Source organism: Apodemus sylvaticus, chromosome 8 (genome assembly GCF_947179515.1).
Source record: "Apodemus sylvaticus chromosome 8, mApoSyl1.1, whole genome shotgun sequence".
In the NCBI taxonomy this organism is placed as follows: Eukaryota; Metazoa; Chordata; class Mammalia; order Rodentia; family Muridae; genus Apodemus; species Apodemus sylvaticus.
In genome coordinates, this window is record NC_067479.1 from 72,225,959 (window position 1) to 72,367,257 (window position 141,299).

The 141,299-nt window shown below is 47.5% G+C and overlaps 5 protein-coding genes and 1 non-coding gene across 8 annotated transcripts in view; 2 read left to right on the plus strand and 4 right to left on the minus strand.

Moving 5' to 3' along the window:
* Positions 1–1,804, minus strand: part of Pck2 (phosphoenolpyruvate carboxykinase 2, mitochondrial) — an 8,430-nt gene extending 6,626 nt beyond the window's left edge. Inside the window, exon 1 of the mRNA XM_052191447.1 lies at positions 1,647–1,804. Within this exon, the coding sequence (XP_052047407.1) occupies positions 1,647–1,675 (29 nt within the window). The 5' untranslated portion in view covers positions 1,676–1,804. The remainder of the gene's footprint in view (positions 1–1,646) is intronic.
* Positions 1,805–18,042: 16,238 nt separating this feature from the next.
* Positions 18,043–19,768, plus strand: Nrl (neural retina leucine zipper). Of its 2 annotated transcripts, none has more exons than XM_052190822.1 (2): positions 18,043–18,423; positions 19,436–19,768. In XM_052190822.1, the coding sequence occupies exons 1-2, from the start codon at positions 18,043–18,045 to the stop codon at positions 19,766–19,768; spliced, it is 714 nt and encodes a 237-aa protein (XP_052046782.1). The 2 variants fall into 2 exon arrangements, with proteins under 2 accessions (XP_052046782.1, XP_052046783.1); XM_052190823.1 differs by having other exon boundaries at positions 18,043–18,119; positions 19,447–19,768.
* Positions 19,769–23,415: 3,647 nt separating this feature from the next.
* Positions 23,416–29,776, minus strand: Cpne6 (copine 6). 2 transcript variants are annotated; one of them, XM_052190521.1, is made up of 16 exons: positions 29,662–29,776; positions 28,226–28,394; positions 27,694–27,873; positions 27,223–27,297; positions 27,006–27,080; positions 26,767–26,850; positions 26,588–26,677; positions 26,147–26,251; positions 25,846–25,932; positions 25,238–25,297; positions 24,871–25,004; positions 24,739–24,793; positions 24,611–24,662; positions 24,105–24,238; positions 23,740–23,976; positions 23,416–23,553 (listed from the first exon to the last, which is right to left on the minus strand). In XM_052190521.1, exons 2-16 carry the CDS (start codon positions 28,391–28,393, stop codon positions 23,416–23,418), a joined length of 1,674 nt encoding a protein of 557 aa, XP_052046481.1. In that variant the 5' UTR covers position 28,394; positions 29,662–29,776. The 2 variants fall into 2 exon arrangements, with proteins under 2 accessions (XP_052046481.1, XP_052046480.1); XM_052190520.1 differs by lacking the exon at positions 29,662–29,776 and having other exon boundaries at positions 23,740–23,973; positions 28,226–28,393.
* Positions 29,777–32,041: 2,265 nt separating this feature from the next.
* On the minus strand, positions 32,042–49,761 carry Carmil3 (capping protein regulator and myosin 1 linker 3). The gene is made up of 40 exons (XM_052191448.1): positions 49,299–49,761; positions 47,709–47,803; positions 47,419–47,469; positions 47,271–47,330; positions 47,073–47,188; positions 46,791–46,888; positions 46,475–46,545; positions 46,302–46,375; positions 45,996–46,071; positions 45,831–45,919; positions 45,215–45,309; positions 44,907–44,993; positions 44,618–44,727; positions 44,403–44,480; positions 43,667–43,743; positions 43,481–43,585; positions 43,320–43,389; positions 42,749–42,830; positions 42,555–42,651; positions 42,358–42,412; positions 42,111–42,283; positions 41,831–41,899; positions 41,554–41,647; positions 41,354–41,452; positions 40,909–41,037; positions 40,631–40,744; positions 40,039–40,214; positions 39,239–39,326; positions 38,973–39,107; positions 38,694–38,757; positions 38,147–38,355; positions 37,552–37,652; positions 36,402–36,717; positions 35,954–36,082; positions 35,087–35,153; positions 34,893–34,982; positions 33,290–33,408; positions 32,970–33,147; positions 32,726–32,845; positions 32,042–32,610 (listed from the first exon to the last, which is right to left on the minus strand). Exons 1-40 carry the CDS (start codon positions 49,336–49,338, stop codon positions 32,582–32,584), a joined length of 4,125 nt encoding a protein of 1,374 aa, XP_052047408.1. The 5' UTR covers positions 49,339–49,761; the 3' UTR covers positions 32,042–32,581.
* Positions 49,762–50,210: 449 nt separating this feature from the next.
* On the minus strand, positions 50,211–60,474 carry LOC127691534 (dehydrogenase/reductase SDR family member 4). The gene is made up of 8 exons (XM_052191450.1): positions 60,160–60,474; positions 58,975–59,152; positions 54,349–54,450; positions 53,377–53,447; positions 53,234–53,285; positions 52,825–52,959; positions 52,324–52,379; positions 50,211–50,732 (listed from the first exon to the last, which is right to left on the minus strand). Exons 1-8 carry the CDS (start codon positions 60,288–60,290, stop codon positions 50,618–50,620), a joined length of 840 nt encoding a protein of 279 aa, XP_052047410.1. The 5' UTR covers positions 60,291–60,474; the 3' UTR covers positions 50,211–50,617.
* Positions 60,475–78,587: 18,113 nt separating this feature from the next.
* On the plus strand, positions 78,588–78,689 carry LOC127691819 (U6 spliceosomal RNA). Its single transcript, XR_007979391.1, has one exon. It is a non-coding gene; the product is annotated as a U6 spliceosomal RNA (small nuclear RNA).
* The last annotated feature ends 62,610 nt before the right edge of the window (positions 78,690–141,299 follow it).

The following is a 141,299-nucleotide window of genomic DNA, read 5'->3' on the forward strand; positions in this document are numbered from 1 at the left end:
CCAGCACTCTGGGAGGCAGAGGCAGGCGGATTTCTGAGTTCGAGGCCAGCATGATCTACAGAGTGAGTTCCAGGACAGCCAGGGCTATACAGAGAAACCCGATCTTGAAAAAAATCAAATCCAAAAAACCAAAAACCAAAACAAACAAAAGAAAAGAAAACAAAACAAAACAAGAGCACTGACTTCTCTTCCGAAGGTCCTGCGTTCAAATCCCAGTAACCACATGGTGGCTCACAACCATCCACAATGAGATCTGACGCCCTCTTCTGGTGTGTCTGAAGACAACACTTACATATAATAAATGAATAAATCTTAAAAAAAAAAAAAGGATGGACTAGCTAAGGATGTTTTAACTCAGCGAAATCAAGGAGAATCATGTCACTGGTCCATGCCTAGATTCCCAGAAGGGCAGGGTCTCTGTATTGTTTGCCCTGCTACTCTCCTGGAAGGTAGTAGGGTCCGCTGTGATTGGTCTGCAATCCAAGATAGCAAAGTCCATCATTACAAAGTGATGTAGTTACCCTTCTCGTATGCAAGGCCCCACCTGCCAGAAACCCACAGTAGGACGCGGTGGCGTGAGCCTGAGCATTCCAGGCCCTCCTTACAAGCCTGAGGGGTTGGTGGTCAGGTCAGACCTGAGAGGGCAGGAGGCTCAGACCACAGGGCACACTGCCTGGGAGGGGAGAAGGTGAGGCTCTTGGATGTGGGAGTTTGGGCCTGGGTGGGGTGTTCTCCAGAAGACAAAAAGGCAGCAGCATCCTTTGCGTGGCCCTAGGGGGTGGGTGCACAGCAAGGTAGGTAGGTCTCTTTGTGGTTTTCTGCACAAGAGAGTTTCCCCAGCCCCACCCCCATTCTCCCGCACGCCTCTAAGAGGGACTTTCTCTCTATCCTTCATAGACTACTCTCACGTGGACTAACCAAGTAAAATCTGCGCGGGAGAGATAAGGAGTCATGTCAGACTCTTAAGTCCAAGACCACAGAGAAAGGGGCATGTGGAGAGGAGACCTGGTTATAGGGGGCAGGGGTGCCAGCCAGGACAAGCCTGGGGCCCAGGACCTATTAGGGGAAGCCATCCAAGTTAAAAAGAAGGCAGGCTGCCCTCCTCCTCCCATCTTGCTCCTTTCCTTCTCTCCCTGCCTGTCTCCCTCCCTCCCTAGTCCCCAGAGGCTTCACTGGGCTTCTCGCCAGGTTCCTTCTCCGGCAGGCTGCAAAGGATGTTTACCTTCTACCTTCTTTAGGGAGCTCTGAGCTCGGGTCCCCCAGGACTCAAGCCCTATGGCCTCAAGGCCTTAATGGCTCCTCACACATTGAGGGGTGGACTGGGAGCCCCTAGTCTGAAAGAATTATATCTGGTAAGGAGATAATTTCCAGAGATAGGGCTCGGGAAGGCAAAGGAGAAGAGGGAGGAGGTGGCGAGTGGCAGAACAGCGCACAAGCGGGCAGGGAATGACAGAAGAGCACAGAGGCTGGGTGGGAGACACGGCATGGGCTGGGGGTGGGCCGGGGGCCGGGGGTCGGGGGCTACACCACCGTGAGACCCAGACTGATAAACAGCCGCCCTGCCAGTCTCTTCCTAGGATGGGAAACAAGCGGAGGCAGCCCGGAAGGTGGAGCGCCGAGTGGGCCCCAGGCTGTGGGTCACTCACCGCAGGCCGGGGAGGTACAGAGCAGCCATGGTACCTGGACTGGCGCTGCGGGGTGGCCACAGGAACCTGTGCAGTCGGAGAGACGAGGAAGGCGGGGAAGGAAGGAGCGTGGCAGAGCCAGAGGGAGATGAGGCAGGGCGGGAGGTGCTTAAAGAGGAGGCGGGCAGTCGCCGGGGCGGAACTTAGCTGGTTCTCTCGCCCATTTGTAGGCCGACTCACGAGCCCTGGCTCAAGGCCCCCCACCCCACCCCACCCCACCCCACCCCACCCCTGGCTCGGTGAAGCCTCCGCCCCACGGCCATCACACCCTCAAGCCATTGGAGGCCAGAGCTCAACTGGGATCCCGCCCACTCGGAGGCTTCACCCTGCGACCCGCCACGCTGTAAGGATACTGATGTAACTTTAAAGACTGTTGCTCCTTAGAGAGAGCAACTAAGAGACCCGAATGTCAAACAAGCTCAGAATGAGGCATGAGACCTGGGGTGTGGAGCCCAGGATAACAAGATGCCTAAAACTCAGGCACTAGGTCTGCTTTTCCAGAACACTCCTGCCGTAGGCGTTTCCAGGGTTCCAGATGGCAAGCTCTCCTCAGTCCTCAAATAACAACAAAACCACCCTGTTGTCCTTGCCCAGACCCTTGTCCTTGTCTTATCAAGGGAGTTACTTCTAGCACCGTGAAATTGGCGGGGTCTTTCGGGGTCTTTCAGGCTCACGGATATTTCCGTGGTCCTCTAATCCCCACCTCACATCCTAGCCCCCACCCCACCTAATTCCAAAATGCGTATTTGCCCTCATCATGTCACTGTCATAGTGTAATTTCTCAACATGTCGTCCCAACTTGAGACCACTGGGTATCTCCAATTCAAATGTAGTAATTCAAACTCAATGCATCCATGGTGAGTAGCTGCTCAGGATCGTCTTCCTGGTAGCAGCACTGTGACTTTCTTCCAGAGAACCATCAGGTCATGTGGATCTGACCTCGCTTCTCTTAGGGCCGATTTGTGTGGCCCAGACCCTGGTCACAGCAATAGGATGTTCAGAGATGGGGATATGAGATCTCTGTCTGAGACCTTTTCTAAACTTTGGACATGAGCTCATTTTTTGCTGGATTGCTGAGTCCGTCGAGTATAGGTTGGGCTCTGTTGGATGTCAGCTTGGTAAAGCAAAGCATGAACCTGCCTGAGACAGAAGCAGAGCAGAGAGACAAAGAAAAATAGCTGTCCCCTAAACACCAACTGTGGACTTTATTAAGACCATCTAAGGACTTCTTTTAATTTTTTAAAAAGATGTATTTACTATATGTAAGTACACTGTAGCTGTCTTCAGACACTTTTTCTATTTGCTCCAGCCCACCCAGAAGAGGGCACCAGATGTCGTTACAGATGGGTGTGGGATTGTGAGCTGGGATTTGAACTCACGACCTTCAAAAGAGCAGTAGGTACTCTTAACCGCTGAGCCATCTCTCCAGCCCCACCTAAAGGCTTCTTAAACCTTTTTTGATTTGTTTTGCTTTGGAGTTAGGGTTTCTCTGTATAGCCTGGCTGTCTTGGAACTCACTCTGTAGACCAGGCTGGCCTCAAACTCAGAAATCCGCCTGTCCTTGCCTCCCAAGTGCTGGGATTAAAGGTGTGCACCACCACCGCCCGGCAAGCCCCTTCTTCTCTAGGGGGCTAGGATAGAAACTGTGAGGGGAGATGCTGTAGTGGGGCCTGAGTTAGGGCAGGGTCTCCCTAACAGCTGAGGGCTCTCTTCCCCTCCTGTTCTTGCTAGGACAGGTGGTCCAGGGTTTCTTATTCTTTGGAGAACATGTGGACCCTGGAGGACTGTGTAGACCTAAATGGTCCACTCCTCTGTTGCTGTAGCCAAATGATTTGTCATACCTGGACATGACCTTGATAAAGTGGTTATTGAGAGCAATGCTAGTCCTACTATTAAAGGTAGAATGGATGTTGCCGTTAGAGTCTTAGGAGGCAACTGGTCTCTACATAAGCCCAGGATGCCCTTTAGGGGCCCTCCGATGCCTCTTCATCACCTTCCTTTATATGTATATCTGTTTTTACTTCTGAGACTAGGTCTCTCTATGTAGTCTGACTGTCTGGGAACTCACTATGTAGCTGAAACTGGCCATGAATGCACAGAGATCCAATCTGCTTCTCAAGAGCTGATTTTAAAGGCATGTGTTACCACACCCAGCCACCTCTTGGTGCCTCCCAAAAGTCAGTTTTCTCCAGGCAGCATGTCGGATCCTGAATGCACAGTGGCAGCAGGAACAGAGAAGGTCATGTTAATGAGCTTCCTGCTCAGCTCTGGCTTGACCTTCGCACACAGCTTTGGCTGTACTAGGAATGAAGGGACGTTTGGGGCAGCCCATGGCTGTCACAGCACATGGGGCATCCGAGGTCTCCTAGAGGACAGTGGTCATGAATCCCTTGATGGATGACCTTGGCCTGTGGTTGCTAAGCAGACTGTGTGTGGTACAGTAGGCATTGATGACAAACTTGAATGAGTTGTTAAACCTCTCCTGGTTCACACCCATCACAAACAGAAAGGGCAGAGATGATGACCCTTTGGGCTCCATCCTTCCAGTCACCCCACCTTTTTTCACGACAGTGAAGACACCTGTAGACTCCGTAGCATCCTTGGCACCAGCACCCACCCAACTGATGTTTCTAATTCCTGGAAGATTAAAGACAAATTTCCCTCTTGCATTCCAGACTGTACCGTGGAACTTGCCATGGGTATAATCATACTGGAACATGTAGACCACGTAGTTGAGGTCAATGACCGGGTCATTGATGTCACCAATATCTCCTGTACTAGAGTTGAAGGCAGCCTTGGTGATCTCGGGCCAACACAATCAAATCCATTCTATCATGTCTCAGGTATTAGACTGTCACTTCATGGAGGAGGTGTGGCTGTCTCTGGAACTAGGTGGAGTAGAAAGCCTATATTCTTGTTACAGGAATGAATGCATTTATTTTTTTTTATTTAAGCTTAATTTAAGTGGATTCTGCCACTTTCAAAACAAATAATCTTGAATTTTAGTTTCCTAAGAGTTTTGTGCATAAAAAAAGATGTCCCCTAATGGTGCCTGTAGCTGGTCTCCAGTGCATCTCATTCCCATTACAGCTGCACTCAATTTCGTGTATATAGAGCTGTCCTACCCTACCCCACCCCCCATCTGAGAGCCCCTGCATCAAAACTGTCCACATTCACCTTGCCATCCCCATCCTGCTCCTTGACTGCACTGCAGGCCTCAGGCTGTTCACACAGGTGTCAGAATGGCTGCCTCTTTGAAGGTCATCATCTTGTTTGAAATCTTGCTCCAGCTCCTGAGATTCCCTATCCCATCATCTAGCAAGCTTCCCCAGGAAGTATCTGAGTCAGACTAAAGGTTTTTTTCCTAATCTTCCATAGATTTTTTTTTTTTAGACACCAGGACCTTTAGAATGGTTCTACCCAATTAGCCACACTTTAGCCCAGGCTTTGTGTGATAGCTTCCAAGACCATCTGTCTTTGTGTATAGCATCACCTTGCATAGAGAAAGGATTGGTATTTATGGTGGATAGCAGTGCTAGGATCTGTGCTGGCAGCTTGTGTGCAGTCTCATTCTGTCTGCAATAACTTTATCTTGCAGATGTAGACGTTGAAGGGTAAATCATTTGCTTGGAGTTGCAAATCTGGTTGGCTGGAGAAATGGAACTTGGCTCCAGGTCTTTCTAACTCTAATTATCCAGGTTTTTTTTTTCCTTTCCCTGCTGCAATCCTATTATAGACTATTTCATCAGTTTATTGTGAGCTAGACCCTATCTCAAAAAACAAATGGGGAAAAAGGAAGAGTCCAAAGAATTTTAGACTAGGCTTAAAGTCCCTAATCTGGCTCCTAGCTGTCTGAGCGATCACCTCCACCTCCCTCTGGCCTCCCTGCCATTTCTCTGCATTGTAGAGAGAAGAATCTAAGCAAACTGAGTCTTGCTCTAAACTGTCCCTTACCAGGGTCCTCCCACGATAGTCACTTGACAAACAACAATTTCGTGAAAGAATGATCCCATATTCTTTTTTCTTTTGGGGACAGTTTCTCTTTCTCTAGCCCTGGCTGGCCTAGATTTGCAGTGTAGCACAGGCTAGCCTTGCCTCCCGCCCGCTGGAATTTATGTAGCTTTGCAGCCCCACACCCAGCAAGATCTGCATTTCTTCAATTCTTTCCCACAACTTCCTTCCCAGCTTCCAGGAGACCGAGTGAGGACTTGCTGTAGGATTTTCTCCCGTGGTTGTTGCCTGCTCCTCTCTTCTTCAGCCTGCTCCCCAGTCCCCAGCCCACTCCCCAGTCCCCAGCCTGCTCCCCCAACCTTGGTCCCTTCCCCAGCAACTTCATCCTGCGTCACCAGCTGGCACTGTGTCCAAGCAGTACCACCAGGGGGCAGGGTATGACCAGCCTTGTCCTGCTCAGTGGTTTGTTTTTCTCCCAATTTATCTAAGAGAGATACTTGAAAACTGGACAGTAGTGGGGTGTGGTGGCACATGCCTTTAATTTCAGGCCTTCGGACTTAAAGTCGGCAGATCTCCGAGAGTTCAAGGCCAGCATGGTTAAGACCACTGTGGCTACACAGAGAAACCTGTTTTAAAAACCCCTCTTATGAGAGAGAGAGAGAGAGAGAGAGAACATGAGAGCCAGTGAGAGAGGAAAAAAGAAAAAAAAATCAAACCATTGCTTAGAAAGTGTTCAAGTTCCATGTCCATGTACTTTTTTCTTTTTGTTATTTGTGAGACAAGGTTTCTTTGTATAGCTCTGGCTATCCTGGAACTCACTCTGTAGACCAGGCTGACCTCGAACTCAGAAATCTGCCTGCCTCTGCCTCCCAAGTGCTGGGATTAAAGGCATGTGCCACCACCGCCCGGCATCTGCATTTTTCTTACACATACATATCTATGATGAAATTTGATATATAAATATTCATAGTAAGTGACCGATAATAAAGCAGCCAGGGACTGGTGGCAGACATCTTTAATCCTAGTGCTGAGAGGCAGGGACAGGAAGCTTCTCTGTTCACTGGCCGGTAGGTCTAGCCAATTTATGAATTCCAGGTTCAGTGAGAGACCCTTTCTCAAAAAAATAAGGTGGAGAGCAGTAGAGGAAGACACCTATGCTGAGCTCTCAATGCACGCATGTACGAACATACACACACACACACATCTGGGCTGCATGGCATGTGACTGTGGTCTGAGTGACAGGAGGCCTCCTGGAGCTTGCTGGACAGTTAGTCCAGATGAATTTGTGAGTTCCAGGTTCAGGGAGAGAACTTGTCTTAAAACATAAGGTGAGCAATTAGGTAAAGCATTTAACACTGACCTCTCTCTCGCCTCCACATGCATACGTGAAGCTATGAGCCTGCATACACACATGCACGCATGTGACCATGGCCATACGTGTGCTACATATACCCACTGGAATAAATAGGTTAAAAGTAATAAGAGAGAGCCAGGCCTTATTTGGGAATTTCATGGCATGCTCCCTGATCACATGACCTCTCTGCCTGTCCCCCTACCCCTGTGACCTTCCCCCCAAAAGGAGAGGAAACAAAAAAAAAAGAAAGAAAGAAAAAAGCATGTCCAGTTTGTGTTGACCACATACTCCCTGGAGCATGGCCAGCCCCCTAAAGAAAACCGAGTCCTTCCCCAACTCCCGCACCCCCACCAGAAGCCATCCACTGTGGAGAGCTACACTTCTGCATTCTTTTATTTATTCTTCTCTCATAAATTACATCCAGACGACAGTTCCCATCCCTCCTTTCCTCTCAGCCCCCTCCCCCCATCCACTCCTCCATTTCCCTTCAGAAATGGCCTGCCTTCAGTGAACGTGATATATCAAGTTGCTCTAAGGCTAGGCCCTTCCCCTCATATGAAGGCTGGATGCGGCCACCCAGTGGGAGGAAAACGGTCCCCAAAGCAGGCAAGAGTCAGGGACAGCCCCTGCTCTCCCTGTTAGGGGTCTCACAAGAAGACCAAGCTACACAACCTTAACAGATGCAGAGGGCCAGGTCAGAACCATGCAGGTTCTCTGGTTGTGGGTTCAGTTCCTGTGAGTCCCTGTGAGTTCAGGTTCGTTGATTCTGTGGGTTTTCTTGTGGTGCCCTTGACCCCCCCACCCCCCATCCCTCTACCCTCCAGCCCCCCATCCCCCACCTCCCCATTCCCCCCACCCCCCTACCCTGGCCCACGGTCCTTTCTCCTCTTCCATAGTTTTTGCCAAGATCTGCTTGGCTGCTTTTTGATGGCTTTCTTTTTATTTATTTATTTATTTATTTTTTTATTTATTTTTTAATATTTTTATTTTCTATATTCTTTGTTTACATTCCAAATGATTTCCCCTTTCCCGGATCCCCCCTCCCCATATGTCCCATAAACCTTCTTCTCTCCATCCCTTCTCCAATCACCTCCCTCCTTTTTCTCTGTCCTTATATTCCCTTCCCATGCTAGATCAATCCTTTCCAGGATCAGGACCCTCTCCATACTTCTACATGGGAGTCATTTGTTATGCAATTTGTACCTTGGGTATTCAGGGCTTCTGGGCTAATTAATATCCACTTATCAGAGATTGCATTCCATGTGTATTCTTTTGTGATTGGGTTACCTCACTTAGGATGATATTTTCCAGATCAAACCATTTGCCTAAACATTTTGTGAATTCATTGTTTCTAATTGCTGAGTAGTATTCCATTGTGTAAATATACCACATTTTCTGTATCCATTCCTCCTTTGAGGGGCATTTGGGTTCTTTCCAGCTTCTGGCTATTATAAATAAGGCTGCTATGAACAAAATGGAGCATGTGTCTTTATTGCATGCCGGGGGATCCTTTGGGTATATGCCTAGGAGAGGTATAGCAGGGTTCTCTGGAAGTCTCATGTCCAGTTTTCTGAGGAGCCTCCAGACTGATTTCCACAGTGGTTGTACCATCTTACAGCCCCACCAGCAGTGGAGGGATGGCTTTCTTTTTAGGCTGTTACTTTTGATGGGGGTTGGGGGTAGAGGTTGTCACAAAAGCCTTCTTAAGTGCATGTCTGTAGTCATCGATGCCACTGCAAATGCTTTCTTGCCCGTCACAGTCAGCGGGAGCACAGATCCGGTGCCTTGACCTGATTCCTGGCAATAACACAAACATCCATATGACCTCCAGCATCAGCACATGACAAGGACCTCCACCTGGACTCTGGTAGCATCATGGACCACGGACATCAACACAGCCTTTGCTAAAGCACTGGCCATGAACACCAGTATGGCTTCAGGTGGCAACACAGCCCACAGACAATGACATGGCTTCAGGCAAGGCACAGACCGTGAACATCTGCATGACCTTAGGAGGCGACATGGACTATAGACGTCAGTATGGTTCCCAGCCACACCAAGACCGCAGACTCAGACAGGGCCCTTGATAGCAGCATGGATCATGGATATCCACACAATACTCAGGCTTCATCATGACCTGGGGCAGCAGTAGAGACCATTGATACCAGCATGGCCTCTGGGGGAAGTTCGGACCATGGAGGTCTTTTAAAGAGTTCCAATCGAGGAAATGAAACATTCTCCATCACAGATCTCCTATCACTGTTCAGAGCCAGGGCGCAGGGTCTGTGCAAGCTCCAGTTTGCTGCACACTATGCTGCCAACTGTTCTGGGCAGTGACGCTCCTCCACAGACCTCAGCCTTCTCTCACACCTGTCCCAGCTGTCTCCACTCTAGTTCCTCCATCCTTCCTGCCTCTCCATCACATGGTGGTATCGGAAGCTGCAGTGTGTCACACAGTATATATTTTTCCCAAACAGCTTTCTATGCAAATATTCCTTGTAATGAGTCATTACAAGGCTTCTGGCTTCTGACACACCATCAATGCTGGACCACCTTCTTGGATGTCCTGCTATTGCCCAGAGTCATGGTGGTCCTGCAGCTCTGGTGGTTGGAGTGAGTGTTGGGGTGGATTGACTCAAAGCACTGGATCTTGGCCTGGATGGTAGCTGAGTTGGTCAGCCCAGGCCTCAAGGCAGAAGGCAGGGCCTGTCTGTGGCAGTGCCTTTAATCCTAGTACTCATGAGGCAGAGGCAGGCTGGTCTCTGTGAGTTCTAGGCCAATATGATTGATCTTCATAAGTGAGTTCTCAAACAAACAAACAAAGAAATATGATAAGAGAATAATTATAAGTATGACATAGCCTACTATGAAGGAAACTGTTATCTTTTCTTGGCTGGAACAGTGATTCTTTTATTCTTGAGGCAGGGTCTCCCTATGTATCACCAGCAGGCCTAGAACTCACTGTGTAGACAAGATTTGTCTCAAATTTGCAGAGATCTGTCTGCCTCTGCCTGCCTAGTGCTGGGATTAATGGCATGTGTCCCCGTACCTAGCCTTCTAGTCTCTTTCAGAGTCTTATTGTAGCCTTCTTTCTAAGGTGTGGGGTGGTTTGATGCCTACACAATGAGAGGAAATATGATATAGGGTTAGGCTACCGTTGATCTGATGACATGCCAGAACGAGAATCATTTGTCTTCATCACAGCTCTTACACTTTGTGGCTTTTGCTAAATAAAATAAAGGTTAAATGAACACAAGTAATATGATAGTAGAGCAGTCTGCCTGCTAACTGACAGCTACCAGCTGACTTACCTGGAAGGTAAGTCAACAGCTTGGATACACAGAGTGGGGTGCTTCACTTCCTGGGAGGAACAGGGACAAGAAGTTCTGAGATTTCATCACAGTGCTCAGAATGGCATTCGTATTTACTTTCCTTATTGTGGTGACAAAAATATCTGACATACAAGATGGCAGGGTTAGTTCATTAGCTCAGAGGTTTTTAGTCCATCATGGTCAACTGTTGTTTCTGGGTCCAAGGTGAGACAGATCAGCATGGTGACCGGAGCATGTGGAAATGAAGGAGGCTCATCTTATGATAGAAAGCAGAAAGTAAGAAATACAAGAAGGGGCTGGAGAGATGGCTCAGTGGTTAAGAGCACTGACTGCTCTTCCAGAGGTCCTGAGTTCAAATCCCAGCAACCACATGGTGGCTCACAATCATCTGTAATGAGATCTGATGCCCTCTTCTGGTGTGTCTGAAGACTACTGGTACTTATATAATAAATAAATAAATCTTTAAAAAAATACAGGAAGGATCAAGTCGAGATATATCCCCGAGGACACAGCCCTAAAGACATACGTCTTCCAACGAGGCTACATCTCCTTTCACAACCTCCCGATAATGCTATAAGATTATGAATCAACCAAGTAATCAATCCATTGATTAGATCAGAACTCTCAGATTCAACCATTCCCCCAAATCTGACAGTTTGCAACAACCCCCTCCCCCAATGCACGAATCCAGGGGACGCTTCATATTCAAATGAGAATAGTATAGTATCAAAGTTATGTATTTCCTGAGCTTGGTGGTTCATACCTGTAATCCTGGCACCCAGGAACTGAATCAGGGAGATTACCCTAAACTGGAGGCTAGCCTGGGCTACTAAGTGAGGCCTTGTCTCAAAAACAAATGGACAAACAACCCAGAAAACTAATAATATTTTTGGGTCACGTTTGGCCACAGAGAGGTGGAAACAGGGCAGGGGAAACTGATTTAAAAGGACTTGCTGTAAACTACTTAAGCCAAAGAGAGGTATAGATAAGGGGACCATCTGTACATACTTTAGGACTCTCTGTGGCCATAGGGGACTATGTTGGTAAATACAATGTCCCTTCCGCTGGCCCTTAAGAGGGTGTGGCAGCTTGCTTCCTTCCTTCAGTTTAGGATAACACTTCAGGTCTATTGTAGCACCTCAGCCTCCCATGGGTCACATTGATTGACCTGCAACATAATTCAACTCCCCCCCCCCAGCTCTTTCTCTTACTCCCCCGAAAGTCTTTCCCAATAAACCATTTGTATCCAAGCAAGGGCAGACAGAGGCTGGGGGGGCTACATGTTTATTTGCAGAGCCCTGGCAGTCAAACCCGGTGAGGGGAGGATTAGATGGCCCTTGCGGAGTGTCTGTGACCGACATCTACCTCTCCCCATACCACTGGACTTCGGTGTAGATATCAGTTTCCGGTATCGCCCCGCACTCCTCGGATGTGTCTAAGTGCCGGTTCTAACTCTGAGCCCACTCTGCTCCCCTTGGTGGCCTTCGGGTTTGTGATCCCTCTCCCCCCCTGTCTGCTTCAGAGCTTTATACAGTCCGCCCTGCAGCCTGGAACCCCCACCCTCTTCCCATATTCAGGTTCAGTTATTTGACCAGTCTTAGTTTAATGTGACTTTCTTAAGCATCTTGTCCCTTCCTCTGAAGTAAGTAGAAGAAGGCAGAAGAGACCAATGATTAGGTGTAGACTTATTGATTTAGTTACAGCACGGCCTGCACTGCCTGTCTACCAGCTCGACTTCACTTGCTAACTGGACCAGAAGGACCTGGAGAAGCAGCTGAAGCAATGGGCCACTCACAGCCTGTAACAATGCACTGAATGCCACACATGCTTCTGGAAAACCTTGTTTGCCTGCTCACCCCACCTCGTGGGTTTAGGGTATAAAACACTAGACCCAGGATTGAAGCCTTTTGGGAGCTTCAGTCCATCAGTGACAGCTCCTCTCTTAAGGCGTGTTGGAATGATTGTTTTAGAAAGATGCCCACAATAACTCCTGTCGTTACATCTTCATGCCACCTGACAGATGGCTCACCAAGTTAAGGTTTCAGCCACTAAGACTAATACATAACCTGTGTTTAATTGCTGGGGCCATCATAATAGAAGGAAAGAACTGCCTGAGATTTGTTCTTTTATCTACTATCTTTCTTTAAGTAAATAAGTAAACAAACAAATATTACATCTTCATGAAATAAAATCATGTAGCATCCCGCCCTTCTTTATAGCATTTCAACTAGAAGGGTTTATTGCACCTGTAGTCAGAGGTGTACACACAGAAGTCCCAGGAAAGCCCAGGTAATATTTATCAATTTCAAAATAAAATGTGTGTGAATGATTTTTTAAAATTTATGTATTAGGATGTTTTGACTGCATATTTGTATGCAGTTCCTGCCGAGACCAGAAGAGGGCACCAAACCCCTGGAACTGGAGTTACAAGTGGTTGTGAGCTGTATTATGGGTTCTGGGAATTGAACATGGGTTTTATAGAAGAGCAGCCAGTGCTCTTAACTGCTGAACCACCTCTCCAGCACATGTGTAATTTTTTTTTAAATGTAGGAGTACCAGCCGGGCAGTGGTGGCAGATGCCTGTAATCTCAGCACTCTGGGAGGCAGAGGCAGGCAGATTTCTGAGTTCGAGGCCAGTCTGGTCTACAGAGTGAGTTCCAGGACAGCCAGGGCTACACAGAGAAACCCTGTCTCAAAAAAGCCAAATCTCCCAGCCCCCCAAATGTAGGAGTACTTTTAAGCCTGGGACAAGAGTACAAATAGTAGTCCACAAGTCTATATTTGTGTTTTGGGTGGCCAACTAAAAAGATCCAAAGTTCAAAACCAGCCTGGACAATTTAGTGAAACCTTGCCCTTTCACCCCATTCCTGCCCCCAAAAGAGCTCAGTGGTGGAATGCTTTTCTATCTTGTACTAACATTTTTTTTTAAATCTCTCATTTAAAAAAATATAAATAATTTAAAGTAATACATATTAATTTTTAATTTTTCTCTATTTACACGTACATACTTCATAGTGGTCTAGAAGGGCTTATTCAAATTTGGTGTTTACTTAAGTCATCAGGGTTCTTGTTCAGGATGTGGTGATGTGGGGAGAGGCAGCTCTCAGACTAGGACCGCCGCTCAGGGCCTTGTATATCAGTCGTGAGGTCCAGCTGTAGAAGGGAAATCCCAGGGAAAAAAGTCTATGTGATCCCTAGAAGCAGGTTTGAGCTCTTTGTGCAGGAGATTTCTGGACACCTGGAGTATGAGTCTCAGGGACCAGGGGTCTGGGCCAGAGAAGGGTGGATGTTTCACACCCTGGGGTACATTCAGCCATCGAAAGACCAGTATGGACCAGTGAGTGGGACCTGGCCTGAAGCGGGGAGGGCTCAGCTTGCCTGAGCTTGTTTGGCCTGACTCCCCTTCGCCCCTTAGCAGCTTAGCTCTCCCACCTCGAGAGTCCTCCAGTAAACAAGAGGATCAGGATGGATCGACAGCTGCCTGGTGGGGAAGTGTCTGGTTAGGTCAGAGCAGGCATGAAGGGGGCTGCACTCAGTGCGACCTTTCTCCTTCAGGGGAGTTCGAGCCTCTCTTCCTGGCTCTCCTGTACTGCCCATCCCACCAGTATGTCGCGTTTCTGCTTTCAGCATCCCTACTTCCTTTCTGTACCTGGTGCCTGCCCTTAAATTTTCTGTTGCTCCTAAGAAAACAAGCACCAGATCCCGGTGAAGAGTAACATTTCTAATTGAATAGTTACTGTTTCATAAAAACAGACCTAGGCTTGGGGGAGTTGTGAGATCTGACCTGCGCCTTCTAACGTAGGAAGAGAAAGCTTGGACTTCAAATGTCCTTTAAAGCTGGGCGTGGTGGCGCACACCTTTACACCCTGCACTAGGAAGGCAGAGGCAGGAAGATCTATGAGTTCAAGGACAGCCTGGTCTATAAAGCAAGTTCCAGGACAGTCAGGGCTACACAGAGAAACCCTGTTTTGAAAACCAAACCAAACCAAACCAAACCAAACCAAACCAAACCAAACCAAACCAAACCAAACCAAACAAATGTCCTCCAAAGACACTTGAGTTCAAAACTTGTCATTGTGGAAAGTGGTAAAATTTTCAAGAGGTGGGGCTTTGTGGGAAGTCTGCCTTCCCTGAGGGAAGCAGAGGCCTGCCCTTTCTCTGGTCATCGGGTACTACCCTTGAGGGAAGCTAGGGCCCTGTCCGGGTCCCTTTTCTTCTTTGTCCCACTGATAGATGAGCAGCTCTAAGTTGTGTCTGTGCTATGACAACCTGACTCACCGCCTTCAATAAATGATGGCACCAACTGTTCACTGCCTGGTATCTCCACGCAGCAAAGCAAAGCAAAGCAAAGCTCTTTCCAATTAAGTTGATTGCTTCAGGTGTTTATTGGAGCAGTTGTGTTAGTGTTAGTCAGTTTTCGTCCTTGTGACAAAGTGCCCGAGAAAGATCAAAGGAGGGGGGACTTCTTCCAGCTAATGGTTTCAGTTTTCATTGATGGTTGTGTGGTCCTATTGCTTTGGTCCAAAACCTAACATCGTGATGGAAAATACACAGTGAAGCAAAGAGAGAAAGAGAGAGGAAGAGGGGCAGTGGGGGCGGGGAGAAGGAGGTATGAAGGGACATAGACAACAGGTACGGATGAACTAAGGAGAAGATACACCACTCCAGGCATGGTTTTTCTAGTTAGGCCCAATACTGACTGGCTGTCAGAATGACCTCTTCAGCTGATTAGTTCATGGATAAGTTTACCACTCTCATCTAACCATATCTCAGAGGAAACTAGCCTTTAAAAATATACTGAAACCATAGTGGTGATGAACAACTAGTGTAGGGTGAGTATACACACACACACACACACACACACTCTGAGATTAGATGGGTTGAACGTAGGCTTGTGTGGACCAATGGGTTTCAAACATTAGTGTGTGTCAGAACTGTTGGCAGGACTAGGAAACCACAGGTCTATACCCTACCTACCTACCAAGTTTCTGATTCTGTGAGTTTGAGGTAAAGCAAAAGAATTTGTTTCTTCAAGTTCCCAAGGGATGGTTACTTAAGATTATGGAAGTCACAGTCCCAGCAGGCAGGGAATACCCTTTAACTTCTGGAGTTTCTTCTAGTACAAACCCTATTTAAACAGCTTCAGGCAGGTTTAAACATCTCCTTGGCTAAGTCCGAGTATCCCTGCTCCGGCTCCTACTAGGGGGTGACAGCTCTAAGAAGCGTTAGGGGATTAGGCTGAAAATGTAGGTCACACCCCAGCCGTCTGGGAATGAGTGAGAGAGAGAGGAGAGAGGGACTGAGATACCACCGGGGAAAGGTGAGAGGGAGCCCAGGGCTCAAGAGGGCAGTCACAGAAGTATGGCATGGCGGTGGGTGGTGATTGGAAGAAAGACCAGAGTTCCTTCTAGGCCTTTCCTGTTTCTTCTTTCAAGCTGGACTGCTTGTCTTGGGGTGGCTATTACGAGTGAGTTTCTTCCTGGAGAAAGTTGCTTATCTTTCTAATACAGTGACTCTGTGAGGAGTAAGGCCAGGGGGATGAAGGTGGGGTGGGGCTGAAATGTGAGGATCCTTAAAAAGAAGCCGCACCCCCAGCAAGGCTGAGGATCGGCTGGGGAAGAGCACGGGCCTCCCTCCTTCCCTCCCTCCCTCGCAGACACAGGTGGGAGGCGCAGAGGGTTTTGGTAGTTTGTCTGAATCTTTACCCGCCCTAAGCTTTGAGTGACAGGATTGAGAGTTGTGCTCACATGGAGGGGCAGCCCTTGGGGTCAGCGTGGCTGTCTATTGGAAACCAAGCCCACACGCATAAGCAAGACCTCAGAGGGGAAGTTTTTCTGGGGAAGTTACTACTTTTCCTTTTTGGAGAACTGACAGCACCTGTCCTTCTGAGTCCCTGCCGCAGGCCAATGAGATATGCAAATAAGCCCTTTATCTCATTGGATGAGGCTTGAGGACCACAGATGATCTCAGGGAACCAGTCCTTTAAGAGTGTCCTTTGGGCTCTGTGCCCACAGCCCCCTTGTTCTGAATACAGAGACCACACCAGTCCCTGCTCTATATGGAGTGTCTAGTCTCTGGGGAAGCTGTGACTTTCTGGTTCTGACAGTGACTACGTCTCTGCCCTTCCTAAAGTGAGTATGTCTGGTGACCCTCGTGGGTTCTGGGCCTGTCATGCCGAGCCCCTCCCCTGATCCCTGGAGTCTGCCTTTACTGTATCTTGCTGTATCTTAAGTAGAATTCTCGCCCTTCTGCACCGTGCCCCACTCCGACTCTGGCTGTTATCGTATCAGAAAGATAAGTGATCTTCCTAGTTTAATGGTTTACCGTCTCCCAGTCTCTCCCTCAGTGTCCCTCCATCTCCTTTTGTGCCAAGGACTAGTTCCCTCTAGCAGCCCGGTCCTCTCGGGGCTGAGTGGGTCTGCAGACGATGGCTCTCCCCTTGAAGAGGGAAGCCTTGTCCACTCTTCTAATGTTCTGGTCAGAGTGTGGTAGTCTGGGATGTGGTAGAATTAAGCAGGGACCTGAAGTTCAAGTGCTGGGTGCTAAGACCCCCCTGAACTTCCCCTTCTGGGGGTGGGTGTGTCTCTTGGACTTGGGCGCAGGGCTAGAGCTGGGACTGCCAGACTGGAAAGTGTAAACTAGTGAGATGAACTAGCTGGAGGTGAGCACGAGAGAGAGAGAGAGAGAGAGAGAGAGAGAGAGAGAGAGAGAGAGAGAGAGAGTTCCTTGGTATCATAGATGGAGCGCGCTCTGTTGAATCGCAGTTTGGTCATGTGCTTCTTGGGGTAATACACTTTTGTGCGGGACTGAGAGGCAGCCTTCACTAAAATTATGAGTATAGACCTCTCCTTTTAAGGGACTTCTCAGAATTTGTCTCCCACAGAACACTCTTTGGGGGAGTTTTCAAAGCCCACAGTGAACAGAAGGATCAGATACCCAAGACCATCTGCTCAGACTCACTTAACACGGGGGGGGGGGGGTGTTCTAAATCAAAGACGATCTGCCTTCATGGGTTCTCTTCGGGGACACTGCCCTCAAGAAGAGAGCGAATGACCATGGATCCTGATCTTCCCAGAACCTTTCTTTTCCCATGGAAAGTCTCTTTAGAAGAGGTTGCCTATTGACTAACACATAGAACAAACGAGTAACTGACACTCCCCTGAAGGCTTTGAGAGAGAAAGACATTTTATATCCTTATATCCTAAAATTCACAGCACAGTGTCTTTCCATTGTACACACACACACACACACACACACACACACACACAGCCTCAGTTAATTAAGTACAAACTTTAATTGCTTGTAGATGCAAAGGTACCTCTGGAGATGACAGAGCTTCTCAGCGTGTCCCAGCGCCAGGGTTGGGAGCACAGCGTGTCCCAGCGCCAGGGTTGGGAGCACTACCAGGCTGCTGTTGTTTTTTATGCATCCCAGAGGCACAAAGGGTGCTGTCAACACACTGAAGGCTGTGCTGTCATTTTGTCCCTCAGGCCTGCAGTTCCTTGTTGCCTACCAGCAGCTGCCTGGAGGTAGCTGTTCAGAGAAGAGGGGCTGCATCTTTACTGGGGAATCCCAGAGCTCTAGCTTCAGGGCACTTGGGTGGGTGGGTGGGGGTTGGGACAGGGGAGGGGTGTATAGGGAAAGGGATGGGAAGGGATGGCAGGCAGCCTCTACGCGGTCCATACCTTCTCCCTTTCTTGTAGGAACACTCAGTCTCAGAATGGCTCTGCCACCCAGTCCCTTGGCTATGGAATATGTTAATGACTTTGACTTGATGAAGTTTGAAATAAAGCGGGAGCCTTCTGAGGGCCACTCTGGAGTCTCCACAGCCTCATTGGGCTCTACACCATACAGCTCCGTGCCTCCTTCACCCACCTTCAGTGAGCCAGGCATGGTGGGCAGTGGCGAGGCACCTCGGCCAGGCCTGGAGGAGCTCTATTGGCTGGCCACGCTGCAGCAGCAGCTGGGGTCTGACGAGGTTCTGGGGCTGAGTCCTGATGAAGCCGTGGAGCTGTTGCAGAACCAGGGCCCAGTCTCTGTGGAAGGGCCTCATGGCTACTATGCAGGGAGCCCGGGAGAGATGGGAGCCCAGCATGTCCAGGTGAGTGACCCGGCTAGTCCCAGGGGAGGCAGACCTAAGGAAGGAGGCCAGCCAAAAGGGGGAGGATAATTCCTGGAGAGAATTACGGACTGGAAAGAGACAACAAGGTCTTTGAGAAAAATCAGAGAAACTAGATCGCTTTTTCAAAATGGTAGGAAATGGCTGAATCATGGAGGACAGAGAGACAAGATTAGGAGGGAGAGCTGTGGTTCACGACTTTAATCCCAGCAATTGGGAGGCCATCGCAGGAAGGTTTCTGTGAGTTCAGAGCCAGCCTTGTCTAGTGTTCCTGGGCAGCCATGGCTACACAGTGAGACCAGGTCAAAAAAAAAATAAAATAAATAAACCAAACCAAACCAAGATTCGAAGGGGCTATAGAGGGAAAAGGGTTTAGACTTAAAGAGCGTAGTGGCGGCGTTGGATGAGCGATTCTGTGGAAGAAAATAGATAAACGATGTGTGGAACCAAACTGGGTAAAGGCTGTGGTTGAAGTTGGCTTTGTCAAGGCTCCGTGTGTTTTCCCCAGCACCTAACCTTCTCAGATAGGATTGGGACTCATCCTATTAATTATAGACACAGATGGGGGTGTTGAGGGCTTTAGGATGTAATCCAAATCCTTGAGGGTCACCGGGTTGTAGTGTTCAGGACAAGGAAAGATGTCTGTGTGGCAAGGGTGGGACACTGAGGACAGCTGAAGGATACCAGCGTCCAGAGGCACGATTGGTTTGCCAGAGAAGGGAGGGGCGGAGCATACACTGCGACACTTGCTGAAGGACCAAGGGGCATGGGCGTCTTGGGGATGGGGGACGGAGGATGGGGGTGGCGGCGTAGTCCCGTCCCATGGTCCAGGTGTGATGGAACCTGGGGTGGGGTCTGCAGGAAGAGCAGCATACAGCAGGTGGCGGTGGAGCCTGGAGGGCTTTCTTAAGGGTTCCCTGACTGGCATGGGGACCCGAGTGTTTAGCCGGGTGACACCCGCACCAACCTGCTCCCCGCACTCTTCCCTCCGCAGCTGCCCGAGAGATTTTCGGACGCCGCGCTGGTCTCGATGTCTGTGCGCGAGTTGAACCGGCAGCTGCGGGGCTGCGGGCGCGACGAGGCTCTGCGGCTGAAGCAGAGGCGCCGCACGCTCAAGAACCGTGGCTACGCGCAGGCTTGTCGCTCCAAGCGGCTGCAGCAGCGGCGCGGGCTGGAGGCCGAGCGCACCCGCCTGGCCGCCCAGCTGGATGCCCTGCGGGCCGAGGTGGCCCGCCTGGCTCGCGAGCGCGACCTCTACAAGGCCCGCTGTGACCGGCTGACCTCGGGCGGCCCTGGGTCCGACGACCCCACTCACCTCTTCCTCTGAGGCAGGGGGTGTGGCGGTTTGGAGGTGGCTGGGTAGATGGCACTCTACAGGAAAGGGAGTACCACTAACCAAATCGCTCGCTACCTGTGGTCCTGTATGTCCACACAACTATCCCCAAACTTCTGACCCTTGGGGCATGCCAGAGGTTAGATCCTGGTCCTTTGCTGGAGATGAGCCCCCTTCCCTTTTGCAGGTCACGACTCTTCATGGTTTAGTAGGGCACTGAATTCTGTAGGGGCTAGTGCCTGTACTGAGGGTGGAGGTGTGGAGGATGGGCAGGTAGCATGCTGAATGGGAGGAGGAGGAGGAAGAAGAGGAGGAGGAGGAGGAGGAGTGGGGGGTGCAGCTCCCCTCTCGGTATAGTTCTTAATTCAAGGTTTTCAATCTGTAGTGCATTAATGCTGTCATTAACAATGAGGCTGCATTTCCACTGAATCTTTGGACTCCCCATTTTACGACTACTGGATTGTCAAGATTTCAATTCCCCTAAGCAAACAGTAATAGGTCAACTCAAAATGCTTTCCTCTGCTCAAGCCAGTGGCCTTTAGAGTCCAAAGCAGCAGAGCGAGTGCCCTGGATGGGAGCTTGGCGACCTGGGCACAAGTCTCAACTGTGTCACCTGCTATAGGTCTGTCACCTTAAGCAAAGCAATTGCCGTAAGGTTTCTCTCATTTAGACTTGGATGACTTCCGACACTGTTTTAGTTTTGGCAGGTCTAATCATCTCCTCAAGAGGGCCCGACCGTAGCAAAGGGACATCCTGTTCTGTCTCCCTCCCGGCTGTAGCTTAGACAGTGGATATACAGCGCTCTGGGGGCTCTCTCGGGGGGTGGGGGGGAGGCATGGTGGTGGTGGTGGTCTAGGCTTCCGTGCCCTCCAAAGTGCAGAAGGTGTCCTTGCTACCTCCTGCCTCTCAGAGCTGAAGCGAGACCTCCCAGGATAACCGGGAGCAGAGAGAGAGAGAGACTGTGGCTTTTGTGAATTAAACCCGAAGTTTGAGAAAAAAATGAATATTATTGGCTAAGTGTTCTTGCAGTGTAAAGAGGTAATTCTGTCTCACTGCTTCGGATAACTGGTTTGTGTGTTTGCTGTGAGAGAGACAGGGAATGAGGGAGGGAGAGGAAGGGGAGGGAACTTTTTTTTTGGAGGGGGGTCTGCTGTTGTAGCTCAGCGGTAGATTGCTTGCCTAACCTGTGCAGAGAGAGACCCTTTTTGGAGCCAGTAGCGCACATCTCCCTTCTAGAAGGACAATGAAAGTGGATTGGAGGAGGTGGAGGAATGGTCCAGGTGGAGCCTTGCCACCCACCACCACCGCCACCCACCACCACCACCACCTCCACAACCACCACCACCTCCACAACCACAACCACAACCACAACCCAGGAGCCGCAGTGGCCCGAGCTGGGCCTGTCTGGAGCTGTCCTCCAGGTCTCGCTGCCGTTGCCAAGGCAACCCAGCCCTCCAGTTCAGCAGCATATGGGCAGGGCCTTCGGGCAGAGCAGATGCTTTGAGCTGGGAGTATCCACCTCATCAGCCACTGTCATCTGTCCTCTAAGGGGTACAATAAACGGGAGCAGCAGTCCTGCGTGGGGGAGTGGCTCCGTATGTCTTTCTTCCTCTCTGCCCCCACTCCCCACCCCCTGACCAGCTGTCTCTTCTCTTCCCATCACACTTCTTGTTCCCTCTTCCCCCCTCAGGCCTGGCTCATCCTTCTCACAGGAGACAGAGACAGGAGTCCCTCCCTCCAGCCCTGCACTCTTCTCTCCCATCCCTACCTTTGACCAGCGGCCTTTCCCCCTGGTGTGGGCTCTTCTCTAGGGAGGACTCAGTGTCTTCCTCTTCTACATCGTCATTGAAGGGAGAGACTGGGGCAGAGGGCACCCGCCCAGGCAGGACCTCAGCTCTTCTTCCTTACTTTGTGTCTTTCCTTCTTTTCTACTCTGTAGCCCAGGCTAGCCTCAAACTCAGGGTCTCCTTCCTTCCTTCCTTCCTTCCTTCCTTCCTTCCTTCCTTCCTTCCTTCCTTCTTCTCCTTCCTTCCTTCCTTCCTTCCTTCCTTCCTTCCTTCCTTCCTTCCTTCCTTCCTTTCCTCCCTCCCTCCCTCCTCTCTCTCTCTCTCTCTCTCTCTCTCTCTCTCTCTCTCTCTCTCTCTGATGGGGCCCCACTGTGCAGTCCTCACTGTATAGTCCTCACTAGTCTGGAACTCTCTTGTACATCAGGCTGGCCTTGAACTCATGGCGCTCTATCTGCCTCTGCCTTGTGTGCTGGGATTAAAGGTGTGCAGCACCACTGTGCCTGGCCGGCCATTCTTTCACTTTCTGAGTGCCGGGATCACAGGCGTGTGGCACAACACCCTCTTTTTCCTCACTCTGAGTGCTGTCATGTCCTCCTCTGCCCTTCAGGGCTTCAGTCTGTACCCATTGATTCTCTCCTGTCCCTTTCTTCTGTGCTTGGCCCGCAGCGGCAGAGACACTATCCTCAGACACTAATGTCCACACACCAGACTTCAGGACACACATGCCTGGTCTCAAGGTGGCACATCTAGGCCAGATGTACACACCCAGGCAGGCTTCAGGCCAGAGTGATGAAGACTGTGCTGTGACTGGACAGCTCCCGCTCGGGCTCTTTTCTGACCTTGGAGAGTTAAAAATCAAGCCTTCTTCGCTTTGCCAGGAGAACAGAGGGACTGTGTTATGATTTGCTAACACCGCAAACACATTTAAAGATGCCAAGCATGACGTGTGCTAAAGAACAGTCCTCACTGCTGGTTCTGACATCATCCATAACGGTACCCAAGTGGACTTCCCGAAAACCTCAGGCCACACTCGTGAAAGGTTGGGTGCAAGGCGCCTCACCCATACAAACCAGGCCTTCCAGACCTGACACCCTCTCTGTGCTCCTAAGTCATTAGCAGATCTGTTGCACCCCTTCAGTTCCCCACAATCTCTCTGTGGCCTGCCCCACAGCTGTGTGGGGGCTGGGGTTCAGCCCCTGGGATACCCAGCGGGGCTTCTCTGGAGACAGCTCTAAGAAAACATCAGCCTGCCCTCTCGACAGCCCCTCATTACCCTCCCCATCTCCTGCCACCAACACACATGGTGTTTAGACCCCCTGGGCTTGGGAGGTGGGGGTAGGACCCTAAATCCACTGGCATACAGGTGGGGTGAGGCTGTAGAGACAGCAGCCTGCTGGGGAGGCGTGGCTCAGATCTGGAAAGCGGTCGGCCCCCATTTTCTCTGGTGTATGTGGGAGTGATGGACTGTCCAATGGACACCTGCGGCATGATGGGTAAAGCTGGAGTACTTAGGGGGGGGGCTTCCCTTTATTTACATCCATAAAGTCACAATCACTGGAGGAAGTTATTGAGGGTCCTCAGAGTCGAGGGATATTGGGCTTGGAGAGATGGGACCAGGGCCCATCACTCACTTCCGGGGCCCGCAGGGCACCACTGGTCCAAAAGGCAGAGACACTGGTCACTGGACTCACAAGGGTCGGCACAGGCACCTGAGAGGAGCAGGGCAGTAAGAAGGACGACACCAACACCATTACACCAGCCAAGATGCTCTGCTTTGAACACCTTTTGTGCCCACCCTTGGGCCCCCAGAACTCACTGAGAGACTGAGGGAGTGTTGGTTATGTCGAGAGGCAGTCATGGGCTGGGGCTGGGGGTCACAGCCGGCGTGGAGAGCCTAGGAGCCCCTGGACTGATACCTTGGCTGGCATAGTACTCCACCACCTGCCGTGGCACCTCCGCCAGGACACACTTAGCCAGCGCCGAGGGGGCGGCCTGGGAAGGAAAGGAGATTGGTTAGGGGCAGGAGAGTGGGGCCAGCTGGGTCAGATGAGCAAGCAGTGTGACTTCAGAGGCACGCTGCATTCCCGTGACCTTCGGAGGACATGCAGAGGATAAGAAAGACAGGTGCGGGGGCCACGAGTTGTTGAGAAGCCCTGGGAGAGACTACGGAATACTCACATCCTTGAAGTCCCTGAAGGGCACAAACTGGACAATGTCACGGGCTGCAGGTACCCCCTTTGGGCAACGCAGGGGACCATCATCTCCGTCCAGTAGCCGCATGTCGGAGAAGTCAGCATTGCCCACGCCCACGATGATGATGGACATGGGCAGGCGGGAGGCTCGCACAATGGCTGTTCGGGTCTCGGCCATGTCGCTCACCACGCCATCGGTGAGCACCAGCAGTACTGAATACTTCTGAGGGCAAGGAGAGGGGGAACTTCTGCATGAAAGGGCATCGACAGCCTTTCTGAACCCAGGTCCTGACCCTGGCACCATCTGAAGACACACAGGGCGGCCCCTGGTTGTCTGTGTATCCTCCTCACCGTGGCTTGGCCAGTGCTCTGCTCCCGCTGGGCTGGCTCAGCCACACGGTTGATGATGGGGGCCACGTTGGTTGGACCGTAGAGCTGGATCTGAGGCAAGCAGCGACGGTAGGAGGCTATGACCCCCGAGATCTCTGTGGGCACAGAAAAAGAGATGAGGCTGTCGGCGAACGCTTCAGACACAGCAGAATGGAAATTTCTGTTCTAAGCTTGATAGCTCCCAGTTCCTCACTAAGCAGAGAGAGAGAAAGAGAGAGAGAGAGAGAGAGAGAGAGAGAGAGAGAGAGAGAGAGAGTCAGATGGTCCCTGGGCTGGGAGAGTAAGTGGACAGTTGCTGGGTCACAAGGCTGGAACTCTTTCCAAATGAAGACACTTTAGGATGGGAGGAGGAGGGACAGGGCGGGAGTTGAGCGCACAGGAGCAGAGTCTGTGGTACTGCTGGAGATGTCCAAGTGCCTGTGGTGGTGCAGGCTGGGGGGTGGGGGGACAGGGCTCTTCCAGCTTACCTTCACATTCAGGATTTTCTGGGTCAAAGTTGATAGCAAAGTCATGGGAGACCTGTCAGAGTAAGGGAACAGTGAAGGGGTGTGTCCTCCAGTCTCCCCTGCAGGCCTCTTGTTCCCAGCCTACCTACCTCAAAGTTTGGGGGAATTCGAGCTCCGAAGCCAAAAGCTGGGAACCGCTTATCACTGGAGAGAAGAAAAGGCCGTGGGACTCCCAGGGCAAGCTCCCCACCCCCCACACCTGCCATGACCCCACCCCATACCTGTCATAGTCCTGGCAGATGCCTCCCACCGTGCGCAAGGCCTGCAGGTAGTGGTTGGGCTGTCGGGGGCTGAGGCAGTGCAGAGACTGGCTGCTCCTCGGGTCCCCATTGGAGGCGGTGAAGTCGATCGCCACCTGGGGGAAGGCAGGGAAGGGATGTGCTGCAGCCATGAGAACCAGCAGGCGCCCGGCCAGAGGCGGAGGATGTGGAAGGCCAAGGCGAGTCTGGGGCGGCCTTAGAGTGGAGTAGGGTGCTGGGCGCAATGCATGGGGTGCCAGTTAGGTGCAGCGAGACTCTCTCCGGCTTCCTTCAGCTGGCAGGGCCTCAGTCCCTCCCGTTTTCTTGTGCCAGCCCCCGGGGTCTTTACCGTGAAGCTGATCTGGCAGCCACCCATGATATAATCCAGGAAGGTGTGGACTTTCTCCACCTGGCAGATGGGGGAAGATAACGAGGCAGGTGAGGCGGGGCTCCCAGGGGAAGCTTTGGCAGTGTCAGCTCAGCGGCAAAGGGGAGAGTTTTAAAGGTTGCTGTTGAGGGGGGATAGGATGGAGCAAGGGCTCACAATCCCCAGAGTAGATCTTTAAAGCAAGGGAAGGATGGACAGACAGACAGACACACATGAGCGAATGCGAACACACATGCACGCATGCATGCACGCACGCACGCACGCACGCACAAATAAATAAATAAATGTAAAAAATAAATGGCCGGAGAGATGGCTCAGTGGGTAAAGGGGTGTGTGGCCAAGTCTGAAGCCCTGGATGCTCCCTGGAACTAATATGGTGGAAGGAGAGGATTGACTCCCAAAAGTTGTTCTCTGACCTCCACATGTGCTCTGTGGCACTGGGTCCTCCCATGTGCACCCTCCCAATAAATAAATATAATTTTTTTAAAAAAATAAAAAGCAAGGAAGCAGGGAGCTGAGGTTATGGTTGGGCGGGGCAGAGGATGCCTGAGCTGGGAACCGCGACTTACGGTGCACTGGGCCAGCACGACCGTCCCTGAGCTCTTGTAATTCTTCTTCTTGTCCCGGTACTTGGGGTTGATGCAATCCCACTGCATCTAGACACAGCCCCCAACACAGAGTCAGACATTCATCAAGTAGACCTCCTCACCCCTTCCTGCCGATGCTCCCAGAAGACCCTCATGACCCGGTCCTTCTGCCAGGCCTGGGTATTTTCACTCTTTCTACTTCCAGTCACCTAGAGTGAGGTGGTTGGCAACCCCCCTCAGGATTTCCCCTGGGGTCCTGGGATTAGGATGGGGTCTCTGGCACCTCCTGCCCAGGGTTTGCTGTCCCTTCCTGCATTTCCTGGAATGTGCTGGTGAACTCGCCGATGAAGTCATGCTTCCCACTGGAATCGTAGTCATAGACCAGGAACTAAAGGGAGAGGGAAGGCATGGGCGGGGGTTAGGGATGCTCTCTCTGTAGTGTTTCCAAAGGATCGGACAGGGCGGTAGGGACCTTCCAGAGTCTAGGCCCCAAAAGAAGTCCTTAACTTACCCAGAAGCCACCTGCTAAGCCTTGCTCGCTAGCTCCATCTGCTAGAGAGTTTGGTCCCAGATAAAGGTACCTCTGTGGGAAGCTTAACACGGAGCTGCGAGCTGTTATTTATCCCACAGAGACAAGTGCTTATCACATGAGGGAGAGGGAGGAGGCTTGCTGTACCCCAGGGAAGGTCTCAGATAGCAGACTTGATGTTCCAAGGGGCTTTACCTTGAGTGGCCTGTGGATGTCACAGCTGCACAGAGAGTGCAAGGACAGGCGGAATGGTTCCCAGCTGGGGTTCAGGTTGTTTTTCACCACCTTTGAGAGGCACAGGGGACCTTGTCACCAACTGTCTAGGGTTTTTACTGTAATCTGCCCACCTTTATCCCATATCCCTGGGCACCGACCTCAGTCCTCCAGACCAGCTGGTCACTCTGGTCTCCATTGGTCTTATAGATCTCCATGAAGGGATCGGACTTGCTGAACAGATCCTGGAGATGCAGGGAGATGCTTGTGAGACTGGTGTGATCTTGGAGGAGGGATGGGAAGGGGGTGACAGTGAGAAGTGGCCTGGGACCCTGGGGTCTGTTGGAAGCCTACAGTTCTCTAATAGGGCACGGATGGGCGTGGACTCTGGGGTTCCCACCTTGTTATCCAGCTTGTGGGCTCTGAAGGTTAGTTGCACATAGTCGTTGGTACCTGATACCTCCTCAGCCACAATCTGTGAAAGGGACACAGGGTTATACATTTTCTCTGCACCTTGTATGCTTCCCGTAAATGTAGGCGATCACAAGCACAATATCACAATGGATGTCTGTCCATATGCGGACAGTGAACCTTGACCCAAGAGTGACTTTGCCTACCGTAATAGTAGACTTGCCTGCCGTCTTCCCATTCTTCAGCAGTAATGGTTTAGTGACCTTGGTTTGTGACACAATCTAAAGACAGAGGTAGAGGGGAGTCTGGCTATAATGTATGCATCTGCCCTGGCCAAGGCGATACCTGTTCATAAAGTTGGCCCTTTGATTGGGATAAGGTGGATTCAGTTTCTTCAGCAGCCTGAAGAGAGGAGTGCTGGGGAGGGGAGTGTGGTTCAGTGGCAGAGTTCCTGCTTAGCTGTGGGTTCGATCCCCAGCACCCAAAACAACAACAGCAACAAGAAGACACCATAAGCACACCTGCTCCCCTCTTCTGGGTTAAGTATCTTGTCTAAGGGGACACATCCCATGGATGGGGGGGGCGGGCTCAGAAAGAGCTTCTTTCTCTTAGTTTGGCCTTAAAGGCAGAAGCTGATGTCAGGGTAGATGAGGTAGGGACTGAACTGGACTGCAGACCTGGCCCAAGGTGCATTCTGTAGACCCGAGGAAGGTGTCGCTGCTAGGGCTGGTGGCTCCATCCTCAGCATCGAACACGTGGAACTGCAAAGGCTGCTTCTCTTCAAAAAAGTATTCAACGGCCAGCACCCTGGAGAAGACAGGGCTGGAACAGGATCGAAGCACCTCTGTGCGCTCCACCTGCAGCAGGAGGAATAAGGACCCTCTGGGGACTGGGCTCTCTCGTCCCTGTCCTGTACTGCCCTGGGCCTATGAACTCGCCGAGGATTCTTTAGAGCCATCCATTAGTTTCTTCTGAATTTGGGGTTCTGCTGGACCGCTAGACCCCAGCCCTCTAGGAGTCTGTGAATCTAAGATGGTTTGGGCTTATTACAATGATGGCGTGTTTTATGCGCGAGGTTATCCACACGGGTAGAAAAGGTCCTTTGGGATCCTCACATTCCCATGAGGCTCACCCTGCCCGACCTCCCCCTCCCTCCTTCTTAGGATTAACGAAGGTTAGTCAAGGAAAACCCCACCGAGCTGCCCTCACCTCCACCCACTGCTCGTCAGAGTAGAGTTTGAGCAGCACACACGGATGCGGCTTAGTGAGCGTGTCTCGGTCCAGGAGGCCGTGACAGGACACCCGCAGCTCCACTCGAGAGGCTCCCAGGGTCATGGCTGTGGGCTCAGGAACCCATCCCATCTCTGGGTCCGACATGGCACCGTGGGGGACAGAACAGCTGGCCTGGACAGAGAGAGAAGGAGTTTGTCTCTTGGGGGTCCTGGACCCACCCGTTGCTCTTCTTCCTGAGGTCCTGGGGTCCTAAGGGCAACCTCTTCCCCTTCCTCGTTTGACTTCCTTGGTGCTCTTTCCTAAGCAGCAAAGACCAGGAGTCCAGAGTCCCGTGTCTCTGTCACTCTGCCAGCCGAGGTGTCGTGCATGAGGCTGGAAAAGACGGGAGGGCTGGGATGGAAGTGGGTTCCTGGCAGTCTCGGCTCCTAGGCCATCGATTGATTTCCGCTTACTGCTGTCTCAGCACCTTCTGCTATTTCCCGACTGGTCTAGGAGCCAGTGCTGCGCTCGGTCTTGGCACCAGGGAACCGAACTGGGGCAAAAGGGTGGGGCAGAGGGTGGCGATGCCCCCGGAGGTCTGAAGAGGGTGGGCCTCAGGGAAGGAGTCTGCAGTGCACAGCAAGTGACAGGTTGGCAGTGGAAGGGTCTGTGCAAAACTGTCCTGTTGTCTTAGAGTCCCCTACTCACTGTCAGGTTGGCTGATGGGAGAGGAAGGTGGTGGGCTTGGGGACTGAGAGTCAGGACTCGGGCTCTGTGGTAAGCTCGGCGGGTGCTTGACAAGCCTGAAATCCTCCCCACCTCCCCTGTTCTCACACTTCTTGGCAACACAGGCACTGTCTCTTAGCGACAGGGTTTTGGGGGAGCCATGGCCCCCACCATGCTGCCCGTGGGATGCATGCGCACCACCCTCCCCCAGCAGAGCCACCAAGCCTCAGGCAGCAGCAGACAGGGGTATGCCGGCCCCAGTTCATGGCTGGACAGCCCATCTCTCTGTGCCTGTCCAGATCTCAGGGTGAAGCTATCTGATCCGTGCCATGCTTCCTGAGTGAGTGTCACCGGTGTGCCTGCGTGCCCCACCCTCTGTCTGTCCCCCTCTGTCCTGTGTCCATCTCCAGGAGGGTGTGACAGTCCCGAGTCTCTGTCAGAACCGGGACCGTTCCCTGGCTGGCTACCAGCCTCCCGATGATAAAGCTTTATAGCTATGCGAGGGAGGTCTCGGCTGGGGCTCTCAGTGCCTTCCAGCCACAAGTCTCAGTTAACGTGGAGCCCTTGAAGTAGGCAGGGGCATGTGGTGGAGAGGGGGGATCAGGTAGGGTTGGCTGGTGACTTCTCCGCGAGCTAGAGGAGATGCTGTTATGGAGACTGGGCCAGGGAAGGCAGGACTCAGGCTGGGTTAGGAAGGAAGGGTGGGCTCACCTGGGCTCTTCGTGGGGTCTTCTCTCTCCAGTCTCCGGTCCCCGGCCCTGCCCCTGACTTCCTTGCTGCTCCAGCCGCTGGCGCCAGCTCCGGCTCGGCTCTGCTGCTATTTATGGGGCCTGGATGGGGAGGAGGGGGGCCGCAGCACCAGCTCCCCCCCCCTGCACAGACTGGTTGGGAGGGAGGAGAGGGGAGGGACAGGGACACTGCCTGGGAGGGAGCCACAGAGCTAGGGAGGAGGGCGGGCTGGGGGCAGGCCCAAGGCAGGACCCCCGCAGACACAGTGACACACATCTTCTCTTTTTACACTACACCCACACCCAGCATCACAGAAACACACACACTGCAGTGGTACATGCACACATAAACACACACACACACACAGAGGAAGGATGCGACACACAGCACCCACGACTCACAGGCTCACACATATCTCGACACTTGCAGGCGCCAGTACATAAACTCACGGTGACACCAGGACAGTTATAGCCCCACCGATGCGCTCTGGGAAGCGCACTCTCACAGTGCTTTCAACAGTACTACACTTGTTAAGGATATTTGTAGCTACATAGAAAAGAACACTAGGCTGTACTTGTGACATACACACAGACACCTACTCTCACTAACCTAGGATGCAACAGAAGGTTGATACCCATACACCCCTTCAAAACCATCACGCACCACACTGCACCTCAGGAAATGACGTGCAGTTCCTGAGTTACCCTTTTGTAGGGAAACGCGGAACGTGAATATGATGGCACCGTGCACAGAATCTCATCCTAGGCAGACAGCCCGTGTATTGACTGGACATTGCCATGACAGACCCAATGGTCCACTTCCCCCCACCCCCGTCCCCCAGATCCAACCCTAATGGACATATCTTTGTGGGAGGGGCTGGGCCAGGCACAACGCTTAAAACAAACAGAAGATATTCCAGGTGAGACAGCCGAAGCCACTGATTGGGGGGAGTACTTGAATGTGTTCACAGGGACGCCTTCCACCCATCCCTGAAACTGCTTAGTTATTAGGGTAGAAACTATTAACTACCTCTTGAGTGCCAGAGATTGGGCCAGGCACTGGGGTTAGTCACGACAGCTCCTGCCTCTGAGGTGGATACATATAAAACGGAAGGACCCACACAGGGGTGGTTTGTTTTCCTTTTTTGAGACAGGATTTCTCTGTGTAGCCCTGGCTGTCCTGGAACTCACTCTATAGACCAGGCTGGCCTCGAACTCAGAAATCTGCCTGCCTCTGCCTCCCAAGTGCTGGGATTAAAGACATGCACCACCACCGCCCGGCCCTTCACAGAGGTGTTAATATGAATGCTCTTAAGCATAACACACACAGTTCTGCTCAGGGTGAAATGGCGGCATGATGTGGGAATTAAGGTTCAATCTGGAACAGCGAGGAAGGCACCCGGATGTCAGAAGAGGCTTGGAGGGAGTTCCTGACTTTTAAGATCATATTTGTTAGGCCATACCAGAAACGGTTAACATAAAATTTTCTTTTCATGCTGTAGAGATCTGTTCTGTAGGAGCCGCTCTCTTGTTGAGACTTTTGATTTTTAGGAGTATCCACAGGCAGGGCTGGAGAGGGGGCTCAATGGATAAGAGGGCTGGTTGTTCTTCTAGAACCTGGGATCAACTCCCACCACCCACATGGCTGTTCACAACCACCTGTGACTCCAGTCCTAGGGAAGCCAATGCCCTCTTTTTGCCTCTGTGGGCACGGCATGCACAGACATGCATACAGGCACAATATCCATACACATAAGATTAAAAATAAAGGATTTTAAAAAGTTTTATCTGCAAGGGGCTGGAGAGATGGCTCAGTGGTTCAGAGCACTTGTTGCTCTTGCAGGACAGTTGGGTTTGATTTCCAACCCACATGGTATCTCACAACCATCTGTAACCTCCCTTCTGGGTGATCTGATGCCCTCTTTGAGGCTCCACAGAGACCAGGCACACATACACACACACACAGGGAAAACACACACACACACACACACACACACACACACATATGAAACTCTAAAGGACAGATGTGGAGGTGGCTCAGCAGGAAAAGGCTACTGACCAGAGGTAGACAAGTGACCAAGCCTGAGGACCTGAGTTTGGTCCTGGGGACCCACATGGTAGACAGAAAGAACTGACTGGCTTCTGACCTCCACAAGCATGCTGTGACACATGTGGTCACATACGTATACACAAAATAAAATGTTAAAAAGGGTACCCATAGGATAGTATAACATTTAATATGTTGGTGAACATATGTGTGAACACAGATACACACATGAACACACACATGCACACAGGCTTCCCTGGTGCCATGCCTGGAGTCTTCTAATCCTATCACAATCTCCGAAAGCCAGAAAACCACAGTGTTTCCCTGTCACATTCGTCTCTTCTACAGCCTCGATTCTGCGATAGCCCGTGACTTGTCACCCTTTGTCAGCAGTTCTGCTGTTCCATCTTCTCTTGGAAGCCCTGATTCAGACGTGTGAGCTGTTCTTTCCTTTCCCCAACAGTGGCCAAACTCTGGGGGCTCGTGGGAAGAGGTCGAGGCGGGGACAATGCAAATCTTGCCCAGCAGAGACCAGAGGCAGACAGTGACTTTTTTTTTTTAATTCTATACAAGTGGGGAGAGAGCCCCTGGGCATAGAGGGGCAGAGGTTTACCCTCCCCCCCAAGGAAGAGACAGCCTCTGCCCAAAGCGCTCTGCCAAGGCAGCTCCAGGCAGGTGTGACAGCCTCTCTGCTTCAGGTCACTCCCTCCCTTCCAGTCCCCACTCCTGCTCCCCTATGCCATCTTAGTGGTGTCACCGGGATGGCACCGGGATGGGGGCGCAGGGGTGGATGGGGCCTGAGTCCTTGTGAGGCACATGTCGAGGAAGGCTGGGGAGGGCGTTCAGCAGCTGTCAGTCTGTTCCTGCTTCATCGGTTCCTGCTGGGGACAAATTCAGGGGACCCTGTTTCCTGGGCAGAGAGAGCCAGCCGCTCAATATTGGGGCTCGAATGTTGGGCCATGCTTGACAAATCAGTGGGAAGGGGACGTGTCTCACCACAGACACCTGTAGGGTCAGGTGGCCGTCTTCGCTCAGGTTCCAGTTTGTCACAGGACTGTGCTCGTCGGGTTCGCTTGGGTTTCAGGGGGGCTGTTCGGCGGCCGTGATCAGAGGGTCCTGAAATCAGTCATAGCAAGGGGGCTCGTGAACTGGGTGTTCACCCAAGCCTCAGCTCCCGGTTGTAGCTTGTCCCTGTCCTAAGGTCCGGAAGGGCTCTGATGTGGGCACCAAAGCCCCTGACCTTGTCCTTCTGGCTCCTCCTGGTCTTGCTGTGAGCCCAGTCTCAGCCGGGCCTTGCTGGCTCCCGGAGCAGCACTGCTCTCCACCTCTTCTCTGCCTCCTGGCACCTGGGGCGCCCTGTGGCCCCTGGGCACAGCTACTGGCTTAGGGGGACGTGGACCTATGGGGGGATCCTGCAGCTAGCAGGGTAAGGAAGATGTTAGGTCAGTCAGTTTCTGACTCTTTCAAAGGACCCTCCCCAAAGGCATTCCTAGGTCTTTCAGTATCTTTGCCCCCTCAGAACACCTTCCCCGTCCATCTTGTCCATCTTCGGGACTTCACCTTGGCATTCCTAGCTGGGACCATTCTCTCTGGAAATAAGGCTCCCTCCTTTTCTTCTTCTCCACCCTGGGAAGCTGGGCTAGGGCTTTGGCAGCTGTGGTTGGGGGCACTCTCCTCAGCTGGGGAATAGCAGACAGGAGAAGCTACAGAAATGGTATTTGTTCAGAGCCCTCCCGGTACTTTTCCCATGATGCCCTGCAAGGCCAGGGCTCTCCCCCATCCAAACTCATTGCTCCAGCATCTCTGCTGTCTTCATTTATCCTCATATGATTTATCCTAGCCACTTCTTCCCATCTGTCCCGAAGCCATGCCCTGGGCTGGGCAGGGCTGTCTTTTTCCTACTGGAACACTGTCAGGATAAAAGACCCCCCTGGGCCCACAGGCCCAACAGTCTAGTCAGGACTGCAGTGCCCTAGGGCCCTGTCAGGGTGGCAGCCTGGAATCTTTCAGCACTGCCTGCAAGTCTGATTTAGACAGTGGGAGCCTCAGGGAGAGATGCCTTATCGTGTTTCCCGGTGACTTTAAGCCACGTGAGCACAAAAGAGGAGCAGGACCTGACAGGCCCTGTGTCTGTGTCTCAGTGGGTAGTGCGGTACCCAGCTACCGTGGTTTACTAAATGAAGGATGGATCCCTGCTTTGGATACTGCATCTAGTCTGGGCCTGGGGACAGAAAATCAGGAAAGCAGTCCCTAGCACTGAGTGGCCTTAGGGAATGCAGTGGATCTGACAGGGCTTACGCCAGCCACTACATGAGAGGGAGGGAAGAGGACAGAAAGGGACTGGGGGGGGGGACAGTGGGGAGTCAGTGGCCCCAAAACCAGACCTGCTTGCCAGGCTCTGGCCTGGGAGTAGGAAATGGGGAGGTTCTGGGTCTCCAGGGAGATTTGGTCTGTGTTGGGGCCACCAGGAGCCATATCTAGGGTCTTTGGGAACTTGAGTTGATGCTAGGCTGTCTGGCATTTCTTTACTGGCTTCTTGGGCTGAAGGTCCTCTGAACCCAGAAAGTGGGGGGTGGGATGGGGGTGGGAAATGTGATATCTAGAATAATTCCCTTCCTCTCCCGACCCAATCATAAGGCAGGAAGCGCGTGACTGGCCTGAGGTTCCAGGTGGCTGAGTGGGGCTAACACACTCAAGACTCATCTCCAAGACAGCCAATGCTGCTTCAGCGGGGCTCTTTTCTGAGACCCGGAAGCACAGGGCTCTAAGCAGGGCAGCAGTGGCTGAAGAGGTCTGACCCGGCTGATATTTGCTGGCAGCTGGACTCGCCCCCTTTCATAGCTAAGGTGTGGAATGAGGCCTCCTTTACGACTATAGGGCACCTCTGTGCTGACAGTCACCAGGGTACCACCTGTCTCAGGGAATTCTTCAGAGCCATCCACAGAACATGACTCATGTTCCCTTAACACTGGGGGCCACCTGTGCTCTGCAGAGCCTAGATTTGGATCAGGTTGTGTGTCTGTCTTCTGGCTGTATCTTCAGACACATTTCCATCATAGACTTCCCACTCCCTCCCCTTGGTTGCACATTCCCCAGTGTAGGGACCATGGCATTCATGTCTTTGAGCTTTCGGTGTCACGGCCGGGAAAGGGGCTTTACGTACCTATATGCCATGTGGCTTCTGCTCGGCGCATGGCGCTGAAGCTTGGCTTGGAGCTTTGTGGGGGCGGTGGTGGCTTCCAGGCTCCAGGCCCTGGGGTTGGGGGGAGGGGTGGGAAGCAGAAGGGGAAAAGGGATGGGAAAATTAGGAGGAATTGATGAGCGATGGGCTAAAGGAGTGAGCGAGGCCAACCTCACCTGCATCATCTGAAGAGCGCCGTTTTTGCCACGCCTGGCTGCTGTCCTCCTGGTCTGGGTCTGTGCCCTAAAAGCATAGCTGAGTCAGGTTGGGAGAAAGGTCTCCTCCACAGAGGGACTGCTGATGACAAAGAGCTTCTTCTCCCTTAGAGGCTCCTGCCAGTCTCAGGTTATTAGTTCCTAGATACTTAGTTAGACTTTGCTTCCAAAGAGTAGTACCCATATCACCTTGGGGGCGCCAGAAGGTTTATACCAAGGAACACACTGGCAGCTTAATAGTCATGTGTTTTAGAAGAAAATGAGTCCTTAAAGTGCCTGTGATTTTAACGATGCTATTGAACAGTTCCAGACTAGATTTGAAAAGGTGAACTGACTTAAATAAAAATACTATGGGAATTTTAATTAGGCGCTTATGCATGAGGTAAAAATTCATCATGAAGGTTGTAACACAAGTCACAGAAGTTTGGAAAACAGAACACTAAAAGCAAGTATTTTAAGACCCTCACCCTTATTTTACAAGTTCTAATACAGTGGTCCTCAGCCTTCCTGACGCTGCGACCCTTTAATACAGTTCCTCCTGCTGTCTGCGTGACCTCCCACTAGAAAATTATTTTGGCTGATACTTCATAACTGTAATTTTGCTACTGTTATGAATCATGCTGTTCTCTGTGTTTCCTAGAGGTCTACAGGTCACCCCTGGGAAAGGGTCCTTCAACCCTCAGGGTGAGAGCCACTGCTCTAACGGGTAAAGGAATGAGCCCCGGAGCCCATGTCAACAACGTGGAGAGACACTTGCTTTGTCCGCTGACCACCAGGGATAAGGGAAGTGACATAGGACCTGCCATTTGCCACTCCAGGGCCCCTCACCTCTCGTTTCCCATCAAAGCTCCATCCTTTGGTTCTTCCCAAGCCAGGAAGGGCAACACCATGCACCCTTGACTGCTGTGCTGTCCCAGGGGCTGGGGCTCCCTCTCCTGCCTCCATTCTCTCTGTGCCCTAGAACAAAGTCTCTTGTTAAAGGCATGAGAGGCTTTCTAGGCAGCAGGGGAGCTGCAGGGAGGTCTGAGGCCTCAGGGAGACCCTAGCTCTTGGGGGAAGCCTTGCCTATACTTAGGGGGAATCCTTCCAACGTCTTCACTTGTACATAGCATTTTCTGGATCATTCTCAAGGAGAAGGGAATTTGAATGGCCAATGTTCTCCAGAGCCCCAAGTCCCAGTATTCTCCCATGAAGGTTGGGTTAGGATCAGGGAGTGGGACCCTGTGTAGGCCAGGAAAAGGTGGGAGGAGGTTTATAGCACTTCTGACTTGCTTACCATCTTCCTGCAGAAGGAAGATCCCCGGGCCCCGCCAAATCCCGGAAGGAGGCTGCTCTCCTCCTCTGGGCTCCAACAAGGAGATGAGTTATTGCCAAGGCTTGGAGGGTCTGGGCTGGGAGGGCTCTCCTGAGTTGGGGGTGGAGGTGGGGGTGGAGGAAGGAGGAGTCCAGCAGTGGGGGACCCTGGTCCCCTGTCCCCCTTGAAGCTTCGGGGCCGGCGGAAGTGAAACAGGCCTCGCCGCCTCTTCTTCTGGAGTGGAGGCAGTGGTGTCTCTGAGAGACCTGGCCGCACGGTCCTCAGAGTCCGGGGGTAGCTGGGCAGGGTTGGGAGAGGGTTAGCGACAAGGACCACATGCAGGGCGCAGGGTGGAGCTGGTGCTGGTGGTTTCTGAGTATTATAAACATCCTGCTCTCCTCTGTCTCCTAGTCTTCCCTGCACTGTAGCTTGGCTCTCAGGAAACGAATGCTGTCCTGACTGTCTGTCAGAAACCGTCAATGGCCTCCTGAACCCAAATTGACTCTATTTTCCCAGATTGCCTCCCCTCTTTCCTTCTTTCAGTTTCTCCGAATGACACAATTTCTGTACAGTCCCTGGGGAATCTGCAGGACAGTGATAGAGCAGGGTTTCATACTGTAAAAGGGCGCCTGCCACCCCTGACATGTCCCTAAGGCCAGACTCCAACCAGCAGGAGATGCTGGCTCCGTATTTTTCAGCCGTGGTCAGGAGATTCCCAGGCTGGGAAGCTGGAGGATGGGTGGGTCAGGAGGACCTAGGGAAATTTCGAGAGACTGGCTAGGGCAGCTTCTCAGCTTGTGGGTCGTAACTCATTTGGAGGCGAAAGACCCATTCACAGGGGTCGCATATCAGAAACCTGCACATGGGGATATTTGCATTAAGGTTTGTAACAGTAACAAGGTTATAGTTATGAAGCAGCAACAAAATAATTTTATGCTTGGAGGCCACCACAGCATGAGGGACTGCACTAAAGGGCTGCAGCGTTAGGAAGGTTGAAAATCACTGTGCAAGGTGGGTACTGTTGTTGGACAGACTCCCCTGGGAACTGGGGGACAGAGGAGCCCTTATAGAGCCTGTGGCCTGCTTGGGGTGTGTGTGTGTGTAGGGAGTTGGGGGCGGAACGTGTGTGTACCTGGAGCTTTCGTCCATGACCCTTCTGCTGAAGAAGTCCTCCAGCCCCTCGTCTAGACGGGTGGCCATCCCATTCTCCTGACGGGGCCCAGGCACTGGCACCTGCTGGGAGGAGACTCAGGTGCAGGATGTCCCATCTCCTGTCCTATCAGGTCGTTCCAGGGCCTCCCGCTTTGGTCATGGTCCCAGCAAAGTTTAGACGCCAGTTCAACGGGACATTTCCTAAGCTTATAGGTTCTCAGCTTTATCCGTCACTCAAATAAAAACGTCACTGTCACTAGCTGGCAAGATAGGTCGGTCCCCTCCCCTCTTTTCTTACTTCACTCCTTGTTTCCCATCTTCCCCCTTCCTCCTTCAGGCAGGGAGGAATGTCTCACTGCATTGTCCAGGCTGGTTGTGAATTTGTGGGCTCAAGTGGCTGTCCTGCCTCAGCTTCCCGAGTAGCTGGGACTATATGTTTATGCTATCGCACCCACAAAGGACAGACTTCTTATCGAGTATATTCTGGTCCTTGTCAATCTGGGTCCTAAGGCTTGGAGCCTCAGCTCTGCGCTGCCAAGGAAAGCGGGCTCTGTTGTAAGTCTGTTGGCACTTACGCTGGGCCGACCGGGTCCTGGCGGGGTGGTCCTGGGAGGCCGAGGCCTCCCTTGTGTTTGATGCCTTAGTTTATAGCCATGAGTAGGTAGCTCAGACAGGCCTTCCCAGGAGCCACTCGCTGTGGGCTGGCCGCCTCCGAGTCCCGAGAACCAGCCAGGAGGGATCCCCAGGTCTCCCAGTTGGCTTTCCATGCCCTGAGGGCTCCCACCTGTGGGTGCAGTAGTGTTATAAGGAGAGGAGTGGAGAGGCAGAAGAAAGAACAGCAGAACAGGAGCAGGGCCTGGCAGTGGGTAGAGTGTGGAGGAGGTTAGACCAGTGGTCTTCAACTTCCCTAATGCTATGACCCTTTAATACAGTTCCTTATGTTGTGGTGACCCCCAACTATAAAATTATTTTCAGTACTACTTCATAACAATAATGATTTTTTTCTATTATATGAACCATAATGTAAATATATGTGTTTCCCAAGCGTCTTGGAGACCCCTGAGGAAGGGTCTCAGCCCACAGGTTGAGAGGCACTGTGTTACACTGTGACTATAGACTCACTGATGAAGGCGGACACTGGCCGGATCTTCCGGCAGCGTTTCTGCTTTTTGATGGCCATGGTGTCCTGTGGAAATGGAGACAAAACGTGACCAGACCCTCAAAGCCTTCTCTTTAGAGTCCACCCTACCTCAGGCGGCTGAGGATCTGGGATGAGGGAAGAGTGTGGTCTGGGCAGGCGTGGAGGAAAGGCTTGGCCCAGGGAGGTAGAGTCCGAGAGGTGAGGGGTGAGGTGAGGGGTGACCGCAGTCACACAGGTTCAGGAGGAGGACTCAGGCTCACGATATTGGTCCCAAGCTCATCATCCGTTTCCTCATGGTCGTGGTTCCTGCCTCTGCCTCGGGAAGATGGATCCTGCCCTTGGCTCGCCCCTCCTGATGGATCCGACAGTGTCCTCAGCTGGGTCAGGTGCCGGGCCTGAGGAAGGACCAGCATCCACAGGACCCTGAGGAAAGTGCTCTCTTTCCTGATCCTGGAGGCGGGGCTTGGAGAAACAGGAGGGTGCAGGGCTGAGGGGAGGGGAGTCCATCTGGGCTCAGGATGTTTACCAGGCTCTTGTGGGAGTGATACAGCTCCTGCAGGATCTCATCCACTATGGAGTTGGTCAAGTAGGTGACAACCGAGAGCTTCACCTCACTGTGGGTACAGGTGGGGCTGTTGAGCTACTCCCTGCCTTGCCCCTGGGCCTCCACCCCTTCTCTCCCCAGATGCCTGAGCGGGGGACCAGTTGGCTGGGCTGCCTGCAGAGCACACAGTTGCTGTTGGCAGCACCTTGGGTCCGGTACACCCCTATCTACACGTGTGCGGGTCGCAGACACGGATCATTTCAGCCTAGGCGAGTATGGGCAAAGAGGAACTGAGGGAGGAGAAGGAGCAAGGCGACTCCATGACAGGAGCACCAGCAGCACAGAGCCAGGTGAACCGTGTGTTTCACAACATGTACACTAACTCTCTCTTGCTTTCGTCAGTGGTAGCGCCTACATCGAAATGAAACGAAGGGGCTAAGGACGATGAGGAAGAGAGGCATGTTCACACTCCCGATTTACAGACTTTCCTTTGTCCATGTCTCTGAGGAGGCTGTGCTCTGCTTTCAGGAGGGGTTTCCTGGTATAAGAGCAGTATCCAGGGGTATATGCCTATCTATGGGCCTGACCTCTTGGACTCCATCTCAGCCCCCCAGATTTCTAGGGCAAACACGAGTCAGATCCTAAATAGCATGGCTGTAATAGTTAAAGATTTATCCCTTGTAATGGAAGGCTCTGCATTCATTATTCATCGCTGAGAGCTCCAAACTCCCTAAGTGGCCTGGGCCAGGTCCAGCCTCCCCCGCCCCAGGCCCGGCTCTCACTCCAGCTTGTTCTGGATGTCCTGTCCCGCCTGCTCCAGCAGCGCTCCGCGGATGAAGTTCCGGGGCACGGTGACGCGTTCTGCCACATTGCTCAGCATCTTGTTGTGCCCTTCAGCCACCCGCATGGCCACGGGGCACAGTTCCTGCGTTAGGCTGACCATGGACTCCAGAATCACCTGCCGAGCAAGGAGGGCCAGGGTCCGGAGCGGGGAAAGATGAGCGCGAGCACCATAGTGGAAGTCATTAGCCCACCTATCTAGTGCCCCGTGGTGAGATGGTGGGTCCCAACAAGGTCACACAGACATTAGTGTCAGAGACTTGGATGGCCAGGGCTCTCTGCCCTTCTACCCTACCACAGTGACAGGGAATCAGCCCAAGGATCAGAATCTGGGAAAGGAAGGGGTTGGAGGTCACGATCCAAGGCTTCAGCTAGCAGAAGAATAATTCTAAGGCTCTAAGTGTTGCAGGCACAGGGGAGTAGGGGCAACTCTCAATTCTATTTCCTTTGCGCCCTCTGGTTTCCTGGCTCTGACTTCTGCTTTAGTCAACACTGGGCTCCCACTGATGGCCCCCTTCCCCTCCCAGAACTTGCCTGAAGCTCCTTGTCCACAGCTTTGGATACCTCGCTGGCTACCGACTCGAGTCTCTGCCGCACCGGTCCATCATTGGCCAACACGTGACCCAGCTCATAGAGGCTGGGAAAGAGCTGGGAAGGAAGAGGTTCTCTTCAGAGGTCAGAATTGAGCCCCACCAGGTCCCCAGGCTAGGAAGACACATGCACGGAGCAGTGCTTAGGTACTCCTGGTCTACAACTGGGTGGCCTTCTTCCTTTCCAGACTGTAGGGGAGGGTGGGGCTGTGGAGGGCTCACCGCCCGGGAGTTCTTGGCGTCCTTGATGAGGTCCCGGGCATAGAGCAGCTCGTCCTGCACAGGCTCCAGGGGACATAGTCTCAGGGCCCGCACCTCCTCCTGCACTCGTCCACACAACCGCTGCAGCATCTGAAGCACGGTGGCAAGAGTGTCAGCAGTCCCAGGTCGGACCCTTTGGGCCATGCTGTGTACTTGTAGTAGTGGTGGTGATACCTCTGCACGGCCTGGTTTCTCTCCTTGGAATGCCCTTCCTGAATACCTAGTTGAGCCCCTGGAATCCTCTGTCCCCCTTGGCTGCTCTCTGCCTGCCTATATTTGGGGCCCACCATCAGATTATCTTTTTTCTCAGGTCCAGTCTGGGGCGCCATGTGATGCCTATCCACGGGCTTCAGCACATCACATCTGTACCCTGCATGCCCCTTGTTCCTGGGAGGGAAATGTTTACTTGCTCGGCGCTGCTGGTCACCAGGCCCTGCTGCAGCCTGAAGGCTTGCTCCTGAGGGCAGGTCTGGGAGTGGTTGTTCCTCACCAGGCACCACTGGATCTAGAGATAGATGATGGAGCGGGAAGGCTCAGGGTTGAGGATGCGGCCATCTCTCCACCCCTTGCCGTCTCACCCTGCTTAAAACACGACCCTTCCTTCACCTTCTGCCACACGTCCTCTGTGCGCTCAGGGGCACTGCGGTAAGCTTGAGAGATGTCACTCACAGGGAAGGACATGAAGCGCAGTGTGTGGTTGCTATGAAACAGTAGTATATATAGTTAGCCGGGAAAGAGACAGAGGAGAACCCTGCCCCATCCTCTTCTTGCCTATGATTTCCCTGTCCTGTAGGTTAGGGAAATGGGATAGACCTAGGGTAGTTTAATGCCAGTCCTTGGGAGGCTGGGGGCCTGTGTCAGGACAGAGCTCTGATCTACTCACCTCTCCAGGGCCCTTGCAATGTCCAGGAAGCCCAGGGCAGACGTATTATTCCGATCCCATAGGATAGTTCTGGGGAAGGGTGAACACCAGTTGCCACCACTCTCTCTGGCTCCTCAGTAGAGACCAGAGGTGTGACCTTCGTTGAGCCCCCCTTCCCCTGATAACGAGGCCGACTCAGACATGGTTCCAGAAATGGAGGGCATGGAGGCCAAAATGGAAGATGCTTGAATGTGTCAGCAGGTCTAGGATCTAGGTGGAGGGGTGGAGATGCGTGTCTCACCTGAGGGAAGAATTTATCTGAAGCGCCTTCGACAGCATCTTGGCCCCGATGTCCTCCATGCCGTTGCCACTCAGGTCCACCTTGGCCAGGCAGGTGTTGCTGCCCAGAGCATTGATGAGGATGCTGGTGCGCAGTTTCAGCCTGGAGTCTGCCACGGAGAGTGACTGCAGGGACTGGGAGGGCGCGTGGAGGTTAGGGCCGGTCTCCATACCGCCCACCCACAGTCCCCTCCTAGCCGGTCACTCACACAGTCCTCTTCCTGGATTAACTGTACCAGCTTGTGCAGGATCTCCTCCAAAGTCCTGTTGGGAGTCAGGGTCAGAGTGGGAGGGGAGGGGACCAGGGACTTGCTATTTAAGGAGAAGGGTGGCCAGAGGCCACCCAGTAAGCCAGGAGGACTGGTGGATGGCAGGAACGGGGTCTGTGGACATAGGAAGGGCTCACTTGGCCTTGACATTGAAGTTCTTTCCTAGGAATAAGTGCTTGAGAGACTTGTTCTTGCCGAGTGCAGGCACCAGCGTCAGGAGGTCTGAGTCAAACCCTGTTCAGTAGATGGGAGAGTCCTGGCCTTGAGACCCAAGGCGAGTGGAAGTCTCCTCGGGGCTTCAGCCCTATGCTCAAGGAGTGGTCTTACTCACCGTTGTCAGACAGATCTAGGCTGCCTATACAGGTGACAGCCCCCAGCTGCTCCTGCAAGGCCTGGGCTCCTGCTGAGCGGAGCTGCAGGGACAGGGAGTCGGGGTGAGAGGCCAGAGAATGGATGGATGGATGAGCCTGTTTAATCCTTAGGTATCGTGCTAGTCACTCAAGGGCTAGAAGTCAGACCAGGTCTTGGTGTAAACCTCTCTACACTGTAGCCACCCCTAGGGGTTTCCTCTCCCTCAAAAGCTGCTGCTCTGCAGACAGCTTGCTCCTGCCCTCTGCTGGGCAAGCCTGGTATCAGCCACCCAAAGCTTTGGGGCAGAGAGATGCTGGAGTCGGAACTTGGATGGTCAGTTTCAGAGGGCAAGGGGGTGTGGCCAGGCTAGAGAGCTAGTCTCTGCTATCTTCTCTCTCTCTCTCTCTCTCTCTCTCTCTCTCTCTCTCTCTCTCTCTCTCTCTCTCTCTCTCTCTCTCTCTCTCTCTCTGTGGTGGGGTGGCAGCATAGAGCTCAGTCTTGACTGAGGGACACTGGCGTGGTGGCTGGGAGATGGGAGACATGGGGCTCACCTCACAGCTGCTGAGGTCCAGGTGCAGATCACTGAGGTGACTGTTGAGGGAGAGGCCCTGAAGAAGTGCCCTGTAGTAGGAAGGTCAGTAGGCCCACCTTTACCCCTCCCCAACACTTTTGTGGCTCCCCTGGGCTTCTTCCAACTCTTCACCCACCCAACCTGAGGGCCTCCAGGGGCAGCCTTGTGGCTGACAGGTTGACATGGCTCAGGGTGTAGGCGCTGCTGAAGAACTGCTTGAAGGCTGGTGGGGCCTCCCGGCCCTTCCTGTGGAGACCCCAGGAGTCAGCAGGGGAGGGCTATGGGCATGGCTTATTAATCCCCCCCCCCCTGCTCCGTTGCCCCCACCTGTGGGAGCAGCTGTTTCGAGCCAGGTTGAGGTAGGTGAGGTGGGCGCAGCAGCCATGGAGTAGGGCGCCCAGAAGCTGTGGAGAGACAGACACAGTGGCTCTTAAGATGGCGGACCCCCATCCTGCTCCTGGCATTTCTTTCTCTGAGGCCCCGCTGAGAATGCCCACTCAGCTTCTTAAAACCCCAGCTTGCTCTGCTGTGGGTAGAGTAGGGACATGGAGAGACTCACAGGCAGTATTTATTTGTATTTGTAAACAGGCTGCTGGTGGCTCTAAGGATCATTTTCTTTTCTTTCTTTTTTCTATTCTTTTCTTTTTCTTTTTTTTCCGAGACAGGGTTTCTCTGTGTATCCCCCGGCTGTCCTGGAACTCACTCTGTAGACCAGGCTGCCCTCAAACTCAGAAATCCACCTGCCTCTGCCTCCCAAGTGCTGGGATTACAGGCGTGCGCCACCACCGCCCGGCTTAAGGATCATTTTCTTAAGTTAGGGGAAATGTCCTTTCCTGCTAGGGCACAGCTCTGTGCCAGGAATGGAGTGAGGGTCTATTTTTAGGTAAAGCCAACGTGACCTTGTGATCTGAATGAAGTGCATACAGTGTACACTATGCAGGAACCTGAAGGCACCCTTGTACCACCGTCCAGGTCTGTGCTCAGGGAAGGAGGGTGAAATGGAAGGCCCCTCCTGAGTTTCTCAAACCTTTCTGTGTGGCTCCCTCCCCCACCAGCCCCTCACCATGTCGACGGCACAGTCTGTCCCTGAAAGGTCCAGGTGTACCAAGGCGTTGGGTTGGGCCAAGAAACTATAGAGGGCCTGAGCAAGAAATAACAGAGGAAGAGAAACCTGTGGGAGCATCCCCCTGGCCCTGGGGCCATGGCAGAGTGGCCCCCTGCCCCCCGAATCCCAGGCATGCTTTTGTAGGTGTCTGAGGCTACATCCCATTGACTCACATTGGCCTCGTCTGTGGCAAGCAGTCCTGGGTTCTTGCTCAGGTCCAGGTATCGAAGGGAGCTGGCAAAGGCCGGGTTGGCCCCGAAGGTCTGGCCCAGTGCCTGGAGCCCTGAGCACAGCGGGCACTGGGCTGGGTTGGCCCCCATCCCTACCTCATCCTCTTCATACATGATGCTCACCCAACCCCCCGGGGGATTCCTTTCCCTCTTCCAGTCCCTGGGATAGTGCCGGAGGGTATGGTGTGGGTACACCTCTAGGGCTCAATACTCAGAGTCTTGGCGTGAGTACCTCGAGGGGAGATGGCAGTCTTGGCCAGGCACAGTTTGGTGAGGCCCGTGGGAAAGCAGAGGAGCTGCTGGCTGAGACTGAGGAAACCTGGGGAGTGGTGAGAGCGGGCTGGTGAGTGGCTGCTGGTGGCTGAGGCGGCGTGCTCAGGCAGGGGCTGGAGTTGGGTGTAGGCCTGGGGTCAAGGATGGAGGTGCTTGGGCTTGGGGCGATCTTCAGTCTGTAAAGGCTCTATTTAGACCTTGGATGGGCTCTGGGCTGGGATAAGGGTGTGCATTGCAGTGGGGATAGGATTCAGGGCTAGGGCTCACCCTTGTCCTCGATGGGGTTGTGGGACAGAGTGAGGGCATGCAGCACACAGCTCCCGTTCTCCCCAAACACCCCGGCCAGCTTCTGGACAAAGTCCCTTCAGGGAAGGGGAGGAAGGATTTGTCCTGAGCTGAGCCCCAGGTCTCCAGCCCCTGGCTGCCCCCCCATCTCCTGTCTGCCTGTCTGTCTAAGTCTGTAATGTTAGAGGTCCCCATGGTGGAGGAGCGACTTGGGGTTGACCAGGGAGGTTTTTCACTCAGGAGTCTGTGGGAGCTGGAAGGTGGGCCTTCCTGCACTCCATACCTGTGGGCATTCCACACCCCAGGAGGATGTGCTGAGGCAAAGCCCCGCTTTGGATGCTTAAGACCAGGACAGCCCACCCTGCTTGGAAGTTGGTGGGACATGACGTGTGTTTTTGGGAAAAGTAAGTTGCAGGGACATCAGGGGCTGAGACCTGAGGCCGTTTGACCTCCCGCCTGCTTCGTGCCTGTCTAAGCACCAGTCTCTAAAGTGGGGAGCTAGATGAACAGCCCAGGGCCTCATAGCATGCTCTGAGGGTCCAGGACTCTAACACTGTATGAAGAAGGTACAACTGCCCACGGAGGGGCCTGGCCTCACGTCTTAAGCCCCGCATTGTCCAGCACCAGCTCTTCGAGGCTGCCCGACTTGCTGAGGGTGTGTAGCACCTGTTCTAGCACTTCTGAGCCCTGGGGACAGAGGGTTCCTGCAATCAAGAGCCGAGAAGGACACTACTCTGTCCCCTCCCCCAGCCCTCATTCTTACCAGTCTCAAGTCTTTGCAGTAGAGTTTGGTGAACCACTGGTTGTAGGCCAGGGCGGCCACCATAAGGGCCAGATCTCTGGGGACGTCGGATAGGACAAGAAAAGATGAGTGGGTGGCCAGGCCAAGAACGGAGAGTCTAAGGATGGGATGGTTGGGCTGGGGGAAGCTGGATGGGTGGATGGCAGTGGGCTAGATGGTTGGCGTTCAGAGGTGGAGCAGGGGCTGTGGGTAGGACCAGGAGAGGAACCCCGAGAGGGCAAGCCGAGTCTGGGGATTGCGGGGTTAAATGTCTGCCCATCCGCTTACCGGCTCTCCAAGTGGCTGAAATCCAGAAGATTGAACTCTCGGTTATCCTCAGCGTGGTAGATGGTGTCCACGTCCTTGGAGAGGTAGAAGTGGATCGCAGTCGCTTCAGCCCCCTCCCCTGCCCCCCTCCCTGTGGACCTCACCCATCCCCACCGAGCCCCTGCCCAACGCACCCACTGCACCTCCTCTCGGCAGTGGAGTCCATTGTAGTCACATAGGGCAGCATAGGTCTCAGAGAAGCCACCTAGAGCAGGAGATGGGCAGTTTCCTTGTTGGTGGGGGGGGGGGGATGGGAAATAGTCTTGGGCTTCAAGGTCATCGCATGTGCTAACGTCTGAGCGTCCTTCCATGCCATAAACCTCTTGTGGTCCAGGAGCCCAAAGTCCTGAGGACCTGCAAAGGCCCCTCGGGCAAACTCCATGCACAGAGGATCCTGGCTATGGGGCAGGGTGCTCCAAGAGCCACCTTTTCATGCCTGCCCCTGCTTACCACACACACTGTGAGTGGTAGATGTGGAAGTTTCAGAGTTGGGAGATGTGTCTCGGGGCCCCTCTGGGGTGTCTGCGTTTCCACGCCGGATCAAACACCTGGAATATGAATAAGCCGTCCCAGATAAAGGTGGAAAGGGACTCTCAGTGCTTCCTGTATGACGGTGTGTGAGTCTCCAGGGAAGAGCAGAGAGAGCATTCTTGTTCCAGGAGACCAGATCAACAGGAAGGAGAGATCTACCTTTAGTCTAATCCTTTGGGAGACCCCTTGGCTGCGACTCACCCAGGGCCAGGGCAGACCTTGGAGAGGGCAGAGCTCACATGCCGCGTCACCTGCTCCACGCTCTCAGCTGATGGCAGCCGCATGCTCACCACGCCACGCTCAGTCTCCACCAGGATCTGAGGGGGAGCGAGCGGCAGAGCCTTAGACAGCCGTTCCTTCTTCCAGTTGGCCCAGCAGCGGCCGGGGCCTGGTGCTCACCTGGTTCTGACTGAGCGTGTTGAAGGCACGGATCTCCAGGACATTGAATGAACTTTCCACCTGGTGGGGAGATGGCAGGAAGGGCCTGTCACTAGACTTGAGGGGGACATGCCAGGCAAGCCCCTGCCACCCCTGGAGCCTTACTTACCTTGGCTGGAACTTTAAGGGGGAAAAGGTGGAGACGCCAGGAAGTCAGAGCCTGCAGAGCAGAACATTAACAGCTTAGTGTAGCCGCTTGGGCCATAGTGCCTTTGTCTCTTAGCACCTCAGCTTGGTTCCAAGACACCTCACCCCCTGCCTTTCTCCTGCCCACCTTCAGGCCCTGAACACCAACCCAGCCAGGTTCTGCTCTCTCCCATAGGTTTGGTCTCCTCAGCTGTTTCCCTTGCCCGCCTCCCTTGAATGTCTCCTCTCTTCCCCCAGGACCAACGCTCTCACCAGCACTCGGTCCTCGAACTTCTTGGGTTTTGTCTCCAGTTTCACACGATGCTGCTGGAGCACAGCCCCTTGGCTCAGGCACCTCCGGATGCTGTCTGCAGACGGGTAGGACCTGCTCAGAACGTCTCCTACCCCCACCCTGACTCCGCTCTCCAGAGAGGGACAGGTGAGAGGAGAGAAGCAGAGACACAGGTACTAGACAGGGAGGTATGGAGCAGAGATGTGCCTTTTTGGGTGACTTTGTTATGGGAAGAAAGTAGGGAGAAAACTCTGGCTCCTGGTGTCCCTGAGTCAGGGGACAGTTGCTGAATGACACGCTGTGGGAACATGTGTCTCACACTTCCGAAGGTGTGAAAGATTTTCCCACCCACCCATACACTACCATCAACATACACACAGTGAGTCTCTCTCTCTCTCTCTCTCTCTCTCTCTCTCTTTCAGGGTTTGGGAGTTGGGGATGGGAATGCCCCTTGACTGTATCCTAGGTGGTCTGGGCTATGAGAATCTGCTTTTTATTATGGCTGTATGCCTGTCTTCTGACGATGCCAGGGAACCCGAGTATGACATTTGTGGGGATAGGAAAGTGTGAATGAGTGCTGGCTTGCGTATGAAAGGGGAACAGTGCCAGACAGTTCTTGTGCGGAGGGTGGGGTGAGAGAAGGATTTAATGTTCCAGTGAGTCCGTATCCATCTTATGACAGACCCATCCAATTACCCTACTCTCTCTCTCTCTCTCTGTGTGTGTGTGGTGGGGGTGCAGTTTCTGTAAGATGTGTGTACAAACATCTTGTGACTGTGCTTCTAAGTGCGTGTGTAGGTGTCAGAGATCTCCAGAGTGCAATAGAGCTCTGAGTATCCTTGAGCGTCCTGCTTTCTGCATGGGCTAGCCTGTGCTCCTGTCTTTGAGGCTCAGGATTGTGGCAGTGCTGGGGGGAGGAATTAGAGGAGATATATCTGGGAATCACCGATCCAGAGAGGTCTTGAGGTGTGGATGGTGGGTAAGGAGAAGGGGCAGGCTGGGACGGGGGCTGTGGGAAATGAGCCGCAGAAAGCTAGCTTTTGGCTTTAGCTTCAGTCGGGGCCTCTGCCCGGACTCCCTCCGATGCCCCACTGGCCTAGGCGCCGCTGGGCTCTTAGGGGCCTCTCTAGGGCCAGTTCCGGGGCGGGGCCGGGAGGAGGGAGGGTGTTGAGATAAGCAGCAGTCAGGACCAGGGGCAGCTCCCAACGCCTGGCCCCGCCCGGCGAGGGGGGGGGAAGCTGGGACTCTCTGGAGGGAAGACTGGATGCCTTACGGAGGGGTGGGTCAAGAACGCTGAGAATCAGCCCCTAAGAGCGCCAGGGAACTGCTCCTGTCACCGAAGAGCGGGACGGGCGGCTCCGGGACAGGAAGGTTCCGAAAGGGTGAGGCGAGTGGGGCAGAGAAGGATGCTCCACGGAAAGCAATGCTGGGACTGAGCTACGGAGGAAGGGACTGCCTAAGAGCGAGGGTGCGTGAGGGGGCGGGAGGCGCCGGGCTGGGGTGTACCGCAGGAAAGCACTGGGTCTGGATCCTCGCGGACCGGGCGTCCGGAGATGAAGGCAACCTCGTACCTTGCAGCTCGCGGGTGAGCTCCACGCTGGCCTTGGCCATGGCGGCCGCCGCTGCTGCCGCTGCTGCTGCTGCTGCAGAGGAGCCGCCGCCGCCGCCGCCGCCTCCCGAGAGGCGCCGCACATGCTAGTCCCGGCTCCGGCAGGGCCCGGCGCTGAGCGCTGCAGTAGCGGCGGAGCCCGCTCCCGTCAGGGGCGGCTGCGCGAGCGCTCCTCCCCCCGGCTACTGAGCGCCGGGTCTCCCGCCCCTCCCGGAGAGTTGGCCGATGGAGCATGCGCGCTGAGCATCCGAGCCGCGTGAGACCCCGCGCGCGCTCGCGACGACCCCTCCCGCGGGCTACCTCGTGAGATGCCCAGAGCGCGGCGCCTGGTGTCCGAGCTATCTCAGGGGCGGGGTGCAGCGTTTCTACCGGCGTGCCACCCACGCCTCGGCCACCCGGAGCAGAATCCTTCAATTTCTTTGTTTACGAGCTTCAGTACCCCTCCCCGGGTCATGCTTGTATGGCCCCGCCCTCTCGCTCCTTCTAGCTCAGGAACCGTCCAGCTCGTCCTTGCTGACCCTGGAGGGAACTAGGAATCAAGGGCGATGCTGCAAGAAGACCTGTCCGAATGTGCGGGAGGGTGTTGGTTCTGCTCTGCTTGCTAGTCTAGTCTCGGGGATCCCCGTGGCGTCCTTGGCGCCGTCCCTGGGGGTGTGAGGCTAAGAGTAGCACCTGGGAGTTCCCGAGCCACCTCCCCCAACAGCTGGCAGGCAGCTCCGTGGCAGGCATCTCGGTGGCAGGCAGGAGCAACCACCCTTGAGCGGCAAGCTCGGGCCTTGGAGATGGGGAGGAGGGCTAGGGAATCCAGAGTCAGCACTGCCTAGACTTCTCAGATACACCAAGCACCTCACATTGAGAAACGAACACACACTGATTCAGAGCAACGCGATCATTTTCATTTTATTTGTACCGTTTGTGTAAATTGTTAATTTCCATCTCTGTTCCGGTCCGTCCCTTCTATCTCCCCTCAAAGTCTCCAGAGACGAGGATGAGAGGGGTTTGATCGTCCCTAAAGTAGCCATAGTCTTTTCAGCAAGCCCTCTTTCCACTACCTATCCCCCAGCTCCCCGCTCCCTCCTCAAAGCCGTTTTCAAGGCCATAGCAACAGCAAGGATGCTCAGCTGACCACACTTGGACCACAGGGAAAACAGGAACTTATCACTGGGCAGAGCTGATTTTGTGAGGTGAACAAGATGTTAGGCAGTGGCAAGGAAAGGCGACAGAGGCGAGGTGGACTGCGCCCTCCCCACACACATGCCTTGGTAGGCTGTCTTTAGGTCCTCAGAGGCGAGAAGGAGTTCCTCCCCCCACCACTACTGTCTCGCCATTGATGTAACTGGCATCTTCAGAGCACAAGAAGGAAACTATGCCGGCACAATCCTCTGGCTTACCTAGCCTGGGAAACAGGAAATATGGAGAGAGCAAATGTCAAACAGGCTAGCCTCTCTCATCTGGCCCACAGGGCATGAAATTTGCTTAAGAATTATCAGGTGGGAGCTGGTGAAAGAGGGTTCAACAGTTAGGAGCACTGGCCAGCTGCTCTTCCAGAGGACCCAGGTTTAAGACTCAGGACACACACACACACACACACACACACACACACACACACGCATACACCTGCATACACCCGCAGTTCACAACAGTTCAAAACTCCAATTCTAGGGGTGTGTGATACCTTCTTCTACCCTACAGGGGCAGGAACACCAGGATCTCATGTGGCACACAGACATACATGCAGGCAAAACACATACATGTATTTTAAAAGTTAAAAAACAATTAGATGATTTTTCAGAGCCAGTGTACCTTTTTTGCCTATTAAATAGGGTAGTTATGATTATGTGGTTATAATTTATAGAAGCATAAATACTGTATCCTGCAAAACTGTGTTATATTTAAATATAGAAACACCGTTTTTAGATACCAGAATGCAAAGTCAGGCCAATAAAATGGTGAACAATTATTTGATGTTTCAAGAGAAATAATTTCAACATGTGTATATACTATTCGAGTGTCAGAGAGTCTGTGTTGGTAATGGACAGCGTGATCAAGGCATTTCATTTGTACAGGTTCAGGGTACAGATCCTCTTCAGGAACCTATTTTTTGCCCTTTTATGAACACATCTGTTTTATAAGGATGTGCTAAATCACACTGTTTGTACTATGGTTCTGTATGTTTTAGAGGTGACAGTGTGAGGGACCGGAAGGCCTAGTGTTTCTCCAATCTCTCTGCATAGTGTATTTACCTGGAAGGGTAAATAAAATGAAAAGGGAAAAAGATGTAGAATAAATTCTACCATGGGTCAGTTAAAGAAGAGTCCCTGTGAGTGTGTGGTAAGAAAGCACACCACTGAAAGCTCCCCTAGGCGCTTCAAATGTGCAGCCAGGATTCAGACACTTGGGGTTAGATCACGCACGGGGGCTTGAGGATGGTCATACTGTTAACTGAGCCTAAAGCTCATGCCCAACCTCGGCTTGGCTTTGGGAGGACTTGAGGAATCCTGGAGCGTTTGGACTAGTAAAGAGGTAGGCACTGCCGGCGTTTGTCCTTGAGAGGTCAAGCCAGAGCAGCCGGAAGGCAGAGCGAGGCAGTGGACCAGAACAATGGAGACCTCGCAAAACTGTCTGAGTGGTTCAGCCAGTCCACTGGGGAAGAGAGCAAGTCCCACAGGCACAGTCTGGGCCTCAGCATAGCTTCTCGGTGATTTTACTTGGGTTGTAGGATCACCAGGCTGAGCTTTGGAAACACCACTGTCTCCCGGGCTCTGGTCTCCACAGGTGCCAGAAGAGGCTGACAGTGGGCAAGAGCTGTGCTTTGTGCCAGCTCTGATGCCTTTGGCTTTTGTAATGAAAGCAGCACCCTTGGTCAGGTGACAGGATTGATAGGGTCTATGGGTCTGTGACATCTACAAGGCGCATGCTATGTTATCTGTGGGACTGAGAGCCAGGGGAGAGCTTTTGTCTATCCACACTAACCCTGACCTGCTTACCTTCTGATCTGCATGGCTTCTTTTATGATGTCCTCTCTTGCCTTCTCCTTCCACAGCTGCGGGAAGAAGGGAAACCCTTTTTATATACAAGAAAAGGAAAGCACAGGAAGAGCATGGAGAGAGCCCTGTCCCCACAGTCTGTTAGGGAGGGATTCAAATTTCAAACTCCTGTTGCTTCTCCACTCTCTTCCCTCTCCGTTGCCCATCTCTACTTCACCCTTTCAAGCCTTGTTCAGGTATCTTGTTAGGTCTCCTCAGTTCTCATCCACTTTAGGAGTCGGGGTGCAATGTGGGTACAGTCTGAATTCCTGGTCCTGCTTCACTTGGTAGAGCCCAGTAGGGAAGGGATATGTGGGAGTCTGGCCCGGGGAAGGTGTTCGGTAAGGACGGGTATGACAAAGCACAGGCGGCAGAGATGGAGGTAGGGGTGGGGTTAAGACTCGGGTCTAGACTTCCCCATCCTTTCAAGGGGTCTGGGGGTACAATGTTCTCCCTACTCACCACACTGCTGAAGCGAGTCTTGATGATTCCAGGCGCCAAGCAGTTCACTCGAATGTTCTTTGAGGCCAACTCTGCTGCAAAGTTCTTAGTAAGACCCAGAAGAGCTGTTTTGCTAACATTGTAAGGGCCCAGGGACTAGGGAAAGAAGAGAGTTGAGTTTGTTTATTAGTTTGCAGGGTCAGTTTTTGGTTCTTATTGTTTAACAAAGACAGGAGCTCAAAAAGGCACCCCCTGATCGGGAAGGTGACAGTCAGAGATCGCCGGGTAATCTCCTATAGGTTAGGTTTTGTGGAAGCAAAGCGTCTCTCTTGTGGGAGAGGACTTGGTAGAATGATGCTCAATACTTCTTGGGGCAGTTGGAGGGTGGATGGTGTAGGATGGAAGGCAGGCAGGAGGGACAGGTACTCACAGGGAATCGAGTGAAGCCTGCTACGGATCCCACAATCACCACCGAGCCGCCTCTGAAAAGGAAACAGAGCAGATCCACTTCAGCATAAAGAGCCCCGCCCCCGTGGGCCCCACCTCACCTGAGCTTCCTCTCAGTATCAGTACCCTCGTTTTTCCATCTCTGGCACCACCGCTTTAATCAGCATGGCTGTAGCTGTCACATTAATGCTGAAAATCTGAAGGCAACAGAGAGGAAGGCAACATGAGAAAGACGTCCCAGGGGTCCAGCACCGAGGACTCTCACGAGTTCCCTGAAAATGCCTGTTAGAGTTCATGGAGATCTCGGGGTGGGGGGACCTAACAGTGGAACCACTTAGGGTTCAAGACTGAGTAGGTGCCTCCCACTGGCTCCGTTGAATGGATGATGGTCATCAGGCTAGGTGAGGCAGAATGAAGCCAGTTCACCTGGTCTACACAGCCAGTCCACAGGCAGCTTGACCTCTCGGGACTGCCTGCTTTGGTTTTGAGCTGGATTTTTATTCTTTGCCCAAGTAGGGAGAGCCTGGGATTGGCTCAGGGCCTGGACCTATGCTACAGTTGCCTGGGTTTCTCTGACTTATTATTGGTTTTTGAGACAGGGTCAGTTACTGAGCCAGACTCACTGATTCAGCTGATTTATCAGTAAGCACATACCATGACTTTGTTTTCCCAAATGTCGGGATGACAGGCACACTGGAGGTCTGATGTCTACCCTTCATGATCTTACAGCAAGCACTCTGTATAGGCTCTATGCGGGGCTTTACAGTATATAGTCTAGGCTAGTCTGGAACACACCATTTAGTCTTTGTTGACCTTAAAGTTACAGTGACCTTTCTGACTCAGCCTCCCAAGTACTGGGATTACAAGTGTGTGTCTCAATACTTGGCTTTCTTCTACATTTTCCTCTTAAAAGATTCCAGAGCCAGGCACAGTATGAGAGAGGAGCAGGACACTGGATGCTAACCCTCACAAATGCTTTACCAAGTCCACAACAGGGTGAGCCCTCCACACATGCCCCGGAGGAAAGCGAGGTGTTTTCCATGCCAGCCACACTTGTGCTGAGGCCAGTCCCATGCTGCTGCGTTCATCTCCTCTCACCTTGTCCCACACCTCCTCTGTGACATCCATTAGATTTCCAAAGAAAGGGTTGACAGCAGCATTGGAGACCAGGATATCAATCCCCTGGTGAAGCTTCAGAGCCTAGAGAGGAAGAAGTCATGAGTCAGGGCTGCAGCTAAGAGATGGATGCTCATTTGCCAGTGTTGATACGGAGTTTCTTCTTGGGAGCAGTTGTCAAATGTCTTTCTAGAAGTACATTCTCTCTAAAGCCCCCCTATGGTCTGATGACATTTGAAGCCATTATTTTTGTGCATCTCCCGACCTGCTTGTTCTTTGAAGGGCACCTCTGACCCTTTTCACTCTTTTCTTTACACTTCTCTTTAGTGAGCTCCTCCATCCTCACGTCTTCCCCTCTCACCTCAAATCTATTTCTAGACCTCCTCTTGAGTCCCAGCCCTGTTTCCTCAAGTGCCCACTGCCCATTTTCTTTGAATATGTTACCATGACCTCGAAGCTGGCCTGTCCACACACACCCGTATGAAGAGAGATCCCGGGAAAGGATCGTCCTAGGCCACCTTCCTCATGGTGCAAGTGATGACACCTAGGTCTGAGGAAGTTCATTTTTCAAGGTCGTAACTCAGCAACCATTTTGTAGAGGCATCTAAGAGCAGAAAGTCCTACTCCTTTGGTGTTTGGGAAAAGTATAAGGATCTCCCTGTCCCGTCAGGTCACAAAGCAGTGGCTGAATTTCCAATTCCAGCAGAGATCTGATGCCTAGGAGCCTTCTGCAAGCCCGTTGGGACGTTTATGAGGCAGCTCTGCAGGAGGCCTGTGCTGGTGGAGACACTAGCCTGGCTCTGAAGCAGCTTTCCACTTAGCTTTCATATCATCTTCTCTTTTTTTATTTTTTATTTTGGCCCAGAAGTACAGGAGAGGCAGAGACTGAGGTTTCAACTGTGAAAGCCAAGAAAGGAGGTATCTCACTTTCTCAGCAAGTTGTAACTAGGCGGTGAAGGCCAGGGAGAACAGGCCGACAAGCATTGTCAGGAGTTAGAAGCCACCTTGAAACGAGGCTTTGTATTTGCCCAGACCTGGCAATTCTGAAGCCTTAGGCAAATAGCATGTAATGGGCCCTCAATCAACTTTGTGCCTCCAATTTGGCAAAGGAAGGGTGTCATTAACAATGCACACCATCTGCCAGCGTCTCCTTTTAACTAATTATTCTTGCTAACTAGGTGCTAAGCTCAGTTGCTTCTACACTGCTAGAGGAATACCCAGGCTGCCATCGGGTTCATTTAAGAAAAATTTAAAGTCATAGACTCCACTCAAACCACTACCGATGCTCTTGTTCATGCATTCTAAATGTTGGTATTGTAGCCCAAAGTCTCAGTCGCCTGCCTTTGCTCTGTGTGAAAAGCCTGCTGACATGTGACAGGCAGGGACAGAACAGAAGGTAAGTGATGTGTGCCGTGCTCTGTGACTGTCTGGGAAGGGGAGAGGGTAGTGGACTGCGCCAGAGGGTGTTTGCCATCTTCTGGCTTCTGTTTCCCTCCCTGTTCATGCCTGTCTGCACACACAGGGGAGAAGTCTTTGTTGACGGAGCACCATAGAATCATACACGTTCTTGAGAAACTGGGTGTGAGATCCATGCTTGTGATCCCAGCTCAAGGGAAGTCGAGGCAGCGAGTCACAGGTTCAAGGCACTCTGAGCTATAGAACAAGACCCTGCTTCACAACCCCAATCCCCAATATAAAAAGCCACCCTCCAAAATGCTGAAAGAGAAATGACCGCGTTGACGACCGTCAGACTTTGCTCTAAACTGTACAATCACCACACTAGCGTGCTTTGGACTGGTCTGTTTTGAAAGTTATTTATTTAAAACAAAGTATGATCAAGTGGGGAGCCTGGCTTGTGCCACCACAGCACTGACTGTTGAACTTTGGTGCAGAGTGGGAGAGGCTGTGGGCTGCAGCCACCTTTGGGGAGCACCTGATACAGAACACCTCAGACTGCTGATGGCCACCCTGTGACTCTCCACCCTGACATTCATTGTTCAGCCTTCCCAACAGTTTTTATTTTATTTTATTTTTAAGATTTCTTATGTATGTGTCCGTGTCTATGTGAGAGTATACCATAGGTGTGTATGTGTGTGTGTGTGTGTGTGTATGTGTGTGTGACTTGCATCTCCTATCCTCATGTCATAATGTAACATGTGGTTAGAAAAGTCTCCACACTGTCTCTTGAGTAACCCATACCAGTCCCTTAGCCACTGTTCTAGACTGGAGTGACAGCCAAGGCCTCCTCACTGATGTTCTAGGACCAGCATCTTCTGCATTAATTGTCATTACTGCCAGACCATACTTCTGTTAATTTCATTTTGATCCAACCTTCACATGGGTTCTATTTGCTTCACAACTATTGATACTTTTGGGAGGCCGTGGAAGTCCCTGAACCCCACCCATGCAGCCCTCTTCGCACGGGTCTAGCTCTTGGCTGAGGAACGCCAGGGCTCCCTCTTCCCTTCATTCCTTGGCTCACTGGATCCCCAACCTCATCCTAGATCCCTAGTACCACTCACTCCTCAAGGTCTGACTCAAGCTCCACTCCAGAGCCAGGGCTGCAGGATCAGCCAGGTGGACTTGCTGGGGGCCAGAGCATGTTCTCCTAATTAGGCTTTTCTTCTTTTCCTGTATATTTGCAAGTTCACATGTGGGTGCACATGCGTGTGGAGGCCTGAAGTTGATGTCAGGAATCCTCCTTGGCTGCTCTGCCACCTTAATCTTTTGAGTCAGTGTCTGTCAATCAAACACAGAGCTTGCTCTAGGTATTCTATGTCTGTCTCCTGAGACTGGGATTACAGATGCGCCCCCGATACATCTGGGACTTATGTGGGCCGGGGAGTTGTAGCCTCAGTCCTTTTGCTTGCAGAGCAAAGCATTTAATAGCTGAACCATTCCCCAAGTCCCTCCCACCTCATAGGATTTTGACATGAAACTGCACCTGGCTCTGGGCTTGACTCCAGCGCTGGTGTGTGTGTGTGTGTGTGTGTTTGTGTGTGTGTGTGTGTGTGCGCGTGTGCGTGTGTTAAATGACTGTCACTAATTGGCCTTTACTGCTCAGGACAAGCACTACAATGCTAGCTCTTCCAGTAGCCCATGCCAGGCAATTCAACTTTCTCAGATTCAAGTTTGACCCTTTGCAATGCACATTTAAGATTTTGTCCTCAGTTCTTTAAAAATGAAATTATCTTGGGGCTGGAGAGACGACTCGGTGGTTAAGAGCGCTGGCTGCTCTTACAGAGGACCCTGGTTCAGTAGCCAGCACTGGTATGGTGGCTCACAACTGCCTGTAACTCCAGTTCCAAGGGATATGGCACCACCTTCTGACCTCCACGGGCGTGTAACACACATAGTGTAGAGACACACATGCAAGCAAAACACTCAAATACATAAAATAGAAATAAATAATAAAAAAATGGCATCTGCACTCTTCAGTCAAGTGTTAAGGCCCCCTCTTCCAAGAAGGCTGGCTGCCCACATTACTTCTGCCAGCTGTCTAATGTGTTCACACTGGCTGTGCTATCTCTGTGCTGGTAGGATCCTCCCTTGGGTTGGGGAGAAGACACACCATCTCTGCAACTTGATTTACATTCTCTTACACAGCTGGAGAAGGGTGCCCAGTGCCAAGTCTGACGTGAGCTTAATCTAAAGTCTCTTTGGGTACCTAAGGCTTGGTACTACCTAAACGGGGGATGTGGCTGGTGGTCTGCAGGTGTTGGAAGAAGGGTAGGCCTGGCCTGAATCACAGGTCTTTCCTTTCTGGATGGTGAGCTGATCCAGTCTCTGTAAATACAGGGAGAAGAGTCCTTGCTGGGATGGAGTAGCTCACACTTGTACTTCCGGCACTGGGGGAGCAAATTCATAGCTAGCCAGGGCTGCAAAATGAATTACACACCACTCTAGCTCCAGCATGAGATCCTGGCCCCTCTAAGACAAACCAAACCAACAACAACAGAACCACACGAGGCTCTGAACACAATGTTCATAGCAAGTGAGTGAGACACAGTGAACTGCCTCTTTCCACGAGCGCTGTGAGCCAAAGAAGAGGCGAGCGTTTACTAACTCCGACTAGGGAACCAGGAGCAGGCACTTTTGCGGGGAGGGTGTCTAAGGGATCGTGCAACATTGAAGGACCAGAGTGGCTTTTGATTCTCTGACTGGGAGACTCTGGCTGTGCTTAGACTTTGGGATGCAGATATAACCAAAAAGGGTACGTGACAAACTTGTATTGGTGAGTCTGGAGAGACGGTTCAGTAGGTAAAAGCTTGTACTTTCCTCATAAAGGACCCAAGATCCATTCCCAGCACCCACATCAGGTGGCTTATAACCACCTGTAACTCCAGCTTTAGAGGATTCGAGACTCTCTTCTGGCCTCCACGGGCACCTGCACTAACAAGTACCCCCCTACCATGCTCAGAATGGAACGTAATGAAATTGATGTTTAAAACATTATTGGTGGACTAGTTTGGGTGTGAGCATTAGGATGCTGGCAGGGGTCAGCATGGGTTGCATCTCACCAACGCTGTCTTAGAAATCAGGCAGGAGAGCACGGGCTGCCTCCCTTCTGCCACGCCTTGGCCCAGTGCCCGTATCCTGCCTGCTCACCGTGGTTACCAGCTTTTCTCGGTCCTCTGCCTTCCCCACATGGCACACGATGCCAGTCACACTCAGGCCCTCTCCCTGCAGCGTGGCCACTGCACGGTCCACATTCTGCTGTTTGCGGCTGCTGATGACCACGTGGGCCCCATCCTCAGCCAGGCGCCGGGCGATGGCGAAGCCGATCCTACAAGGGCAAAGCAGACACGCTGTCAAGGCCTCTGTCTCGGGGAAAGCAGGCGAGAGAGCGTGTGGGCTCTGCTTTCAGACTCTTGGCTTTGGACTCTCTCTCTCCCTGTATTCGAGCTTCATGTACTTCTCCTGGGTAGGGTAGGCTTAATGGTGCACACAGAAGGATAAGCACAATCGTTTTATTATAATTTTATCTTTTACCCCCAGGTAAAAGGACTGACATCTGTTCCTACGACTGACATCACCTACCACAGGCCTCATGACCGATTATTGTACCTACGTCCAGTCGCCGTAGAGGGGAGAGAAATGGATGAGCAGTCAGTTGTCACCATGGCAGTGGCTTGGGGGTCTTGCCGGAAGAAGCCCATATCCCCAAATATTTCTAACACACTACAACCTCAAAACTCTATCCTTTGTTATATTTGGGGGGCCTTCACCAAAAAGTATGGCTCAAAATGTAAATATCAATGACATGTTTTATAATAGTCAGATGTTAGCTTTTCATAGACAGCTGTATTCCAGATTTTCAAGGAGCGTTTATCTGGCAAGGTCCTGTGGGGATTTAAAAAAAACAAACGGACTGGATCTTTGAAAGTGGTGGGTGCAACAGGCTGGGCACGGAAGCCAAACTATCCAAATATACAGACAGAAGAAAAGATCTGGGCACAGGATCTAGGTAAGGGGTGAGGACTCTGGGGAGACGTGACTGTTGTCCTGGTCTTCCCAGACTCTAGGTGGAGCTGTCGATCGGGGCAGCCCAGAAGCAGGGGGACCTAGGTCCACCTGGCAGAGCCGAGTTGTCACAAAGCCGAGGGCGGCAGTGACATAAGGGCTAGCTCGTGGTAGGGCCAGGTCGGGGATTCGGAGCGATGTCTGGTTCACCATGTGGGTTTTCTTTCTCTTTCCCGGGGAGGCCAATGGCCGCGTCTCAGGCTCGAGGACAACAGTCCAGGAGTTAAAGAGAATTTGTTTCTGGATGGAGACTCTGGTTCTGGTACTCACCCGTCGGTGGAGGCTGTGACCAGGGCCACCTTATTCGCGAGTGGGTTCTGACGAATCAAACCGGAACTGGCCATCCTCACCGACTTCCACGCCCGAGTCCAGCCACCTAGCAGCAGTCCCGCTTTCTGCATAGTTCAGGCGGGGGTGGGGTGGGGTAGGGGGTGGGGTAGGGGGCTGGGTTGAACTCTGCTAGGGGAGGGGACAGTTCAAAGGCCGGGAGGCTGGTCTAGCTGCGAGCGTCCTGCCTCCCCAGACTGCCAGCCTCGCTTCCAGGACCTGCTTACTCCGCGGTGGCCCGGGACGAGGCGGAGCCGTTGCAGTTGCGAGCGCTCCCTGCTGGCGCCCCGCGCCCCTTTGCCTGATTTGGGACTCCTGCAACTAACTTCTCAGTCCAAGTTTCCTGCAAGACCACCCATTTCTACAGGAACCCTCAGCTTTTCCCGTGCTCCAGCTGTTCCTCGCACATCTGCTGGCCTACTTTTTTTTTTTTTTAGGGTGGGGACATGGGAGAATCGCTGTAGAGGAAGCTTTGAAATTTTATTGATTTATTTTTGTTTTTGTTTTGCTTCCTTAAATTCCAAGTAAGTCTTCCTTAAAAAAAGCCCGGGTTTATATGCAGGTCTGCACAGATAACTCATTCGGTAAAACGCTTGTTGAACAAGCCTGCTGGCCCGAGTTTGGCTCCTCAGCATGACCGTAGAGAGCAGGGTATGGCAACTAACAGCTTTGGAGAGACAGACAAGATGGTTGTTGAGGCTTCTGGTAATCTAGTTTTGCCAATCCTTGAGTTCCGCGGGCTCAGTGGAAAAAGATAAGATGGGGAGTGACAGACTACCCTCCAAGTTGACCTCTGGTTTCTACATGCACATGTGAGCATACCCCCACTGCCCCAGCCCCATAAACACACTGTAATGAGCCTAGTTAAAAATGCCTCTAGACCTATCAAAATAGCTTATTCAGGAACCCCACTACACCCAAGGCTGTACTGATAACCAGAACCCAGCGACATCACTCACTCAGGATAACCAGACACAGTCCTAGCACCCCATGATGCCCATTGGATGTATATGAGCAGAGACCAAGGGCAATGCTCTGCTCTGCACAACTGGAGAGAAGCTCCCTTGATCTACCCTGTGCATGGAGAGCCTTGCCAAGGATCCTGACCCTCGAATCAGAGACCACTATTAGAGGCTAGATCCGACCTTCAGTTAAGATATGTCACACAGCTGAGCAGTCTTGGGGAGACAGGCTTAGGACCTTAGTTAAGAATTTAGAAAAGGGCTGGAGAGATGGCTCAGCTGGTAAGAGCACCGACTGCTCTTCCAAAGGTCATGAGTTCAAATCCCAGCATCCACATGGTGGCTCACAACCATCTGTAAAGAGATCTGACACCCTCTTCTGGCGTCTGAAGACAGCTACAGTGTACTTACATATAATAAATAAATAAATATTTAAAAAAAAGAATTTAGAAAAAAAAAAGAATTTAGAGTGTGGACCTTTGTGTGATGGCCCTCAGTATAATAAAATAACACACACACACACACACACACATACACCATACAAGAAGGGCCAGTGAATGAATGTTTTGAAACCTCCTGTGGAGGTGAGATTTTTGCTCCTCACAGTGTCGGTATAGTGAGGGATGAGGAGGTCAGGCGACACACATAGTAGGGTGTGACATCTGGCCTAGGCCTGACACCCCTTTTCCCACTCTCTCAAAGACTATTGCCAGTGGTTCTCAACCTGAGAGTCACAACCCCTTTGGGTTTACCTAAGACTATTGGAAATATCAGATATTTACATTATGATTCATAACAGTAGCAAAATTACAGTTATGAAGTAGCAATGAAAATAATTTTTATGGCTGGGGTGGTCACAGCATGAAGAACTGTATGAAAGGGTTGGAGCATTAGGACGGTTGAGAACCACTGAGCACTTCCTCTTCAGACAGGCAGGAAATGATCATGTGATACCCAGTGAAAAGATGGAGGTCCTGGGTCCATCTGACATGACCGTCCGTGTTATAGGTAGAGGTGGCAAGGATGCCAAAGGCTCTCCCAAACGTTTCCACAGACAGGGTGGAAATGGAGACGGGGGAGCACTAAGATTCTCCATGAGCACCGTGCACTCGGCTCTTCCCTTCTAGTCTAGGTCAATAAATATCTGCTGCACATGAAAGTGCTTGATTGACTGTAAACGTCTAAGTGCACAGTAGTTATTCTCACCAAACAATAATAATTGTTGCTGCCACAGGCTGGGCTCTTCCTCTAATTACAGAGGGTGTAGAGTAGATGGTGAATAAAATTCTCACCAGCTATAGGTTCTAAGTCCAAGACTCTTATCTCTGCATCTCTGCCAAATGGGCTGACGTGATCTCCCCCCCAGGGTCCTGAGAGAATTAGTGAATTTGGACAGTCTAAGAGTGCACCACAGAGAGGCATCAACAGAACCAGTGCAAGTGACTGAACTGTGTCTGCCCCCGGGGCTTCCACACACCAGACTGAAAAGCAGTGTTGGCCTCTGGCAACCTTTTCAGACTCTGAGGCGACAGAAGGAATGTAAAGACAACAGAGTGAGTTTGTAATGGTAACTCAACAGGTAGCAGGTTACTTGTCCTGAAAGAATAGAAAATACAGCCTAACTCCAGCCTTCTAAGGAGCCCCAAACACTTCATATCCCAGAGCCCGCTCTTTAAGCTCTTTGTTAGAAACTAGGTAAAAGGTCACATTCCAGAGCCCGCCCTTTGTTCAGAGCTAGCAAAAAGGCCTTGAATACCTGGCCCCATAAGGTAACTGGAAATGAGCTAAGCTTATCTTGCTTCTGTAAACTGCTTACGCCATTACCCCTATCCAGGAGTTCATGCAGCTATAGACATTCAAGAAAATAGGAAACTAATTGGCTCACTGTGCTTGGGCTCCGATAATTTAAACTGATTGGCCTAAAAAGTATAGAGTGGTACAAATCGATTGGCTCGCATTTCGTGGGCTCTCGATGCTAAGAAATGATTGGTTGGTGATTCGCGGGTTCGTTGCAAACATATAAAAGCTGTCCCAATTCTGCACTGGGGTCCACAGTCCTCTAGCTCTGCGCAGTATACGGCTGTGGAACCCAGAATTCTGGAATAAAGAAACCTTATGTTATTGCATGGAGACCGTTTCTCGAGAGTGATTTGGGTGTCACTTTCCGCGGCGTGGGCACCCTCAGTTTTTGGGGGTCTTACAGCCCCCCCTTTTTGTGTTAGTCTTTTTTTTTTTTTTTTTTTTTTTTTTTTAAGAAAAGATGATAAAAGCCGGGCAGTGGTGGCGCACGCCTGTAATCCCAGCACTCTGGGAGGCAGAGGCAGGCGGATTTCTGAGTTCAAGGCCAGCCTGGTCTACAAAGTGAGTTCCAGGACAGCCAGGGCTACACAGAGAAACCCTGTCTCAAAAAAAAAAAAAAAACCAAATCCCAAAAAACAAAACAAAACAAAGAAAAGATGATAAAAGCAGATGCAGAGATAGGATTTCTCTATGTAACCCTGGCTGTCCTGGAACTTTTTTTTGTAGACCAGGCTGGCTTTGAGTTCAGAGATTCGTCTAGCTCTGCCTCCTGAGTGCTGGGGCTCAAGGTGTGTGCCATCAAGCTTGGCTTAGATGGGTGGTTTTAGAGAAATATTGTTAATTGTGATATCATCAGCATGTCAACCTTATGCAGTGTGCACAGTTAGCGAATCTATGACATAGAAATCTGGGGTTCGATGTTTAACGGGATTTGCATTTACTGAAGAATCCTTTCATAGCTGGGTGAGATGGTGCATGCTTTTAAGCCCAGCACCCAGGAGGCAGAGGCAGGCAGATCTCTGTGAGTTTAAGGCCAGTCTGGTCTGTAGATAGAGTGCCGGGGACAGCCTGGGCTACGCAGAGAAACTATATTTCAAAAAAACAACAAGAAGAAACAGCTGAAACAAAAAGAATCTTCTCATATACATATAAATCAGCTAAGAAGACAAAGCACAAAGCAGGAGTCCACACGCAAGGTGTGCTGGGGGCCACATAGCCAGCGATGTAACCAGCAGGAACTAGGTCTATGGGTGGGGGCGGGGCTTCCTCAGCTGCAAAGTTGTAGTTGTGTTACTCAGTGCCTGCTGATAAGACAAAACAGCTTGCCTCATGTAGGGAGGAGAAGGCCCCCCAGTCTGAGCCTCATGAATTATATTGTCCTACATATATACACATATACTACCCTACATTTATACCTATATACCATCATACACACACACACACACACACACACACACACACACACACAGACACACACACTTTTTAAGAATTAGCAGTAATTCTCAGGGATCCTGACATCTAAATCCACATTAAAAGGAGAAGCATCTCCCTAGAGGCGGCCAGTCTGGCCTCTCTGGAGATAACATTTGACATTATCGTGCACAGTAGTTTTAGCTGCCTTCCTTTGCTTTGGGAATGGAATAAGACACCTAAGGTACAAACAAATCGTCTGGTCACAGACCTTGCTAGAGGACAAAGCTGTCTACCTCCGTGCTTTCTCTCTGTTAGGAAGATCAAATTTCTCCAGCAGAACCAGCTCCTCTTTAGTCCTCCATGCCCCACCCCCCTCTCTGTCGGTAGTTCTGCCCACTTCCCTCAATGACTGTGATTGAGACGTGTAGGACAAACAGCCCTTGTTCTTCCTAGAATTCTCTTGGTCGTGATGGTTATTTTAGTAATAGAAAGTCAACTAACACAGGAAGTATACATACATTTTTGTGTTACTCTTTAAAATCCCAGGCTAGCTTTGAATTCTCTCTGTAGCCAAGGATGATCTCGAACTTGTTAAACTCCTGCCTCCTGTGTCTGAGTGCTGGGACGGACCAGTGTGTCCTCATGCCTGTTTTATGCAATGTTGAGAAGAGAAGTTGGGGTGGGGTGGGGTGGGGTGGGGCTTACAATACCAGGCAAGTGCTCTATGAGCTGAGTTCTGTGGCATTTTGGGAACATTTTATTATTTGTGATAGCTATAAACTGAGCACCTATTGTTTTCTAGAAACATCAGTGTCAGTTAGGATTTCACGACAGTGAACAACATTGGTGCTTTTTAGTCTGTTTTAAGAATGAAGAAAAAAGCTGGGCAGCGCTGGAACACACCTGTTGCTTTAAATAACACGTTATTTATTAACTCTATTAGTTCTTAATATGAGCTGGCCAGCTCCCCAGTAACCACTTTTATTTAATCAATAGCTTTAGATTGGGGAATAAGGCTTATAGAACAAAGGCCAGTGTTCGTGAGAATCCACTTGTCTGGGGGCAACTGGATCTTGGGGGTTCATAATTTAGTATTTGTATACATAGCACCAGATCAGCCCTCAACTTAGACCTTTAATCCAAAAACTCAGGAGGCAGAGGCAGGTGGATCTCTGAGTTCGAGACCAGCCAGATGTGGTCTGAGTTTCAGCACGGTCAGGGCTACACCGAGAAACACTATCTCAAAATCAAAACAAAACAAGACCACCCCCAAAAGATAGAAAACTAACAAACAAAAACGAAAAGAGAAAAGAATGAAGAAAAAAATTTCAAATAGGTTAAATAACAGCTGGACTGAAATCCAAAGCCATGCCTGCCAATCCTAGTGGATTGGCAGACATCAGCTCCATCACCGTGGTTCGGGCCCTTGCACAGGGCCTGCTCCCTTCTGCTGGCCACTTTACCATCTCTGTGCTTCCCCAAAGCCAGGTACTATACAGTGCAGAGGAGCTAAAAGCGCCTGGGTCCTGTAGTCCTTTGCCTGACTCCTTGACCCTAACTGACTAATGATAGGGAACTATACATGCTCCAGCATTTTGTGAACTCCAAGAGCTGGCGTGGCGGTGTGAGACTAATGAGCACATACCTGCCTTTGGTACGAAGGACTCTAAATTGTCTTCTGTGGGACTCTGCCTCATATTAGGCTCTTAAATGCCTCACTCTGTGTATCCAGGAAACTTCCTGCTAAGTGGCCTCCTCATGAGTCTCTCTCTCTCTTTCTTAGACTAAGTTCAAGGTCAAAAGTACAGGCCCTTTTGTTCCAGCTGTTTGTGTGCTGTTGAATATGTATGTGTATGTGCACGTGTGTGTATGCATGTACGAGTGTATTAGTTCTTATTTAAATTCCATTTCTTGCTGACAAGCCAAAATATTTAAAAGCTGTCTTCAAAGGTTAGACTAGCACTGCCAATACCTGTACCTCCTTAAACTCTTTCAATTTGTGTATAGTTCACTGAGCTGGAAAGCTCTTTGGGTGCCCAAGAAAAAGAACTGCAGAACAAATTCCAGGTCTTTATTGCCTACTTGAGTAAAGCGACTTAAAAATATATTGAATAAAATGTATTAGTTCAGAGTCTAAAAAAACCGCCATCAACTTTGACACAGTTGGCTAGTCTGGTCTTTGAACTTCTCTGGCAGTCGACTGTCCAAATAGCTATCAAGGTACAGGTTTCCCTGTGCCAAAGTTGATAAATGTAGTGTAAAGGTAACGATAGTTGACCGTCACATTTTTTCAGACTAGCAGAAAGAGGAAGATGCAGTTTAGCCAACAGCACTATGATGACAACCAGGCAGGAAGTCACCCCACACCCCCAGGTCAGGCCTCTGGCTTGGTTTGGGTGGAGAGAAGTGAGGTGTTCAGATTTGCTCTACCTTTGTCCCTGAAGACAAGTGTTGCTAAGAGTGGGGCCAAGTCCACAAGTCCACAAGTCCAGCATGGAGGTGACATCTGGGAGACAGGTCACATGGGTGTCAGTTGCAACCCTTGTTGTCAGCATATGATGGCACATTGTCTCCATGTGAGAAAATAAGAACTGATGGGATGGTTAGCAAGAGGGAGAGAGTTCTGCGCTCACCAAGGAAAGATGACTGTTGCTGTGAATTAAGAATCTCTATATAAAGTCTCTGCTATTGTCTCAGAGGATGGCCATTCTTTCTCATGTAGACATGACATGCTGGCACTGTGGGTGGCAGTGTGTGGCAGCCCTATCAGCATTCTCTTAAGCCGAACACTGTGTATGGGTTTCAGTCCCTGGATGGGAACTCTGGCTGTCTCCAATCTCAGAACAGGATGCTAAACATTTTGCCAGTTTCCCCCAGGGCTCCTAGGAGATTTTTCTATAAACTTAGTTGCTCAAGTATTAGTTTGATGAGACCATATTGATATATATGCAAGGCTAAGTAACTTTCTTATTTTATGGACACACGGCAAGAACCTGTGGCAAGCTAGGAACCAAAGGGAGCTGGTGGCCCAGGGTTCAGGAAAACTGCCGAGTGGATGGAAACTTGCCTGTTGGATCCCAGAAGGACTCAGTTCTGGGTTTCCTATCCTAAGGAGCTCTGGAATTTCTGAGTCAAATGTGTAAAGTCTTTCTGTTCTAGGAGGGCGGACAGAGCTTGGACTGTTCTGCGGTCTTCCTTATCTGCCACATTCCAGTACATGCTGTCTGAGACTTGCAAGCCAGAGCATGCTGGCCAGGGCTACTCTAGGGCTCGTCCTCCTATCTAACTGAGGGTTCCTTAGCACCAGTCACCCGTCTGACTCCTCATCCTCCTCGTCTCTCTGAATATTCTTGTAGGTACGTGGGAAGCACCTTTTTCTCATCACTGAAAGGGCAAATTCTCCACAGGAATGGAATTCATTGACATTCGAGACTAAGTCATGCCCAGTGAGTTTGGGTTGCTGGAGCCAGTTTTCACTACCAAACTTTCCAACATGTTGAGTATTCCATCTCCTGACTGCTTTAAGAGTTCTGTCAGGGATCAGGACTGTGTTAGGCATAGTATGAAACCAGCAGCCAGATCACATGGGCTCTAAGACATGGAGGAGTGGAGATGTTCACAGCAGAGCTGCAAACTCTGGGCACAGGCTGAGGGGGCTGACACTGGATGGGGTAACCAGCCCCGAGTGCTGGGGAGTCTTTAGAGTTTAGTGATAGAGGACACATGCATGTAGGGGAGGAGGAGACAGATCTTTGACTTTGGGGAACAGAAAGGGTGGAAGAAAAATGGAGAATTGGTTTTTAGCCGTAGGTTTTTTATTTGATTGCTATTCCCAGGAGGTTTGGTAAGAGAGTGACTTCAGGATTTTTTCCCCAGGAGAAGCTCTGCTTAATCCTAGGAGTGATGAGTCCTCTCAGATCAAGGCTGTATCACTGACTAACTCTCCAGATGGCAGTTCTCATGAGGTACAGTGGGGTAGATAGGAGAGATATCCTTGGGTCATGGTGTATCATATTAAATCATGGTATCTCTTTGTAGGAAAAGAACAGTAGCTAAGGCATATATATTTATACTGTGTGTTTGCATAAACTTTATAAGCATATAACACTTTTTTCCCCAAAGCAGCCTGTAACTAATCAACTGTATGCTGATTAAGCATCTGTAGGAGAAACACTGTGCTAAACACTACAGGAGATTAAAGATTTCTAGCACAAACTTCGTCCTTGCACTTGGAGGTTACTATCCAGTGAAGGAAAGAGGACACATCGACAGAACATGTCGAAAGGGATGAACTAAGTGAAATTTATCCCCACCTCTTGCCCAGCCTTTCATTGCTTTTTCTCCCACAGGGAGGCTCAACCTTGCCGTATTTACAGGACACAGGGCAGGTGACAGGAATCTTTCTCCAGCTTGTTCACGATCCCATGAAACTTAGTTGCTGGGGTGGTTGGAGTAAGAGACACCCCTCACAGTTTCAGATATCTGATTACTTGTTCCCCAATTGGTAGCACTGTTTGGGGAGCAGGGGAGGATGTTATGGAGCCTTTAGGAGATCCAGTCTTACTGAAGGAGGGATGTTACTGGGGGCAGCTTCGAGGGTTTTCTCTCTTAACTTCCCGCTCTCTTCTTTATGCTCATGGTAGAAGATGTGATCTCTGTTTCTGTGGTCCTGTAGCCATGTTTGCTGCCTGCTGTGCCTCCTCTTCATGAGGGACTCTCCTTTCTCCCACAGGTTGCCTTTGGTTACAAAATTTTATCACAGCAACAGAAAAGTAACACTAGAGAATCAGGAAGGTTACTATCGTAGTTACTATTTAGAAACAATTTCTTTGTAGTCTTTCATTCCTTCCCTGCTCATAGGGCTCCGTGGGCTGGGTAGGGGGAGTGTGAAGGGCAAAGGAGAGAAAAGGGTGCTTTTATGTGGGCATACGTCTGGAAGATGAATTCGGCAGAGGCAGCCATCTTCAGATGAAATAGGTTTGATTTCTTTGGTTGAAATTGAATGGGTTGGTTAATTGCGTGGTGCAGATGTGCTTTGTTGAATGGACGAGCATTCTCTGAGTCTCGTACGTGCAAACAGCAGAGAAAGTCTCCTTCGAGACCCGCCGTGGATTTCCTAGAGTGCCTCTGGCCGCCTAGAAGCGCATCTATGACTTTAAACCCACATTCTTCAAATAAACACTGTTTCTGTGTACTGTGTACTCAGATGCCGATTGCTGTGCCCAGAGATCTGGTTGTAGTCTGGATGCTGGCTTTGTCAAGCATCTCCTAGCTTGATGTTGTGGAATATTCCCCATCACCTCTGATTGGTTAATAAAGAGGTGATCAGCCAATAGCTGGGCAGGAGAGAGAATAAGGCGGGACTTCTGATTCTGGTGAGAGGGTCTCTGGTGGGGATCAGAGAGAGAAGCAATTTGCAAGTCGCCAAAAGGAAAGTTGCCATGAGAGAGTCTTCAGGGGAGGATGGACGGAATGGAGCAGCCAGAGCAAGACTAAGATAGCGCCACATGGCTGGGAAGTAGCGCGGTCAGGTTAGAGTAGTTCAGTGGTTAGCCCGGCTATAGTGCAGGAAGTTCACTCATACAAAAACCAGGTCTTCGTGCCATTTTTTTCAGGTTCAAGGGAAGGTGTAGAAAAGGCCCGTGCTTCTACAGTATACCAGTCTTGGACAATTTTTTGTGCCATAACTTTTTTCCTTGGGCATAACATGATGGTTATTTTGGAGTATAGATTACCTTGGCCAAGTAGCCATGGCAATTAACTGAACAGAACAATACAGAGTTATTTAGGTCTATGGTAATAGTAATGGAGCTATTGGGTCTTTCTAGTGCAAGGAAGGAGGCGGGACCCAGCCTTTATTTCTTCCTGCTGTCCCCAGCTACAAGTGATCTTGGGGGACACTTGACAGTGTAGAAAGGGGAAGGTTAGTTTCAAGGCGTTCATTAGGATCCAGCTCCCATGAGGCTGTCGCACATGGGGACTTGGCAGTGATGGCAGCTGCGTTGAGGTCCTACTGTGACCCTTCTCCCATGCTCCATTAGCCAAATAAACCTGTTGGTTTGCCAAATTGGGATTTGGAGGACTTCTCTCTTGGTTTCTCATTGGTGCTCTATCTGGGTGTAAGTGTATATTTGTGTACATCTTCCCAGGAAAAATCAACTCAACAAACTGATGTCCAAGATGGTATACTACAACCAAAGACAAATTTAGGAGTGACTTGCATGGTCTTTGCTTTGGGTAGCAAGGCATGTAGCTGAGGTTGGATCCTCTGAGAGTGGAGTATCAGTGGAGGCCTCCCCTCCCCCCTGGGGTAAGTGGCTGTGTGTCTTTTTCATAAGATACCAGCTGCATGGATTTGCTCTGGCTAGTAGGACATGTGACTAAGGACGAGCCATCGTAGGCTGTCTTTGTGTCCCGAGGTGACAATCTTTCTCTGTGTAGGATGGATGAGTGGGGCCTGCCTGCCACATGGGAACCTTATAAACAGTTGAAGGACTAGGAAACACACTGCAGTCCCTGAGAGCAGCATGCACAGGATGAGATTTTTGACAAGCCATTGTGGCAGTTGCGTGACCGCCGCTGTGTGCAATAAGACATGCACCTGAGGCTGGGATGGCTGCCCAGGGAGAATTTCCTTACGTAAGGGAGGAGTTATAACGGGGAAGCACCATGTGGCGAGGTAGTGTTCTCCACCTTAGCCCTGGCTTCTTGGGTAAATCGTAGGGTAGTGAGATGGGCACACTGGAGTGCCGCTTCTTACGACAGTTGCCTGATAAGGAAAGAAGAGTGTGAGTAATTTACAGTGTTAAAGAGTCCTTTCTTGGAATCCATAGGAGAAGTCCACTTTTTAAATTATATTTTAATTAATTAATTAATTAATTAATTAATTATTGTACCTTGTAAGGGTCTGAAAATCGCTGAAGGAAGACCCCAGACTCAGATGCAAAGACGGAGGAGCGTTTATTCTGCAGAAACATCCAGCATGCAGAGGTCAGCCATTCTCCCAAATGGTGACCCCAGACAAAGGTGAGCAGGCCTTCTTATAGGGAGCTGGGGGAACTCTCTAAAAGGATCAGGTAATCTAAAATTTCATTGGTGGGTGCAGGGTGGGGGCGGCGGCGGTGGTGGTGGTGGTGGTGGTGTCACAGGTGGTCAGTGGTCGGCATGTCTATGTCATGAACGTTTAACCACCGGGTGAGAGAGGGCTGCCCATGTGGAGGTAAGATGTTTTCCCATTCTTGTGGTTATCCCTGGGCTGTTCTTTGGGAGAGAGTTCTATGACCTTGTTTCTGGATGTTATGGTCTGTTCCTGGAGCTGGTGCCTCATGGCCATCTTTTCTAAATCAGACCTGGTCCTTAAATGGAGACAGAGAGGGTTTATGCTGTCCTTTCAACATTCCAGCCATGGCACCCCCTAATTCTTTCTCCCTGCTCCCTTTCATTTCTCCTTCCCTTCTCTTCAGAAAAGGGGAGGCCTCATAGGAAGAGTCTGATACTAAGATGATATCTAAGCTCTGAGACGTGGTGGGACATGCCTTTCATCTTAGCACTTAGCAGGAGGCTCTCGGAGTTCTAGACCAGACTGGTGTGTTCCAGGATAGCAAAGGCTACACAGAGAAACCCGGTCTAGAAGCCTATCTGGGTCCCCACCCCGCAAGAAAATGGCGGGGGGGGGGGCGGGCTCAGAAAGGAAGAGGGGAACTTAACTGGGGCTCAGTGTGGGAAAGTCTGATAGCAAGTGTGTTAACTGCTTGGGCTGGGAAGGACTTTTAAACAAGTGAAAAGACTCTCCCCGCCTGGCTTAACTAAAGTAACAACTTATGCCTCTTCCAGACAAAGGCAGAACAGTTTGTAATGCTAGGGAACTCTGTCCCTGGGGATTGTGTAAGAAGAAAACAAAGCAGAGGTTGCTTAAGTACCTTGAGCTCAGGGTCGTTTCAGAACAAACCAGAGAGGCTGGTGAGAGGCGCTTATCTTCCGGGTGGGGGAGGGCTTCCTCAAAGGACTGGAGTTTGGGTGTGGAGTGGCCATCTTAGTGGTTAAAGTGGGTGCTCAGGAATGGCGTTTGTGGTGCTGGCTTCAGGAAATGGACTTGTAGGAGAGTTGACTCTGAGGGGTCGGGGACCTTCGTGGTGGAATGGCCTCAGAGGCATGCTCCTGTTTGTTAAGATTGGCTCATTCATGGCAGTGGAGAGCTTGGCTTTCAGCAGGTCATGTGACTACCAGATTGGAACAATATGGGAAGGACAGGTGCTACTGAGCGAATCAGACGCAAGAAAGGCACTGTTTGACCTCCAGTTTTGTTTTCTTTTTCGTTTTTTGCTTTGTTTGTTTTGTTTTGTTTGTTTTGCCGGATAGGACTGTGCTTACCGGAGGATTGAAAATTGAGCCAGGGCCTCAGAAGAGCTGGTATGGGGTTTTAAAGCTTCGTCCAAGATGTTTATGATGTAGGAGAAACTTTGATGGCTCCAACTGACTTAGAACAGCCTATGAATCAGGTTCTAAAAGTGCTAAAACAGTCAAAAGGAGAGGGGACCGGCAAGACGGACAAGGGGCTTGTCAGTTATTTGAAGGCAGATACCTCAGGACTTCTGTGACCTGGAGGCCCTAAGGAAGAGCTGACAAAAAGCCCTCCGCCATGCTGGCAAGCTTCCGGAAGACTTTAAAGCCCAAAGAATAGTTCACAGCTGGCAGAACTGATAAAACAGAGCCGGTGTGGGGCTGAGGAGGTTCTTCATTTGTTAAAAGTGTTTGCTGCACAAGCTGGGGACCCAGGTTAAAGAACTAAACCCTTTAGCAGTCAAAAGACTAACTAAGCTTGTTTCAGGAGAGGGTAGCCGTGTGCCCAGTAAGCTTTTCTTTTTCTTTTTCTCTTCTCTTCTTTCCTTTTCTTCTTTCCTTTCTTCCTTTCTTCCTTTCTTCCTTTCTTCCTTCCTTCCTTCCTTCCTTCCTTCCTTCCTTCCTTCCTTCCTTCCTTCCTTCCTTCCTTCCTTCCTTCCTTCCTTCCTTTCTTTCTTTCTTTCTTTCTTTCTTTCTTTCTTTCTTTCTTTCTTTCTTTCTTTCTTTCTTTCTTTCTTTCTTTTTTTGAGAAAAGACATGCTGAAGATGGAAATTATTCACCTCATGCAGGGCTCTCCCAGCAGCCTGGGATGGCTTGTGAAGGTGCTGCTGTCCTAGCCACAGCACTGTCCCAGACACGACAGATCAGGAGCCAGCCTGAGTGACAGGTGACACAGGCTGGAGCACAGCTCTGTCCCCCTAGGCCTTGGGAAGGTTCTAATAGCTTGAACAGGCACTGAGAGTGGGGAGGTACATGGTTACCTCAGCTCCTCAGGATACAGGGGAGAGAGGGCTGATGGGAAATGGCTGAGAGAGAGAGGTAAATACAGCGGTGCTGCTCATCCATGTCACCTTTCTCAGCTCTCTTCCCCAAAGACGCGGTTCATACGAGAGATGGGGCCGTTCCCTGCTGCATAGGTCCTTGCTAACGTTTTGTTAGCTCCTGACTCTCGAAGTAGAGGGTGCTGCTAACTGCCTTGCTCCCCATGGCTTGCTCAGTCTACTTTCTTATAAAACCCAGGACCAGCAGCCCAGGGATGGCACCACCCATAATGGGCTGGAACCTTCCATATCAGTCACCAATTAAGAAAACACTCCACAGGTTTGCCACAGCCTGGTCTCAAGTTTGCTGCAGCCCAATTTTAAGAAGGTATTCTCTCAGTTGAGGTTCTGTCCTCTCAGATGATTCTAGCTTGTGTCCAATTGTCATAAAAGCCAGCTGGTCTAGGTATCTACCACTGTGTGTGTGTGTGTGTGTGTGTGTGTGTGTGTCTGTTTCAAGTGAAGGAGTTATACCTTTCTCTAGGTCTGGCGAATCAAATGGTTTTCCTGGTGCGATTTTTGTGTGCTCCAGTTTTAGTCAACCCCAATACATCTATAAGGCAGCTGCCTCGCTACCCTCTCAAGCAGTTCATCAGTCTGTGCTGCACAGGAGGTGCCAGACAGATGGTGGCATTTGGGCAGATCTCCTGCACGATGCATAATCATCCCCCAGCCTCCAAATGGAGTAAAAACATTGCTTGTGTAAAAAAAATTGTGCTGGGCATGGTGGTGGTGTGTTCCTTTAATCTCAGTACTCAGGAGGCAGAGGCAGGGGAAATCTCTCGAGTTCAAGGCCAGCCTGGTCTATATAGTTCCAGGACAGCCAGGGTTATACAGAGACACCCTGTATAAAAAAAAACAAAACAAAACAAAAAACAAAAAACAAACAAACAAACGAAAAACAAAACAAAATAAAACCCAAAACAACCCCCCCAAAACAACCAAACTAAACCACCAAACAAACCCTACCCTGTCTCAAAAAGCCAAAAAACAAAACAAAATAAAACCCAAAACAAACCTCCAAAACCAACCAACCAAACCAAACCAAGCCTCACCAACTTACTTGTGAAATGGAATCTATTAGGCAAAGCATAGCCTGGAAAACTATCGTCTTACACAACATGGTGTAATTTAGAATAGGGCACACCTTATCTCAGCAATGGCCACATTAGAGTAGGAATTACCTAGACTGGGTACAAGAAATCAAGTGGAGCAATGCAGAGGCATTAGGTCTATGGCCATGGGAAGAATAGTGGAGCTATTGATATCTCTTGGTTGCAAGGAGAGGAAAGTCTTGGGATTCTTACTGGGCTGTTCATCCAGCCATCTCTCCTCTTGTGCCCTGGAGCTGCACGTGATCCCCAGAGCTGTTGAGAGTGTGGGAAGTGGCTAAGCGGGGTCCTCTGGTGCAACTTTCATGAGCTTGACATCCCTGAGGGTGTAGAACTTTGGGGTCACTCACATTCCTGTACGTAAACCCTCACCCATGCTCTGTGAGGAAGCTTAATAAATTCACAAAGTCCAATGCTCAAACATAGTTCTCTCCACAAGGGGATAACAGTTTATTCTGGACCCAAATATGAGTGATCATAGTTTGGGAACACAGATTTAGGTCAGTTCAAGTCCCATGTTCCAATGTTTGACAGAGGTTTTTTTTTTTTTTAAATTTTTATAGTAACAGAACAAAGTAATAATAATTAAAGCACTTAAAAATACATTGGTGGAGTAGCTGGAGAGATGGCTTAGTGGTTACGAGCATTTACTCCTCTTGCAAAGAACCCAGGTCTGGTACTCAGCACTCACTCACATAGTGTAACTGTACCTCCAGTTGAAGGATTCCATGCCTGTTACAGGCCTCTGCAGGCACCAGGCATGTACATAGTGTGTGTACATAGACACAGGAAAAACACGCAGATTAAAGCCAAATGGTGAAATCTCTCTTATATGCCTCAGAGCTATCTGCTGGCGTTGTTGGCCTTTTGGTGGGTGGGAGCTGGGTATCTGCTATATATTCCCCAAATTTACCTACTATCCACAAAGATGTTAACTCACACGCAGAAGAGATCAATACACAGCTATTAAGAGGACTAAAGGTGGCCCAAGATAATTTGTGTCTGGACTTGTGACATTCTATTCTTTCCACAACCACTGAATTTCTAATTGGTTAATGGGCTTTGCAGATGGTTCTGTGGACGGTTCTGTCTTCCGGGAACTTTCACACACAGCACAAGTTCACAAAACAACAATGCTTATATGAATCTGATCCTTTGTGTTCCATCCTCTGAATTACACAGGTTTAACCAGTGTTGGGCCAACCCTCTCAACAGTTTCTGGGAACACATTCAGATTAAAGAGTATAATTCAGGTGACTATGTTCTCAATTACCTCCAGAATGCTTCATAGTACCATTCTGTGGAGGATATAAACTAATTCATGACATGTAGTAGCTGCTTTGGGGTATTAAGGCTCACTTTAGCAGGGTGCTCAGGTCAAGTTCTCAAGCATGACCCAAACTCCCCAGCCCCCCCCCCTCTGGCTTGCTTCATTTGTCACATATAACCCACAGTAAGTGAGTCACAGCTTTGGCAGTGTAGACCTAATGAAACTGGAGTTTGAAGGTGAGGCAGAGCTTGTTTGCTTGTGTGTGTGTGTGTGTGTGTGTGTGTGTGTGTGTACTGGAGTGAAGATTCAACCTTTTCTTTCTCCTTAATGCCACACTCTGCAGCAGAGTGTTGGCTGTCCACTTGGTTAGGGCCTCTGCATAGGGAACTGGAGCTGCTGTTGGTGGTGAAATGAAAGGAGCAGGAAAACAGAGAGGAAGGGAAACACAGCCCCACTTCTTCCCAGTTCGAGACCAACATACAGTCTCCTCCTGGTGCCCCCTGGCCACCGTTCTATCTGCAAGAGATTTAGCTGGGATAAGTGGGAAATGGGCTTCAGAAGGGTGAGGAGATTTGAGCGTCTAGGCTGTGACGGTCCCACTAGGATCTGAGCCAGTATTTACTGTTTGCATTAATGAATAGGCGTATAGATGCACATGAAGATTGTCTGTTCAGTAACTCGGAGTAGCTGCAGCCTTCCCATTAACAGCCTGTCAAAACAGCGCCATCCCTTGCTGCTCTGCCACCAGATACCAGTGATGTCTTTTTGAGATGTGTTTTGACAGTGCAAATGATGTATAATGAAATTCAAAGGAGAAAAAAAAAGAGAGCCTTGTGGGCGGCAAATTAATTTTTAGTTATTCGAAATTTATAAAATTACTTCTGCTAGGAGTGACCAAAATCTGGTAATAGTCTGAGTCCCTCAACACCACCACCCTGTTTGGAATTCATTTTAGCTTTTTTTTTTGTTTTTTTTGAGGTACACATTTAAAATGTGAGGCAATGATGTTCCTCAAATGGCAAAAAGACTGCTTTTCCAGTGGAGGCAAGCCTGTTCCCCTAGGACTGGCCCCTGGTTGAGTTTCTCAGGTGTCCCCACTGGGCTTCTGGAGAGTTCCATCCCCCTTTGTCTTCTGGCTGTGAAGAAGGTGGCAAGAACACCTTTGTCCACCAGGGGGCTCTCGGGCCTCCCTGGCATACAGTCTGGGCTGAGATCTGGTGCCTTGCTGGTGCCTGACAGGGTGCTGCCTGCTGGGTTCTAGGTATCTTACGAGCAGGTCTCAGGGAGGAGAGGCTCCTCTGGTTCCAGAGGGAGGATTTTTCCATTTTACTTTTTTATTTACCCTCTTCATTCATTTATTTACACGCCTTCATTCATTTTATGATTAATGACAGTGGATTTGAAAATGTTACGAATAGAGAAATCAAGGTAGGGCTTTGTGTGTGTGTGTGTACATGTATGCATATGCACATGTACACACATACATATGAACTTTTCATTTAGTGCTCGCACTTGCAGTGTAAACATTACTTAATGCTGTAGAAACTGACAGCTGGAAAAATGACCTTGGAAAGAATTCATCGGTTCTCTCATTTATTGCCATGGAAACTGACAGATGCCTGAAAGGTTCAGAAACTTTAGACTGCAGCTAACAAGTAGGGGTGTGTGGTCAGATTTTATTTCAGTATTCCAGCTTTGTTTCTCTTTTCTTAGGCCTATCCTGAACCTTAAGAAAGAACATCAACAATAAAACAGAGAAAGGTATTCTTCAGTGTGTGTGTGTGTGTGTGTATGTGTGTGTGTGTGTGTGTGTGTGTGTGTGCTGCAGACTGCTCCCCAAGCATTCTACCACTGGGCTCCATCTCCTGCTCCTTTTAAGTTTGTTTTGTTTTTTGTTTTTTTCCACAAATATGTGGCTGAAAAGTACTAATCTCATCTTTGTATTCTTTGCAAGATCTTTTGAACAAGAGGGTAGAAAAGGCCTGACATGGTGTGTGTGTGTGTGTGTGTGTGTGTGTGTGTGTGTGAGAGAGAGAGAGAGAGAGAGAGAGAGAGAGAGAGAGAGAGAGAGAGAATTCAGGGCTATAGAGGCAATGGGAGCTCATTGAACTTAATTAAAAATTCTATTTAAATGAATTTAAAATTTCTACTAAAGATTTCCAGTGATGCAGAAGATAGACCACAAGGCAACTTAAGGGAAAACACATTAAAATGGCTTCCTAAAGAGTTTAAATACCTGGTACAAGGCAGCTCTCAACTGCCCGGAACTCTAGTTTCAGGGATCCAATGGCTCTCTTTTGACCTTCTTGGGCAACAGGAACACCATGGTATACACATATTTATATAGGCAAACATTCATAAATATATATATTTTGAGGTATGGGAGAAAAAATTGTAATAAAGAGAGCAATGAACTTAAAAAACTTTATTTAGTGCTTGCCTCGGCAGCACACTACTAAAATTGGAATGATACAGAGATTAGCATGGCCTCTGCACAAGGATGACACGCAAATTCATGAAGCGTTCCATATTTTTTTTCAGAAAATGTTTATAATTCCACTTTCAATCAACTTAGGAATACTTTTATGCCTACCATTATCATATCTATATAACAATTTCCATGATAATCTTCAATTTTAACATGTTTCTCTACATTTTTTTACAATTTTATCAGAAATATTTTCCACATAAATCTTCAATTCTATCATAAAATGTTTCTACTTCCTTTTTCAATTAACTTAGCAATGTTTTTTGTGTCTATAACTTTATTCTTCAATTTTCCATGAAAATTGTCAATTTTAACATGTTTTTCTATATATCTCTTCTATTTTATCAGAAATATTTTCCATGTAAATCTTCAATTTTATTATAAAATGTTTTTACTTCCTTTTTCAATAAAAGAACATGCTTTTCAAAAAAAGCTTTATTTAACTTATTTTTTTTTTTAAGAAAGGGTCTTTCTCTGTGGCTCAAGGTGGCCAGAACTATGCTTGGATCACAAACATGAGCCACCTGATAAAAGGAGTGACCACGGGGAACCACACAATAGTTATCGCTTCTTCTCCTTCTCCTTCTCCTTCTCCTCCTCCCTCTCCTCCTCCTCCTCCTCCTCCTTCTCCTCCTCTTTCTCCTCCTCCTTCTCCTCCTTCTTCTCCTTCTTCCTATTCCTCCTCCTCCTCTTCCTCCTCTCCTTCTTTCTACTCCTCTTCTTCATCTTCCTCTTCAAAGAAATTAAGCAGACATTATATCCTCTTAACAGTAATTCCTTGCTGGGCAGTGGTGGCACACGCCTTTAATCCCAGTACTTGGCAGGCAGAGGCAGGCAGATTTCTGAGTTCGAAACCAGCATGGTCTACAGAGTGAGTTACAGGACAGCCAGGGCTACACAGAGAAACCCTGTCTTGAAACAAAACAAGAAAAAGAAACAATACTTCCTTATTATTTAAAAAGATGGTTTCTAAATTGTTTTAGTTTGGGAAAATTAGAATAAAAACAGAGCAAAGACAATGACCATTTTAAAGGACATGATGAAAATGTTCTTTAAGCTGCTCAAAGCAGAAGTAACATTTAAGTCAATAAAAAAATAACTTGAACACCGTATCTAGACTTTCTAGAAAACTAAACTACAAAATGAAACAGTTTAGCAGATCCAAGAGAGTTCAGCATTCTAATTCCTGAATAGTTAGACACCTGAATAAGCTGAGGAAATAGAGGGTGCTGAATCTGTAAGGATACAATTTTTTTCATAACCTTAGGTTATTAGGCTTGAAAATAGGAAGGATTGTGTTTTGTTTTGTTTTTTTTTGGATTTGGTTCGAGACAGGGTTTCTCTGTGTAGCCCTAGCTGTCCTGGAACTCACTCTGTAGACCAGGCTGGCCTCAAACTCAGAAATTCACCTGCCTCTGCCTCCCAGAGTGCTGGGATTACAGGTGTGCGCCACCACTGCCCGGCTGAAGGATTGTGTTTTAACAGAGTAATTATGAATATCTGAGGAGAAAATTACTTAAAAAGCCTGTTCTCACATGCATCCACATTTTCACAATGAAAGATGGATCTTAATGTTGAAGACACCACATACCTTGATTGCAGGGTACAGAGAGGTCAAGCCTGAGATGATCTGGAAGCTAACTCCCTGCCGTCTGTAAGTTTTCAGAGGAGCAAAGGTGTCAACGATCTCACTCAGCTGTAAACTGGAAGAACAGCAATGCTGACCCGACAGACAAGACGGTGTGCACGAGTGGTACGACTGTTACGAGTGTAACCAACCACTCCCTGGTTGATTTCAAGGCCTGGTCTACAGGAGGGAATTCATGACTGGTACTATAAGTCGGATTTAAAAATAATCATCCAAACAAAAACTCTAGGCATAGGGAGGTCACAGGCTCCAGGGAGAGAACTTGCCTCTGTAGTTTAAATTGACATGGCATCAGACTGTGTTCTAGATTTCTATGTTTATATTGATAGACAACTTTCACCTAATCAGAGAGGTTTGTTTTGTTTTTTCCTGGTGGATGGCCATGAACATAGAGAATCACGGCTGTTTAGGGTGCTGAGAATTCGTGATGGTTGAGTGCTCAGACCTAAGGAAGACATTTCAACCATTGTCTCTAAGGTGCAGGGTACGTTGTGGAAAAGGGGGTGGGAAGAATATGAGAGCCTGAAGATAGGGAGAAGGGCGCAAGATGCCCTCTGTCGGGCACAGCAGGGCTATTATAGCCATGAACTCACTGCAGTTGCTGTTGCTGGCATGGAGCCTGGACAAGAATGGGCCAGTGAATAGTCAGACTAGACAGGAGACAAGCCTCATAAGGTTCTCGTCCTCACCGCTGAGCTGTCGGATACTGATGGATTGTGGGAGATGGAGAGTCAGCACTTACATTGTCTACCCGTGGGGGAGCCTGCCAGGCTCCGACAGTAGTTCCCAACTGTGGTCACACAGATGGCCCTGGTTAACTCAGTGGGTTATAAAAGAAAAAAAAGTCATGAATCTGGACTTGTAGGGAGGAGTGGGGGCTGATGGGAATGGAGGGAGGTGAGAGAGGCATATGGGGTGAGATTGATCAGAATGCATCATATGCTTGTATGAGCAAGTCGAAGGACAAATTTAAGTTATTAATAAAAGGTGGAGCTCAAGAGTGAGATACTATCCATCGACCTCTGGCCTCTGCACTATGCACGCACACCCCCACAAGAAAATGCATATAATACTTGTATACACAAAGGAATAAATAAGAAATTAAAAAATCCTAAGGGTTAAAATTTTTCCCCAAAGAATATTGTGTTAAATTATTATATTAAATTAATATTATGTACTATTAAAATATCTATAATATTATTAAAATACCATTGTATGTAATTTATATATAAAATTAAAATATTATTATATTTTAATTGTATATTATATATATACATTATATATTATATATAAAATTAAAATATTAACTAAAACAACAAGGATGATAGCAAGGCACACACTTGAAATCCCTGCACTTGTAGGCTGAGGCAGGAGGATCATGAAGTGGAGGCCAACTTGGAGTACACAGTGAGACCCATATTAAGACAAACTAACTAACTAACTAACTAACTAAGTAACTAACTAACTAACTAACTAACTAACTAACAACTCCTCCTGAAAGACTAGCACACCCCTTAAAACAAACAGAATGAAGCATATATGGGATGTGCAACAGAAGTAGAACTGAACTCTTCACAATACCATTTATAATCAACAGTGAAAAAGTGTGTGTGTGTGTGTGTGCGTGTGTGCACTCACACATGGGTATGTGGAAGTCAGAGGAGAACCTTGTTGGTTGATTGGTCCTCATCTTTCGCCTTGTTTGAGACAAGGTCTCTCCATTGTGTTTTGTGGTTTGAACACAAAGCTAGCTGGCCTCCCCTCATAGAGAGCCTGGCTTTATGTTGATTCTGAGGATCAAACTCAGGTCCTCGTGCTTGTGAGGCAAGTTCTTTCTCCACTGTGCCCCATCCCTGACCCTCTTTAAGTATTTTTAGCGTTTAAATGGTTAAGGATTTGCTAATGTTGTTGCTGAATCCTGGGCAATTCTAACTAGGACAAGAGGCTCATCTGGAAAGGTAAAAAGATGCTTGCAGTCTGTTCTGTAGGCTAGGGAACTGGGGGATCACAGGGCCTGGGGAACAAGGGGTTATGACTGCTTTGTATGCTGAGCTCTTTGATGGGTTTTGAAATTGCCATCCTGTGTGTGTCACAACAGTTAAAAGATGTCTAGGTACAATAAATCTGTTTTACATTGTGTTTCTTACAACTTGAAGTCGGGCCTAATGATCTGAGGATGGAACTGTTAAATCAGTATGGAATGGGGAAATCCAGGCTGTGTGGGCACAGTTACAGGTAGAAAAGAATGAGGAGCAGAGACAACACCAAGACTAGAAGGACAATATGTAGGGAGGCCCTGCCCAGGAGTCCAACTGAAGCAGTGGAGGGCCAGTAGAATCAGGGGACTGAGGAACGAGAAACCCGTGGTTAAAAGATGGATGGAGATGTAGTAGTTTGAATAAGAATGGCCTTGGTAGGCTCTTACTTTTGAGTGCTTAGTCATCGGGGAGTGGCACTACTTGAGAAGGACTAGGAGGTGTAGTCTTGTAAAAAGACTTTAAGGCCAAAGCCAGGTCCAGTCTTGCTCTCTTCCTGCCACCTGAGGATTTGGATATAGGACTCTCAGCTACTTTGCCAGCACAATATCTACCTGTGTACCGCCATACTATACTGATCATGATGATAACAGACTAAACCTCTGAAACTGTAAGCCAGACCCAATTAAATGGTTTTCTTTATAGAGTTGCCAAGGTCATGGTGTCTCTTCATAGCAATAGAATACTGACTGAGACAGAAGAAATGGTAGCAGAGAGAAACAGAGTGGAGAGGCAGAGAGAGACAAGAGAGAGGGGAGAGAGAGGGAGGGGGAGGGGAGGGGAGAAAGAGACAGAGAGAAGGACAATGAAGGCCAAGATTTTGTTATTTGTAGAATGTGAATGGAAACTGAGCTGAAGACATGGTGTGACATATATAGTAGGTGACTATCCTCTGTTCAGACTTTCTGGATACATAAAATAGTGGTGACAGAAACTTGGAACTGGGAAACTTACTGGGCTGGACTGCTAAGATCAATGTGAACTGGAGTGGGAGTTCACTCACCAGGTGGGACCCAATGGTAGATCTTAAAATTCATCTCACATTTATGGACCCAAGGGTTCCCAAGATTTCCAAGTTCTGAAAGCTATGACATCTGAGAGAGAATTCTTCTCTACAATAGGTAATTAGGCCTGGGACTCGTTGGCATATGTATGTGAAGTGTCTACCTCTCTGTGAGAGACATTTGAACATCCATCTAACTAAAGGGAAGCATGGGGGGGGGTGTCCCTGTGCTGTATGGTTCTTATTACATATTCAATAGCATTGTCCCAAGCACACATTTCAATAGGAAGCCAGGAGGACAAGAACCTGGCCCAGATGACTCTGCTCCAAAGAGTTACACATGGCTGCACCAAGTAACACTAGTTGGCATCTGCCTGGTCCCTTTACACAAACCATGCAATCTTACTCCAGATTCTGGAGAAAAACTGCGTCTGCAGATGCAAGCAGAAAGTTCCATACAGCTGCAGCGCTGAAGTCTGTTTCAGCCAGCAGAGGAAAATGCGCTGTTACATCTCATACTAGACACATTTGAATGATGTCTACCGACAGATTAACAAAACTCTGCAGGGAAAAATAAAGCCGCAAAAGGAGTTTATAAAGATCTTGTCGAATAAATTCCAGCCGTACTGCGAAAGTCACAGGATCCCCAAAATCTGAACTTATGGTTCTTATTATTTCATGTAAAAGAAAAAGCAATTTTTCTCTTTCCAGGTTGGCTCAATAATGGCAGTGCATTTTCCTTCTGATGGCATGGAGGGAGGCTGCCTTCTGTGGGTTTATTGATCAGGTCTGAGTTAATGATAGGAAAGTGTTTGAAGCAGATCTTTGTATGCGTGTGTTTGAGGGGAAAAACAAGAAAAAAGGCAGGCGCCATACACCTCTGGGTTCTTGCTGTGATCAAGGTTTGTCTTGGGCTTCGCCTCAACCTTTGTATTTTTAGAGGCATGAAAATAACACTTAAAACCATAGTTGGCTTTATAGTTGGTCCAATTATTGAGGATCAAATAATAATAAAGTACTCTCATCAGTGGCATTCATAAGTATCGCCACATTTATGCAACTGTAAGGACTAGCTGCATTTAAAATATTTAATTTGGATGGAAACTCTGTGTTTGAATAAATAACCCTCAAAGACTCATGTGTTTGAATGCTTGGTCTACAGGGAGTGGCACTATTAGGAGGCGTGGCCTCACTGGAGTAGGTGTGGCTTTGTTGGAGGAAGTGTGTCACTGTGGGGGAGGGCCTTGAGGTCTCTTATGCTCAAGCTCTACCCTGCGTGGGTCATACTCTTCCTGCTGCCTGCAGGTCGATCAGCTCCCTCTCTAGCACCATGTCTGCCTGCGCACTGCCATGCTTCCTACCCTGAGGACAATGGAGTAAACCTCTGAATGGGACTAAGCCAGCCCCAGTGAAATGTTTTTCTCTATTAGAGTTGCCATAGTCATGGCGCTTCTTCCCAGCAATAAACCCTAACGAAGACACTTTGTTTATTGGAAGACTCTGATTTTGTGATGGATTTTTTTTTCTGTGCATAACATCTGCAGGTGTCTATGAACTGTGTGTGAGAAAAATGTTGAAAAAAAAAGGAGATAGCTGGGTAGTTGTGGCTGTCAATCTCAGCACTTAGGAGGCAGAGGCAGGACAATCACCGAGTTTGAGGCCAGCTAATCGATGGAGTGAATTCCAGGATAGCCAGGGCTACCCAGAGAAATCTTATCTTGAAAACAAAACAAAACAAAACAAAACAAAACAAAACAAAACAAAACAGTGGACAGTTATGCGGGAAAGTACAGTATCTTAAATTACATAAAAATGAAATAGCCAAAGTGCACAGGCTAGGTTGTAGGTATGTGTACACATATGCATACATATATATCTATACATTGTGTATGCTGTGCTCTTTCTTCTGTATGTGTGGCAAAGAATGTTACATTATTTCCTCTGTACTGAGGGCACAGTAGTGACATACTTTGGGCAATCTCTTTGCTAAAGCTGACCAGAAGTGGTTGGAACCCGTGACTGTACACTGTTGGTGCTCAGGACAATGGTTGAGGGGCAGGGCCCACCATTTCTTTCCTCTGTGTCTCTTGTGTCAGTCTGAGGTGAATTATAGCAGGAGTTGAGGTTGTAGATCCTAAAACTGCTTCACACTGAGTCAGAGTGAAGTCTGAGGACTCTGAAATGAATTTGCAGGAGCGCTGCACTCAATAGAACAAACACAAAAATGCTAGTAACTCTCCCTTCCTTCCAACTTCCGGTCACCAATATATTTGCTGTGTGTGTGGGTTTTTTGGGGGTGGGGTGATGGTATTAGAATATCCAAGAGGAAAGTACAAGGAGGCAGCTGCTGCCTAAGGGTTGGATTAGCTCTTCCACAATGCTGTTGTGATGAGGTTGACCAAATGGCTAATTATTTATCCTGGAAAATTCTTACAATTAGATAATTATTGGGTTTACTGTGGACCATAGATATTATCTAGACTCACAATAATATTGTAGGTCAAGTTATTAAAAGTTATTAACCAAATTTATAACAAATGGTTATACGAACTCAAGTTGCCCCTTCAAAAAAAATTACATTTGTGCTGAAGATTCTGTGAGGTTGATCGACTGATTAGGAGTGTTCTTTGAGAGTCAGTTGTAGATCCAGAGATGAAATTATCATGGGACATCCTTAGGTCCCTTAATAGACACACACTTCCCATCCTGTGTCAGACATAACAGCGTCCTTCCACCAGGTAAAACCTTTTATAAACACTAGCTTCCACCAACCCCTAAGAATGCCACCAGGCAGCATGAGTCCTACCACTCTTCCCTGGTCTGCAATAGTCATCCGTTCCACGTGCTGTCCCAGACAATACATGACTTGATTTGTGGTTTTCTTTGTTCTGAAACTATAAAAACTTTGTGCATTGTTTCTATGTTGGAACATGTTTTTTGGAGCAATCTGAATATGTGTTTCTGGGCCACAGCTTCTCATATTTAGCTAAGAATAAACTATCTCTTACTCTCTTTGAAGTGAGACTATGTTTTCCAAACATAGCTACAGAGTTCCAAGGAACAGTATAGAATTTTCTGGAGGATGTATCTGTCATAAATACTGGTATGTTGATAAATTAGCATGCCTTCCTTTGATGTACTGATTATGTGATCTTGTTATAGAAACAATATGCTTTATCAGTGAGAAATTGCTCTGCATCCTTAGAGATAAAGGCACCATCTTTACCTAAGTGCGTGCCTGACTGGGGTTAACACCGAAATAACAGTTGAACTGACAGATTTCACTAGTTTATGTATACCTTCGGTTTATGCTTCTTACAAACTTAAATTATCCTTAAATCTTTTTCAGATCCCAGCCCCAGGTTACACTGAACAATTTAAACATGGACAGGAGGCGGGAAGTCTGACAACTAAGGCAGATTGTAGACTTGTACAACAAAGATATATTGTTGTCAAGAATTATTTTAAATAGACCATTGTTCTTTTTTGAATAGTTGTTACTCTGTCATTTTGCCCACCTGGGAGAAGTGTGTTTTTCCTTGTAAGAACCCAGGAGACTTGATAGCAGACCTGGATGTAATGATGGTGGTGACCCTAAACTGTCTCCCACCTCCAGCTGCCTGTTAAAGGTATGTCTTTGATATATAGCAATCAGGGTCCATTGGGTGGTTCCTTCTGTGAATAAACATTTACAGCCTAGTGACCTAATTTCCCCTTGTCTCTAACAGGCCTGGTTAGCACACTACTTACCTTGGGTGTTTCCGGAGTCAGTACTCTCTTAGGTTAATTCCACTTTTGTGACTTAATGTCTCCTAAGCAAATCTATTAGTACCAAGTCTACCACTTTGAGTTCCTTCTACAATCTATAATCTATTTGAAAAGAAGTGGGCCTTATTGTGCTCAGCCCATTTCATACCGCCCCTCAAGGCTCAGGCGTCTATGAGGAAGAGGCGGAAAGAGTGTGAGAGGCAGAGGTGGCGGATGACTTCAAGGAACCTGTTTTCCAGACACAGCAAGGCAGACGCACGTCTGATGTCACAGAGACAGTCACAGCATGCACAAGATCTGCACGAGCTGAAGCCAGCCACAATCCCAGTACAATGGCTTGAAGTTCCATCCCCAGCCAAGCAGCTTCTCATAAATGATAACTGAGAGAGGGAAAACCAGTTCTCTTCAGTGGAGCAATACTCTATTGAGTCACATTTATTGTCCATTATCAATTACATTTCAGGGCAGGCTCCATGCTCAGGAGTAGCTGGCCAATGCACACTTTGGACTCCATTTTGTTGTGTTTTTTCCCCCCTTTAGATTTATTTATTTTATTTTATGTGTATGGATGGTTTGCCTGCATGTATGGCTGTGTACCATGGGTGTCTAGTGCCTGCAGAGACCTCCTGGAACTGGAGTGACAGATTAGTGCAAGGAATCAAACCCAGGTCACCTGGAAGGGCAGCCCAGTGCTCCTAACCACCAGGCCATCCACCTAGCCCTGTTTTTATTTTTGTTTTTACATAAAGTTGGGTGGGTTGGGGAGGGAGGAGCTGGAAGGAGTTGGGGGATGGGTTTGGGGAAGAATATGGTAAAAATATATTGTATAAAATTCATAAAGAATAAACAAATTTAAATAGGAAGAAAGGAAGGAAGGAAGGAAGGAAGGAAGGAAGGAAGGAAGGAAGGAAGGAAAGAAGGGGCCATACGAAGTCTTAAGTCAGCATCTGCATAGAGGTATTTTTCTCTCCTTTATTTTAGTATTTTAGTATTTCCTGCTCATTATTAATCTGAATTTTTAACATAGTCATTTTAAAGAAATATTCAGCAATTGATCTCATGCCAGTTCATGTTTTTAAATTTGTTAACAAGGTGATTAATGAGCGTGCTGGCCCACGAAGGGTGGAGTGGAAGAGCGTTGGGGCTAGCAGATGTTGTTTTTCTCATGAGTGAATTTTTTAAATCAGCTCCTTGACAATTTTGTACAATGTATTTTGATCAGATTCCCTCCCTTCCCCCTGCTCCCCCCTCAGATCCACCCCTTCCCCTTCCCTGTCCATCCAAATTTATGTCTTCTTTGGTAAGTTTCAAACCCAGGGCAAACAGCTGAGGTGCCTATTTAACATATCAAAGCAGACCTGCCTGGCCTCTGGTTTCTCCCAGCATCCCCCAGTCCCTACCTGACACAGGATATGGCTGGCACACCCTGCCCACTGCTGTGAACTCTCCAGCCCAGGGCCTGGGCTGCCCTTCCCCAGAGGCTCTTGTCTGTATGATCCAGACACGTTGGTTCCCACCCCTTTGGTACCTTTGGCCTCCTGGCTGCTGCAGCTCATTCTCCCCTCCTCCCTCCCCTCCCCTCCCCATCTCCCACACAGCATGGCCCAGCTCAGCCTGTCACGTCCACTGTCCACTCTGAACTCTCCCAGCTGTGCCTGCCTCTGGCTCTGCTCTCCCACATGTCGGTAATAAACTTCATCCTCTGTCACACCTAGGAGCAGTCATGTCCTTTGCTTTCCTTTTTATTTCTTTTTTTGTTCACACATCAAGTGCTGTGTCTCTGTATGCTCTTGGGTGTGTGGTCTTCACTGGAGCACGGTCAACCATCTTCCCCTCCCCTCGCAGCCATCAATTGCCAATTGTTCCTCAGCTGCAGGTGGGACTTTGTTACCACCTCCCCTTTCCATGATGAGATTTTGACTGGCTCGAGCTTGTGCTGGTCTTACGTGCATTGTCTCAACTTCTGTAAATGCTTATGTGTGTCTGCCTTGCCGTGCCTAGAAAACACCGTGTTCTTATGTTGCCCACTGACTCTGGCTCTTACAATCTTTCTGTCCTCTTTTCTTTCATGATTCCTAGCCTTGGGTGAGGGTGCTGTGATATACATGTCCTCTTTAGGAGCAGAGACAGACAACTAACATTAAAGATATTTTGAGAAAGTCCTATGGAAACCCACTATCATAGAAGCTTCCTGAAACATCCACATGCACACATATAAATAGAAATTAAATGAAGATACCATGTAACAGGGCAACAAATAAAAGCCATTACCAGAAATAGCTTACCTGTTTTGGAGTGGTTGCTCAGTGAAGTCTCATAGACGTCCCCAAATTACAGGATATTGGCCATGCTCTTGGTTACCCCCAGAACTTGATGGTAAAACTATTGCTGGAGGTGTCATATAGAAAGTCAAGCTGGCACTCACCTGGGCGCGTCATCACTGCTGGCAAAAATTCGTTTGCTAGAAGGTGACATGCACGCTACCAGAGGAGAAACACAATGAGCAGTTTTACCTGGTTGTGCACTTTGTGAGCTGTAACAATTGCTGGCCTGGAAAGATGCCTATTGGTACAACAGTGGCACGAATATCTTGGGAGTAACCAATCACTTTCTGACTGGATTTCAGGCCTTATCTACAAGTTGAAAGAAAACCATATCTGACAGTAATATCAGAGCCAGGAACTTGTGGCTAGATGGTCATAGGCTCTATGAGAGAACCTACAAGTATCATTGTGCTAACTTGGTAAGGTATTAAACCAACTCCTCCTGGTTTGTGGTTATACCCATAGATTAGTCAATTTTGGAGAGTGTTTCATGAGTTGTTGGAAAGAAATTATATTCTTCAGTGTTTGGGTGGATATATCCTAGACACATTTGACTTATGTTGTGATTTAGCTTCAGAATTTCTCCTTTTAATTTTTGTCTGGAGTGTGAGAAATTGGAACTGGAGAAGCAGGGGAAGAGGTGAAAATCTGAAGTTGTAATATTTGAATGATTTTGTATTTTGCTGTGCCAAATGATTATTGTTCATCCTGTTGTATTGCCTCACTGAACAGAGCTTTTCAGTGTTGAAAAACCTATTTCTTTATGTATAAAATCCCCTGCTTGAGAGCTGCAAAATACAGACAGATTCAAACTGCCTCTGTGTTTGTTTCTGTTTGTCACCACCAAATCCTTACCCATCTGACTTTGAGAACCCAAATTCTAGGGACCCCCATACCAGGCTGGGGTGGTCTGAGGCACCTGTTAGGCAGTTTGCAAGAATAAAGGAGTCCAGCACTTCCATCTGTATTAAGATTATCTAATAGTGTCTTATTACGTCTCGCTCATAAAAGGATAAAACCAACATAAAATTTAAGGAACACATATTTTAGGGTTCAGAGAAAGCCTCCAACTCTTCAGTAGCTCAGAGCATGCACACATCTTCCTTTGATCATCTTGATTTTTGTCAGCAGTCTTCATTGGGAAATGAATAAAATGGAGATGATTAGCCCTAAAATAGACCATCTGAGGAAGACGAAGAAAAATCACCTGCCACCTGCCAAGAGAGCCTGTCCTTCTCACCAGCATGGCTCTCAGATTAAAGACATGCTGAGCCCCTTCCCTGCCCACAAGCTGTGTGTGTGTGTGTGTGTAGTTTCAGGCTTCCCTGCTGCAGGAAGCTTCTTCCTTTAAAACGAGGGCACACTCAGGCTTGGCTTCTCGAGCCCGAGTTAATAACCACTTCTTTCTGTCCAAGGTTTATTTCCCTTTGCTTTCATAAACTGATTGCATGAGCACCTGGAGGGAGAAAGGGCTTATCTGCGTCACAATTCCAGGTTATATACAGTCTGTCATTCCGGGGATGTCAAGGTACCAGGAACCTGAGCAGTTAGTCACATGATGTCCCCTGTCAAGAGCAGAGGGCAGTGAGTTAGTACACATCCCCTGTGCTCAGCTGAACTCCATGGCTCTCGCTGACAGACAATCAGAATTCTCACGCCTAATGAGCAGCCCCGAGTACGAAAAGGACTGCCTTCCTCAGGTGTTTCTCGCCATTATTTCCTCTGTCCTCTCATGCCCTTAATGGAAGAGACAATAAGGCAGGTTAGCATCCATTTCCTGTGTTGCCTCCTGGATTGGGAATCTTCTCTTTGCCAGTCCAGATCTACTTTTTTACCTATCCATCCTTCTTAGACCACAAAACCTGGCCCAAATGAACATCTGCAGACTGGTGCTTTCTGGTGTCCAATTGGGTTTAGCCGACTTATGTCACCAATAGGATGTGAGGGTGAAGTGTGTGAGAGATGGAGGTGCTAATTATTGACACTCAATGCCTTCCAGTTCTGGATGTTTCTAGACAGGTGGCTGCACCGACTTCACTGGGTGGGTTGTGCTTATTATAGTTACTTGCACTGGGCACCAGGTGTTCTTTCCCTAGGAGGGTTCAGGTCAAGAGATGGTGATGAGGGCAGTGGGTGTGGTTGCCTTCCCTGCGTTCACTGCACCTTTGGATGTGACATCCTCGCGGGGTTCGGCTGACCCCTTGGCTTTCTCTCTGACCATTTTTTACTCTCCTTGCTCCTCCCCTTTGTCTTCCTTATCTGTCCACTATTTTTCTCTCTATTTTTATCCTCTCTCTAATCTTCATTTCTTCATGTGACATTTATAGCCACATCCTTCATGACAGTAATATTAAGTTTATTTACCTTATTTAGGGGTGAAGATAAGCTTCAAGTAATACAATAATAAGTTGAAATATGTGAGAAATATCGCTGCTATTGGGAACATAAAGTGGCTCAACCACTCTAGAAAACAGTTTGGTGGTGTCTTGAAGACACACACACACACACACACACACACACTCACATGTCTTCCACATGGTTCAGTCAGAGCAGTCATAGATATTTCCTTTAGAAAACAGGACGCTCAGGAGGATTTCTACATGAATTTGCCTAGCAGCTTCATTTAAAATGGCTCCCCCCAAAAAACTGGGTGTGGTGATATGTGCCCAGGATCCCAGCAAGCAGGAGGCAGAATCAGGCAGAGTCAGGAGGTCCCTGAGTTCTTGGACAACGTGAACTATCTTCCCACACCCATCTCAAGCAAACAATCAGGTGCCCCAGATGGAAACAACCAGCAGTTGACTACATAAACCCAACACGATGCCCAAACCGGAGTAGTGCACCTTAGAAAAGGAGACTTTCTGATAAACACATCATATCTCAAAATAACTAGGCTAAGTAAAAGAAGTCAGATAAAAACATTATACTTCATGATTCACTTATGACACCACTACTTTAGAGGCAGGGCATAAGCCAGTGGCTGTGGGAAGGCCAGGGCTTCAGCAGTTACAGGGAGTGTGGACTAGCTTTGGGAAGTAATGAATGCATATGTCAATATATCAAACTGTGCATCTTCAACATGTGTAATGCATCATGTTTCAGTTCTACCTCAAGGAAGCTGGTAAAAGCAGCATGCTGTGATGGGGCTAAACACAGCGTATTCATTTCCCAGTGCCGTTGTGATAACTCACCATGTATTTACTGGCTTAATACAATGTATTAGTTCTTATACTTCCAGAGGTCAGCGATCTGAGCTTAATCTCAGGATAAAGTTAACATGTTGATAGGGCTGGTGTTTCTGAGGGTTATTGGGGGAGAGTTCATTTTCTTGTAGTCTTCTGTCTTGTGTGCTCTGTCTCATCTTTGAGAGACATCATACTTTCTCTTCTGTGGTAAAGTCACCTTCCCTTTTCCTCTCTCACTCTCACGTACATCATGCATACATTAGAACCTAGTTATGCCTGGCCATGGTGGTGCACACCTTTAATCTCAGTATTTGGGAGATAGAGGCAGGTGGATCCCTGTGAGTTCAAGGCCAGCCTGTTCTATAGAATGAGTTCCAGGATAGTCAGGGTTGTACAAAGAAACCCTGTCTCAAAAAAAATCCAATAAAACAAAACCCAACTCAACCCAATCCAAATGAACCCAGTCAGATAACTAAGAACATTATTCCCAACTAAAGACCTTTAACCTAATCATACCTGTAAAGTAATATTTTTTAATCACAGAAGACAATCTTTATAGGCGTGAAGAACTAATATAGTTACCTTTGGGGCCAATATGTAGCTTGCCCATAGCTGGCATATTGTTTATTCTGCAAAAATGCCTATTGCCTGGTGTCTGGAAATAGCCTATCCCCTTCTGTTTGCACTGAGGGATTTATAAGCAGCCTTGGCTCCTGAAGAGAAGGAACAATTTCCAGGCTGGACACTCTCAAAAAAAGCTCGCTGTGCAGAAATCATTAGCTGCATGCTTTCTTGTGCAGAATTTTAAAGCATCCTCAGGGTATCAGCTTACCTGCTTCTAGCATCCTCTCACACAAGCCAGCTTTTGTCTTGAGGAAAAAGCTCAGGCGGCTGTGAGAAAGACGGCCATTTTGTGCAGGGAGAATTCTTATCTTAGAGGTTTCAAACTGTGGTTTGTTACTTTATCTTTAACAATGGCTCTGGTCTGAATAGTGAAGTCTTGGGAAAACCCTCCTCTGGATTACTCTGTAGGATGCAGATGACGGCCAACATGTACAGCCACCCGCAGGGAGCGTTGGTGTAGTGTTCTGATTCCCAAAGGAGGATGGACCTTTATAGCTTTGTGGCTCTCAGACTCTGGCCTTGCTGTTCTTCCTCAGAAAAGCAGGAGACTAGAAGCTGTTTTATGCTGGGAGATGGGGTCAGGGAGAGGCTTTGACTCCTTAGAAGCTCTAGGATGGGGAAGGCACCAGGTGGAGTCAGGCAATGCTATTGTCTAAGCCTCTGTGGTGGTTGCCTTGTCCCACACCAGCAGGGGCCCAATATATGGAAGCCACCCTGACTAATCTGAAATTATCTCAAGACTGGGTATTATCCGTTATATGAACTCCTCTAAAGGGGGGTCATAAACAAACGATAAACACAAGACTTAAATATGGCCCATGTACTAGTGTGCCTATGTGCCTCTAGCAGTGTCTTTGGGATGGTTCTCAGGCTGCAAAGTGAGGTATGGGACCGTGTAAGGCAGTCTGTGGCCTGGTTGAGCAAGGCTTACTCCAGAGACCCAGCAGAACATTCTACAAGGGACAGAACCAGTGAGCCACGCTCCCAGACTGCTGACTCCCCAACTCCATAATCCTGTGGCCATCGTGTACCTGTAGAGGAAGCTTGGCTGAGAAGAGTCTGGATCCTTTCCTGGGGCTGGGAACGCTGAGGCCGGATCCATGCTCCTATGAGGTGGGTTTTGATAAGAAGAGACAGTTCATAACTTTATTATAGAAAAGTAGGAAGAGAAAAGGAGATAGAGAAGTAAAGAGAGAAAGAGAAGATGGAGGGATAGAGCTGGCCATGACCACGTGGAAAGAGGGGGAACAGGGAGACAAGAACAAGGAGGAGAAAAAACCAGAGAGAGCAAGGAGGGGGCAAGAAACCTCCTTTTACCTGTTGCCAGGTAACCATGGGGCAGGGAAAGCCTGGCTGTAGCCAGGTGACTGTAGGGGTGGAGTCCAGTCAGAACACTAGGGGTCTGGGGCATGGCCATATGCGACTGATGGCCACGGGATTGTGGAGTTGAGGAGTCAGGAGTCTGGGAGCATGGCTCACTGGTTCTGTCCCTTGTAGAATGTTCTACTGGGTCTCTACTGGGAGTTAAGCCTTGCTCAACCAGGCCACAGACTGCCTTACACGGTCCCACCGTGAGGGGCTGTCCTGCATAAACAAAATACTTGCTGAAAGCAGGAGAGGTTGCATTTGTTCCTACTTGCTGTTCTGATAGGAAGGACTCCCACACCTTGTGGACTCTGGAAATCCTGAAGACCGGGCAAAGGTCTGGAAGCAGGGTCAGGCGTGAGCATGGCTTGAAGTTCCTTCCCTTGCCTGAAGGGGTCAGCCAAGGACTAGGTAGGGCAGAAACTTTTTTGACTCTCAGGAGAGCCCGTGGTCCCCTGGGGGACAGATCTGCCTAGCTCTGCCTGGACATTGCCAGATCTTGCCCCATGTGTTCGTGTTTCCTGTTTCTGTCAAGATTCTCAGGAGGGCCTTAGTTGCTGAGACTACAAAGATAAAGATGGGGAATGGACTCAAAGGCCCAGATGGAATGGTCTTCTCGAACATTCCTGGGATGTTTGTGTCCCAGCCAGTGACTGCAGCCAAGCCACTAACAACAGGAAGATCATTTCTTCATTAAATACAGTTGTGGCTGAATGAGGATGTAGGAATAAAGTAATGGTTCTAATGATCCCTCCCCTACCCCAACCTTTCACTTCGCAAATTGTGTGCACTCATCTGATTCCTTGTTTCTGTTCTAGGAAAGTGATAGGCCTCTGAGGCTGGAGGAGCGGTCATCTTGCTCCTCTCTCTGTGTCTGGAAGGTGAAGTTAGCTGGGAGAAGCGGAGAAGAGGCAGAGGGGGGGGGGGTAGGAAGTAGCAAGTCCAGCCCTAGTGAGCGTCTCACATCCCACATATCCAAACGTTATATTCCTAGTTAAAAATATATTTTAACGTGTCTGTTTTAATTAAAATATAAGAATAGATCCTTATTACAAAAGAATTCAAAAAATTAAAGCCTCTTTTTGCTTTTGCCTTTAAGTTGGTCAGTCATGTTGGGAGAAATAGCCTTCTCTCTGTAGGTAGTGGCTTAAAAATATGTTTATGAATATTTGATGCTATTTTCTTCGAAAGGTAAAGCTTAATGATTTGTTCTGTCTAAGATGTTACCCTGTGTGAGGGTTAATGGGACTGAGGCCTCTTCTCAAGCCATCTACTCTGGGATAACAGCCATGTCGTGAAGACATTCAGGTAGACACATCTGCAGACAGACATGTCTGGTGTTGAGGAACTGAAGCTTCTTGCCAACGGCCATACGAGCCAACCATAAGGAAGTGATTAAAGAAAGCTGTGAGTATACCTCAGAGGCAGAGCAACTGCTTAGCATGTATGAGGCTGGGGCTTCAATCCCCAACACCATAAGAAGTTACTAGGGTAGGTCTGGTAGCCTGTTGAGTCATAGAATTCTCAGATGCAGGATCTCTCTGCAACTCAGGGCTTCTCAGGAGCAGGAACACAGGCAGTGGCAGCACACGCAACCCCAGGCACGCGTCTATACTGACAGAGCACCCACAGTGTTATATGACTCGCATAATGCAGTATTATATTTCAATAGCCTGGCTTGTGTGGTGGTTGCTGGCATTTGCATTTGAGGGTTAGAGGGCAGGATGATTCAGGTCCTTTGTCTTGGAAACTCAGCTTCTAAGTATGTTTATGAAGAAAGGGGGGGATACACCTGAGTGTATTTGGATGTCTGTTTGATACCACTGTCAGTGCAAAACCACAGACCTCACCTTAACAGGAAATAAGATTTATTCTGGAGCCAAATATGAGTGAGCATGGTATGAGAACACATTTAGGTCACCCCAAATTCCATCTTCCTATATGGAAGCAGATTCATGAAGCTTTCGTGGTAACAGGACAAAGAAATGTTACAAATCAAGGTACTCTTAGAAACACATTGGTGGAAAGCTCAGAGATGCGGGTCACAGCCAGGTGGAGAATCCCAGTCATAGGCCTCACGTGTTCTCTGATAGCATTCTTAGCCTTTTGATTGGTGGAAAATATATCTTTTTTTCTTAAGATTGTTAATTAAGATGTTAGGTCTGACACATAGGTCGGTAAGGGATGTCTGGTTAGGAGGCTAACCATGGCTCACGATAAACTGTAATTGAATAGTAGACCTGAAGTATTCCAACTTCCCTACAGCACTGAAGTCCCCACATCCCTGAACCAGCCAGTCAGTCTCTGCAGGCACAGCTTCCCAAGAATTCTTGTTCATTAAAACCTAGTGGTGTAAGAACAGGTTCATTTTCTCCAACAGTTAAAGAATAAAGGCAAGCAAGGTTTGAAAGGCAAGCGAAACCCAAACTTATTTAAAGGGGAGTTTAGGGGAAAATTCTCGAGGAGGGCAACTATAAAGGTCAGAAGACGTTGGGAGGAGAGTGGAGAGGAGGCCACAAAGCCATGCTCTTTGAGCTAAGACAGCATGAAGAACAGCCACGTGGCAGCCACATGGTCGGGAGGGTAGCTTTGGAGAAAGAGTAAGGGAGCCCAAAGTGTCAGAAGAAGCACATTAGGTTCTGGCCAGCATTTGAGAAAAAGACAAGAGGAAAAAAATGTTGACTCTCATGATAGCTTATAGGAGCTGCACTAGGGGGCAGGAATTCCGGGAAGGAAAAAACACAATACAGTATTGAAGGGATAATCATTCCACCCATCTCTTTTGCATGGTAGGAGGGCTGTCCCTTTGCCAGGTTGCTGACCTGCCCAACTGGATAAACTGGTTAATGTTTTGGGTAGCCTGGGATATTAGTCCTCTATGAAGGCTAGAGACTTAAAGACTTGTGAAGGACAGTCCTGGTGACGGGGATAGAAGGAACTGGTTTTTCTTCAATGGGCCTGGACTGTTGCTGTATGAACAACCCCACTGAGGTGAGCCTAAAATCATTCAGGAAATGGGTTGACATGGAGTGAAACGGGTTGCCAGACATTATCTATTTTCCGCTGGTAAAATCTAGAGACACAGCTCTGATGCTGTTTCCTAGAAGAGAAGAAAGTCTGTTTTATTTTTATTTATGTGTCTCTTGTATGTGTCTATGTATGGAGGTCAGAAGATAGCATCAGGTGCCCTGGAGCTGGAGGTATAGGCAGTTGTGAGCTGCCTGATGTGGCTGCTGGGAACCGAACTTGAGTCCTCTGGGACAGCAGCAGCTGCAGAGACATTTCTCCAGATGAGAAGATATTATTAATGTCTGAGCTGCAGTTATAGCTACCACCCTTAATTTCCTTCCTCAGGAATAGCTCTTGCACCCTTCGGTGCTAATTTAGGTAGAAGTGAGAAACCTGGCATTTTTGTCAATGAACCAAGGACATCCCCACAATTGCTACATTTGTGGTCCCTGTCCTCTGCTGCCTGTCTAGGTTCTGCTCCTGTTCATATCCCTGAGAGCATCCAAAAGTCTGATATGCATTATTAACCATGGTTAGATCGTCATATAGACTATGATAATATTGCTGTGGTTACATCAAGGGAGTAGTGACTCCATTTACCTGAATCCCAGGACCTTCACTAAGCTCTGACATCCCCTTATTCCGATACCTATAATTCACCGGAGGCATGTATTGGTCCATGGTTATATTCTTGGCTATTCCTGGAACCTAGAGTTCCATGCGGCATAACTACTGTACTAAGTCACTGCCCTCACATCTGATCCCACACTGTTTCCTATAATAGGTCTTCCTAGAAATTGCCACATCGTCAGAAACTAGAGGCAGGCAAATGACTCTGTTTCTCCTTCATTTCATCTCAGATGCAGGAGAACACAGCAGGACAGTGTCGGGACTGGAGCAAAGAAGAACTTTTCTTTCTAAGCCAGAAAGACTGCAGTTGGCCATATCATTCCTGGTTTTACTGTGGGAGGAGGCTGGTTTTCTTTTGGTTTTGACATTGGTTTGACTACTAGCTTCTCTTTGATGGAATGGCTCCAGTCACAAGACAGGATTCCTACACATGACCTTGCTCAATCAGCCCAGTGAGAAGTGTTTGTAGAGTTCAACTTATGTCCCCCAAGTAATCCTGCTTGAAGTAGACAATTCAAGGAAAGAGAGACTAAGGAACTGTCCCGGCTCCATATGGCTGCAAACATCACTGCCACCTCATCCCTGTGAAGAGTTGCGGTCACCACCCACGTACACACATACAAACAGCATCAAACAACATGGGCACACCCTTTCCTGCTGCAGAGTGTTTGTCCTTCATTGTTTGGAATAAACAGTCCAGACTGTGAAGTCAGGCGGCTGTCTTTTTCTGCCTTTTGTCTCTTTACACTGCCTCAAAAATCTAACACTTCAGATCTGATTTGGGTATGTCTCTGATTCAGTCTTTCTCAGGAATTCCCATGGATTTGGTTAGACAGGCATGAGTGATGGAAGCATTCCACGCTGAGGAGGTTTGGGAGAAACTTTAGTGATTGATAAGCAGCACTGTACTGTAGCACGAAGGTATTCATCTGAGAATCTGTTTATACCTTGTGGGAACAAAAGTTATGTTTTACGTTTTAATTATTGTGCCTAAGAGACCCATAAAAGAGAGTTTCCACTAACCTGCAAGCAAGTACTTTACACACCGAGCCCTCTCCTCAGCTCCCGCCATTGGATCTTATGGCAAACCCACTGGCTTCTCATCCCGAGAGGGAGTGGATCTGCCCCTGAGCATCTCCCTAGCTCCCAGCTTCCTCTCCCTTTGCTTTTGCTCCCTTCTTTTGCTGTGGACATAAGAACGTTGTTTATTTCATGCTTGCACTATCCCCGTCACCAGGATTGTCCTTCACAAGTCTTTGGAAGTCTCTGTTGGAAATAAGCACTTCTGCGGGGAAGCCTGCCCCTTCCGGTTCCCCACCCCCATTTAGTTTTATCTGTCTGTCTCTCCAGCCACACTCCAAGTCTCACCTCTTCTTCTTCCCACTCCCAGCCGGGCTAAGCACCTTTAGGCCAAGGTCAATTTTAGATGTTGTTTATATTTCTCCAGACTCGGCTTTGTACACGATGGACAGTCATTTCTTATTTGGAGCTTCCTGATAGTCTCTCAAAAGTCACGTTGTGTCTGTCTTTGTATTTGCTTTGTGGAGATGTCGTGAGTTGCTTACAGATCCATGAAGATTATATGTTGAGACCCAGGGAATTGAAATTGAGATTCAGTTGCAGAAGAGGGGTGTCTCTCATAGGTGTTTTTGTTCTGTCTTAAAGCCTCTTGTTATACTGATTGCCTTGAAAATTATCTGAATTTTAGGATTTTATTTTTATGGTCAGGCACTGGGCCAAAAGTCAAATATTAAAACAAAAGATGTCCCTACTATTTGTCACTTAGGAAATTACAAAGGTTTTAGGAGAGCCAGATGTGGTGGTGCACGCCTGTAATCCCAGCACTTGGGAGGCAGAGGCAGGCAGATTTCTGAGTTCGAGGCCAGTCTGGTCTACAGAGTGAGTTCCAGGACAGCCAGGACCACACAGAGAAATCCTGTCTTGAAAAACCAAACCAACCAACCAACCAACCAAACAAACAAAAACACCGAAAAACTAAAGGTTTTTAAGAGGTCTGGATAGAAACAGAAGTATATTCCTCAAAGTACATATTTCATAATCTTATCTTCATTTCAATGTCTGTGAACAGATAATTAGCTAACAACATATATAATAACATATTTACATGTTATATCACTATTTTCTACTTTTTTGTGATTTGCTTTAGAGATCTTTTTGACCACCACAAAGTATTTAATAGAATATTTGCTCTGAAATAGCTAATATATGTAGAATCTCAGCCATCTTTTTTATTTTCTTTTTCCTTTTTATTGAAAATAGGTTTTTTAAATTTTTTTATTCGATATAATTTATTTACATTTCAAATGATTTCCCCTTTTCTAGCCCCCCACTCCCCGAAAGTCCCGTAAGCCCCCTTCTCTTCCCCTGTCCTCCCACCCACCCCTTCCCACTTCCCTGTTCTGGTTTTGCCGAATACTGCTTCACTGAGTCTTTCCAGAACCAGGGGCCACTCCTCCTTTCTTCTTGTACCTCATTTGATGTGTGGATTATGTTTTGGGTATTCCAGTTTTCTAGGTTAATATCCACTTATTAGTGAGTGCATACCATGATTCACCTTTTGAGTCTGGGTTACCTCACTTAGTATGATGTTCTCTAGCTCCATCCAGAAAATAGTTTTTTTACATAATATATCCTGATTATAGCTCCCTCTGTTTTTGCTGCTCCCAGTTTCTCCCCATAGCGTCTTCCATCCAGATCCACTCCTCTTTTGTCTCTCATTAGAAAACAAACAGGCTTCTAAGAAACAATACACAACTCTACACTATAAGTGTTCTTCTAGGGTTTTGGGGCTTCTGTGAAACACCATGACCCGAAGGCAAAGATGGGGAGGAAAGGGTTTATTCAGCTTATACTTCTACACTGTTGTTCATCAGTAAAGGAAGTCAGGACTGGAACTCAGGCAGGTCAGGAAGCAGGAGCTGATGCAGAAGCCATGAGGGATGTTACTTACTGGCTCGCTAAGCCTGCTCTCTTAAAGAACACAAGAGTACCAGCCCAGGGATGGTACCACCCACAAGGGCACTTCCCGCTTGATCACTAATTGAGAAAATGCCCCACAGCTGTATCTCCTGAAGGCACTTCCCTAACTGAAGCTCCTTTCTCTGTGATAACTCCAGCCTGTGTCAAGTTGACACACAAAACCAGCCAGTACACTCAGCCTGCTTTTTTATAGAACACAGGATAACCAGTCCAGGGATGGCACCACCTCCAGTGGGCTGGGCCCTCTGCAACAATCACTAATTAAGAAAATGCCTTACGGCTGGGTCTTATGGAGGCATTTTCTCAATGAGATTCCTTCTTCTCTGATGATTCTAGCTTATGTCAAATTATCACAGAAAACAATCAGTACAATGAGATAGATGGGCAGTGGTGGCATGCCTTTAATCCCAGCATTTGGGAAGCAGAGGCAGGTGGATTTCTGAGTTCAAGGCTAGCCTGGTCTACAGAGTGAGTACCAGGACAGCCAGGACTATATAGAGAAACCCTGTCTTAAAAAGCAAACAAAAAAAAAAAAAAAAAAAAACAACCCAGCGAGGTAGAACAAAAACTAATGCATCACAATTGTACAAAACAACAAGCAGAAGGAAACGAGCCAAAGAGAAGGCACAGGAAACAGAGAGTCACTTTGCTCACTCACTCAGGAATCCCATAAAAACACTAAACTGGAAGCCATGATATACAACAAAGAAGCTGGCGCAGACCTGATCATGTGGCCTCAGTCTCTCTGTTCGCTTCTCAGCTGCACTTTAACTGGGCAGTAAAGCTGGTGTCCACACGGCCTCTGGAAGTCCAGTTGTGCTAAGTGGTTTCACAATTCTACCATTTGCCCTGCTTCAGACGTCAGCAGATTGCTCTTCACAATCCTCAGGGCTTAGGGTAAGCAGAGAAGAGGGCACAGAACCCAGAAACCCTGGGGCCGTGGTAGCAGCTCCTGTGGAGGCCACTCCCAGTTTTCTACCTTGAAGAAAGACGCGAAGCCAGTTTTAGGTCTCAGGCAATCCCTGGATGACCACTGTCACATTTAAGCCACCGTCAATAAGGCATGGGTGTCATAACCCAACATGAATTAACAGTATTGATTAAGACAGAGGATGATATTTTCCCATGGATCTGTTGCCAAGAACTGGGAAGCTATCTTAGTTCTTGGGTGAGGTGGTAAGGTAAGGGATACCTTCCCTGACAAAGAAGAAGTCAGAAAAGAGGTTCAGTGAGATATATTTTATTTAATTTTATTTTCTTATTCACTTTGGATCCCCGCCACTGCCCTCCTTCTGGTTACCCCTTCCCATAATGTTCCCCCCTCCCCCTCAACTTTTCCTCTGAGCAGGTGGAGGCCCCCCCTGTGTATCCCTCCACCCTGGTACCTCAAGTCTCTGTGAGGCTAGGCGCTTCCTCTCCCACTGAGGCCAGACAAAGCAGCCCAGCTAGAAGAACATATCCCATTCCAATTGTTTGGAACCCACATGAAGACCAAGCTGCACATCTGCTGCATATATGTGGGGAGGCCTAGACCCTGCTCATGTTCCTTGGTTGGTGATTCAGACTCTGAGAGCCCCAAGGGCCCAGGTTAGTTGACTCTATTGGTCTTCCTGTGGGATTCCTCAGGGCCTGCAATCCTTCCTCTTATTCTTCCATAAGAGTCCCCATGCTCCATCCACTGTTTGGCTGTGGGTGTCTGTACCTGTCTGTGTTAGCTTCTGGGTGGAGCCTCTCAGAGGACAACATGCTTCTGTCTGCAAGCACAACAGAGTATCATTAGTAGTGTCAGGGATTGGTGCTTGCCCACGGGATGGGTCTCAAGTTGGGCTGGTTATTGGTTGGCCATTCTGCTCCATCCTCCGTGTCTGCATTTCTTGTAGACAAGATAACTTTTGAGTTGAAAGTTTTGTGGGTGGGTTGGTGTCTCTATTGCTCCACTGGAGTTCCTGCCTGGCTAGAGGAGGTGGTCTCTTCTTAGTGAGCTTTTAATGACATCCAAGTATGGGAGCAAGGCATTCTTTGAGAGAATGGCTAGGCGAGAAGACAGAGCAATAATGAAGAGCCAGCTGCCCTGAGTCTTGAACTGTTATCACTGTCATTGAAGTGTGCATGGAAACTGTCCTACCCGCCATGATGTGAGCCTGAGGCATAAAAACTGCACCCTATCTGCTCTAACCAACAGAAGAAGAATAATTAACCACATTCTATTACTGGTGGCTTAACCTGGTAGTCAAAGGTTGGGTGTGGCCTGAAACCTGGGATGGGAGTTTGAGACAGGAGATAACTGACTGCACTTATGACCTCAAGCTTACCTGTTAGCTTTATTCTCTTGGAACTAGAAATGAACAGCTAATTGCATTTACTGTCTTCAGTGAGCTCTTTAGTTTTGTGGCCAGTTTAAAACGGCCACGATCAGCTCATCTTTGGCTTAACAGCTAAGAACTCCCAAGGCCTTGTCTGCTTCAGCTGTTTGTTTTTCTTCTGTTTCGTTAGCTACACATTGCCCTAGGAGGCTGGAAGAGGGTGTTGGATGCAGCGAAACTGGAGTTGCAGATGGTTGTGATCCTCCCTGTAGATGCTGGGAACTGAACCCTGGTCTTCTGCTGGAGCAGCTAGTGCCCTTAACAGCCGAGCCTTCTCTCCAGCCCCCTTCTGGTTCATTTTAAAGAACTCAGTGACAAGCAGTTGAGGACTGCTTGCTGCCAGGTTAGCATTTGAAAGTTTCAGAGCTGCTTCTGAGAATGTGCTTCCTGTATGGATTCCCTGACTCCTGGAGTTCTCCAGCAGACCAGTGGCTGATTTACTAGGTTAATTTTTGTGTGTGTAGTTTCTTTATACTCATAAAGGATATTTCCTTTATGGCCAGTTAGTAGTGAGGGCACGGGAACTTCAGTGCTTCCCTTTAAAAACATACATGAATTTCACAACATCTTACTTGGAAAGGTCTATAGGTTTTATCACACATTCAATCTATGGGAAATGCTAATCACACACACACACACACACACACACACACACAGCTTGCTCAGTCGTCTTCTCTTTTGCTGAAAGCTAACAGGATTGTTCTGGCCAATCTAACTTGTCTACCATCAGGTAGCTAACCTTTATTGAAATTAATCTCTTTTTCTCCTAATAAAAAAACCCTCTTATGTCAAGCATCGTGTATTTTTCTTAAATACTTGGCTTAACCTAAAATAGAATTGAATTTTTGAAAGGTCAGCTTGATGAAATTATTCAAGAAGAATTACATGTTTACTTTAATCAGTGCTCTTTATTATATGAAAGCATTGGAAGTATTGGATAGTAAGCAATTAATCACAAATGTAGCAATCTAGGAGTAAGAATATACCCAGAGATGTAACATTCTATTAAGACCTTTAAAATTGTCAGTGACATGAGGCTCAAATAAAGGTTTAGCAGGTACAAGATTGGGTCTGTTGCATTGGTTTCTGATTTTGTTTGTGTTCTGGAGCCCAAGCCCAGAGCCTTGAACCAGTATTCTACCCCGAACTGTAATTTCAGGCCCAACAATTCCCTGATTTTTCACAGACCTAGGTGTGTATGCAAAGCATTACTTATTTGAAGAAAAGAAAAGAATAAAATTTATGTTCATTTAAAACCACTGCATACCACTTACTATACAAATATTGATTCTGGGTCAAAGTTGTACCAGTGTAAAATAACTCCTATTTAAAGAAAATAATTTATTCTGAGAAAATCATCCAGGAATGTGGATTCAGATTACTCTAAATGACATGTTCTATTGTGCAAAAGGTTATATGAACTTTTATAGGCTCAGAACACAAAAGCTCACCAATGAGTTTTAAGTTCGTGGAGGCAACAGGAGGAGAGCTGGCAGAGTCAGGGCATGTGTGTGTGTGTGTGTGTGTGTGAGTGTGTGCATATATGTGTTTGTGCACTGGGGGGGGGGGTCTCTTTCATAGGATTTGGTGGAGGCTGGGAATCTGTTAAGGATGATGATAGGTTCCAAGAACTGTATCTGATAGCCAGAAGGACGCTAGGTCAGATACAGAGGTTGGCAGTAAATGGCTTTGGAAAATTACAAAACATAACTCAAGATAACTCTGGCTCTTGACCTGCCACATTTCATCTGTCTGAAATGGCCATGCTCAGGCCAGCCATGGCTGAGCAGTTAGCAGGCCTTTCACTCTAGATGCAGCATCTTCAGAACGCCTTAGGTCACATCGTAATCAGCACACGTGGATTTCATCTTCTGAATCCAGGGTCTTCCCTTGTCTTGGCTGTTGTTAAGCAAGAAAAACCTTGCTCGCAGAGACCCCTGCTATCCCTGAGTGAGAGGATGTTTTCTCTCACAGAATTTGGCCTTTTAAGGGGACACCATCGAATCCCACTTACTTCAACTCACCAATGTCTGCCTCTCTCTCACAGTCAAGCTGCTAGGGTGGGTAGAATATTCATAGGGAGGGGCAGGCTCCTTCTTCCGGATCTGTGCTTGTGTGGACAGGAAAGGGAAACCCCGTTCAACTGTTCTGCAGTTTCCCTGGTGTGTCTCATTAAGGCCTGAGACCTGTAGCAACGGTAGGAAGGGGCACTATCCCTTATCTTCTGGGAGGTAATTACCAAGCCTTGCAGCATCTTGTCTGCTACGAGTCTGGCTTGAGCTTTGAGGCAGCCAGGTGGTAACTGTTAAGTCCAAAGGAAACCCCAATTCCCCAAACTCCAAAGGCAATTTGAATATCCAGAACCGAGTTCAACCTAGGCTATAGGAGGATTCTGGTGGTTAGATTAAAACCACCTTGGGCACCTGTCAAACCAGGTCCGGTCTGCCAAAAGGAGTCACCTCCCTTACCGCCAGCAGAAGGGACCCGTGGTGCCTATGAGCACATCAAAGTGTATGCCGGCCTCCAGGCACCAGTGCCTGTCAGTCGTTTCAAAGTCCACGCTGGTGCTGCCTCTCATGTTCTAGTCTCTGTCCAGCTGCTCTTCTCCCTTCCTCTGCAGATGGCCCTGTCGGACCCTGAAAGGCAGTCTGTGTTCTGGCTGAGCCAGGTTTGAACCCCAGCGACCCAGTGGATTTAATCCACGAGGGACAGAAGGCTATTTGCCGATGCTCCCAAACACCAGCCTGACACCACGAGGCCCCTCATTTTCAAAATTCTGTAGCTATCAGTCATGTAGGGCCACGCCCCAGGCCCCTAGTAGTCTGGCTGGACTCCACCCCCTCAGTTACCTGGCAACAGTCAGGTAGCCCCGCCCACTATAAAAGGATGCTTGGCCCCTCCCTCTCTTGCCCTCTTCTCTTCTCTTCTCTTCTTCTCTTCTCTTCTTCTCTTCTCTTCTTTCTTCTCTTGCTCTCTTCTCTTCTCTTTCTCTTTCCCCCCCCTTTCCACATGGCCATGGCGGCTTTTCTTTTCTCTGCTTCCCCTCTCTCACTCTATTCTTCTACAATAAAGCTTTAAAATCATGGGCTGTCTCCTTTCTTTCTTTCTTTCTTTCTTTCTTTCTTTCTTTCTTTCTTTCTTTCTTTCTTTCTTTTCTTTCTTTTTTCAGATGTCACATAATGTAATTTAATGGTAAAATTCTTGACAACACAATGCATATCTGACACATCTTCTATTCAAGCCTCTATCCAGGCACCTGCAACAGAGGTAGCTGTTAGGCAAATTTCTACAATTTTAACTTAAATGGTAACTCTAAACCCGCTGTGCTGGAGCAGTGGAACAGACCTCTCAGCGTTTCCAGCCACCAGACCAGACCAAGGACTGGCACCCCCTCCCCGCTCTGGGCCAGGTCTCCTCCACAGGTACCCAGTCCCACATGGCCCTAGCCAAGTCTAGTCTACTGACCATATTTGTTATGGGATACCTGAAAGAAAAACTCCCAAGAAGTCTGAATAAGTCAGATGGAGTCTTTATTAACTGCTGATGGGACGGTACCAAGCACATTAGTGGGAAGCTGGAAATCAGTCTGGCGGCTCCTCAGAAAACTGGGCATGGCACTTCCGGAGGACCCTGCTATACCACTTCTGGGCATATACCCAGAGGATTCCCCAGCATGCAATAAGGATACATGCTCCACTATGTTCATAGCAGCCCTATTTGTAGTAGCCAGAAGCTGGAAACAACCCAGGTATCCCTCAACAGAGGAATGGATACAAAAAATGTGGAATATTTACACAATGGAGTACTATTCAGCCATTAGAAACAACGAATTCATGAAATTCTTAGACAAATGGATGGAGCTGGAGAACATCATAGTAAGTGAGGTAACTCAGTCTCAAAAGATGGTATGCACTCACTGATAAGTGGATAATAACCTAGAAACTTGGAATACCCAAGAAATAATCCACATATTAAATGATATCCAAAAAGAACAGAGGAGTGGCCCCTGGTTCTGGAAAGACTCAATGCAACAGTATAGGGGAATACCAGAACAGGGAAGTGGGAAGGAGTTGATGGAGGAACAGGGGGAGGGAAGAGGGCTTATGGGACTTGCGGGGAGTGGGGACCCAGAAAATGGGAAATCATTTGAAATGTAAATAAAGAATACATCGAATAAAAAAAACAAAACAACAACAAAAACAAAAACAAAAACAAAACCACAGTCTTGACGTATGCAGAAAGCAAGTGTTGTTTGTAGAAGTGGAGAGAGAACAGTTAACTGGCTGGGCAGTTTAACCTTTAGCTCAGGGTTTCATTGTATAGGAAGTTAGGGCTGGTCCAGAATCCAGTGTTACCCAAGATAGCTTTAGCACCGTGAGTTATCTTAGAAATATATCCAGTCTACTTCTCTCTCTCTGTTCTGGGCTCTTCCAAGCCCCTGGCTGCTCTCTTTCTCACATTTACAATAAAACCTTAACCATACTACAGAGCGGTCAGGCCCTCAGTTTCTTTATGACAGTCCCCTCGCATGTGGTCACGCTGTGACTTAGGGTGGGACTTTGGGGCACAGGGTGTCAGCACAATCTTCCCATGGGCTGGAAACTGATCAGCCACATGGATGGTAAATAAATCAGCTTTGTGAGGCTATGACAAAAAAAAATCCAAAGAAATAAACATAACAGAAGAAAGGTTTGTTTTAGCTCAGGTTAAGTGGTTTAATGGTTGGCTGCCTCTACTGTGCGTGTCTGTGGGGAACAAAAAGAATATCATTGGCAGAGACTGTGGTGGATCAAAGCTGCGGAGAGGGGGAGGGGGGCAGGCAGGGAAGGGGAGGGAGGAGGAGGGAGAGGAGGATCATCTTGGCCCCATTTCCTGGTGGCACCTCACATTCAGTTATGAAATCATCAATGGGTCAATTCACCTTTTTATGATGTTTAGACCCTTCATGATCTAAATAGAATTCAGCAATGCCACTAATTTCAGACCAAATCTTCAACCCATGAATTTGGGGGTAGGGAGGGACATAATCCAGACCCAAATCATGACAGATAGTTAAGTATGCTGACATGGCCGGATGGTAGCAATGACTCTAGAACCAAAGACAGAGAGGGCTTCCCTGGCTGGCAACACTCTAGATGAATTCTCCTGCCACTGTGCAAGAAAAATAGTACCTTCACCTGTGGACTGAGAGTGAGAAGCTCCACTCGCCTCCTCTCTGGTCTCTGCCCTGCGGGCCCTTTCCCACGGCTGATTTTAACCCGTGCCTCTGCCTTAGCCAGCTGTCGCTGTGAGCAGCAGGGCTCCGAGTTCCGTGAATCTTTCCAGTTGAAGTGAGAGTGGTCGGGGCTCTCTAAGCTTGTCGTGGGTGTCAGGAGTGAAGGCCACGTTGTTATGGGTGATTTCCCAACTTCATCGCTGCTTTCTGAAGCTCTTGGTGGCTGTCTGCTTTCCCACATTGTGGAGCTATGGTCATTATCACAGGGTAAAGTCACCATGGAGTTCTGAAGTGGTGGAGAGTAGGTACGGGAGTTTAGACGTGGCAGAAATGAAGATGTTCTAAAGATGCGGAAGCTGGCTATCAGACTATTGGAACAATGGGCTCCAGCGACCACACGCTGGGTGGCACTGCCAGAGGGCGAACTTGAGTCCAGGAAGAGATTTCACATTAATCTCACAATTTGGCAGACCATCTTATAGGATGAGACTGAAGCCCAGATAATGATGGGTCAATGATCTGAGAGACCGTAGCTGCACAGGGATTGCTTAGATGTGCGTATCCTAGGGCATCTATTTGATCACATTCAGGACCCTGGACTTGGGAGCAGGTGGGTCTCTTTGTCTCTCTTCCAAATGTAGCCACAGTGAATAAATATCCCTTTTCTGCTTCCCATTTTCCCCTTTTGTTAAAAATAGATTTTTTTCTCATAATATATGAGATTATGCCCCCCCCCCCTTCTCAGTTCCTTCTTCCCTCTCCTTCCATCCGGATTTACCCTGTCTTCTATCTCTCATTAGGAAACAAACTGGCAGGGCTGCAGAGATGGCTCTGTGGTTAAGAACACTGTTTGCTCTTTCAGAGGTCCTGAGTTCAATTCCCAGCCACCGCAGGGAGGCTCACAACCATCTACACTGGGATCTGATGCCCTCTTCTGGCCTGCAGGTGTACATGCAGATAGAGCACTCCGATACATAAAAAAGTCTTAAAAAAAGAGAAAATAAACAGGTCTAAGGGATAATAATAAGATATAACAAAATAAAGTTTAATAAGATTAAAAAAAAAAACCTATCACAAAGTGTTGGACAAGACAAAAGAAGTAAAAGATCTCCAGAGAAGGCGGGAGAGCCGGAGGGGGCTTCCGCTGTTAACTCGGCCCTTTAAACTGGTGTACTGAAGGGTGGCTGGATCTGACTGGGACACAAGCTGTGACCCATCCAAGTTTTAAAACGAAAGGAAGCTATGAGGTGGACCCTGACGGCAGGCCACCCTGTCCGCAGGCCACGCTGACGGCGGGCCACCCTGTCCGCAGGCCACCCTGACGGCGGGCCACATTCAGATTTCAGCTGACCCAGCTATGGCCGTCAGCCTTACCAACATCGTCAAAGAGACACCTGCTGGAACAGACCATAGTATGCCTGGCATTTTTTTTGGCCACCAAGAAGTTTGCCTGCACTAGCTCACAGTAGAAAGCGTGAGCCAAGAACGGAACTCAGTTGTTCCATGCTTGTGTGGCATATACAAAACCCTGGGGCTCAGCGACCGGAACTTCGCAACCTTTGCAAGATTCGATGTGCCTAGAGTCTCAGGAGGTGGGGTTTGGAGGATTAGAAGTTCAGGTTAATTCTCTTCTGCGCGGTGAATGTGAGGCCCTGGGACTCCATTAGACCTTGTCAAAACCAAGCCAGAACAGAATAAAGGGATCCTAGAAAACGGAGGCCAGAGACACTGGGGGAAAGGCTTACAGGGCACAGTCCACGGAGGCCCCCTGAGGAAGCGAAGGAGGACCTTGAGGGACACTACTTGCCTGCCTGCCTCCCTGCTCGTAATTACCCCGAACCAACTGTGTAGGGGTGGCACTGCTCCCGGCTGGACCTTCCACATTAGTCACCAGTCATGACAATGCCCCACAGACAAGTCCACAGGCCAATCTGACGGTGGCAGCGCCTCAGGTCAAATTTCCTTTCCCCAGCGGTCTTTAGTTTGTGTTAAGTTGGCAAAAACTAACTTGCACACAGCATATGTTTGCACTGATCAGGAATCACAGCTCATTATTCAACAACTACAGTTAGCTATCGCCTTCCAGATAGAAGCAAGGTCGTTGTTTTCAGGGACAATTAACTTAGAATATGGAAGTAGTTTATGCCAAGAAGGAGGGTTGTTGTCTTTCAACAAATGTTGCTGTGGTTTGTGCTTTGTTTCACAAAGGGTTATATCCTGGAGGCTGAGGCCCCTTGGTGACAGACTGAGGGGGTGGGGCCTTTAGGAAGTAGCTCTTAATGAAGGCAATTAGGTCATAAGGCCTCTATTTCCATAGGTGGAAAACTCTCTTGGAAGAGGGTTAGGTCTTTTGGGACTGGATTAAGTCCCTCAGAATCGAGCTCTTTTAAAGTGGGTTTACCTTTCTCAGCTCTCTCTCTCTCTCTCTCTCTCTCTCTCTCTCTCTCTCTCTCTCATCTCTCTCTCATTTCTCTACACATGCACTTTTTAGCATTTCCTGCCCTGTGGTGACATAGCAAAGGGGGCTTTCACTTCCAGGTTCCATTTTACTGGTATTTTTCTGTCACTAGAAGCCCAATTTCTTCAGGTATTTTGTCATACTCACTCAAAATGAGCTAAGACAAATGACCTCCGCAGATATAGGTGGCCGGTCAGAATATTTTCCATAGATTATGCTCCTCACCCTGTCATGGTAAACACTGAGATTAAGGATGGCACTTTTCATGATGCTGCAGAATTGAACTCTAGTAAGAGAAGCCCTGTCAGATGTATTATCTGAGGTAGCCCAGATGGTCTTAGAAGGGATGTGAAGAAAATGACTGTGATTCAAAGATGGGAAAATCCAAGGGGTGTGTCCTAATGAAGTAGAGATCTTTAAATGGTTGTTGCTAAGTGGATGGATAAAGCTGCCAGTGAAACAAAAGATTACTATAACGAAGTAAGAAGTTGGGTTGACCAATGGGAAACCCTGGTGGCTCCCCAGTGATAAAATTGCTTAAGAAACTCTATTTGCTCCCATCTAGAGTGATTAGAAGCACAGAGAACAATGATGATGAATCACCTACCCACTCATAGATGGTAATGGCCTCCAGGGTGCGATGGCCCGAGCCTTCTGGCACTCTTCTCCCCCAAGGTCCCACTCAAGGTGTTTGTGCACACAATGGCAGGGTGGATAAAAGACTTCTGGGAGACCTTGGAAAGGTACCCAATGCACTCTGGTTCCAAAGCCTGTTGGTAAAATCCTCACAGGGACATGATTAGCTTGGGAATGTAGGGCATACAGTGGCTCACAAGACTGTGGTAGAAATCTGGCTGAGAGACGGAATGTCTGAAAGAACTTTGTGTGTCTCCTTTACCTGAATGCTGTAGCCTGGGTAGTATTATGACTGAGGAACACTTTTTTTTTTTTTTGAGTACTGTAAACCAAAATGCATCAGTGCCAGGCCAGTGTTGACTGGATATGCTACAGGGATTGCTAGTTCTGCTTATGTTCATGTGGCTTAATTTGAAACAGTATAGGTTATCCAGTGTACAAGAAGAAATCACTGACATGCTAGACATAGAAGTGCTGATGTCAATAATTCTTTGTAAGAGAGTCCAGCCCCGTGACCTGCGAATAAAGGGAGAGTTTATGTAGCGTAAGGGAGAACCGAGGCTTGACTAAAGCAGTGTCACCCACAGCCGCAGTAGTCCCGATAGAGTGCAACAGAGCACCAAGTGTGGCAGAGACCCACGGTGCCCTCTCACTGATCCGGCACTCTTCTTTCCACTTTGATCCTGATAGCTGCAGTGTGTATGCATGTAGAAAGCTTCCCAATTTACATTTCCTGTTCAGACTGGTAGAACTCACAGCTGTCGTCGTCGTCGTCGTCAGGGGAGATTGGGATTTATTCAAGGTTTTAGTGTGATGGTGTGTAGTAATGCTTGGTTGTAAGGTGCCCTCTGCCCCAGAAGACTCAGGTATGAAGGCTTGATTTTTAGCTGGTGACGCTGCTGACAGGAGATTATCATGAGGGGGAACTCCTAGCTGAATGGGGTCATGAAGGTGTGGGACATAGTTTGAGGGGGCATGTCACTTCAGTGTGACTTTAAAGGTTATATATTGTCCCCTGACTCCTATTCACTGCCTTCACCCAGGCCACAGTCAAGTGAGTGATCAACTTTGTATTCTGCATGAAAAGCTCCATTTCATAGAAGACTCTATGGTGATAGGGCCAAGTTACCATGGACTGAAACCAGGAGCCAAAACAAATTCTTCCTCCTTTAATCCCCCCATTAAGTTGATTTCCTCAGGTATCTTTTTCACAGTATTGAGACACTAACACAGTGTCTTTTTTTTTTTAAGACAGCATTTCCTGTAGTCTAGGGTGGCCTTGAACTTGTTGTGTACCAAATACTGTAATGATGACATCATGAAAATATTTTAAAGCAGAAAACAAGTGAGAATTTATCATGTAAGAGTGTCACAGGTGACCAACTGAGGCTGGTGGATAAAGCTAGGATAACTCCAGAGGCAGGGTCAAATCCTAGAATTCTTAGGATATCTTGCATAAGAGACACCTATAACATTACACAGTCAACTGAAGCAAGTCATAGTCTCATTTTTTTAAATTATTCTCTCATACAATCCATCTCAATGACAGCCTTCCCTCCCTCCACTACCCTCACCCCATGTCACCCCGCCCTCAGATCCATTGCTCCTCCATTTCCCTTCAGTAAAGAACAGGCCACTCAGGGATAACAACTGAACACAGCATAACAAGGGTCCCACAGGTAGACAAAAGAATCAGAGACAGCCTCGCTCTCCCTGTTCGGAGTCCCACAGATCCCTCACAATAAACAACTACCATGTATATGCAGAGGACCTGCAGCAGACTCTATGTGAGCCCCTATGAGCCTCACTTAGTTGATTCTGTGGGCTGTGTTCTCCTGGAGTCCTCCACACCTCTGGCTTCTATAATCCTCTCTGCTCCTCTTCTTCCGGGTTCCCCGTGAGCTGAAGTAATTCATATTCTCCTTCTAAACAAAAACCATGTTTGGCTGACCTATCTGGATTTTGAAGGATGCCTATTTCTCATTGGAAATATCACAGGCACTATTTATAAAATAACTTCCAAAAATGAATATTTTTGAGTAGGTTAAAAAAATCAGGATGTGTTGAATTAAAAAAAAGTAATCTCTCTTGGTTCTTTTGGGCCTTTAGAGCTATACTCACTCGTAAATGACTTTGGAAGTGTTTATAATGCTTAATTATGTAGACTAGAGACTGTTGCAAAAGCTGATGGGTGCCGCCCAGAGATGACTTGATGGGATTTGGTTCTGGAACATTCTGGGATAGTATGGTAAGACACAGCACTTGAGAGTCATTTACTAGATTGCTGAATAAAAGTGAAGACGTGACTGCTCCTCGGGATGGTTGAGAAGGTTTTTATTGTAGGTATGAGGGAGATAACAGCCAGAGACATCTGGAAGAGTCCAGAACACACACAGAGAGAGGGGTGGGTTGGACATGACCAGCAGACTAGACTGAGCCATAAGAGGAGGAGGGGTGGGAGGAGGGGGGAAAGAAAGAGGGATGAGGAGATGGAGAGGGACCAAGAATTATCCAGAAATCAGAAGCTAGGGGGAGGGAAACAAAGCTCAGGGGCTGGAGAGGGTGGGGTGGGGGAGGGCGGTGGAGAGTGCTGAGAGGAGCCAAGACTCTGTAACAGGTACTTGGATGTTGAGAGAGCCCGTTGACCAGTGTTTGATGTTTTAGTAGGTACTTCAGTTAGCCATTTGTCCTGAGTTTCTTTGGGATCTAACACTTGCTATTGGTCATTAATGGAGGCAGTCTATATGATGGAGGGGACATAAAACCTTCTGCAACTGGAAATGCTCAGCCTTGGCTTATTTGGGAGAAACACTCTGGTAAAGAAGGGAGTGCCCGAAAGGGCACAGAAATAAAATAGAAATATTTATCCAGGGACATGTTATCGGGTGAATGCAAAGAGGCACATCATATAAACAAATGGCTTCTTTCTAATGGCATTGAATCGGGGTCCCTTGAGCAGCTAGTGGGTTCTACTGCCATCCACACCTGGTCTGCTAGCAGAAGCTGCTGATTTATGGCTAGATTCCACAGTGGATGGGCAACATCTGGTCAGGCAAGTGGAAGGCTCTGATGGAAGAAGCTCAGTGGTCAGCCTAGCGGCCTGGGCTGCAGGCAGGTTTCCTTGCAGCGATGGGGCAGTTGAACTATAATGAAACGCCCTGGTGTGTGATAAAACACTCAGACCAAAAGCAACTCGGGAAAGGGCTTATTTGGCCTTATAGTCCCTTAGCTAGACTGAAAATTAGAAAGAAAATTTCTTCCAATCTAAATCTCTCTTGAAACCTTGGTGGGAAAAGTAGACTATAGGATTTATATTACCAATATGCTCAATTTTACCAATGTTACAATCAAATATATTCTTTGCTGAACTGCTTCAGAAGACCAGGTAATCATGACAGCTACCTTCTGCAATGTCCCCAGAAGGGACCAGTCTTCCTCATGTCTTGGGAGCACTGCTCACTGGTACAGTTAGAAGTTCACTTGAAAAGAGAGTCAAGACAGTCCCTGCTCAATGTCCCTGCTTAATAGGCAGGAGACTGTCCTCCCCTGGGATGCTGTGACCCTCTGCCATCTCTTCATTTACATTTTTTGTCTGACATTCCATGAGATTTAGTCTTACAGCAAACTCCCTAGTCCTTTGGCTTTTGCAATCTTTCTGTCCCTTCTTCTGCTGTGTTCCCGGATCCGTAGGCACAGTTGTATTGTAGATGTGTCCTTTGGGAAAGGGACCCACACTCTTTATTTTGATTGGTTATGGGTTTCTGCAGTGGTCTCCATTCGTTGCAGAGAGAGGTTTCCTTGATGAGTGGTGGGGATCACACTTATCTGTGTTTATAAGAATGTGTAAGCATTTAGAATACACTAAAGATGAAATCTCACCAACATGACAAGCTAAACACAAGCTGAACCAGAACAACACCAACAGATGTGCCAGGAAAGCCCAGGAAGCCTCAACTCTAGGCACAGAACTACAGGCAGCTAAGGAATGCTAAGGAGAGCAGGAGAAACAGTCTTCCCCAGGGAAGAGCACACTAATCAGTTATTAAACACCAATGTTCAGCCACAAAAACATGCATACAAGTAACACTACATGGACTGAGCAGGTTGTACTTGGGAATATATATGTGTTTATATGTACAAAAATGCATGTAACAACAGTTAATAAAGAGGTCATGACTTTGAAAGAGATTAAGGGACAGTTTTCAGATTAGAAAGGTATGTGATGCAATTATAATTTCAAAAAATAAAAGAAATAATTAGAAAGATTCTTTGTTCTAAGATGAGTTGAGGTAAAGACAGGGTAGAAACTGTGGGAGTAGCCAATCAATGACTGGCAGAGTGTGAGACCCACGTCATGAGAGGGAGCCCACCCACCACTGCCTGGCGGGCCAGGATCCAGAGGCTGGATAGCCCAGAGACCTAGGATGGAAAAGGATTCCTAATGATACTCTGCTATACTTATATAATAGTGCCTAGCCCAAGTGTCATTAAAGAGGCTTCTCCCAGCAACAGAATTAGAGGAAGAGACCCACAGCCAAACATTAGGCAGAACTCGGGGAATGGTGCAGGAGGATTGTAGGAGTCAGAGGAGTCAAGGACACCACAAGAAAATGAACAAAATCAAATAGAGTTCATAGGGGCTCCCAGAGACTGAATTAAAAACCAGGGAGCCTGCATGGGGCTGACCTAGGCCCTCAGCACAGAGGGGGTGGGATGGGGTGGGGTGGGGTGGGGTGGGGTGGGGTGGGCATGGGGCTGTCTCCGACTTCTTTTTGCCTGCTTTGGGATTCTTTTCCTCCTACTGGGTTGCCTTGTCCAGCTTTAATATGAGGGGAACCTAGTTGTATAGCAACTTAATGTGCCCTGTTTTGTTGATAACCGTGGGAAGCCTGCTCTTTTCTGAAGAGAAATGGAAGATGAGTAGATGAGTGGTGGAGGTGGAGGCCGAGGAGGGACTGGGAGAAGAGGAGGAAGAGAAACTCCGGTCAGGATGTAGAAAGAAAGGACAGAGAGAAGGCAAGCAAGCAAATATATTTACCTACATGTTAAGTGTGAATAAACTGTATTTATGTATTTCTCAATACGTATATGTAGCTGATATTTGCCTTTCTTCTTGTTTCCTTTGAGCATGACTACTAACAATCTACAGTCAACTTCCCTGAATAACTACCAACCACCAACCCTTCGCCTAGCGGGGATCTAACATTTATACAACCTCTGATAAGTTCCCAGAATTCTAAAGGTCACACAATCGCTGAAACTTCCTGCAGCTGGCAAAACCACGCCTCTGCTAGAGCACAAGGAAATCATAGTCAGCTGCTGTGAACAGTCTGAAGCAGCACCATATCCCTACGCCTGGGTTTAAAATGAAAGCACATTCTTATAATACTTCTGTGTTTTTAAAGAAACCAAAATTCCAAAATCATCGCTACATGAGTAAGTAAATGTGTGTACACACACACGCACACACACACACACATCAATGTGTTTCTTCCAGTTGCTTCATTGTCTCCTCTCCCTCCTCACCCAAACACTCCAGTTACACCCCAAGAAAATCACTTAAGCTTTTGAGCCACAAAATAAAATTTAAAACATCTATTCCCAGGAGCCATAAAGGAACAGATTGATAAATTTGACTGTGTAAAAATTTAAAACTTCTGTTTGGAAAAAGACAAGACAGGCTGTGAAAGTGTAACTGTGGAACATATGATAGAATGGCTAATTGCCTTGATTTGCAAACGAATGAGGAAATAAAACAACTCGGAGACAACAGGCATACTATCAGAACACTCAGTTCACAGGAAGGATACAAACGGCCTGCAAAATAATGGAAATATACCCTGTCTCACTCTTACTTTAAAACATCAGCAAGATACAATCTTTCAACTGTATATTGTGCTGCTGAAAAAGAAATACGAAAGCTTTTCCCAGCCAGTGCTTACAAGAGCACGGCACATGTGCACTTTGAGAGGTTCTTGGAAAGGTGACTTGACAATATCTATCACAAATTTAAATGAGTGAGTGGGGTGTATATTCTGACACTTTTGACTTAGAAATCTTCCTACTTAGGATTTGTGAATAATGCTAATGTTTCCTGTAAGTTTATGTGCAAGAATACTGACAGAGATATTGTTTAGTACCAAACTGTAATTTTATTTTTATTTATGTATGTGGATGTACATGCAGGTGCTGGGAACTGAACTCAGGTCCTCTGGAAGGCCAGCGAGTGCTCTTAACCACTGAGCCATTTTTCCAGCCCCAGCAGTAGTAAACAATTTAATTTAAAAAACACATTGCTTTTTAGCAAACTCCTTGAAAAGCAAACAAAGATTTATTGGTAACAAAACTTAAATAGAGTGAATAAAATACAGTATCTGCATAAAGGAGAGGTAGATTTGTAGAGAGGGAGATGTCCAAAGCATATTAGGAATCAAAGAGAATCATGTATAAAACAACACGACAGAAATAAATACTACATGTTCACACACACAAACACACACACACACACACCATATTTTTTGGGGAATGTGCAACACACATTAACAGTCATTGCTGTAAAAAGAAAACCTGTGGAAGAAGTTGCTTTAATTTTTGTTTTAAGCTTCGTTCTCTTTAACCTTTTCTTCTTCTTTTGGACGTAGGGGATCAAGTGAAATACAGTCTTCGGTTTACAGCATCTCTCGCTGACATAGATGGCCTCAACTCCGTTCCCCATTTACTTAATTTTTTTTATCATTTCTTTGAGAATTTCATATGCATTTCGACCACACCCAGCCAGCTCTTCCCAGATCTTCCCCTCCCTGTACTCACCCAACTTTGTGTTCCTTAAAAAAATATCCATCAACTCTTGGATGTGTGGCCTTTCTTTAGAAAGACATTCATGTCGTATATGTCAGGAAAGATATTAAACCACAGTATTTGCCAGTACTTTATTACTTTTACCTTGAGTCTTTCCTTTCTAGAGATTTCTTTGTATACTTTCATAGACAGAGATTCAATTTATTTTTTCTCTCTAGTGGAAAAGTTTCCAAAAACTATTCCAAACCAATGCATTCTTCTGTTATTAGATTAGGCTGTACTATTTATTGTATATTAAATTATAATATACGAGCATGAGTGGTTTCTAAGTTCTTTATTCTATAATATTTATAGTATAATTTAAAATTTTTATTTTTATCATGAGATAAAACACAGAGAAAGATGCATAAAGACATAGATACCCCTGAAGGGTTTTTTTTTTTTGTTTGTTTGTTTGTTTGGTTTTTTTTTTTTTTTTGTAGCCCTGGCTGTCCTGGAACTCACTCTGTAGACCAGGCTAGTCTTGAACTCAGAAATCTGCCTGTCTTTGCCTCCCAAGTGCTGGGATTAAAGGTGTGCACCACCACTGCCTGGCACCCCTGAAGGTTTTAAAATGGCCTCTGGAGGGAAGAGAGATGTCTCAGGAGCTACGGGCATTTACTTATTTTGCTGAGAACCTGGGTCTGGTTCTCAGAATCCACACAGTGTCTCTGGGACCCCTGTAATATAGGGGATTCTATATTATTTTCTGTTCTCCCATAGGTACCTGTGTGCACATGATGCACATAAATTCTTTCAGATTCAAATACACATAAAGAAATTAAATCTTAAAGAAATACATAATGATCATCTTATCACTATCATCAGGCTAAGAAATTATACACAACACAGCCAATTACCTGGAAACCTATGCTTTCTGGGTTTATAAGTCTAAAATCATTATAGCTTCTTACTATATTTAAAGTAACCACTCTTGCAAAATAGCTGTACTTTGCCAAATTTGACAATTATTGTCTACTTAAAATACTCTATGAAATACACATCAATAAGCCCTAAATTTTAGTTTGGTTTGTCTTTTCACTTTATTTAGAGAGATTGTGTAATGGGCATCCTTTATTGCCTGACTCATTTTATTCAACATTATTTTGTGTTTCATTTTAAAAATAGTTTTCTGTGGTAAAGATCAATCTCTGACAAGTTGCTTAGCATTTTGCGGTGTGACCTTAATCTCTTTCCATTGGGAGAAGTGATGTTTCCTGTTCCAGAATCTGAGCTGGCACAGTGGCTTACATGGGTCAGTAGGATGTACCAAAGGGAACCATGTGTCAATTGAGAGCTTAGGCTGCTGGTAGCTTTGTGTGTTCTAAATCCTGGGATCCTGAGTCTGTCTTGTGGGCAAGCCTGGGCTACACAGGTGGAGAGCAACATTCATGGGTCTGAGCTGAATTGGCCTGGATGTCTAAGCCGAGGCCTTAGGGAGGTCAGGATCAGCGAGCTGACTCATCGCTGTGAGGCAGCCGTGGTTCAGACCAGAACACCCCATCTGAGCTCAGATTGAATTGTTACCCCATAGGCTTCTGCCTTTGTAAAGTCACTAAGTTTGGGGTGATGCATCACATAGAAACAGTGTTGTTGTGTTGTTGATAGATTTTGAGTTGGTGTCTGTGAATTGTTCTGCTGTAAATGTTCTCCTGACCCTTAGTTCACAGGGGCTGCAGTTCTGTTGGGCTGGAATTTCTAGCTCATTGAATGTTAACATCATTGGCTTTCATATTGGTGACTCTTTTCAAGGGTTGTATGACAGCAGATGAGAGTTCACACTGCTTTAGGTTCTGTGTCAACACATGAAACTGGTGAAGCATAAAAAGGTTGTCCTTGGAGATCAGAAACAAGACAAAGGTATCTTAGTGCTCACCTTTCCAACACTGAACTGGAGATCCAGTCTGATGTCATAAAGCAAGGGAATGAAAACAAGGTATAAATACTGGGCAAGAAGAAATGTTATGGTTTGTGGATTATCTGATGATTTAGACATATGAAAATCTAAAGATCTATAGGTAAATTATTAACTCTAATAAGGTTGCCATAACAACTGAACATGTAAAAATCATTTTCAGGATAGTATATTAGCATCAAGGAGACAGGAAAAAATTTAAAGGAGAGATATTATTAACCATCCCATAAGCTCCAAAGAAAGTAAACCAAAATATATGAGACCTTTGTGGCTACTTAAAATTGTTAAAAAATAACTCAGAGATATATCAAATCTATGGTTATAGAATCAATCTTATTGGTTTTGGAGACAATGAAATCTTGACATATGCATCTGTAGAATGGTTTCAAATAAGAAATGCACTATAATTGTGTCTAAACCTATGAATGCAATATTTATCTTAGCCTTGACTGATTTCTAGATTTCATTTTTGTTTTTGTTTCATAGAACCTTGCTTTTCATACATACAAAGATTCCAATGTATTCCAAAGACCAGAAGCTCCCTAGGAATTTCCTGGAACCCCAGCACCAGACTGGGACAGCTGAGACATCCAGTCTTCTGTACTGAACAACAACTGGATTCTTGGCCTTTCTGTCAGGAGGTAGCCATTATCAGACTACTCAGACTACAACCTGTAAGTCATTCCAACACACTCACACACACACACACACACACACACACACACACGATATAAAGGTATCACAATGCTCATCTTTTCAACACTGAACTGGAGGTCTGATCTGACGTTGTAAGTCAAGGGAATGAACACAAGGTATAAACAAATAAACAAATAAATAGATAAGTAAATAAATAAATACATTTCTATATCTGAATATATATGTATTCATATGTAGATATGAATATATATTCATTCTATATTCTCTCTCTTCTTCCATATCCACACTCACTCCATCAGTTCTGTTCCTTAAAGAACCATGACTAATACACATTGAAAAATAATTCCTGTCCCCTCCAAATATCCCCCTAGTAACTTCTAGGCCTACACCTTGGTCATGTCTAAGAATGATCTAATTGGGGAGACACTGGTCATTGAATAGAATCATTCTTTCAGTGCTTGGTTAATGATATAGAACAAAGGTGGGAACTGGGAGACTTACTGAGGGTGAATATTGAACAGCCAAACTGTTGGGATACACAGCTGAATTTTACAACTGCACATGGATACTTGGAGACAAATGACCCCTGGAAGCCTAGAATAAAAAATAGTGGACGATAAGTAAGATGGAGATGCTCTAACATCTTGGCAGAGTGTGAACATGTGGTGAGAAGAATCACAGAGCTAGGCATGGGGGCGCTTACCTGTAATTCCAACAGTTAGGATGTGGAGTTAGGGGGATTTTGAGTTCTGGTCCAGCTTGGGCTACATAGAAATAATAGTATGCAGTGAGACTATGCTAGTGATAGAAACCTGGCATCCCAGAGAAGATGTCAGGTGCTGTTCTTCAAGATGAGTGGTTTTCTTTGCAGCAATAGCTTTTCTATGGAGCTGTAAGCCCCATAGGCACAATGCTTAGGCCTTGTGGGCCAAGCTTTATGGTCAGATAGACTGATCCGAAAGAATTTCAGAATAATGATGCCTAATTAGGAGAGGAAAAAGTAGAGTAGTCATAATTACCAAAAAGTGACTCCAGAGTGCTAAGCGGCCACCTAACTTAGAAGCATCCACATATGTTCAGTTTTTGGAAGCAATCCTTGTTTATAGAAGTGAATTGTGCTTTGAGTTAATTCCCTTGATGTTGTCACGGTGTAGTCTAAAATAAACTTGATTGTCTTGACATTTCACAAAGAGATCTCACAAGTCTGTTACATTGCTGATGCTATGCTTTTTGGATCTGGTAGATTAGAAAGTGTAAAATACAACATTTGTGTATGTGCCAGAAGGCAGGAAGTAAACATTAGGGCAAGGGCACTGAGGAACTGAAGAGAGTTTCAGACACTCAGTGGTCTGAGGTCTTCTCAGATATTCCTTTTGAGGGAAAGGCAAGGGCTGGTACCCTGGACTTCTGACCACTAAGAAAGGAGAGGGGCACTTGACAGGTAGTTCTCTTAAGAGTTTGAGGAGAAAGCAAACCCTGCTCAAGGGGGCTGAGGTGAGAAAGAGTCTGAGTCCATTTTCTGTTGTTTGAACAAAAATCCCTGATGAGTTCTGAGAGGAGAGTGGTTTATTGCAGCTCATGCTTCTGGAGGCTACAAGTCTGAGAGCGTGGCACGGGAGAGGGCTTTGTGCTCTGTACACATGTGGTAGGAAGTATCATTGCAAGCAGAATCTTCCTGACCATGCAAGCGGGCTTTATAACAACCTGCTCTCACAAGGCAGCCAGCCATTTTCGTGAGCCATTGACTACTCTGTGATTCAACACCCACTGGTCCCATCCCAGCATTGGCAAGCTGATTACACCAAAGTACACAGTGTCACCTCAATATGCATTTCAGAAGGGGTGTTAGTTGCTTTTCTGTGGCTGTGATTGTGTTGATTGATCTTGATTGTCAACGTGGCTACAACCACAATCAGCCAAAACCTAAGCAGCTGGGCACACCTGTCAGAGATTTAAAAAATTTTTTTTAATATATATATTTTGAAAGATTTATTTATTCATTTTGTGTATATGAGTACACTGTAGCTGTACAGATGGTTGTGAGCCATCATATGGTTGTAGGAATTGAGCTCAGGACTTCTGCTCACTCCAGCCCTGCTCGCTCCAGCCCAAAGATTTATTCACTTATATGTGAGTACACTGTGGCTGTCTTCAGACACACCAGAAGAGGGCATCAGATCTCATTACAGATAGTTGTGAGCCATCGTGTGGTTGCTGGGATTTGAACTCAGGAGAGCAGCCAGTGCTCAGAGCCATCTCTCCAGTCCTCTTTCTTTCTTTCTTTCTTTCTTTCTTTCTTTCTTTCTTTCTTTCTTTCTTTCTTTCTTTCTTTCTTTCTTTCTTTCTTTCTTTCTTTCTTTCTTTCTCTCTCTTTCCCTGTCTCTCTCCCTCTCTCTCTCTCTCTCCCTCTCCCTCTCCCTCTCTCTCTCCCTCCCTCCCTCCCTCCCTTCCTTCCTTCCTTCTTTCTTTTAAATATTTTCTTTATTTACATTTCAAATGTCATCCCCTTTCCAAGTCTCCCCTCCGGAACCCCCATCCCATCCCCCTCCCCTGCTTTTCTGTCACCTACCCACCCACTCCCGCCTTCCCTCCCTGGCATTCCCCTACACTGGGGCATCAAACCTCCTCAGGCCCAAGAAGTTCTCCTCCCACTTATGCCCAACAAGGCCATCCTCTGCCATATATGCGGCCAGAGCCATGGGTCCCTCCATGTTTACTCTTTGGTTGGTAGTCTAGTTCCCAGGAGCTCCGGAGGTCTGGCCTGTTGACACTGTTGCTACCCCTATGGGACTGTGAACTCCCTCAGTTCCTTTAGTCCCTTCTCCAACTCCTCCATCAGGAACCCCACACTCAGTCCAATGGTTGGCTGCAAGCATTCGCCTATCGATTGAACCATTTGAGGCGGAAAGATCCATTCAGAATCCAAATCAAGTCCTGCCCTAAATCTGGGCCATACTTTCTGGTGACAATCCACATAAAGGAGACACAAAAGGGGAAGTTTTTGTTTCTAGCCTATTTGTCCTCACTTTCCCTGGCAAGTTCATTTATTTTTGTTGCTTGGGCATTACTTTGGTGGTATTAGAACCTATTGCTTCAGGACTCCCAACATAGACCAAAGATCAGTTGAAATATCCAAGCCTTATGGACTGAACAACTGCTGTTGTTCTTGGCTTTTTGGTCAAGAGACAGCCATTGTTGGACTAGCCAGACCACAGATGTCTTAGTCAGTGTTTCTGTTCCTGCAAAAAACCATCATGACCAAGAAGCAAGTTGAGGAGTAAAGGGTTTATCAAGCTTATACTTCTATATTGCTGTTGATCACCAAAGGAGGTCAGGACTGGAACTCAAGCAGGTCAGGAAGCAGGAGCTGATGCAGAGGCCATGGAGGGATGTTCCTTACTGGCTTGCTTCCCCTCGCTTGCTCAGCTTGCTTTGCTATAGAACCCAAGACTAGGAGATGGCACCGCCCACAATGGGCCCTCCCACCTTTGATCACTAACTGAGAAAATGCCCCATGGCTGGATCTCATGGAGGTATTTCCTCACCTGGAGCTCCTTTCTCTGTGTTAACTCCAGCCTGTGTCAAGCTGACACACAGAACCAGCCAGTACAACAGCCTATGAGCCACTCTGTTGAATCCCATTTTAATATCAAAAGGCATGAGTTCATCAAAGCAAGGAGGCATGGCATCAAGGAACAGGCATAGTGATCAAAGCAGGAAGCTAAACAGCTCAATTTTAACTACAAGCTCCAAGCAGTGAGGAAGCTGAAAGCAGGCAAAACTTTTACCTCAAAGACCCCAAGTGTCATATCTTCTTCAGCAAATATGCATCTCTTAAACTTCTCCAAACATGAACATCAACTGGGACCAAGTATTCAACTATCTTAGCATAGAGCAGATGGTCTCTTTCAAGCCAGTATGGAATGGACCAACCATACTTAAATTAGAGCAAAGCCTTAATGCCAGTAGGTCTAAGATGAGTTCTGTTGTCCCTTCATGACACATTCTGGTATTTTCTTTCATGAGGCTGATGTAACTGTTGTTCTATTGAATGAATGAATTTTTGCAGTAGAGACTGGCATGAAATCTTAAGACGATACTAACATTGGTAAGCTGATTATACCAAAGTGCTTCTTAAAGAGGAGGCTCAGTAGGATTAATGAACATCTCAGGTGTTAGCTTGTCTTCCTTGTTTTAAGCATTTGACTAACACCACTATTTAAGAATGCTAGTCATGATGTGATGGTTTGAATAGGTTTGCCCCATACATTCATGTGTTTGGATGCTTGGCCATAGGGATTGGCACTGTTAGGAGGTGTGTCATTATTGGAAGAGGTGGGGCATTGTTGAGAAAGTTTGTCACTGTGTGGGTGGTAGGCTTTGAGATCTCCTATGCTTGGGTTCTGTCCAGTGAGGAAGATAGTCTCCTCCTGGTTGCCATGTGATAGTCCATACTTCTGCTGCCTGTAGATCAAGATGTAGATAGAACTCTCAACTCCTTCTCCAGCACCATGTTTGCTTGCATTCTGCCATGCTTCCTGCCATAATGACAATGGACTAAACCTCTGAAACTGTAAGTCAGACCCAATTAAATGTTTTCCTTTTTTAGAGTTGTCTTGGTCATGGTGTCTCTTCACAGCAATGAAACCCAAACTAAGACACATGGGCCCACAGGATCCACATTGTGGAAGGAGAGACCTAACTTCTGCAAGCTGTCCTCTGACTTTCACCTTTGCACAGTAGCATGTTTGTTATATACAAACAGATACACAAGCAAATAACTATAATACAAACTTTAAACAAAGGGAATGTCAGTCTCAAGACCCACATAATATTGCTTGAATTAAGTAAGCACCATGCCATGGTCATGGTCAAAAAGTGTCACAGGAACTCAAGATATCTCAAGAGCACCTTTAGCAAGGTACGTTCTGGGCAGCAACAGTTTCTGGCTGTCATGAATAAAGCATCAATGAGCATGGTTGAACAAGTGTCTTCGTGGTAGAATGGAATGCACAACCCAACTTTAAATGGGGGTGATGAGAGGTTTATAAAATGGAATCTATAATGAGCCAATAGTAAGTATGTTATGGCTTCTGGGCTACAGAATCTGTGTAGCAGCGGCTCAGTGTGGATGTAAACTAATGAACATGGCTTTAGTAATGAAAAAAAAAACAAATAAAAAAGAAAATAATCCAATTTAAAGTGTTCAGCATCCTTAGCCATCAAGGAAATGAAAATGAAAACCTACTTTAAGATTCCACCTCACCCCAGTCAGAATGGCCTCCACCAGGACTACAGATAACAATACATACTAGCATGCGTGTTGGGGAGGAAATTTATACACTGTCGGTAGAAGTGTAAACTACAATACACACTAGCATGTGTGTTGGGGAGGAAATTTATACACTGCCGGTAGAAGTGTAAATTATTATAGCCGGTTTGCAAACCAGTCTGGAAGTTTCTAAAACAACAACAACAACAACCCCAACAAACTAGCGATAGACTTGCCAAATGACCCAGCTGTAACACTCGTGGGCACACACCCATTGGACTTCATGTTCTACTACAGAGACACTCGCTCATCCGTGTCCCTTGCTGCTCTATTCATAATAGCCAGAAATGGAATCAACTTACATGTCCACGAATAAATGAATGGAAAAGAAAAAGATGGCACCTTAACACAATGAAATATTACTCAGCTGTAAAGAAAAATAAAGCATAACATTTATAGATGAATAGATGAAACTAGGAATAGGGGTAACTAGGGCCCAGGAAGACAAATATTGTATGTTCTCTCTCATGTGCAGATCCCAGGTTCAAACTTTTTTTTGCATATTTAACTTGGAGCACAAGCAGATGCCAGGAAAAATTAGAAAGGGATCTGTGTGTGTGTGTGTGTGTGTGTGTACACACTAACAGAGAGTGGATATTAGATTATAGGTAATATAAAAGTAGTAAGGTGACTACTGGGAGTGTAAAGGCTTAAGCCAGGACAAGTGTGGGAGTATGGAGGCATCGAGGAGTAAAGGGGAGTACTGCCTAAACCTGAGGGTATGAAAAACCACATGGAGGCTTAGTCTCACAATCCAACCTAGAAGACAAATCCAAGCTGAGATACAGTAGAACACATGTGAATGGAAGACTGGCAGGGAATACTGAGCGTTAAAGGATTAGTCAGGGATGGGCCAGGGCATGGGGGAGTATGGTTTGTAGTGGATATGTTAGCAGAAGCTAAGGATGCATGAAACAGCCTTATAGAAAACCACCATTTAATAAGCTAATTTGAAAATACAATTGTGGGCATGTGGTGGAGCCTGAACAGAAGTACTCTGCTTGGGTGAATAATGTCACTCTCAGAAGACATCGGTTAGTAAATGGAAGCTTTAGTACAAGGCATGGGACACTCCCTATGAGTTCTCAGTTAGGGAGGCCTCAGAGATCTTCAAAACAACAAAGGCCATCGCCATTTCTCTTGTTTACCATCACTATGTGGTAAGACCCTACTTTGGCTGCAGGACACTGAGAAATCAGTCTCAAAAAGACTAGGGAATGTCTTCTCTGCTGAATAGCGTCCAAAAATACCAGAAGGCGCTATGCAGGATGCTGAGGGGTGAAACACATGGAGGATGGGAAGGAGTCCTGTAAAATGCTGTCTTCTGAACATGTCATGGGTATCTGAGTCATGACCTCACAGGAGCTATGGTTATCTGCACAAGATTAAGCCAGCCAAAAATCTGGCATAGGTTGGGTAGATGATTAGTGGGCCTCACCCCATCTGAGGAGCATTTAAAAGTGGGTGGTCACTGAGGGAGGGAGAATAATTCTTTATTGGGCAACACTAACTGGGTTAGTGGGTCATAAAAAAAGACATGACGTTGGGAGGCAATGTGAGGGGGATATATGAAGGGAGTTGGGGGGCATATAGTGGATAGATGTGGCCATTTTTCATTGTATATTATGTATGAAATCCTCAAAAACAAAAAGTTAACTAACATAATATTTTCATGTATTTATGGATATAGTTTGATAATTTCACATGCATGTATACAATATTTAATTAAATCAGGATAAATAAGATGCTAAATACTTGACAATGGAAAGTTTTCAAATATTTATCATTTCTGTGAGTTGATCTGTGAGTTGAGAGACTTCAGACTTTTTAACTTACTTGTGTCTGCTAGGCCAAATTCGTGGGCGTCAAAGACAATGCTTTGGAGTCAGTTCTCCCCTTTCACCACGTGAACTCCACAGATTGGAATGAGGTCAGGCTGGGCAGCAAGCCTCTGTGTCAGCCGAGCCACCTCGCAAACCTGACTTCTAGGTAACTGTTTGGAATCTTATAATAAATTGTTGTAGACTATAGCTATTCCAGTGCTATAAAACACTGAAATGATCTCTCCCCCCAAACTATACCTGCTATTTGCCATTTCTCCTTCTCCACTACCTTCCCAAGGCTCTAGTAACAATTGTTCTGTTTTTATTTTTCTATGGGATCAACGTTTTAGCTTCGACATGGTGAGAGCATGTGATTTTGTCTGTGCCTGGCTTATTTTGTTCAATGTGATGCTTCAGTTCTATGTATGTGGCTGAGCCCTGTTTCATTATTTCTAATGGTCAAACTATCAGATCACATACTTATAACTCATTTCTTTATGCATTTATTCATCGATGGATGCCTTAGTTGATTCCTTATCTTGGCTCTCTGTCACCCACCTCATCTAAGGGTTATTTAATGTGGATCAAGTTTCTCTTGTTCTCTTTGTCCTGCAGCTTGGTTCACAGAGAGTGACACATCTTTGTGCTTTACTCTTTCTATTTCTAGACTTCAGAAGATGTACTTCTGTTGGCGTTTTTTATTGCAACCTGAGACTTGCCTGACATACTGAAATTTCTTCAGCTTGTGGATGAGTCTTACAGGCTATACTTAGTTTGGCTGCCTCTTGGTGACAGAGGGAGCCTGTAATGTCCCCAGTGAGGCATCTTCAAGCCCACTGTAGGCATGTATAATCCTGGGTAGGGTTCCTCTGGAGAGCTAATTCCTTCTGGGCATGTGAACTCATGCCAACTCTACCACACAAGTTCTAGTTCTCCTATTTGCATTTCCTTCATGTAAAGGTAAGGCTTCTGTGATGACTAGCCTTAGTTGTCAACTTGACTGCATCTGGAATTATAACTAAAACCCACGCCACTGTGTATTCCTGGAGGGCATTTTCTTGATCAGATTATCAAAGCAGGAAAACCCATCCTGAATTTAGGTGGCATCTGATGGTGGAAGCCCAGATGAAAGACATGAAAGAAGGAAACTTGGCTTTTTGCCTGCTCGCCCTCACCCTCTCACTCTCGCTGGCAAGGTTGTCTGTCCTGTTTCCTTGGCATTCCTTTCCCATTAGAAGCAGCTCTGAGATTCCAGTGTAGGCTGAAGACCAGAAGCTCCTCGTCCACCCCCAAACCCCAGCTTTCTGTGTTAGCCTGAGACCGCTGAGACATCCGGGTTTGTGGTCTCAGTCTCTCCACTGTAAGATGGCCATGTTTGGACGACCAGGACTGTCTTTGGTAAATTAATAAATACCTCCATTGTAAAAAGGTTGAAAATATATATACATATATATTTATATGTTATATTCTGATTACAGTTTCTTTCCCTCCAACTCCATTTACTCTTCTCAGATCCAGCCCACCTCCTACCCACCCAAAGTCACATCCTTTCTCTCAAGAGAATACAAACAGGCATCTCAAATAATAATAAATAATGATAATATAAAAACAAACCAATTGATAAATATCACACCATACGCGCGCACACACACACTCAACTCTGTCAGTTCTTCAGAAAACCCTGGCTAGTATAGATTGTAGTACCAAGAGTGGTTCTAGAATTTCTCTAGAGGATTTGGAAATATCCAGAGCTGGATTTCCAACTCTATCTTACAAAAATATTGAGAAGGTGATTAGAGGTTCAGAGCTGGCAGGGAGCTGATGAGATGAAGATGAAAGTAGAAGAAGCTACGGGCACAGACTCGTGGAGCTGTGGTGTGGAGATGTTCACAGGTAAGTAGAATCAAGGGTCAAAGGGTCATGTTTGGAGAGGGGAGAAATGGAAGGTAATACTAGAAGGGGGACTGGGTCTCTAAGATAGTCTTCATTATTGTCTCATTTTAAGGCATGGAGTTTGATTTCCAGAGATATTCACAAGAAAGGCAGAGGCACAGGCAAGATGAAGAAGGAACACTTGTCTGATATGTTAATAATGCCAATAACTCCTTTCTCTTTCTTCATCTGTTGGTAGAATCCATTATTCGACTGTTCATACTGCAGGGAAACAATTTCTCATTTAGAAAATAAATAACAATGGCCAGTTGGCACCCGTTAGTAAAGCGAGGACACGAGAGAAATGAGGGGCTAGAGGGCGACAGGGCTGGTGGCATCCCTTAGACATCACTTCAGATGAGCTCGGCTTTCTCACACAGGCTCACTGAGGGCTACACCTTCAGTATCATTACAAAATATTATACATAATGTAAAGATACAATTTTAGTATGAAAACACTCTGAACTGTCAGAAGCCTTAAATCTTCCCTTTGTCCTCATCTTTCCTTCAATTAATATTGGTCTTCTTGTCTAAATATTCACTCTTCAGTCCACTAGGGATTGTCTATATCTCCATATGTTGTCTTGGTTACTGTTACTATTGCTGTGAAGAAACATCATGACCAAGGCAAATTATAAAAGAAAGCATTTCAGGGGAGCTGGGGATGGGGGATGGGGCGTAGGGGGTGGGCGGGGGTGCTTGCTTATAGTTTCAGAGGGTTGGTCCATGTTTATCACGATTGGGAAGCATGACAGTAGGCAGGCTGGCATGGGTTTGGAGTAGCAACTGGGAGTGTACATACTTTAGACAAGGAAGAAAGAAAACATGAGACTGAGCCTTGTGTGAGCTTTTGACACTTCAAAATCCACCTTCAGTGACACACCTCCTCCAACAAAGCCACACCTCTTCCAATAAAGCCACACCTCCTCCAATAAAGCCACACCTCTTTCAATAAAGCCACACCTCCTCCAATAAAGCCACACCTCCTAATTCTTCCAAACATTCCACAACCAGAGTCCAAGTATTCAAACATGTAAGCCTATGGGGACTATTCTTATTCAAACCACCACTTATGTATTTGCATATATGTACTCCTATGCACGTTAATGAATGTGTATTTATACTTGATATTGTGTAGGGTCAAACCTTTGATATTATTCTTCTCAAAATAATTTTTATTATTTTATGTCTTTGTACAAGATGGTAGGTTTTATTATGACATTTTAATACATGTGTTTAGTTCCCAGGTTTTGTATTAACTAACCCCCATTATGTATCATTCTTTTGTTTGGTTGGTTTTTTTGAGATAGGGTTTCTCTGTGTAGCAGGCCTGGCTCTCCTGGAACTCACTTTGTGCTCTCTTCATACTTTTTAAAATTCCTTTTGGAACCTTATGTTAGTCAGGATTAGTCAGAGTTCTCTAGACTAACAGTACTGATAGAATGACTGTATATAAAGGGGAGTTATTAGAGTGTCTTACAGGCTATGGTCCTGCCAGTCCAACTGTGGCTGTCTGCCAGTGAAAATGGAAAGTTCAAGAATCCAGTAGTTATTCAGTCGAGCAGACTGGATGTCTCAGTTTGTCTTCAGTATTTGCCAGAATCCTGAAGAAGTAGGTTGTAATGCCAGTGAAGGACTAGAGACTTGCCAGCCCAGAGTGAGGGCAAGCAGGCAAAGAGACAGCTTCCTTCAAAAGAACTGGTGTCCTTCCTATAGGCTTTTTCACCAGAAGGCCACCAGAAGCTGTGGCTCAGGTTAAAGTTGGATCTTCCCACTTTAAATGATTTAATTAAGAAAAAGAATCCCTCATAGGTGTACCTAGCCTCTTAGATTTTAGTAATTGTAGATGTAGTCAAGTTGACAATGAAGAATAGCCATCACAAGTCCACCCCTTGTCAACTTGACACATAATCATATCTCCTTATGTCATGATTAATTTCCAAGTAAAAACAACCAGGTCATAATTACACCTAACATGATATAATTATCCCATATATAACCACAAACACTATATATTTAACAAGGTCATAATTTTATGCTTAATATGATATAACTATCCCCTTGAAATCACAAACACATTATCAAAATTAGAATACATGTCAATTATAAATTAGAATAGATGTCAATGTCCCTCAAGGAACATTATTTTATTATTTCAAAACTTAAATATAATGGCCACTTAGTTGATATTACATTACATAATAAAGAAATCAAGGAAAGGAAACACAAATATCTGTGCAAACACATTCTTAACAAAATATGACAGAAAACATTCATGTCAATTATAATCCTCATTTCTGCAACTGGTCATGTGGTCTTAGCTGGTATTTATAATTACTTTCTTCAACTACCCATCCTGGATTTCCTCCACTCTCGGAAAGCACGTTAGTGGCCTTGGCTCTCTTCCTGGAGGAGTGACTTTTTCGTGGAGGAGTGACTCATACATCCATTCCTCAAGGGTTTGTACCCTTTGCATCCTGCCTGGATTAGGTTGTTGTAGTTTTCCATTGACTTTAACCACAGGACATGATATCATCAAGAGACATCCTAAAAGATCTCCTGCATTCCAAGACATTATCTTTATTATCTTCATCATGGAGAAACAATCCAACTTTCTACTGGTAGTCTGGATCAGTCGCCTCTCCAAACACTGTTAATCTTTTCTTAGCCTGTTGATTCAAGGGCATCAGAAATCTAAAGCGTTCAGGGGGAACTATGAGCTTCTGGGCCAATGGGATATTTCTTGTGGCCCCTGGCAGGTGTGTTCTTCCCTCTGGAACCAAAACTTCTAGACCAGAAGAACTTACAGTGGCAGAATCAGGAAGCAAATATTTTCCTAGTGTTACTGGGGAATACAGTGAGTGGACCGATTCCCTTTTCAGCCTCTTGATTCCTGGACCCATGATCCTGGCTATGGGAGAAATTGTACATTATATTGGACATTGATTTGAATCATATTCTTTCTGCTTTCTGGAGAACCTTGTCCCAACCATCCATGCTGATGCCACCTAATTGGTGCTGTAACTGTTTTGTCAAAATGGCATTCCATCTTTCTATCAGGTCAGCTGCTTTAGGGTGGTGAGGAACATGGTTAGACCAGCGGATTCCATGACCACTGTCGAACTCTGGCTGTGAAGCGAGTTCTTTGGTCAGAAGTAATACTGTCTAGAATACAATGATGGATAATAAGGTATTCTGTAAATTCACATATGGTGGTTCTTGTAGATTCATTATGTGTAGGAAAGGCAAGTTTATAACCAGAACAAGTATCAAGTCCAGTAAGGACAAAGCATTGCCCTTTCTGCAGAGGAAGCTGTTCAGTGTAGTCAACCTGCCACCAGGTCACTGACTGGGAAACGGTGCTGTATCTGGGGCTCAGTGTTGGTCTGTGCCATTGGAAGATGTGGTACTCAGCAACAATTCTCATTGGTGAGTAGAAGTCTGTGTTGTGGAGCCCATACATGATCCCCATCTCTGCCATTATGGCCACTTTGTTCATGGTTCCACTGGGCAATGATAGGGATGGCTGGGGAAAGAGGCTGCCTGTCCATGAAATGGGTCATCCTGTCTACTTGATTACTAAACGTTGTTTCTGCTGAAGTCACCTTTTGATGAGCATTTATGTGTTGACACAAGTATCTTCATACCATTTGTCCATTTGGAGAGATCCATCCACACAATTCTTCCACAGATGTCTTAATCACTAATTTTTTTTTAAAAAATTAAGTATATTCTTTATTTACACTTCAAATGTTGTCCTCTTTCCTGGTTCCCCCCTCCCCCGAAAATCCCGTAAGCCATTTCCCCTTCCCCAATCAACAACCCCCTTCCCAGTCCTGGTATTCCTCTACACTATGGTATCAAGTCTTTTTAGGATGAAGGGCCTCTCCCCAATTTGGTGTCCAACAAGATCATCCTCTGATGCTGATGTGTCTGGGGCCATGGGTAACTCCAAGTGTACTCTTTGACTGATGGTTTTGTCCCTGGGAGCTCTGGGAGTACTTGATGACTCATATTATTGTTCCTCCTATGATCTCTCTAATTTTCTAATTATTTTCTTTTTGATTCTCTGACCAGCCAGCCAACTCATTGGCTATATTCCACAAGTCAGTCAACAATCACACATCTGGTCATTTGTCTTTCTAAACAAAATGCATGACCATGTCTACTGCTCAAAGTTCTGTCCTCTGAGGATTCCATGATCTGGAGTAGTGAACAGTGAGTAGATCTGCTAGAAGGGCTGTCCTAGAAAGGGGTTGTGATGCTGCAGCTGTCTACTTCTGGGTGGTGCCAGCATAATGTGCAGAATCATCAATAAACCATCCTTAATCTTCTTTTACTCAGCTGGTTACAGGGCACACCCTGTGAGGTGCATGATGTAGCAGATGGTATTGTAGAAACCATAGGCACACGGGCAACTTCTTCATGTAACTTACTTGTGCCTTCAGGTCCTGCTAAGGCCTGATCGTATATACCACCTCTATATGACAATAGATTGCTGCTGTGCATGTTGTACTTTATGGCTTCCTGGGCCAGATGACAATCAGTTCATGATGGGCAGTTCAGGTTGCATGGTAATTTGGTGGCCTGGTGTCAAATGTTTAGCTTCCACTAATGCCCAAGAGCATGCCAAGAGCTGACTTTTAAAGGGAGAATAGTTGTCTGCAGATGATGGTAGAGACTTTCTCCAAAATCTCAAAGGTCTTTTATGTGATTCATTTATAGCAGCCTGCCAAAGACTCCAAATAGCATCTATCTGCCACTGACACCTCAAGCACTATCAGGTCTGATGGATCATATGGTCCAAGTGGTAGATCAGTCTGTACAGCAGCCTGGACCTGTTGACGAGCCTTCTCCTGTTCCTGGCCCCATACAAAGTTAGCAGCTTTCTGAGTCACTCGATAAATAGGCTTGAGTAACACACCCAAGTGAGGAATGTGCTGTCTCTATGTGTGTGCTGACCATCATGGGTCAGGCCATTACGGACATGGCTTTGTCTATACTGCCCATTATGATAACGGTGGTCACCTTGCCTGCTTTGATTTAGTGCTGCCACATGGCTCCTGCTACTTCAGGGCCAGTTTAAACCCACTGAATTTAATTCATCGAATTGAGCGGTGGCATCTCCAACCCTAAGGTCTGGCAGAAGGAAAAGGGCAACAACAAAGCTCATCAAATGTGCTGGTGCCCCTCCCTCTCACCAGTTTGTGTTTTGTAGGATTAGTGAAGGGCTTGTTTTATGGCCTTTCCATTGTGGAGGATTCAACAAATTTTTGACATTCTTTTTTTAAACTGTGTGAACTTGCATATTAATCCTAGAGTTTCCACTCAGTGGCCTCATATTAATAAACTTAGCCTGATCCAGTATTATGTTCCTTTCACAATTATCCCATACTCTTTTTTTTTAATATTTATTTATTTATTATATGTAAGTACACTGTAGCTGTCTTCAGACAGCCAGAAGAGGGTGTCAGATCTCTTTATGGATGGTTGTGAGCCACCATGTGGATGCTGGGATTCAAACTCATGACCTTTGGAAGAGCAGTCAGTGCTCTTACCCGCTGAGCCGTCTCGCCAGCCCTATCCCATACTCTTAAAATCCATTGCTATACATATTTTTCAGACTTCTGCTTGAGTGAATTAGCAAACTCATTAAGCTCTTTAGTAGTGTAGCACACCTCCTCGTGGACAACATTTTCTATTTCCTCTCTAGGAGCCTGCTTGGCCTAGCTATAGGTCTAGAGGCAACTATTGGCAGGGCCTGAAGGATATCAGTATGGTCTTGTCTAGCATTTTTTTCAGGAAAATCACTGCTAGGTTAGCAGACAATGAAGGATTAGTTCCTAGGTAAAAGGCAAGAAAGGCAGTATTTCCAGTGGTAGGCAGAGTGTGAGTAAATCTTCCACTGATAGTAGGGAGACTGCTTCCTCAGGTAAGATAAACCCTTGAGAATCTGAAGTTCCAAGTCCTCAGCCTTTATAGGGGCCTTTCTCACATCTCTTTCTCAAGTTACAAGATCCTATTCTTTACCAATTACTGCCCTTACCGTAACTGCTGACATCCTCCAGAGCTGGGACTTGAATTTTCTTTTGAATTCAGCCAACATTAAAATGAAGTCTTCTGTCAGCAAACACTTGTTGGCATCCACAATAGTGTCTGGGTTTTGTAACTGTATATGGGATGAATCCCTAGGTGGGGCAGTCTCTGAATGGTCTTTCCCTCAGTCTCTGCTCCACACTTTGTCTTTGTATCTCTTCCTGTTGGTATTTTGTTTCCCCTTCCAAGAAGGACCAGAGTATCCATACTTTGTTCTTCCTTCTTCTTGAGCTTCATGTGATCTGTGAATTGTATTCCAAGCTTCTGGGCTAATATCCACTTATCAGTGAGTGCATACCATGTGTGTTCTTTTGTGATTGGGTTACCTCACTCAGAATGATATTTTCTAGTTCCATCCATTTGCCTAAGAGCTTCATGAATTCGTTGTTTTTGATAGCTGAATAGTATTCCATTGTGTAAATATACCACATTTTCTGTATCCATTCCTCCACTGAGGGTCATCTAGGTTTTTTCCAGCTTCTGGCTATTATAAATAGGGCTGCTATGAACATAGTGGAGCTATACAAAGAATCAACAAAACCAGAAGCTTGTTCTTTGAGAAAATCAACAAGGTAGATAAACCCATAGCTAGGCTAACCAGAGGGGACAGAGACAGTATCCAAATTAACAAAATTGGAAATGAAAAGGGAGATATAACAACAGAAGTTGAGGAAATCCAAAAAACCATCAGCTCCTACTACAAAAGCCTATACTCAAAAACAAAACAAAACAAAACAAAAAAACCCAAAACAACAACAACAACAACAAAAAACCAAACCAAACCTGGAAAATCTGGAAGAAATGTACAATTTTCTAGATAGATACCATCAACCAAAGAGTACACATGGAGAGACCCATGGCTCCAGATGCGAGGATAGCCTTGTTGGACATCAAAGGGAGGACAGGCCCTTGGACCTGTGAAGGCTCAATGCCCCAGTATAGGGGAATGCCAGGGCAGGGAAGCAGGAGTGGGTGGATTGGTGAGCAGGGAGGGGGGGAATGGGTTAGGGGATTTTGGGGGTGGGAGAGGTGGGGGAGGGGAACCAGGAAAGGAGATAATATTAGAAATGTATATAAGAATATATCTAATAAAAAAAGAGAGGAGAAAAAAGTTAAACTACAAAAAAAAAAAAAAAAAAAAAGAAGGCTTCTGTTTGAGTTTCTACATCTTGGTCTGCATGGCTACTGGAGAGAGGACTCTGTTCCAGCATTCACTCAGAAAGAAGCATTTAGACTATTGATGTACATCTGAAGCCAGTGCATTTTATTCAGAGTTCATTGTTGCCTTTACCTTATCCTGAAATGCTAGAAGTTGTGAACTATCATGGAGCTCATCCTTTTCCTTTGTCAGTTCATCCAGAGACGCTAGGAGCAACCAGCCAGCATCATCAGTTTCTGATTTTTCCACAAATGGCCAAAGGTTTATATGCAACATCACCAAATCTGTTGCCTCTCACAATTGGTGAATCAGGAAAATCAAATGCATTTGTCTCTGTAAGTTTGTAAAACAGATCACACTATGGGCTTTTAATATTCTTTGAGCTTCTAGGGAAGGCTTCAGTAACTGTAGGTGTCAGCAAATTGGAAAGCCTATTCTAGATACTTAAAAATCTATCCTAGATGGGCAGTGGTGACTCATGCACTTGGGAGACAGAGGCTGGTGGATTTCTGAGTTTGAGGCCAGCCTGGTCTACAGAGTGAGTTCCAGGACAGCCAAGGTTACATAGAGAAACCCTGTCTCTCTAACAAAAAACAAATCAAAAACAAAAACAAAACAACAACAACAAACTATCCTTATATTTCTGCTGCTCTAGAACCCACTTCTGGGACCAAGTCCTGTGCGCTGGAATCCTGAAGAAGTAGGTTGTCATGCCAGGCAAGTGATGGTCTTGCCAGGCGAAGTAAGGACAAGCAGGCAAGGAGGAGAACTTCCTTCCTTCATGTCTGCTATATAGGCTTCCACCAGAAGGCGAGGCCCACATTAAAAGTGGATCTTCCCTCTTAAAATGATTTAATTAAAGAAAAATTCCTCATAGGTGCACCCAGCTGGTTGAGTTTTAGTTAATTCCAGATGTTGTCAACTTAGCAACCAAGAACAGTCATCCCATACCCACTGGGTGCAGTTAATACGGAGTGTTCAAACGTTAACTGGCCTTGCTGTTGGCTGGATCCTGTACATCCATGGACTAGTTCTGATTTTGAGCTACCTCCTTTCTCTGTTGCCTTCCATGAGGCTGTTGGAGGGATCTGGAAGTCGTGGAAATCGTGAAACTGTAGAGTCCATTGCAATAGTTTCTGATCTTCTGGAGCTGTGAGCTGCAATCTCAGCTGCCCTGGGGCATTGGGGTGATACACAGGCTTGTGTAAACCAAGCATACAAGCCCAGGGTACATTGTTGTTGTTGTTGTTGTTGTTATTACAAACAGCACTTAGATATTTTAATAATTTTCTTGTATAGTTCCTTGAACTCTTGCTCTAAACAATGTGACCTACATAAATGCATCTCAGTATCCCCAGAATAGGGTGAATTAATCTATCCAGAGCATTTCCTTTTACTGGGATGTTCTCCTTCCAATGCCCAGGGTCTGGGAGATATCACAGTGTAGTGCCCAGAACTCCTCATGTCCAAGTTTTAAAGCCCTAAGCCCTTGGAAAAACATTTATAAACCCCCAAACAGAAAGCCCCCAAAGCCCCTAAATGTAAGTGGCAAAAACTTTCCAGTAGTTACAAGACCCGTGCCAAGCTCTGTGTGAAAAGAAGACAGAGGTAACAGGATAAGGTCCAAGGATCTGAGGAGAGAGGAACCCCCAAACAGAAATCACCTCTCAAGCACTCTGGGCCATGTTGGGAAAGGCAGGGGGACTGGGAAGGTTTGTCTGCTTTAGCATGGTGTGGTTGCAAGGGGTCTCATTTGGACTAAACAGACTAGAACTGTCCAGCCCCTACTGCTCTGCGGCTTCATTAGTTTTTAAAGATAAACTTTAATCAAGTGTATTTTCAATTATCATGTGCCTATGTATATGAGTACAAGTGCCTGTGAGGGGCACTGTAGCTGGAGTTCCAGGTGAGTCCTCTCTCAGAGCAGGGGGACTCTAACCATAGAGCCATCTGCCCCCTGCTCTATTAGCCTTAATGCCCTGCATATTCACCCTTGCTAATATCTCTGTGGCTCAGAAATCCCAATGATTACAGCTTTGCTCCTTGAAGAGCAATTAGGATGGAATGGCTTTTGTTATTTCATTTTTTATTTAAAATTTTTTTTAGTTAATTTTTTTTTACACAGGTGAGTGCTTCACTTGTGTGCTTGTGGAGGCCAGAAGAAGCATCACATCCCCTGGAACTGGAATTATAGATGGTTGTGAGTTCAGGAATCCAAGCCATGGTCCTATGGAAGAGCAGCCAGTGCTTTTAACCATCGAAGTCATCTCTCCAGCCTATATTTCAAAATATTTTTATCTTTATATGTGTGTCTGTATAATGTGTATGCATGCTATGTGTGCACATTTGTGTGTGTAAGTGGCTAAATGTGTAGAGACCAGAGAGTCTTGTTCTGCCTTCATTGTGAGCTGCTGTGTACACCAGGCAATCTGGTTCATGTCATTCATGAGACTCTCCCAGATGCACCTTCCATCTCACCCCAGGAGCTGAAATTGCAGACACATGTGCTTCTGCATCTGGCTTTAGGTGGGTTCTGGAGATCTGATCTCAGCTCCTCATGCTTGTGTGGAAAGTGCTGTACCCACTGAGCTGCCCAACCAGTCCGTCCCTTGGCCATTTTGGATTCCTATTGTTTCACTGATAGCAGGGGACACCAGGCCTGTAAACCCTTTCCTAGCAGTCATTCCTTGCTCACAAAGATCCTTAAGCTTCCCAACAATGTTAGTTCCCTCTTGCCAGTGCATTTCTCTTTCGTTCAGTCAAGGGAGAATCCATTCTTGGGGTCTCCCAGAGAACATGGTCTGTGTCTGTTTCCCCTGTGCACATGATGCATGCTGGTAAGGACCATCTACCATGCCCACTCATGGGTTAGCATTGGGTAGGAGCTCTCTGATCTGGCTATGTAATTTGGTGTGGTCTTCAAACACTTCAGCTTGAGATCTAGCTCTCTTTTCTTCAGACCTCTCTTTGACTCACTCCATTCCATATTGTCTTTTTGTTTATGTTTTCCTCTAAGGGTCAGTAGAAGGATACTGAGATATATTTTCTGTTTCTTCCATGCGATGATGATCTGACCCAGCAGAGGTAGGGGGCCGTGATGGTTCGTGCCCACTATCTGAGAGCGTTTGGACTCTGGAGGACCCTGGAATTGAGTTTTCAGAAAGAAAGCATTTACTGTCTTTCTGTGTTTGCTAGCTTTCCACAATTATAAGAAACTACTAAGGTAACAAGCATATAAAGAGAAAAGACTTATCCCACTAACACCCTGCGGCGGGCGTGTGCAAGGATGCACCGGACCAGCTCAGGTCTACAGGGTAGGAATCTAACGGGACAGTAAGAAGCCTGGGGAATGCTCTTTCCTCAGGCATGAGCTCCATGCTGTTCCCTCTCCATTGAAGAAACAAAGCAGGCTTCAGTTCCCACTCAGGACCACATGAGTTTCTCAGAGCATCGACTTTGAGTCTTGGCTTCCTTAGCTGCAGAAACAGATAGTAAGAGCCCAGTTCACAGAAATGTTTAGGGAGTATTCCACATGCCCAGAAAGCCAATTTGCTCTCCTTGCTTCCAGAATGTTCCCTGCTCATCTGTCCTTTTATTTGAGATACTCAAACTCCCATGTTTTGTTTTTTGGCAACTGACATT

Coding starts and splice junctions, on each gene's coding strand:
- Nrl (XM_052190822.1), top strand. CDS start 18,043: ATGGCTCTGCCACCCAGTCCCTTGGCTATGGAATATGTTAATGACTTT. Junction 18,424..19,435: donor TGGGAGCCCAGCATGTCCAG/GTGAGTGACCCG, acceptor TTCCCTCCGCAG/CTGCCCGAGAGATTTTCGGA.
- LOC127691534 (XM_052191450.1), bottom strand. CDS start 60,290: ATGCAGAAAGCGGGACTGCTGCTAGGTGGCTGGACTCGGGCGTGGAAG. Junction 59,153..60,159: donor GTCACAGCCTCCACCGACGG/GTGAGTACCAGA, acceptor TTGCCCTTGTAG/GATCGGCTTCGCCATCGCCC. Junction 53,286..53,376: donor CCAGAGATGGAAAAACGAGG/GTACTGATACTG, acceptor TTTCCTTTTCAG/AGGCGGCTCGGTGGTGATTG.
- Carmil3 (XM_052191448.1), bottom strand. CDS start 49,338: ATGGCCAAGGCCAGCGTGGAGCTCACCCGCGAGCTGCAAG. Junction 46,072..46,301: donor TTCAGCCACTTGGAGAGCCG/GTAAGCGGATGG, acceptor CGACGTCCCCAG/AGATCTGGCCCTTATGGTGG. Junction 44,994..45,214: donor CAACCCCATCGAGGACAAGG/GTGAGCCCTAGC, acceptor ACCACTCCCCAG/GTTTCCTCAGTCTCAGCCAG.
- Cpne6 (XM_052190521.1), bottom strand. CDS start 28,393: ATGTCGGACCCAGAGATGGGATGGGTTCCTGAGCCCACAGCCATGACC. Junction 26,678..26,766: donor AGCTGGTCTGGAGGACTGAG/GTCGGTGCCCAG, acceptor TGCCTCTCAAAG/GTGGTGAAAAACAACCTGAA. Junction 24,663..24,738: donor GAATTCCCCCAAACTTTGAG/GTAGGTAGGCTG, acceptor TTACTCTGACAG/GTCTCCCATGACTTTGCTAT.